At 44.4% G+C, this 143733-nt stretch overlaps 4 protein-coding genes, 1 long non-coding RNA gene and 1 other non-coding gene across 8 annotated transcripts; 4 read left to right on the plus strand and 2 right to left on the minus strand.

Moving 5' to 3' along the window:
- Nucleotides 1-13040: 13040 nt before the first annotated feature.
- Nucleotides 13041-74665, minus strand: CDS2 (CDP-diacylglycerol synthase 2). The gene is made up of 13 exons (XM_059705608.1): nucleotides 74361-74665; nucleotides 38166-38302; nucleotides 36834-36930; nucleotides 35785-35882; nucleotides 34920-35059; nucleotides 33098-33156; nucleotides 29041-29123; nucleotides 24411-24498; nucleotides 23132-23200; nucleotides 22046-22198; nucleotides 20144-20263; nucleotides 19625-19728; nucleotides 13041-19369 (listed from the first exon to the last, which is right to left on the minus strand). The coding sequence occupies exons 1-13, from the start codon at nucleotides 74415-74417 to the stop codon at nucleotides 19240-19242; spliced, it is 1335 nt and encodes a 444-aa protein (XP_059561591.1). The 5' UTR covers nucleotides 74418-74665; the 3' UTR covers nucleotides 13041-19239.
- On the minus strand, nucleotides 57712-57848 carry LOC132240373 (small nucleolar RNA SNORA2/SNORA34 family). The gene has a single exon (XR_009454292.1). It is a non-coding gene; the product is annotated as a small nucleolar RNA SNORA2/SNORA34 family (small nucleolar RNA).
- Nucleotides 68731-70188, plus strand: LOC132239383 (elongator complex protein 5-like). Its single transcript, XM_059705609.1, has 2 exons — nucleotides 68731-68860; nucleotides 68933-70188. Exons 1-2 carry the CDS (start codon nucleotides 68754-68756, stop codon nucleotides 69726-69728), a joined length of 903 nt encoding a protein of 300 aa, XP_059561592.1. The 5' UTR covers nucleotides 68731-68753; the 3' UTR covers nucleotides 69729-70188.
- An 11217-nt stretch (nucleotides 74666-85882) lies between the features above and the next one.
- PCNA (proliferating cell nuclear antigen) lies at nucleotides 85883-94519 on the plus strand. The gene is made up of 6 exons (XM_059705604.1): nucleotides 85883-86290; nucleotides 88290-88387; nucleotides 88559-88626; nucleotides 89982-90176; nucleotides 92727-92850; nucleotides 93178-94519. Exons 1-6 carry the CDS (start codon nucleotides 86070-86072, stop codon nucleotides 93255-93257), a joined length of 786 nt encoding a protein of 261 aa, XP_059561587.1. The 5' UTR covers nucleotides 85883-86069; the 3' UTR covers nucleotides 93258-94519.
- An 898-nt stretch (nucleotides 94520-95417) lies between these two features.
- On the plus strand, nucleotides 95418-117956 carry TMEM230 (transmembrane protein 230). 3 transcript variants are annotated; one of them, XR_009454035.1, is made up of 5 exons: nucleotides 95418-95567; nucleotides 98831-98951; nucleotides 101284-101406; nucleotides 113697-114459; nucleotides 114496-117956. XR_009454035.1 is itself a non-coding variant. In XM_059705610.1 (4 exons), exons 2-4 carry the CDS (start codon nucleotides 98853-98855, stop codon nucleotides 113835-113837), a joined length of 363 nt encoding a protein of 120 aa, XP_059561593.1. In that variant the 5' UTR covers nucleotides 95418-95567; nucleotides 98831-98852; the 3' UTR covers nucleotides 113838-117956. The 3 variants fall into 3 exon arrangements, 2 of the variants coding, with proteins under 2 accessions (XP_059561593.1, XP_059561594.1); XM_059705610.1 differs by having other exon boundaries at nucleotides 113697-117956; XM_059705611.1 differs by having other exon boundaries at nucleotides 95434-95523; nucleotides 113697-117956.
- LOC132239387 (uncharacterized) lies at nucleotides 98958-99489 on the plus strand. Its single transcript, XR_009454038.1, has 2 exons — nucleotides 98958-99229; nucleotides 99268-99489. It is a non-coding gene; the product is annotated as an uncharacterized LOC132239387 (long non-coding RNA).
- Nucleotides 117957-143733: the final 25777 nt, after the last annotated feature.

The following is a 143733-nucleotide window of genomic DNA, read 5'->3' on the forward strand; positions in this document are numbered from 1 at the left end:
ACGTGGAGGGAGTCATACTCGACAAGAGGGCATAACTTCCCCAGCAAAGAAGCTCCTGGACAAGGAAAATTCTGCACAGAAGGGGGCAACTCTGAGCCATCAGCCACTAATACTCAGAGGCTTAGGATGGATACATGGCGGATAAAGGGGAGCTGGCATTCTGCAGTGGGTGAAGTGTGATGCAAGAGAAAGGAGGTATGCCTGCTGTAGTCACTGCTATGGGCTGAACTGTGTCTCCCCAACCATCACCAAATTCACATGTTGAAGTCTGAAGCCCCCATACCTCAGAATATGACTTTTTGACAGCGTCATTAAAGAAGTAATTAAGGTTAAATGAGATCACTGGGTGAGGTTTAATCCAATACAACCGGGGTCCTTATAAGGGGAGATTAGGACACAGATCCAGAGGGAAGGCCATGTGAAGACACGGGGAGAAGATGGCCACCTACAAGCCAAGGAGAGAGGCCTTGCAATAAATCAACCCTGCTGACACTTTGATCTTGAACTTCTAGCCTCCAGAACCGAGAGAAAATACATTTCTGTTGTTCAAGCCACCCAGTCTGTTGTACTTTATGGCAAACTGATAGTCTAATATGACACACCTAATGGTCACCTATATTCGTTAGCTCTCCAAGGCCAGGATGTTTGGTTAGCCTGGAAACTTCATCTTGTAATCCTGCTAGAAAACTTTGACTATAGTGTTTTATTATCCCCACTGTCCAGAGACCACTAATAAAAACAAATCCAACTAATGCTCTACATCTGTGGAAACATGCTTACATTCGGGCATCTCATTAGTGTATTTCACACACCCATTTGGGGCGGTTTATACAGTCGGGAAGCAGACTTTGTTTTGCTAAGAATTATAAATGTGAGCGTTCCTGCATTATGGGGTTCGAATAACAGTGGGAGAGAAAAGCTATTAGACGAGGCGGGCTTATTATCTTTTGTTTATAGAACATCTTCACTCTGTAATGGTGTCTGGGGATATTAAAGTGTCTGATGAAAAACAGACTTTATAACAACACAGTGTTACAATGAAGTACTCAGATAGTTATTGATTTCTGCTATGTTGTGTGCGGAAAAACATATGTTGCTCTAATTTTACCATCTTCTTCTAAACAATTGGCAATGAGCTGCCGTTTGGTAAGGAACTGCTGCAGGTTTGGGTACAGGTCACTGTTCATGGAAATAAAGCTAATTCTTAATTACCCTTTTCATAATGGGAGCAAAGGCGTGAGAAGACTGAAATTCCCATAGGTATCATTTCAATTTCCTTCCTCTCCCTTCCCCAGACCCTTAAATCAAATAGCAATGTTGGCTCCCGGAGTTCCTTCCGTGTTTGTGTCCTCTGCCGTTGACTAGTGGAAATACCTATGAAGAGGTGAGGGGCAGGCTCCAGAGAGAAAGGGGAAATGAGTGCCACAAACTAGATAATTCGATGCTCATCCCAGCCTAAGTCTGAGCTTCCAGCTTGATCAGGGCCAGTGGCTCAATGACTCTGGCATTCAGCCCTCAGAAGCGTCTCCCTACTCTTCAGTCCCGTTCATGGGCTCTTTCTGAAGCTCTCCATCTGAGCAGCTGCTCACCGTTACCCAGATGTAACCCCTACAACTGCCCAGAACCGTCTCCCTTCACTCAGTGGGGATTTGGGAGACCATTTTGCTCCCCAGGGGACATCTGACAGTGTGTGGAGCCATTATCGGCCGTCACTACTGTGGTGTGGTGTGATTTACTACTAGTAACCAGTGTACAGAGGGCAGGCGTGCTGCTAAGTACAAGGCACAGGACAGGCCCCATACACACAAAACAAAGAATTATCTGGACCAAAATGTCAATAGAGCTGAAGATGAAAAACCCTGTTCCAACTGTTCTTCTTGGAAAACTCCCTGCACCAGCAGTTTATGCCGCCTCGACCTACACTCGCCTGTGCATCTACCCATCCAGTGTATAAATCTCGCCAAGCACCTTATCTGTGCTTGAAACTATACCATTTGCTGTTAAACACACATCAGATAAAATGGTAAGGTTTTAAACTATAGATTGGTCACTAATGAGAGCACTAATTTGGAGAGTAGATTCACTTGTAGATACGGAGGCAGTGCTGTGTGTGACGGATGGGCTGGGCTAGTGGGATGGCTGCTCAATGGTGTTGGCTGGGCTCCCTCGTGCACTGCAGGGAGCGCACGTCTGCCAGATGGCTGGCTGTCGCCTGGGACAATAAAGGCCCCGTTTTCAGAGCGGGGGTTGCTCATCCTTGAGGGAGCTCATTCACTTAGTGGTGGTTGTAGGGTTCCCAAGAGCACCGTGAAAGGGAGAGCTTCGTTGTGCCAGCACTTTCCAAGGCTGTTTGCAATGCAAGGCAAGTCATATGGCCACGCCCAATTTCAGGAGTTGAGAAATAAACTCCGCCTCTTAATGGGAGGAGCTACAGAGTCACATTGCTAAGGGGCAGGCTCCAGGGAGAAGAAAAATTGGAGCTATTTTTTTAAAATATATTTTATTGACTTTTTACAGAGAGGAAGGGAGAGGAATAGAGAGTTAGAAACATTGATGAGAGAGAAACATCAATCAGCTGCCTCCTGCACACCCTCCACTGGGGATGTGCCCGCAACCAAGGTACATGCCCTTGACTGGAATTGAACCTGGGGCCTTTCAGTCTGCAGGCCGACGCTCTATCCACTGAGCCAAACCATTCAGGGCTGGAGGTATTTTTTTTTTTAATTTTTTATTGATTTCAGAGAGGAGAGAGACAGAAATAGAAACATCAGTGATGAGAGAGAATCACTGATTGGCTGCCTGATGCAGTCCCCACACTGGGGATCAAGCCAGCAATCTGAGCATGTGCCCTGACAGGAAATCAAACTGTGACTTCCTGGTTCACAGGTTGATGCTCAACCACTGAGCCACACTGCCCAGTCTGGAGCTATTTTTGCAATCAATCCACAGAAAGTCACTCATTAATCTTCTTTCTGGTTCCTCTTCAAGACCAAATACTGGATTATCCCCATTGGTTTGGTTAAAAACCATTTCTCACTTTCACCTTACACCTCACCCCAATCCCATGTGGGTCAAACCAAGTAAGTTTGGGTTTTTGTTACTGTTGTTGTTTTACTTTATAAATGTAAAACTTGAGGCTCAGTAAGATAGGTATAGCCCAAGGCCAAAAGCTAGTAAGTGACAGAAGTAGTCCTTAATAATGATCATCATGTGTGAGTGATGACCATCATGTGTGAGCTGTCAGGTATTGGGCTATGAACTTTCTTAATTCTCAAAACAACCCTCTCATGGAAACTATTTTACAGATGGGTAAGGTGAATCTCAGAGAGGTTAACTAACTTTCTCAAAGTCACACAGCACATAGGGCTGAGACTCTAACCTAGGACTCAAATCCAGATTTTCCCGATTTCAAGAAGCCTCTCAATGTAACAGGGTTGTTGTAGAAGCAGGCTGAGCTCTTGCTGGAGCAGTAGGTGGCCCCACCTTTGGGATTAGGTAGGACAATGCTGTAGTTAGCGGAGGCCCTCTCTGAACTGAAAGCAATTTTCTCCACCATCTAAGCTGATACCCAGGATTATGAAGAGCAATGTCCACCACACCATGGCCAGTGATGTGGTCTGACAGGACTTCCCGAGCAACATTGCCGTTTCTTCATGGGGATGGAGGCTCAGGGCGAGGAGCCAGGTCTCAGGGTGTGGAGCCCGAGTCTAAGGTCTGCTGACCTTTTTATCCTTTTAAATATATTTTTATTGATTTCAGAGAGGAGGGGAGAAGAGAGATAGAAACATCAATGACGAGAGAGAGAGTCATTGATCCGCTGCCTCCTGCACACCCCCTCCTGGGGATCGAGCCCGCAATCCGGGCATGTGGAGTCAAACCATGACCTCCCTGTTCATAGGTCAATGCTCAAACACTGAGCCACACTGGTCAGACTCTGCTGACCTTTTAAGAACAGCTCAGCCTTTGACTGGTACGGTGAAATATGCAGTATGAATGATCAGCTGCATCTGGGGTTAAGGGAGAAGCAGCTGGGAGAAGGAATTGTTTTGCTATCCATGTCAACACTCATAGAAACAGTAGAAAAGAGAATATTCTTTTTTCTCAATATAGTTTTCTATTTACAAAAAGATTATGATCACCCTGGCTGGTTTTGCTCAGTGGATAGAGCATCAGCCTGGGATTGAAGGATCCCAGGTTCGATTCCAGTCAAGGGCATGTACCTTGGTTGCGGGCACATCCCCAGTGGGGTGTATGCAGGAGGCAGCTGATCGATGTTTCTCTCTCATCGATGTTTCTGACTCTCTATCCCTCTCCCTTCCTCTCTGTAAAAAATCAATAAAATATATTTTTTAAAAAGAATATGATCGATGTAAAACACTGTGAAAATAGTATCTTTCCAAAAATTCCAATCACCCCTACTTCCAACGTACCTGTTATGAATATGCTATGTCTGCACTCCCTGTGTTTTTGTACATGATTTATGTGTGTATGTAACTTATATGTATGCATAATACAAGCATGTGTCATGTGTATGGGAGTAATTTACAAAGGAATTTATATCTGCCTATATAATTTATCAAAATAAGGACTTCCTTTCTCTTTGCAGTCTGCAATCTATTGTCAGCATTTACCCCTCCCATCAGAGTCAATATTCTCTAGAGCATGAATGTAAGACTGTGACATATCCATCATGTTGTCGTACCTTGGTCATCTAGCTGGATCCCAGGGTTGATTGGGTGTTTAGGTGGACAGACTTTGCAGGGTGAGGGTGGTGGGGGTGGAGGGTGCGTTCCCCTTATCATTGAGGCAAAAAGTTGTTCTGGGGTGGCCAGATGGAGATGAGGACTAAGGGGGGAGGCAAAGCCTCTCTGGTTTCTGCCCCCTCCCCACACCTCCTCCAGCGGGCACAGGGTCTCACTGTCCTTGAGTTACTAGAGATGCTTGGGGAAACAGAGTAATGGCCGCACATTACAGCTCCCAAGGCCCCCTGGAGTGTGATGTTGTGTGGGATTGTGGAATGCATTATTTATTATTTTTATTTTGTTAATCCTCACCTGAGGATATTTTTTCCATTGATTTTCAGATAGAGAGTAGAAGGAAAGGAAGGAGGGAGGGAGGGAGGGAGGGAGGGAGGAAGAGAGAGAGAGAGAGAGAGAGAGAGAGAGAGAGAGAGAGGAGAAACATCAATGTGAGAGAGACACATCTATTGGTTGCCTCTTGCGTGCACCCCAACCAGGGCTTATGTAAACTGCAAACCAGGTACATGTCCTGGAATTGAACCCTCAACCCTTCAGTGGGGGGGGGGGGAGGGAGAGAAACAATGCTCTAACCACTGAGTCACACCAGCCAGAGCTGCATAATTTATTTTCCAATCTACCTCACCTCCAAGCAGACAGTTCAGCGTTTCCACCGTCTGTCCATGCTGCTAATCTAGTCAAGGACAGGGAGACTCATATTTGTATGCTAGTCAAGAAAAAGTATAGCTTCAAGTGTACGCTTGAGGCTGATTGGCAATCTGAGGCTATATGCCCATTTTTAAAATAATAAGATCTAGAGTTCTCATCCTTTCTCTTTTAGGGAAGGGACACTATTTTCTTGTACAATCTGTCTGTTTCTCTGCTTGTCATTCATGTGGCCAACAGAGTGTGTCTCACCCCGAACGCTCTGTGAATGAACCACGCTTTCCAGCTGAGGCTGTAAGCCTTCCTAATATACCGTGAACTCGCTTTATCCCATAGTATCAGATGGAATGGGGAAAACACATTTTAACTGCTTGCACTTTGAGCAGCAGCTCAAACTCAGAGAAGCAAGCACAAGGTGCAGGGTGAGACCGGTTGTTTTGTTTAGCCAAGCGTCTTGGTAGGTGGGGTTGGTAGAGGAGGCAAAGACTACAGTGGGCATAGCTTCGGTGAGAGAGCTGAGGATAAAGACCAGTTAAATCACTCTGCAGAATAATTTGACAGTTGCCTGCTGGCGCCTGGAAAAAAAAGCAGTGGAGATTGTGGAAGAGGAAGTGAGACAAAAGGGGTCCTAGCAAAATGGTGGAAGAAAGGGCTCATAGATGGGACCCAACAACACACTGCAGATATAAGTCAGTTTTTTCTAAACTCACTTTCCTACTTAGTGCGTCCATTTACTCATGTGGCAACTTTGTGCAAATGAGGAAAAGACGCATTCTCTATACCCAGTCTAGATGCATCCACACTGGGTACAACTCCTTGCTGGATGGACGACCAGGTGAGCAGAGCTGTTCTGCATGTCGGCCCCATCACACAGCTTCCTTGTGTAACAGACAATCTGTGCCAGAGTATCTGGCAGGCTGAGCCACATGAGCCAGGTGTTAATAAATGAAAGCCGGCCAATTATCTCCATGCCATCGGCATGAATGAATTCCTGGAAGAGATCTGCCACCCCCAGCACAGGTTTTCTGCAGGAGCCGCATAGGCTAGTACCAGCCGGCTGTTTAAGAGAAGCCAACACTCTAACCACTGAGTCACACCGGCCAGGGCTGCATTATTTATTTTCAAATCTACCTCACCTCCAAGCTGGCTGTTTACTAGCCCGGCCAGCATGGCTTAGTGGTTGAGCGTCAACCTATAAACCAGGAGGTCACGATTCGATTCCTGGTCAGGGCACATGCCCAGGTTGTGGACTCAATCCCCAGTGTGGGGCATGTAGGAGGCAGCAAATCAATGATTCTCTCTCATCATTGATGTTTCTCTCTCTCTCCCCCTTCCTCTCTGAAATCAATAAAAATATATACTTGAATGAAATATTAGTGAAATATTTTGGAGATGGGCCTATCATGAAAATTCTTTTGCAATTGTTCGTAAGTTGTGAGAATTAGGCAACAATGGCATCCTCTGAGTCATGCTTAGAGACAGCCTGCGTGCCTAACCCGTCACCGCCTCAGATCCAGGGGCCCCTGTCTTCCCCAAAAGCTATTGTAGCAGATTATGTCAGTGCCCCACCCATATCCCCTCGGCCCCTACCATTCCCGTGCAGGCTATGTCTTTCCATAGCTCGCCACTCATTGCTGAAGAGCTACCTCTGGCTACGGAACTGTTCTCTGGCCCAATGGGCAGGGTGAGCTGGAGGATTTGATGCCTCCAGCAGCTCTCCTCAACCGCTGGCAAAGCAGGTGGGAGGAACTTCGTCACCTCTTGGTGATGACAACTCTGAGAAATGTGCCCTTCATAGTCTCCCAAGTTTCTGCAGGGGATTAAGCCCCAGTTGTCCCCAGAAACAACCTGGTCATTAATACACACTTCTCTGTCCCACCTCTTCACAGCATTGCAGGTTTGTCCTGAACTCACTTCCAAATAAACTTCTTTTCCTCAGGGTCCGCTTCTAGAGAAGCACAACCAAACCGAAGCAGCGGTTTAAAGGACTTAGTTAAGTTGATTTTTCCTTCAAGTTTAGTTCTTCAGACTCCAGTGTAGACAAGAAGTAGTTTTCACAGAGGAATTTAACATATGCAAATGACATTCAAATCAATCCCACTCAGTGGGCAGACTAAGAACTATTGTTATTTCTGCAAACCTAATTAAGCTGACACCCACTGAAGCCAGAAAAAGAGAGACTGTCAAAACAAAGGTAACAGAAACAAACGCAGCAAGGCCAGCAGCACAGCCCTGGCCAGTGCTGTCGGCTCCCAGGTGAATAAGACTTTGCTGAGAAGTTCTGATTTCCAAAATGGGGAGAGGGAAATGGGGAGATGTTTCCCCTCTGAAGTACCCAGTTATGTCCCCACTCCCTGGAATCTCTCCACATCTCCTAACAACCTCTGTCCTATACTTAGTAATGACATTCCTACAAGGAAGCAATGGCACCCTATCCACCTGTTGGGCAAGGCTCACATCTAGGACTCATTCTTGATTCCTCTTTTCCTCATCACTCCATATCCAGTTCATCAGCAAACGCCACTGCTCCTACTTCTAAAATATATCCCATGCCTCTCCCTCGCAGCCCACCCAGCTCGTCCAAGCTGCCATCAGCACCCACACATGGATGCTGCAGTAGCCTCGTACCTGGGGTCAGTTTTGGTCATTTGTGTCTTTCTAGAAATTCATTCATTTCATTCATCCACCTGGAATTGATTTTCTTGTTATGATGTGAGGCAGGCTTTTCACACTGATATTCAATTTATGCGGCACATTTACTGAAAGACCAACCTTTCCCCACTGTAATATCACCTTTATCATAAATCAAGTGACCAGACACGGCAGGTCTGTTTCCCCACTCTTAATTCTTTCACTTTATTTACCAGTTTCAAGATTACTTCCTGCGTTGCTAGTTGGTTCATCCTTCTGCAGCTGGTGTTTAATACCAATGGTACAGTTTACTTAGAAAAAGCAGGATAAATGTTTGATTCTTCCTCTTTGTTTACCAGTTTTAGAAATAGACATGGCTTACTAGCTTCCTCCAATGGTGATCAGTTGAGTTTTTAAGTATCATTATGAATTCCTGTATTTAAATGTAAATGATACATTGCAATCAACCGCAGTTATTATCTTTATTGATGTTCAAAATATCCCATCTTGGGGAGCTTCTTTTTGGCTCTGAGGCATTTCGATATGACCCTACTGTATTTTGTAACTCTCTTGCTCTCTCGTGTGTTTGCAACAATAGATAACAAACAGGTAGAAAGCCCTTGGTCAGATGAAAATCCCACAGGTTGACTGTTGACTACGAGAATTCAGTGTGGGCAGCGGCTTACGGACAAGAGATACGTCAAGAGCAGGGAGGGGAAAGTCGAGAGGAACTCCACACCCCCAATGGGACCATCTCGGGGGTGATGAAAAGGCCAAGCACACAGACCGGGAAGAAAAGGGGGCAGGAGACACCGGAAGTAATAATAGCTAGTAGTTATGAAATTTTACTTTGTTCCAGAAGCCCATCTAAGCTCTTTACAAGTACCTACTCATTCAGTCCTCCCAACAATATCACAGGGTGGGCACTGCTGTCATCCTCACTTTACAGATAAGGAAACAAACTCAGAGTGGCTAAACCACTTGCCAAAGCCACAAGGCCACACAGCCAGTAATGAGAGTAGGAGCTGAACTCAGCTGCTCTCCCAATCAAAATGGAAAGAAGACAAACCGTTCCTCCTTCCTGAATGTGTTAAGGATAGCTGTGGAGGACGATTCCAGCATCAGGTGGGGATCTGGACGATGCCATGAAATGAATGCTCAGCAGCATCTCCGTATGACTTCTAGTTCCAACTTCAGTGCACAAGGGAGATAAACGCAGTCGCAGTTATAACTTCCCTTTCCCTCTCTTCCTTCAGTGTCCAGCCCTGCCTTGGTGCCAGCACCTTTTCCTGCATCCCCCAGAAAGCCACCTCTCTGACCGAGGTGATAATATGACAAACAAAAGTCTCTAGTGCAGTGCTTCTCAACCTTCCTGATGCTGTGACCCTTTAATGCAGTTCCTCATGTTGTGGTGACCCCCAACCATAAAATTATTTTCGTTGCTACTTCATAACTGCAATTTTGCTACTGTTATGGATCGTAATGTAAATATCTGATTTGCAGGATGTATTTTCATTGTTACAAATTGAACATAATTAAAGCATAGTGATTAATCACAAAAACAATATGTAATTATATATGTGTTTTCCGATGGTCTTAGGCGACCCCTGTGAAAGGGTCGTTCTGCCCCCAAAGGGGTCGCGACCCACAGGTTGAGAACCGCTGCTCTAGTGAGTGATTAGTAGGTGCTAGGTGCTGGACAAGTACTTTGCATATGTTTTCAATTATCTCCATTTTGTAGAAAAGGAGGCTGAGCGGCTGTTTTGTTCAAAGTCACAAAACCAATGAGTGTTGGGTCAGGCTTCCGCCCAGAAGCATCACCAAAGCCCTGCACTTGTGATCCACTGCTGCCCTCTGCTGGGCATGTGGCAGCACTGCCAGGTTGCGCTAAGCACCATGTTTGTTACCTAGGCCTCCAAGCTCTTGCTGGATGAGCAAATCCATTGGGGGTGGAGTGGGTGGAAGCAGGTGGAGGGAGTTCTGGTCTAAAAGCCACTGCAGAGCCTCTCAGATTGCACTAGTCAAAATCATATTGATACGGAATTTTTGGACTGGAACCCAGATTCTTTGTCCACCAGAATCGAAGAATGAATCCAAGGACAGAAAGTGGTATAGCAAAGGTGGCGATTTATTGAAGAATAAGTACAGACTCCCACATGGGGAGCGGGAAAGGGTCCCACTGAGTTCCTTTTCCCTTTGGCTTATAAAGGCTGCAGATCCTGGTGCCTTGATATCCCCTCTGATTGGTCACTATAGTAACTTAGACTGGTTACTATAGTAACTCCTGGGCTCAAAGGTTGAACCTCACATGGGACATGGACTGTGAGGTTCTCCCCCCTCCTTCCTTATTGTTTTCTGTTCCCTTCTGGCTTCTTCCTCTCCTTCTGGATGAAGGGCTTCCTTCTCTTTATTCTGTAAATATAGACCCTTTGCTGTTCCCAGCTCCCCCATTCAATGGAAATATACCTTCTGCTGCTCTGCAGCCCTGTGCTTCCTCCATGGTCCCCCTAATTCCCAAAATTTCTAATATTTCCTAAACCTGTCCTATTTCACCCCTAAAATTCCTGTTTCAATATGTATTATTTTTCTACGAAAAAAAACAAAACACTATTAGTATAATTGGTGAAACTTGAATAAAGTTACTTAACAGTAAAGGGGCATCAAGTCTACAACTTTCAAACCATTCAGAAAAAAATGTGTGTGTGCAGAAACAGATAATAATTTTAAAAATGTAGTAAAATGTTAACATTGGAGGATTTCAGTGAAGTATGTAGGGAATTCTTTATACTTTCTTACTTCTTACAACTTTTTGTAAGTCTGAAACTATTTCAAATAAAAGGTAAGTAATTGTACCTTCAGGAAACCACCACCACGGTGCTCCTGGGATTTTCTCTGGTAACCAGTGGAGTCCATAGGAGATGGCGAATTTGTTCTCCCCAGCTCCTCTCCTTGGCTCCTCTTCATGATGAAAATCACAACAGAAAGGGGAGGTAGGGAGCATAGGGACCCTTGAGACACGGGAGAAAGGAGCTACCTCTTGGGGAGTAGCTATGAGGGGTCTTCAGTTCCTTGAAGGGCCTGTGGAAGTCCCCTCCAAGGCACACACATATTCATAACTACAAGCAATGTCAGGGCACCCCAAAAGGATAAGCCTGGTGTGTCCAGACACTGATCAGCATAGTGAAGGCGCTGGAAGGCATTTCCTGTGAGGAAAAGAGAGTAAGATGGGGAGCTTGGGAGAAGGCTAGGTGGCCAGGGGAGGAGCGAGTTGGGGTCACATGAGAAACATCACATTTGTCCGCCTGTGAGATGGAAGAAGGCAGGTGAGCACTGCACAGAGGTGCGGGAGGCACACATCATTCTACACCAGGGCTCCTGGTGTGGATCATTCCTGCAGGTGTGTCCATTTGCCCAAACATCACCTCGGCAGCAAGCCCATCCCTGATCACCATTTATAAAAACGCAACCTCTCCCAGCAGCACTCCGTTCCCCTCTCCTGGCTACATGTTCTCCATCTAACATGCTTTTCACATGTTTGCCCCCCTCTCCTAAAATGAGCTCCATGAGGGTAGGGGCTGTTGCTGCATTTCCAGTGTCCAGATGGGGACAAGCCCAAAGCAAGAACTCCATCGCGTTTGTTCAACGCGTGAAGACAGCCAGGGATCTGCGGTGGAAGGTCGCCAGATGCAGATGGCGCACGGGTGCCTAGGGAAGGTGGGTCCTGACGCCACCCACAGGGCCTCCTCGGAGCAAGCGTATGGACCTCATCTCCTGCCACGTCAGCACTCCCCCTTAGGAAGCACATGGATCTAGAATGTAATAGATGTTTATTTGTGTAACTGGAACATTCAGGAGGAGAGCCTTCAGCAGGTGAACTGGAGACTGGGGGCCCCACCAAGTCCCCAGCACCGCACAGGCCCTGGGCTCCTGGTGCAAGAGAACACGGCAGCCTGGGAAATGACTAATGTTGGGTTCCTCATCAACCTTGGAAACTCACAGCTTTGAGTCCAATTTTGTTGGATTTAGAAAAGTAAACACCTGGAGATTCCGTGGACCAGAAAGGCCAAAACCCCTGTCCCAACGGCAAACAATCTGGAGGTCCAAGCATTAGCCTGGGCGGGGCGGGCCGACGGCTCGCAGGACTTCAGACTCAGGGCTCCTCCCGCCACACCAGGACCCACCGTCTCGCCAGGAAAGCCAAGTCCTGGGGTGGGGAGCACACGGGCCTCCCAGAGCAGGTGCTGCTGTGGTGTGACTGAAGGTGAGCAGGAGTTAGGCAGCCAAGGGGAGCCGGGGAAGGCGGGGGAGGAGGAAACCAGGAAGAGGAAGCAGCACGTGTGATGGCCAGACCAGAGCACCTGGAACAAGGAAGGGACGCACACCAACGTGTCTGTGAGGGCACCCGAGCCCGGGGGTCGGATGGGCCGGCCCGGGGCACCTCGTGCACAAGGCTGAACTGCGACAAGGCCATGGGAAGGCTCTAGTGGAGAAAGCTTGCCCAGCGGTAGAGCACGGAGTGGAGTAGCAGAGGTGGCCAGGCTGGCGGTCAGAATAAAGGTGGGAGGGCAGGCCTGGCTACGGACGAGCTCACTCCTAGTGATGGGCTTACAAACAGACCTGGGGTGGGGTAAAGTACACCGAGTGAGGCAGGTGTAGGTAAAGGGCCAGGTTTGGATTTGCTTATGCAAAGCCCATGAGGAGGCCTTGTAGGTACGTGTGAACTGGGAACTTGGACCTGAAATCGTGGGTGTGGAAATCGGAGCCCTGAGCGTGGGTGAGAACAGCCAGGAGAGTTCCAGGGCCAGGCTGGAGAAGAGACGCTCAGAAAGGTGGCTGCGGGGGAGCAGCCACGGAGCAGGAGGAAAGCCAGGAGAGCAGGAGGCCAAGGCCCAGGGCAGAGCGCATCTCCAATGGCTGGCAGCACCCTGGGAAGGGACGCTGGCTCCACACAACCAACCCCCCATCTCCCGCCAAGTCAGCACTCCCCCTTAGAAAGCACACGGAATCTAGAATTTAATAGATGTTTATTTGTGTAACTGGAACATTCAGGTGTATAAATAAGGTACTTGCCAATGTACAGTCCATCATGTCTGACACTGCGGTGGGGAAGAGTCTACATGTACGGTCCAACACTGGTCAGAGGGTGCAGAGACGACGGCTGTGTCACAAGCACACGGATCTAGGGAAACGCCACGTCAGGTAAAGGGCAGAGCAGCTAGAAAATGCTCTGAGCTCCCTTTCTGGTCTGGTGTTCCTTGGCACAGAGCCAGCAGACCCAGGACAGGAACCTAACGGAGGTGAGACGTAAGCATTCCAGTAGTCAAGGTCGGAGATAGCAATGCGGATGGTATCAGCAAACACCATTTCACTGGGACAGAATCAGCAGAAGGCTCAGCCCAGCGGGCCCTCTGAGCTCTAGGTCCAGGGAAAGCTGCAAAGGCTCGGCCCTGCCCAATGCGGGGAGGCCCCTGCAGGGGCCCTGTCAAGGGGCCTTTGTCCCAGTTGGGAGCCTTTTTCTCTACAGATAAAAAACCACCTGGGTCTATTAGCTGTAACGATGAGGGAGCAAGCGCCAGCCCAGAAGGACGAGAGGGCAAGCCCACTGTCAGTCCCTCCCAGCAGCTGCTTACGAACCACCACAACACGTTCTCCTGATTCCTGCATGACCACGGCTTCATGGATAACTGAAGGGGAGAGGCCATGAACACAGCGGCCTTTGGATCTGGTCTTCATTCCCCACTAACACCCAGGAAACAGTTCACAGTCCAGCCGGTCGTTCCGAGCTCTTACTATTCCAGTGGCTTGAGAATTTCATAGGTCCTCTTTGTCAACACCATTTCTTCAAAGTGAAGAATCCTCCACCTCACACACACACACTCCCCAACTCCCCATCTCCTTCCAGAAAATGAAATTAAATATTTCCCACTCAGTTGACTGCCTGTTCTCCCTTCATTCATGAATCACCCACGTGGTCCTTTGCTAACCTACAATCCCACAGGAGTACCCCACATCATCTGCCCTCAGTGGTCACCTGCTTCGCCCCTGTTAATACTTTTAAGAAAGCATGAAACACAAGGCCCCGACTTGTTAGGTTGTCAGGGTGTGGGCAGAGCTTCTAGGCTTCCTGTCTGTATTCAATCCGCTACAGAGGTGGCTTCTTTCTCCGCTCTCTTTGGTTGGAGCTGTCCACTCGTACAGGGCACTGCTGCAGGCTCCTGGCTGTGTGTACAGAGCAAGGCCCTTGGCCAGAGGGGGAAAAGGGGTCCTGAGCGAGTCACAGAGAGGCCCTCACCGCCCCTGGAGTTGAGGCACCACCGGCAAGAGGAAAGTCCAGACCAGGGGCAGCAGGAAGTGGGCAAGACCCCAGGCACACCATTCCCGCTAAGTACGAATTTCAAAGCACCCTCACTCCTCATTCCTTTCGTCAGGCTGGCCTTCTAAAGGAAGCACAGCACCCAGCCACCGTGGGTGGGTGTTAAAGTCGGGCTGCTTCTCCCAGGACAGTGCGGCCACTTTCCTTCATGCAGGGAAGGTGGCAGCGTAGTGGCCGAGGACTCAGTCTCTGGCATTACAGCAACTTGGGCTCAAATTACCAGCTGAGTGCAACAAAAATAACTACCATTGATTGAGCACTTCCTACATGCCAGGCACGGTGCTAAAAGCTTAGGTGCATTAGTTCATAAAATCCTCACACTAATCCCACAAGGGAGGCGCTGTTATCAGACCCAACTGGGCCAGAGTTGCACTTAGCAACCTCCCAGACCCAGGTCGGTTTGAACCCAACACCTGTCTTCCTAACCGCGGCCTCAGTGATGGTTTGTTCCAGCTGCTCCCTCAGGGCCCCTGCTGCAGACAGCACAGTGAGAGTCTGCCAGGGCTTACTGTCTTGTGAGGTGTCCACGACAGTCACCTGGACACCCCGACTTCGGAAGAACAGGAACCCTGGGTACAAGTGACATCGCTCCCCACACCCCACCTTTTCTCTGCACATAATCACAAGGTGGACACAGATGTGAGTTACCCCAAAAAAACAAAAGGCAGTGGTGACACAGGAAGAAGTTCCAGCAATGACTATCATATTGGCAGCGAAAATCACTCCCTTACAAAACTGACCTTAAGCAGGCTTCTTAGGGAGCAAGGCCACTGTGCAGTTTTCTGAGCAGTGGTGCTCTTTGCCCTGAGTCATTCACATCCTCCCCCACCCACCCGTCCACACCAGGGATGTTCCTGGGCCTGCCAGGACTCACTGACAGTCTGAAGATCTGAACTCAAGGATCCACTCCAACGGGCCTCCAGCCAACTCAGCAACAAGCTGAGACTCAAATCACAGGTTTGCTTAATCTCCCTTAAAACATACCTTTGGAATCTTCTTGCATAATGTAAGTCAATTTACAGGATAAGAGGCCCGGTGGGAAAAGATAAATACCATTGAAGTGGTTTCAAAGTCTATTGGTGTAAAGTTAAAAGTTGCATTTCACCCCTTCTGAAAGAGACACTAGTTTCAAACATACATTACAGAACTGTACAACTCTAACTGTTTTAAATATAGTTACACTGTAGATACTAAAATGTTCAGGATATAAAACTGGCCCCCCCAAAAATCAAAGAACATAAATAAGGCCCAGGCTGCCTTAAAAGGTTCTACTTGCAGGAGTAAAACGTGTGTATGTCTGTGATGCTGAGGCGGCACGCGCACACAAAGGGAAAGGCTTGGGTGTCCTGTGAGTAGTGACAAGGAGAACTCACCAGGTTCCTCAAAAAAAGTAAAAGTGGAACTGCCATCGGACCCAGCGATCCCACTTCTGAGAATATATCCTAAGAATCCTGAAACACCAATGAGAAAGAATATATGCACCCCTAAGTTCCTAGCAGCATTACTTAAAATAGCTAAGATCTGGAAACAGCCCAGGTGCCCATCAGTGGATGAGTGGATACAAAACTGTGCTACATCTACACCATGGAATACTCTGTAGCAGTAAAAAAGAAGTAACTCTACCCTTTGAACAGCATGGACAGAACTGAAGAGCATTATGCTAAATTAAATAAGCCAGAAAGAGAAAGACAAGTATCACATGATCTCACTCATATGTGGAATCTAATGAACAAAATAAACTGACGAACAAAATAGGACCAGAGACATGGAAGCATGGAGCAGACTGACAGACCTCAGAGGGAAGGGGGTGTGGGGGGATGGCAAGAGATTAACCAAAGAACTTACTAGTATATGCATATATGCATAACCCATGGACACAGACAATAGTGTGGGGAAGGGCGGGGGCAGGGTGGAGGGGAGAAATGGGAGGGGGGAGGGCACATCTGTAATACTCTCAACAATTAAAAACTCAGCAGGGAGGGTGCCCAGGCTCAGTCCTCTGCAGAAGAGCTTGGTTGCTGTAACGCCCTTGTTCATCAGCTCCTTTATATCACTTTTTATGAACTAACAGAAACTTAAGCTCCACCTGTCACAGGTCAGGCCTCCTAAGCTTGAGGGGAGAAATGGTGCAAAATTTCAGATGCACTAATGCCACTTTCACAAAGGCAAGTGGGGCTGGGACAATCTAGTCCTTGTCCTGGTGGGCAGACGCTACGATGGAGACTGGAGTCCACCAGGTGACCCTCTCTCCCCTCTGGCCCTCAACTTCCTCACCAGCAAGGTGCTCATGGCTCTCATCGAGGTACCTTGGAAGGTCGTTATGAGAATGTATAGGATTCAAACTGGAAAACAAAAACAAAAATCTCCAAACCAGGCACAGCATTTGGCACAGCATTTATGAATACAAAGCAAGTGGGGAACATAAAGCCATGCATGCGAGTAAGAAACTGAATTCGCAACGAGGGAGGGCACAGTTTCAGTTGCATTTTATTTCTCACACACACACACAAAATGGATCTGAAGTAAGTTGTTCCATTAAGATCTGCACAGATATGTGTTAAAATAGTCTCTTGAATCTTATCTTAATGATGAAATATCACCAATAAATGGGAGAAAGAAAAATGTTGTGCTACATAGACTGCTTTCCAGACTGCCCCCCGCCCCCCGGAAACTCCTCCTATCTCACCAGAGAGAATGTGGAGAACTCCAGAAACAAAAACCCCAGCTGACCCCGTGACATTCTTGCTGGCAGCTCTGGTGAGCAACCACCTTCAGCTCCCCAGGACCCGCAGGACCTCCAACGCCCTATCAGCAACCACTTCCACAAAGCAATGTGCCAGGCACTCTGATCCCAAGGCAGCCCTGCTCACGAGCGCGACTCGACTACTGCCGGGCTCCCACTGAGATGCCTGCTCCCAAGGACCCCACCGTGCCCACAGGGGGCAGCAGGAGACAGTGAGGCGCCTTTCTGTCCTAGTTCAGGAGACCAAGTTCGTTCTTCAATAAGAAAACCAGGTTCATTCCTAATCACCGCCTTAATTCATTGCTGAGACACTGCCTCATCTGAAGGATAAATATTTAGAAAAGGCTGGCAAACAATTGCTTTGGGGGGCCCAGACATCACTCATTACCCACAGCTGCCTCTGCTGACATGACCTTACTCAGCCAGGATCATGGAAGACTGGAGTTAGAAGAGCTCAGAAAACAAGAACCCAGAGAGGGATTCATCATGAACCACCCACGGTCCACAGCCAGGACGAAAGCCCAGGCAAAACAAAAACATATGTTGTTTTTAAGGGGGACTTGGACCTGAAGAAGAGGAGCCATGTGCTGAAATGGAAGTGAAGGTTCAGAGAGAGGCCACGCCAATGCTGCATGCGTGTGGACGGTCGTGCAGTGACTGTGAGCTGAAACGTCGAGCGGTCTGCCCCAGGATCTGGGCTGCGTGTAAGCTCAGGGAGGCAGGAAGGCCAATTTAAACAGAAACAAAACAGACTAGCACCAAGCCAGGTGCTACAGCGAGCCGTCATGCTCATTTGGCAACGAGAACAACTGTGTCACAGAACAACTGAACACATTGGGGCACTGAGTTCTCTCTCCTGAACCCCTTCCCAAAGTCAACCTCGTCCCTATAATTAAGAAGGGAAACAAAGTAAATCACAGTCGTTGTTTTTTTAAAAATGAGGTCCCCCCGTAAAACACAAACTACATTTAACTGGTCACATTATATAAAAATTGTGCATCTAATCTTCAGAATAGTCAAACCTCTAATTGGGTTGGGTTTTCCAGAGTTTTAAGCAGGACTTTGTGATTTCAGTGAAGAAGTCTTGGCAATTGAAATCACTCTAAGAAATAAGTGATTTTTAAAACACATACACAATACACATTTGCCTCTGGAGCAATATATATACAATACAGCAGCTACGTGGGTGGTCACTCAGGCAAAGGGGCACAAACTAGAAGCCTTCTGCTCCCTGCCTAACGGGCAAGCCCCAGAGAGGATTCAGCAGCAGCCAGTCCACAGCACAAATATGAACACCATCGTCCCTGAAAAGACAGTGAGTGGACTGCCCCCAAGGAGCCATGTGAGCCTAAACATGGGGGAAGGGGCTCGGTTACAGTACATGCTACTGTATACACTTGAAATGTTACAGTGTGGTGTTTTCTACCAGACTATTATAAATAATGTTTCATGCTCTCTCTCGAGAAAACTTCAGTCTGTGATGAAGTAAGGTGAACCCATATCGTAAAGCAGAGCTCAGGTTCCACAGGATTTCATGTGGACAGAATGCTGATCTGAGAATAAGCCTTTGTCCCTCCAGCCCACGGCAGGCAGACCCCTGGAGATCCAGGCAGGATTACAGAGTAGCTCGGGTGAAAGCTCTCCTGGCAAAGACATCCAAGCCGTGCACCTCCTCTCTGCTGGGGAGAAGGGGTAGTACAGGTATGGGGGACGCTGACGGGGTCAGAACACATGAACAGTCACTCCCTGATTGAGCCCAATTCAACTGATGAGACCAGAAGTACCTGGGCAAAACTGTCTTCCAGGTTTTTAAAACTTCTGTTTAAAAAACCCAAATAGTTTCACCCCCATGACTTCTTTCCAACTCAAAGCTATAGTTTACTCACAACCCAAATCATAAGCACATAGACTGTATATACAGAATTTTTTTAAAAACCCACAGATAAAAAAACACTCTTTCAAAAAATTTAAAAAAAAAAAAAAAAGACAGTGAGTTGAAGCCTTGTCATCATTTCAGTCACACCAGCTGGGCTGCCCTTGGTGCCCGCTCCCTCGCTCAGTCCTGCTCTCTCAGCCCTGCGTGGCCCCTACTAGTCCTCCGTGGCATCTGTCAGCATCCCCTTGTCGATCAGGTGAGACTTGAGTGTGCTGAAGATGTGGAGCTGCTGTTCTGGCCGCAAGTTCATGAACTGCTGAATCAGCTTGCTTGGGTTCGGGCCCCTGGAAGAGAATGTGATGAAATGCACTGATGGGGGCCCAGCAACTTCTAGGGCTGATTATCCAAGAGGCTGCTTCAACCTCTGGATTCTCTACTAAAGGGGCAGAGGGGCTCGAGGATCCATAAGTAAATAGTAGCAATGGAAAACTGCATTTATATTTGGAATGCTTTTCACTAAAACTGAGATATAGCTAAAATTCTAGACTTTCGCCCTATTTAAAAATCCACCAACTTGGTGCAGAGGGAAAGGCATGTACCTGATAAAACTGGCGATGTACACATTGACAAAGGTGGCCATCAGATACTGGCAGTCAAAGCGATCCATGATGCCTCCGTGGCCAGGAATAGTATTGGCAAAGTCCTGTTAGAGGCAGAAGAACTGGTGAGTCTCGCTCAGCCAAGATCAAACCCTGGCCTATGGTCCCACCTCAATGTCCAGCTACTGCCCTGAGTAGCTGAGAGAAACAAAGTGAGAAGTAAGCATTGACTCAAATGCTGAGGCTATAATAGGACACAATCTTAAGTTACAAAATGTTGTTTTTAAGAAAGAGGTAAGATATTAACAAATAAATGGAAAATCCAACTACTGAATTTTCCCGGAAACAATGTCTTTTTATGTAAGCTACCTAAATTCTGTGCATGGGTGAAAGCACACATTAATAGCCTAGTAGTCTGAAGAGGTTGTAGTTGGCGGGGTGGGGCAGGGGGAGGAAGGCAGAAGACAGGTTAAGAGGGCCTGGCTGGTAGACAGTGAGAGGAACAGAGGGTTTTCCTACTTTGATTTTGAAGGCTCGTTTGAATCCACTTGCAAAGAATCCTCCAAAGGGGCCGATGAGTGAGGCAAAGGTGGAGAGGGCAATGCTGTGAATCTGGAAAGGGTACATCCGGACGGTTTTCTGAGAAGAATAAACGGAGTGAAAGTCAAGATGCCTACAGGCCAGCCGTATTACATGTTAACATAAGTAACTCTTTATGCAATTAACTATACCCCCCCCCCATCCTTCCAAAAAACATTAGTAAGAAGACTGATTTTTTAAAAATCTCTAATGTCTGCTTAATAGAAGACATTAAGATATTCTGCATTTAATTTTTTGATATATTGTTTTGGTTGAAGTATATGAAGAAAATCCAGCCTTACACAGATATGTAGTTGAAAAGAGGAAGAGTATTTTGGCACTATCTTTTCCGATAATTATGGGTATTCTTTGACAGTACACCAGAATTTGTTAAGTGGTAGTTCCTTACAAATTTGGTGCAATGTGAAACCTGAAATTCTATCAATGACCTTTTATACTCTTAAATTAAAATCCACTGGTCTGTCTGGCACTCTGAATGGGTCTTTTACCCATGCCTGACTGTGTGATTCCATGCACTGGCCGTTTAGAAAATACCCTTGCCGAGACCGGTTTGGCTCAGTGGATGGAGCGTCGGCCTGCAGACTGAAGGGTCCCGGGTTCGATTCCGGTCAAGGGCATGTACCTGGGTTGTGGGCACATCCCCAGTAGGGGATGTGCAGGAGGCAGCCGATCAATGTTTCTCTCTCATCGATGTTTCTAGCTCTCTATCTCTCTCCCTTCCTCTCTGTAAAAAATCAATAAAATATATAAAAATAAATAAATAAATAAAAAATAATAAAATTCTATATTCACATGAAAACCACATTTTTATCAGCATTCATAATTACTGTCAGCTGTTTTCCTCGAAGTGACAGGCTCATTTCATTCATTTTCAAGAAAAATGTCTGTCAACTATCCAGTCTAAAACACTATAGTTTGTCAGTTCTTTTCAAGTAAAAATTGTTTCTATGAAAAAGCAGCTAGGTTCCTAGCTGGTTTGGCTCAGTGGTTAGAGCATCGGCCTGGGGACTGAAGGGTCCCGGGTTCGATTCCGGTCAAGGGCACATGCCTGGGTTGTGGGCTTGATCCCCAGTAGGAGGCGTGCAGGAAGCAGCCAGTCAATGATTCTCTCTCATCATTTATGCTTCTATCTCTCTTTCCCTCTCCCTCTCCCTTCCTCTCTGAAATCAATAAAAATATATTGTCTCTCCAGGGGACCCGGTTGGGCCGGGCCCAGGGATAATAGCACTGAGAGGCGGCAGAGTAGTCCTCAGTCCCACAGTGGCCACGAACCCGCCTCCCAGGCTGCAGCCTGCGGGGGTCTGGAGTAGGCGGCAGGGAGCGAGGAGAAGGAACCTGGGGCGAGAAGGCGACAATAGCAGCCTGGGTTCTTGCCCGTTTTGCCCAGGGTTCGCAGCAGGAGCAGCTGCTCATCCTGGTCAGCCAAGAGGCACTCCCACTGTGGTAACTCCTGCATTGAGTGTCTGGCTCCTAGTGGCCAGTGCGCGTCATAGCGACTGGCGGACTGGTCATTCTGTTCGTTCCGCCATTCAGTTGCTGGGCTTTTGTTATATAGGATAGTTGTGACCTCAGACCCCCTGAAGGGATCTTAGAGTCCTCCAGAAATCCCCAAACCAAACTTTGAGAATCACTGGTCCTAATGATTTGAAGTAGAAAGAAAAGTCTCCTGTCCTCACCGTAAACAGACTTAACAATTCTCCTTCATCCTGGGGCCACAGCTTTGGGGAAGGGAAGGTGGCTTTTCTGAGTGGTGGAGAGAGGGCTCTCTCCTGCAGTCACTATCCCACTGAGGTTAGTTCCCTCCACGGAAGTGGCACATACCCAGCCAATGACCGACTGGATCACCTCAGGAATGTTGTACTCATGTAAGCGAAACAGGTCCGAGGGCTCACAGTCCACAGTGAAGCTGTTGGTGTCATTGTTGTACTCCACAGGGCAGACAAAGCATCTGTACCCAGACATCACATAGGACAGCTGAGGATGAAGAACAGAGAGACAGGCAAAGGAGACAAGTTCGGCCTACCTGCCTGGGCAGCAGACACCTGGTTTGGCCATGTCCCTTACAGTGCCTAGCACCCTCTAACTGCAAGTCACGCACTGAATAAGAGGTTTAGGTTTCACCACATGTGTATTTTACCTGAACTGGGGGAGGGAGGTCACACCCTGTTGAGGTTGCACACATGCATACTTGCTCAAACATTCCTATGCTGACTGGATCCAGGAAAGACCTGAGGAATGTGGAACGCGACGAAGGAACTATAAGAAATTTCTACCCAGGTAGGGGAGCTACAGTCCATTTTCTCAGAATCTCTTAACTTGGTGCTCACTGGAGGCAGGAGGTGGGAGAACTGTATAGGGAGAGGCAGGCAGCCAGGAGGAAGAAAACTGAAGAGCAATAAGGTAAGGAAGCTGACACTGAAGGACAGATGGACAACACACAAAGGGGAGAATGGTCTGGGTCAGAGCAGGGAATGGTGCTCTTAAAAGGGCTGGGAGATCACCCACTATGAGCAGGGCACACAAAGGAGAAAATCTGAGCTGGAGTGGCATATTTCACCCCACCCCTTACTCTCCGGTGCCAATCACCCAGACCTTGACATATCAAATGCCTGGACAAGAGCGCCCCCTGCTGAGTGTTGCATGCATGGGCAAGAGAGAAGTACAGGTGCCCATGGCCCCTGCTCCTAGACTACCAAGGCCCTGCTTGAAAACTGGCAGATGAAGACTAGCTGGTGCTGCCTGTGCCAGTTACAGAGTGTGCCATCTGGTGCCCCTCTTCAGAGCAAGGTCCCCATCGAGTAGGACAGTCGTTGGCCTTGGGAGACATGCTCTCTAGCCCTGGATAAGCTTCAAAGACGGGTATGAGGCTTCTGTCACTGCCCCACCTAACAGGAAGCCACCACCTACCAGAAGGCCAAACAGCACAGTAGCAAAGAAGCCCCCAATGAAGCCTTCCCAGGTCTTCTTCGGTGACAGCTGTGGGCAGAGAACAAGTTCTTAGCAAAGGGCATTTTGATATATTTGGCTTTGGGACAATGAATACTTGTTAAAACTCTGTTAACCACCTCACCTTCTAAAATACCTCCATGCTTGGTTTCCTTGTTCCCTGCCTGATTCCCCTCAGTTTTCTTTCTTCAATTGGTCATTCAAATCATTTAATTATATTATAGTACAGTATACTAATTAAATAGCAATACTCAAGTTCATATCAAGCCCCCAAAATATGCTTATATAGTTATAAAATATTTTATTTTTTGCTGGAATAAACAAATATTTATGTGCAAAAACATGAACTTGGACCCTAATTTCACATCACATATAGAAATTAACTCAATCAGCCCTGGCCGGCTTGGCCCAGTGGATAGGGCGTCAGCCTGCGGACTGAAGGGTCCTAGATTCAGTTCAGGCCGACGGCACATGCCTGGGTTGCGGGCTTGATCCCTGTGGGGTGTGCAAGAGGCAGCCAATCAATGATTCTCTCTCATCATTGATGTTTCTATCTCTCTCTCCTTCTCCCTTCCTCTCTGAAATCAATAAAGAAATATTTTTTAAAAATTAACTCAATCAGAGGGAAGGCAGGGGAGGGGGGGAGAGGGAGATAAGAGGTCAACCAAAGGACTTATATGCATGCATATAAGGATAACCAATGGACACAGACAATAGAGGGGTGAGGGCCTGTGCTGGGGGGCAGGAGCAAGCTGGGAGAAGTCAATGGGGGAAAAAGGAGACATATGTAATACTTCCAACAATAAAGAATTTTAAAATAATAAAAAAAATAAAAGTAATTAAGAAAAATATTAACTCAAAATAGATCATTATTCATAAAACAGTATAACTTTTTAAATTTATATTTGACTCTATTCCTCCTTAGGCACCAAGTATTTTAGTCTTTATTCATTTTTTTTCTTTCTATAATCTTTTCCTGAGTTTGAGCAACTTTCATTCTCTCTTTTCTGTCCATTTCTCTTAGTTCTTGAATTTTTGATATTTGAATTTTTTTTAGCTTTTTTTTTTCTTGTGGGTAACTGTCGGTGTTTCCCTTTGTTTTTTTCTTTAAAAAAAAATGTAGTGCCACTTTTCTCCAGGATGACATGAAGACACACACACCAGCTAGATCTCTGTTTCCCAAGCTGAGAGCATCACCCTTTCCTTACGGTGATATTTCATGTTAGGGTGATCCATTTACCTTGATGAGTGGGGTCCGACCAAAGAAGAATCCAAACATATAGGCCATGATGTCATTACAGATCACGCAAGAAATGGGGACAATAAACCTAGGAAATAAACCAAAGGATCAGCACTACCAAGATAATAATACCTCAAAAGTCCACAAAATAATACCATTCATAAACTCCAGTACCAAACAAAATAACTCAGAGTACTTGTTGCCCATTAAGACATAACTTTTTTTAAAAAAAATACATTTTATTGATTTTTTACAGAGAGGAAGGGAGAGGGATAGAGAGCCAGAAACCGATGAGAGAAAAACATCGATCAGCTGCCTCCTGCACGCCCCCTACTGGGGATGTGCCCACAACCAAGGTACATGCCCTTGACCAAAATCGAACCTGGGACCTTTCAGTCCGCAGGCCGACGCTCTACCCACTGAGCCAAACCGGTTCTGGCAAGACATAACTTTTTCAAAGAGACTGTTAAATTATTATTGGAGAGGGAGAGGGAGAGAGAAAGAGAGAGAGAGAGAGAGAGAGAGAGAGAGAGAGAGAGAGAGAGAGAGGGGTGTGTGTGAGAGAGAAACATCGATCGGCTGCCTCCCGCATGCACCCAACAGGATGGAACCCACCACCTGGGTATGTGCCCTGACTGGGAATCAAACCCACCACCTTTTGATGTACAGGAGATGCCCCAACCAACTGAGCCACCCGGCCAGGACAGAAATAACTTAAAAAAAAAATAAAATACCAAACAAGCCCTTCCTACTACCTGGCACATAGCAGACATTCAAATGTTTACTGAATGACTACTGAATAAATAAAAGTGGCATTCTATAAAATGTCATTTATTCTTTTGTCATTATAAAGTAATTATCTACACAATAAAACAAATTTAAACTGTAAAGTAAAGAAAAAAAATAAAAGTTTTCCCTGTTTCTCCCATCCTATCTCCACTCCCCAAAATAGCCACTTGTAAACATTTCTGGTTTTTCTTCTTTTAGTAGTTGCCTCCATAATTCTAATAAGTAATATATTTTATGTCATAATATACTTTTTTTTTTTTTTAACTGTGTATTACTAGGAGCTCTATCTAGTAAGCCCGACCTTTCCCTAGGACAGTGATGGCAAACCTTTTGAGCTCGGTGTGTCAGCATTTTGAAAAACCCTAACTTAACTCTAGTGCCGTATCACATATAGAAATTTTTTGATATGTGCAACCATAGTAAAACAAAGATTTATATTTTTGATATTTATTTTATATATTTAAATGCCATTTAACAAAGAAAAATCAACCAAAAAAATGAGTTTGCATGTCACCTCTGTCGGTGTGTCATAGGTTCGCCATCACTGCCCTAGGACTACCCTGAGGGTAAAACCACACCCACACACACCTAGGTTTCTTCTCTGCCTCCCCGTGCTGGTCTCGTCATCCCCATCATGAAACCAGTTGTGGGGGAGAGTAGGGCACAATTTCCACATTTGTGCCATCACCCTCCTCTCCTCACTCTCCACTCTCTAACAGTCACTTTTTTAAAATTTTCTCTATTACAGACTTATGCATAAATCTCAATTTCCTGGCCCATCAACTATAAGCAACATTTTTGGACTTCCTGTTTGTTAAGGAGAGAATTAGAGCATCTGTATCCCCCCAACCCCCACAACACTGACTTTGTGGAGGCTTCTAGCACATACTCTCTGCTCTGCAGCTATAATTAAGTCTTATAGGTTGAGTCTGAAAACCAATAACTAGAGATTTTAATAACTGTATTACTCACTATAGAAACAAATGGTATATCTTGCCCTAAAGATAGGACTTAGCATGTGCCACTGTTAAGAAACACCTAACAGAAACTGAAAGAAAGGGAAGGAGCTGTATGCCCTAACCATAATACCTATAACAGTGATGGCGAACCTATGACACACGTGTCAGAGGTGACACACAAACTCATTTTTTTGGTTGATTTTTCTTTGTTAAATGGCATTTAAATATATAAAATAAATATCGAAAATATAAATCTTTGTTTTACTATGGTTGCAAATATCAAAAAATTTCTATATGTGACATGGCACCAGAGTCAAGTTAGGGTTTTTCAAAATGCTGACACGCCGAGCTCAAAAGGTTCGCCATCACTGACCTATAACATTTATATAAGCTAGTCTCTGTTCTAAGCACTTTACGTGTATTTAGTAATTTATTCCTCAGGAGGTAGGGAATACTATACCCTCATTCTGAAATCTAGAAACAAAAGCGCAAGCTGGGGGTCTTACCCACAATACTTTAGTACCTCTCTTAAATACCCTAGGCTAGGCCACCCACACCTCTTCACTAAGACCATCCAGCTTCTTCCACCAGCCTGCTAATTTGTATCAATGCTGACAGATTTCCTATTGAAACTGTGGAAGGCTGTTGGACAGGCATGAGCAGAGCAAGGACAGTGGGCCAGGTACAGATAGTCATCAGGGCAGAAAGCCCTGGGTGCCCAGCAACAGACAAAACTGGGAAAACAAGATCCTCACCCCCAGGGTAACCTTTCCTCCCCTAGCATATCACTGGTCACGTGGTCACTTCAGACCTCCTAACCTTTCTTATAGCTGGTAGGTAATGCAGTTCAGACCTTTCCTCCCCTTGCCTGTTGCTAGTCCTGTGGTAGCCCTTAAGCATTAAGACTCCAGAACAATGAAGTTTTGACCCAAACCAAATACATCTAGGTTTCAGTTGTGTTTCAACTCCAGGCACAGAAAAGCAACAAAACCAAACAAATGATGCCACAATGACCTCAGGACCAGCTGCACTGACTAATGACCCCCCTGGCCTGGCACTGATCAATCGGTAGAGACCCTTACCCTGAAGGACACACCTGGAAAGCTGATGAATGAATATTCTACTGAGATCTTCCCCTGAGATCTCCCCTCAAAAGCCTTTAGGACAGAGGACCCGGCATGCTCTTCCTCCCCTTTCTCCCCAGGCTTGTTACCTTTTCCCTTCTCTCTCCTAAGCTCCAAGGGCCCTTCTTTTGCCTCTGTAACTTGTTTCCAGAGCCCATTTCTTCTACCACTCACTTCTACTTCAGTGACTTACTAAATAAACTTTCTCTCATAGTTGAGGTCTTGGCTCTGAATTATTTCTTAGCCAGAACTCAAGGATCAAGGTCACTGAGTCTGACTCCACCAGTCTAACACCTGGTGCCGTTCTCACCACCACCAAAAAACTACTGCATTTCTGGAATAAAATCTACTAAGTAACAGTACAGTCATGTGCAGTTGAACTATGGAGATACCGTTCTGAGAAATACAGTGTTAGATGATTGCATCCTTATACCAACGTCATAGAGTGCACTTACACAAACCTAAATGGTGTAGCCTGCCATACACCTAGGCTATCGCCTATTGCTCTATAGGGGAGGAAAAATAATTTTCCTTCTACCCTTCTGGGCTTTTGGCTGACACATCCCTGTAATAATAGGAGAAAAACAAAAATTTAAAAATATGTATACCAGGAAAACTGAGTAACTGGCCAAAATGGCTGAAACAACTACATGAAATAGCATCTTCAGCTGAAGACAAAAGAAGACACTAGGGATAGGGGAGTCAGTTATAGGCTATCAGGGAGAGCAAAACAAACAAGAGTAAGGTGTCATGCAGATTTAAGTCCATTTGTTCTCTTCTGCCTCCATAACAGTTTGTAGAAACAATGTTATCCCCTCCTCCTGGTACAGCAGGGACCCTTACAAATGGAGACTTTCCCCTACAAATGTAAATGTATTTTACAAAAGGTAACTTCTACTTGGTTTTCAGAGCTTATCCCAAGTCTGATATTTCTTAAAATTAACCAGCCTAAAATAATCCTATGCCAAGTAGAGATATTTGGGGTTGCCACACTCTGTTCCCCGATACCTCCTAGGCTACAAATCTGTACAGTATGCTACTGTGCTGAATACTGTAGGCAATTATAACACAATGGTAAGTATCTGTAATGCATCTCACTACGACTTCACTAGGCAATAGGAATTTTTCAGCTCCATTAGATCCATCAGTGTATGCGCTCATCATTGATCAAAACGTTAAGCAGCACATGAATGTACAAATTTTTTTGACATGTTGCCAGATTCCATTTGCTAACAGTTTATTTTGAATAGTTTATCTATAATAATAAAAGAAATCAGTTTATCGTTCTTGTTTCTCCCTCCACATGCTTATCAGCTTTAGTATTAAGGGCTAGATAAAACTAAGTTTTACCTAGTTATTTTCTATAGTTATTGATCTATTCAAATTTTCTTCTTCATGACATTTAGTAGTTGACATTTTGTCAGAAAGTCATAAAAATTTCTTCTAAGATTTCAAATTGGTGCCATACAGTTGCATTATCTTTGATTCTTTAAATATCCCTGTTCCTCTTCATCTAGAACCATGGTTCTCAAAGTGTAGGTCCTAACCAGCAAAACCAGCATCACCTGGGAATGCGTAGAAATTCAAATTCTCAAGCCCCACCCCAGATGTACTAAAGCAGAAACTCAAGAGGTGGGGCTCAGCAACCTGCATTGTAACCAGCGCAAGGGGAGAACCATTGGCTTAGAAGGTAAGGCACCTGTACATGAGAATCACCTACTAAATAAAAGGGAAAATTATTTCACTCTCATCACTCACCAGATCATTCCCTCAAACAGGTTGTGGATAACGAGATGTGACTGGGTGACAACAATCAGTAGCGTTACATGGGTCCAGCCAAACTGCAAAAGAAGAAAAAGAGTCAACTTTACCTGTCGGTTTACCTTGAAAGGAACTTCAAATAACAGGCAGTACCAAATAGGAAACTGCTGAGAAACAGGTAGGAAAGATATTTGCTTCTGCACCTCTTATTAGAAGGGAAAAGGCACAAAACAGGCCTCTGGGAGAAATTGTGTCCGCCCCCAGTTACTGTCCCCATCACGTCAGGACCACATGGCTCACTAGAGAGTCAGTCCTCTGTGCTCTGAAAGCCTGGGTACTTCTAAGTATTTACTGAGTGCCTGGGGCACTCAGAGAAGGAATATGTTCAAATTGAGAAAGTGATATAAGATATCTGTGAACAATGCCTGAGGCATTGAGGCAGGATGGTAAGAAAGCAGGAAATTCCTTGGCAAGTGGAATGAGGGAAATTGAGACAAATAGTTCAACAAGGCTGAGCAATGTTAAACAAGGCCTGCTAATAAATCCCAAGATCTTATCTTTCCTAACCAGGACACTTAGGAGCAAATGGTTTATACTTCTCCTCCCCAACAAAAGAAAGAGTAGCTTAAATCACACTAGTCAAGGAGAGAGATAACAGAGATCCAGGTAGTGCCATCAGGGGTAGCCAAACCCAAAAACAGATGAAGTCAGGAGAATAAATAGCAAAACAAACAAACAAAAATGAGAGTCAGACAAATCCAAGATAAAAAATAAAGCAGTGAAGCTGACCAGAGAATGAATCCAAACTCCCTATATCAGGGATCCTCAAACTTTTTAAACAGGGGGCCAGTTCACTGTCCCTCAGACCGTTGGAGGGCAGAACTATAGTTTTAAAAAAAACTATGAACAAATTCCTGTGCACACTGAACATATCTTATTTTGAAGTAAAAAAACAAAATGGGAACAAATACAATATTTGTATTTGCATGTGGCCCGCGGGCCATAGTCTGAGGACCCCTGCCCTATATGCTCATTTTGATGCATCAGTATATTAAAGAACACACCTGGAGAACTGTTGACTATTCTGTTGAGACCCTCCATGAGACCTCCCAAAATTCCTGCCTCAGAAAACAGATAAAAACACTTAAGACAAAGGTCTCGGTGTGCACTCTCCCTTGAGCATGCTTGTGTCTCTTCTTTCCTGAGGTGTACACTTTTGCTTTCTTTCTTCTAAGCTCTAAAGGTCCCTCAGGAGACTTGCAACCAGGGGAATGGTGGGCAGTGGCAGCTTATCCAGGGCTAACCCACTGAACCTATTTCCAAGGGCCCTCCTTTTGCCTCTGTAACTTGTTTCCTGAGTCCACGCAGCCCAGCATGGCTCACTTGTGCCACTTCTGTTACTGTAATTTCATTTATTGTGTCTAGGCAACTCCTGTTGCTGCCTTTTCTATCTTAAGCCCTTCCTTTGTTTCACTCTCCCCAGCTTTAATAAACATACTCCCCAAATCACCTTGACTAAAATCGTGAAATCTTTCTTACATGAAGTCAAGAACCCAAACAGGAGAAACCAAGATGGCGGCATAGGTAAACACCAGAGTTTGCTGCCTCGAACAACCACTTCAAAAATAAAACTAAAAGACAGAACGGACATCATCCAGAACCACAGGAAGGCTGGCTGAGTGGAAATTCTACAACTAGAAGGAAAGAGAAAAGCATACCGAGACTCAGAGGAGGCACAGTGTGAAAGTAAAATACTAAGGTGCGGAGGTGCATGCAGAGAGGGCTGGTGGCTGAGGGCGCGGTTGTCGTTTTCAATCAGGAGGAAGTCTCAGGCTCTGAGCTCCAGTTCCGGACGAGTCTCTAGGGACCCAGACTCAAAAGGGAGAAGCGGGACTGTCTGGCATCAGTCGGAACTCGAGGGCAGCTTTCTCTCAGAGGGGCTGGCAGGGATTTCCTGGATACTGAGAAGCAGAGACGCCATAACTGCTAGCCCCGCCCTGTTGATCCCGTGGGACCCGCCCTGCCCAAGCCCTGCAGGGAGGCTTTTGGTGGATAGCCTCAGGCAAAGGCTAGATTAGCACCTCCCTAGAGATCCAGGAGCCAGGAAACCCAGAGGTCAGAGTGGGACCATCCAGTTTGCAGCTCCGTGGAACCATAAAGGACAAACTCAGGGGGCAGACTCAGTGAGCACCAAAGCCCCATTGAAGCAAGTCTCGCCCCAGAGGGGTGTCTCCAGCACAGAAGTTCTCCCACTGCAGACACAGCTGATTCTCAAGCCAATTGGACGGGAGGTCAATTCCTCTCAGTGATACCTACAACAATCAAGGCTTAACTACAACAAGACTGTGCACAAAGCCCACAAGGGGGTGCACCAAGAGTGTCCTCCTCAGGTAATTGGGGAGGCTGAGACACTGGGCCCTAGAGGACACTTAGCACAGAAAACCACCTTATCAACACGGAAGCATAAAAAATGCGGAGACAAAGAAAAAGGACACAAATGACAAAAATGGAGGAAAGCAAACTACTGGATATAGAGTTCAAAACCACACTTTTAAGGTTTTTCAAGAATTTTCTAGAAACTGCCGATAAACTTAATGAGATCTACAAGAAATCTAATGAGACCCTCGAGGTTGTGATAAAGGACCAACTAGAAATTAAGCACACACTGACTGAAATAAAGAATATTATACAGACACCCAACAGCAGACTAGAGGATTGCAAGAATCAAGTCAACGATTTGAAATACGAAGAAGCAAAAAACACCCAACCGGAAAAGCAAAATGAAAAAAGAATCCAAAAATACAAAGATAGTGTAAGGAGCCTCTGCAACAGCTTCAAGCGTACCAACATCCGAATTATAGGGGTGCCAGAAGATGAGAGAGAGCAAGATATTGAAAACCTATTTGAAGAAATAATGACAGAAAACTTCCCCTACCTGGTGAAAGAAACAGACTTACAACTCCAGGAAGCGCAGAGAACCCCAAACAAAAGGAATCCAAAGAGGACCACACCAAGACACATCATAATTAAAATGCCAAGAGCAAAAGACAAAGAGAGAATCTTAAAAGCACCAAGAGAAAGAAACTCAGTTACCTACAAGGGAGTACCCATACAACTGTCAGCTGATTTCTCAACAGAAACTTTGCAGGCCAGAAGGGAGTGGCAAGAAATATTCAAAGTGATGAATGCCAAGAACCTACAACCAAGATTACTTTATCCAGCAAAGCTATCATTCAGAATTGAAGGTCAGATAAAGAACTTCACAGATAAGGAAAAGCTAAAGGAGTTCATCACCACCAAACCAGTATTATATGAAATGCTGAAAGGTATCCTTTAAGAAGAGGAAGAAGAAGAAGAAGGTAAAGATACAAATTATTAACAACAAATACACATCTATCAACAAGTGAACCTGAAAATCAAGTGAATAATCTGATGAACAGAATGAACTGGTGATTATAATAGAATCAGGGGCATAGAAAGGGAGTGGACTGGCTATTCTTGGGGGGGAAAGGGGTGAGGGGGATTCGGGAAGAGACTGGACAAAAATCGTGCACCTATGGATGAGGACAGTGGGTGGGGAGTGAGGGAGGAGGGTGGGGTGGGAACTGGGTGGAGGGGAGTTATGAGGGGAAAAAAGAGGAACAAATGTAATAATCTGAACAATAAAGCTTTAATTAATAATTTAAAAAAAAAAAAAAAGAAACCAAACATTCCAGATTGTGCCAGGGCAGACCTGGCTTGGTCCCGGTCTCTTTCTAGTAACAGTGTCACCTTGAACTTTACCTGGAGCCCACCTTCTTCAGGACCTAGTGGAGAAATTGGTTAAATTAACTGGTGTAAATTAAGTAACAGTGATTGGGTTTACTAGTAAGTGGATGTACAGTTGCCAAACTTAATCAGGCCCTCTTCTTTCGTGCTCTGGGTTCCAGACACATACAGAACAGACTGCACTTGAGCTTTGATTTCTTAAGAAAAGGTGAAACGCCTGTTGAGTTTTTATAGAATTTAATTTAAGCCAAGCCTTCTGACATACACACACACATATTTCCCTTACCATGTAGAACTGCAGACGGTAATGCTTCTTGACCAAACTCAATACAAACATGCAGAATCCTGGTTTGAGGAGGGAGGAGAAAGAGCAAAATTAATCACATTCTGCATTTACCTTTGTCCTAGTCATTTCCTTTAGCTGTGTACGTGATTGTGATTGTGATCCTTTGGCTAATTTCCTGGCAGTACCTAATCAGTGCACAATCCCAAACCCCGGGAAGGGGAGGGGAGAAGAAGACACAAACTGATTCTTCAGATAGCAATCAGAAGGGGAAAAAAATGACTCCTTCAAGACAATCAAAGGAAGGCACTATCTTTAAATCTTGTAGACTACTAAATTCAGGTTGCTGTTCACCAGATAAGAATATTTTGATCCTCGAGCAGGCACCAGCAAAGAAGTCAGGCCAGATGCTTGATTTTATAACTAAAATTTTATTGAAACAAAGCTATACCCATTTGTTTACATATTGTCTATGGTTACTTTTGTGTTACAAGGGCAGATTGGAGAGTTGCAACAGAGATGCTGGGCCCCCAAAATCTGAAATATTGATTATCTGGACTTTTAAGAAAAAGTTTTTTACCCCTGTCCCAGTGAAGAGGTCTGGTGAACAAAGGATCCATCAGGTATGGAGTAGAAGCCACCCTTGTCTTTGATGCATATGGTGGCAAAAAATATCTGCAGCCTCCACCCACTTTTCCAGGAAGGAAAAGGACTTCCCGTAAGTGTGCTAGGCCCGTCAAAAGCAGTTCTGCCCAGAAGAGAGCACATCGCTGCTCCAGACACCGCTGACCTCCCGCTGGGGGACTGCTTTTAGGTTCTGAGACATATCCTCAATGTCTGCAGGCTCCTTAGCAGTGAATTTTGTATCTTAATACCCAGGTGTCATTCAGAGCTGATTAAAAATAGGTCAGACAAATTTAGGCCAGAACAACCTTCTCAGGTGCCTCAAACCAGCATTAAAGGCAACTATGAAAGTCACTAGCACTAACAGCATGAGAGTTCAGTCTGAACTGAGTTTAGATTGACCAGCACTTCACTGTCTGCCAAGTTTTAATGTATCCGATTTAATCCTCAGGAAGTCCATAGTTTCAGCTCTAGATTTAAAAAGAGCTCACTGAAACTCAGAATGACTAAGCTTCCAGGCTCTCTGAGGTCAGTCTTTGAAAATCCAAATCAGTAAAATTTCTACCACTCTGCATGTCTGTCCTTCAAGGTGTTCTCCTAAGAAGATGCTCCTAAAGATGGCTGACTGTTTCTATCTTTTTGAGGGGAGGAGGGAGGGGAGGGTGTGGCTGACTTTTAAGTTATTAAAACAGGTGGCTTTTCTGTATAAAGTTAACTTTATGTCCTATTAGAATTTTGTTTATGCAAAAACATAAGCATGAATGTATAAAAATAGTGTATTCTTTTGTAACCTGCCTTCTAGATTCCCTCTCAAATAATGGAATACTTTTATATTTCCATATTTTAATATTTCAATAAATCCAAGCGGTTCATGTTGGGGGAGAAAAAGGAAAGGTGGTTTTGTTTTGGTTACACTGCAATCTCTGCCGATAGGAGTTAGGACAGGACCATGCTGTGCTGTCTTCCAACAGAGGCTGCAGCAGGGACAGGTGGCACCGACTGCAGTCCCCACACCCACAAAGCCGCTCAGTCCCACTTCTCTTACTGAGGAGCTGTTACAGCTCACTAAGGCAGAGCCCTCAGCTCTGCTCCCCTGCACGATCAGAGTTAACATCCTCAAAGCTTTACATTAACCAACAAACTCCCATTTCCTACTCAGCGGACACACAAAACAAGAACTCGTGAGCCATTCAATGCATACCTATCAGGTAGAGAGTAAAGGAAATGAACCGGTGGTATTTGCTGAGAATCCTCAAAGGCTCCTCTCTCTGGACCAGAGTGAAGAAATAATCCGTCACTGTTTCACCGTAGAAGAAGTAATTTACACACAGTAAGAAGTACCTGTAAGGGAAGACAGGTCACTGCGGTGGGGAGCACTTACAGCCTATCCTTGCAGGGAGGCTGTCAAGGAACCAGAGGAGAGGACCAGAAGAGCAGTCCCCCCACTCTCAGGACAACCCTGTTCTCAGTGACACTGTAGGTGAGAAGCTTGTCTAGAAACTTATGGCAGCTTTCATTCATCCTCCATTTACCACAAACCTGGGACTCAGTTTTTGCCCCTTTTGTAGAGTCTCTATACCTAACCTGAGAACACTCAACCCCTAAGATAATGCTCCAAAACACGCCTCATCCTGGATCCCGGTCTTATTGCCACTCTTCCCAACAGGAACCCTGCGTGCCTATCAGGTTGCCACCTATCTGCTTTGCTCCTGTCTCTTCCCTGCCTGGCCATCCTCTTCACTTATCTCTCTTCACTCACTGTTCAAACACCATTTTCTTCATAAAACCCTACCCGACCTAACATGATATCTGCCCCCGCGGCACTTACTTCTATAGCATGTCAGCCACTCTGCTTTCTTCTGAGGAAGATTCCAGGTTGCTAATAGCTACTAAAGATTCCTTCAAGACCAGCCATATAGTCTGGTCTATGAAACACTCGGGTCTCAAAGGTGCTATGCAAGTCTGTGGCCATCACTCCTCTCCCACCCACCACCACTGTAAATATCTACCACAAAACACTTATCATCCAAATCTGTTATGGGTCCCTAAGGGGCTGGAGAGCTTACCAGCTGAGGGTCCTGAACCAAGGTAGTTCATAGGAGTGGTAGACATTGTAGCCAATAGTGATAATCTCCTGGAAACACTTTATCTGAACACACATCACCTGCAGGACACACAAGAATTAGACCACCTGATATGATCTTTGGAAACAGAAACCAACAGGTCATGGGGCCTTCAAGAAAAACCTCTGTATTTAAGAAAAATGTCAGTCCCTCAGTGATTCAGCTCTTTTCTCTCTCACACCATCGAACATGGCAAGGTAGCCTTTTATGTCACACAGAATAGATCCAATTTCTCACAATAAATACATGCTCCTGAAGTTTCAATTAACTTTTACTCCATAACCTCCCAGGACTCAATAGTTTCTTCCCTTTTTGACTTTGCATACAAATACTCAAAAAGTCCCAGCATCTATGCCCCTCAGTCAGTTGTAAGTCATCTGACCCTGTCCATGACAATGGGACGAAGAGAGAAGCACAGTGGGCTGGGATTTCTTATGAAAGGCCTAAGCCAATGAGTGAGGCCCCAGGAAAATAAACAAAACCAAGAATCACAGTCAGGTCAGGGGTCACAGTATAATCAAACAGTTGAAATAATAAAATCAAATTTTAAAATGAAGAGGCATCTTCTGGCCGTATTTCAGTGGTTGAGCGTCAACCTATGAACCAGGAGGTCACGATTCAATTCCCGGTCAGGGCACATGCCAAGATTGCAGGTACAATTCCCAGTGTGGGGCATGCAGGAGGCAGCCGATCAATGATTCTCACTTCTCTCTCTCCCTTCCTCTAAAATTAATAAAAATATATTTTTTTTAAAAAAAATAAATGAAATGAAATGAAGAGGCACCTTTAACCACATACAACTGGCCTAGGCCCATGTCCCTGCACTTGGCTGCTAAAAAGTAAGAAGCCACAGATATTTTAAGAAAGAAATATTCTGTGAAGCCTGGACCCCAAATGAGTCCCAGAACTAATCCAGCACCTGGCTCTTCAGATGGCTGATTCTGCACGACAAACTGAAGGTAGAACTAAAACAGTATGCAAATGGCACTTACAATCATCATTAAAACCATTGGTCCCAGGTAAATGATGATGAAGAAAAATGCAATCATGGCCAAAGTCAGGATGCCTCTCACCCACCAGTTCTTCCATCTAAGTTAGAGAGGAGGGAAGGAGAAAGCACGTTAGAAGCCCAGAAATAACTGAAACACAAACTCAAGGGGATGGCTCTTCCTGGGAGGAGAGGGCCTGAGGTTAGCCTTCCAGGAGCACCTCCTTCACCCGGATGACAAACTAGCCACATGCTGGTGGGAGCAGGGCCGCTAGAGACAATGCCTCACCCACACCAAACTCAGCTAGTGCTCCAAGGGCTACACCTAAGTTATGTCTTAACGAAGGAATCGGGCAAAAATTCCAAAGGAAACGTGGTGCCCTCTACTTCTGAATCTACTTGGACAGCTTCTATGGCTGTCTCTATCCACAAAAACACACAACTATAAACACTTTCCTGCAGCAGAATCTTCCATCGCTCTGCGCCTGCATCGCTGTGGTGATAACAACATTAAAACAGTGATAGTAACAGGTATCACAAATACGCACCTGGCACCTTTATAAGGACTTTACATATATTAATTCACTCAGCCCTCAACACTTCTAGTTCTTACAGACGAGGAACTGGGTGCACAGGCCATACGACTGTGAAGTGGTTAAGCTGGGACTGAACCCTGGGAGCTGGCTCCAGAACCCATGTCCTGAACCACTGCACAACACCACCTTTCAAAGGACACGTGTGTGAGAGGCACCACAGAAACACTTTTAGACAATGTTTTGGGGTCTTATAGTTGGTATTTTCAACCTACCCACATAGCTGGTGTTGGAGGGATCAGAGTCTCAGGGACCAGAATTTCAACTCTGGATTCACCCAAGTTAAGACATTTCTCAATTCTTCCAGGAGAATTTTTAAATGTCCACAAGGACGTGCAGGGGGAAAGGGAAAACTAAACTTTGAACTACAAACTTGGACTCCTCTGTGAAAAGCAGTCCACCCATCAGTCAAACCCCAGGGACCATTTCTCCACATGTGCTGCGTCAGCAACATTGCCCACCACCACCCCACTGTCCACCCTTTTGTCCTCCTCGGACTGCCCCTCCCAGCCCAGCCTAGAGCACCTTTCAAATGGCAGACCCCTCCAGGCTGTGCTCGCAGTTGCTGTTAAGATGACTAATGCTCAATGAAGCCTTGGGCAGAGGCAGGGGAGATTATGGCAACACCAGTGGACAGAAGTGGACTCCCACAAGATTGTGGGCTCTCTGAGTGGCCTGGGTCTTCCATGGCACTTGGACAGGCAACAAGGCTTCCAACAAGCACCCGCATCAAGCCAGGTTACCTTGAAGACAAGTTGGAAAGGGCCCTATTGAGGACCTCTGGGGTATCGTCTGCGGAGGTTACTAGGGGAGCAGCTTCCGCACGGTTCTCACTGTCAGATGCAGTCTCTCCATCTGCCTTTACTTCTGGTTCTGACTCCTACACAGCAGAAAAACAGAGGAGGAAAAGGTGAAAAATGTAGGCTACTAAGAAGTACATACCTGTCATAGGAGATCTGTGGGCAAAGACCCAAATTGGGCCTGAGGACCTGGCATTGTCAGGTGACATAACAGATGGGACTCACAGCAATCCTGACACAGTGCTGACATGTGCCAAGGTGGCCCGCTCTCTACTGCAAGAGCAACCTGCACCTGCACCTCAGGATGATGGGCAACAGCCACAGTCTACACAATGCCCATTGCCTGACAAAGAATAGTCCATAAGAGGGAGAGAGGGGCTCCTTCATACCCAAAGAATGCAAAAGGCGGCTGTGACTAGATTTCATCTGGACCTCATTCTTGATCCTACTACTCAGAGCTTTTATTTCTTAAGGGAATTTAGCATAGTTGCTGTGAGAAGAGGTGGGTGAGAAATCAAATCACATAGAATTAGACAGTAACAACAATATTACTTAGTATCTGCATAGCCCTTCACAGTTTTTAGAGTGTTTCCCATACCTGTGAACCTCAGAGCAGTTCTGGGAGGAAAGGAAGAAACAAAAAGATCCCTATTTACGAATGAAGACCCGGACTCTGAGGAGCACCTTGGCTGGCCCCAAATCTCCTGTGAGCCCAGGTCTTCTGAATTAAGTTTGTTCATCCCACTAGATTTCCTTTTATTCAAGCATCTTGGAGTCCATTTTATTTTTTCAGTAAGAAATTCAAAATGAGGAGAACCAAGATGGCGGCATAGGTTAACACCGCAGTTTGCTGCTTTGAACAACTACTTCAAAAGTGAAACCAAAAAACGGAAGGGACATCACCCAGAACCACAGGAACGCTGGCTGAGTGGAAGTCCTACAACTAGGAGGAAAGAGAAACGCACACGGACACTCAGAGGAGGCGCAGTGCTGAAGTCAAATTCTGAGGTGCGGAGTGTGCGGAGCGGGCTGGCGGCGGAGGGCGCGGTTGTTGTTTTCAATCGGGAGGGAGTCGCAGACTCTGAGCACCAGATCCAGGCGAGTCTTTAGGGACCCAGACTTAAACGGGAGAAGAGGGACTGTCTGGCTTCGGTCAGAGCGAGTGCAGCTTTCTCTCCCAGCTTTGCAGCAGGTGCTGGGACTCAGAGAGGCAGAGCCCCTGGGGACAGGACTGAGAGCCGCCATAACTGCTCTCTCCGGCCCACGCTGTTGATCCTGTGCGACCCGCCCCGCCCAAGCCCTGCACAGAGGCATTTGCCGGATAGCCTCAGGCAAAGGCTAGATTAGCACCTCCCTAGAGGACAGAAGTTCTCTCACTGCTGACACAGCTGATTCTCATAGCCACTTGGCCTGGAGGTCAAACCCTCCCTGGAATTAGCTACAACAATCAAGATTTAACTATAAGACTGCGAACAAAGACCACTAGGGGGTGCACCAAGGAAGCATAACAAAATGCGGAGACAAAGAAACAGGACAAAATTGTCAATGGAAGATATAGAGTTCAGAACCACACTTTTAAGGTCTCTCAAGAACTGTTTAGAAGCTGCCGATAAACTTAATGAGATCTACACGAAAACTAATAAGACCCTCGATCTTATATTGGGGAACCAACTAGAAATTAAGCATACACGGACTGAAATAACGAATATTATACAGACGCCCGACAGCAGACCAGAGGAGCGCAAGAATCAAGTCAATGATTTGAAATGCGAGGAAGCAAAAAACATCCAACCGGAAAAGCAAAATGAAAAAAGAATCCAAAAATGCGAGGATAGTGTAAGGAGCCTCTGGGACAGCTTCAAGCGTACCAACATCAGAATTATAGGGGTGCCAGAAGATGAGAGAGAGCAAGATATTGAAAACCTATTTGAAGAAATAATGACAGAAAACTTCGCCCACCTGGTGAAAGAAATGGACTTACAGGTCCAAGAAGCGCGGAGAACCCCAAACAAAAGGAATCCAAAGAGGACCACACCAAGACACATCATAATTAAAATGCCAAGAGCAAAAGATAAAGAGAGAATCTTAAAAACAGCAAGAGAAAGAAACTCAGTTACCTACAAGGGAATACCCATACGACTGTCAGCTGATTTCTCAACAGAAACTTTGCAGGCCAGAAGGGAGTGGCAAGAAATATTCAAAGTGATGAATGCCAAGAACCTACAACCAAGATTACTTTATCCAGCAAAGCTATCATTCAGAATTGAAGGTCAGATAAAGAGCTTCACAGATAAGGAAAAGCTAAAGGAGTTCATCACCACCAAACCAGGATTATATGAAATGCTGAAAGGTATCCTTTAAGAAGAGGAAGAGGAAGAAAAAGGTAAAGATACAAATTATGAACAACAAATATGCATCTATCAACAAGTGAATCTAAGAATCAAGTAAATAAATAATCTGATGAACAGAATGAACTGTTGATTATAATAGAATCAGGGACATAGAAAGGGAATGGACTGACTATTCTTGGGGGGGAAAGGGGTGTGGGAGATGTGGGAAGAGACTGGACAAAAATCGTGCACCTATGGATGAGGACAGTGGGTGGGGAGTGAGGGTGGAGGGTGGGGCGGGAACTGGGAGGAGGGGAGTTATAGGGGGAAAAAAAAGAGGAACAAATGTAATAATCTGAACAATAAAGATTTAATTAAAAAAAAAAAAAGAAATTCAAAATGAAATAAACTAGAAATGGCAAAAGGATGTTTTACCACATCTTTAAAGATTCCTTGCCGAAACCGGTTTGGCTCAGTGGATAGAGCGTCGGCCTGCGGACTGAGGGGTCCCAGGTTCGATTCCTGTCAGGGGCATGTACCTGGGTTGTGGGCACTTCCCTAGTGGGGGATGTGCAGGAGGCAGCTGATCGATGTTTCTAGCTCTCTATCTCTCTCCCTTTCTCTCTGTAAAAAATCAATAAAATATATTTTTTTTAAAAAAAGATTCCATTATGTATGTGTGCAAACATATTTAAGTTTGAATTAGGGAAATTTGAATTTCCCAAACTAGTAAATATATGAAATTGAGAACCGTTTTTATGTTTACTGGCCATCTGGATGTCTTCTTTTGTGAAATATCTGTCAAGTCACTGGCTAGTTTCCTACTGAGTTTTCTGCCTTCCGTTCACTGATTTGTAGGAATATTTTATACATCCCAGATTTAAGTATTGCGTCACTAATACGTTCTCCCAGCCTTCTCTAAACCCAGCCCCACCCCAGTCATTCCCTCTAACACTCAGACATTCTCCCTCTCGGCACTGACCACAATGAGGGCTTACAAGGCAATCTTTGCAACTGTCTATTGCTCTCTAAAGATGGGAACCAAGACACTTTGTTCTCATGACATCCTCATGCCTGGCACACAGGGAAATACTTAGTAATGGAAGGGAGGATGGAAGGAGGAAGCAGGAAGTTAATTCCAGGTATGGTAAAGAGATACCCAGCACCTACCCTCAGGGAAACAGCTATTTCTAAATTAAATTGCAACTGTGATAACACCACAAAAAAGAAGGCCTTTAGTCTGAGATTACTCATACAAGAGACCCTGGCTTTGGTAAAGGACCTATAGAGATGGTCTCATTACTCAGATTTGAGGGAAAGAGCAGTCTACAGCTTCTGATGACTCCTTACTCTGCCACAGCTGAGCCAGCATCCTTACCTAATATTACTGATTGTTACGGATGGAGTGCAGCTGATAATCTATATATATAAAAGCCAAGCGACCAGAACGACCAGAAAGACCCGTTGCTATGACGTGCACTGTGGCAGCCAACTGGCCCAATTGAGGCCCCAATTGGCTGCCCCCCAACCTCCCGCACCCCCCCAGCCCCGCCCCCAATCAGCCCCCCAACCCCTATCGAGGGCAGGGCCTGCCGGCCAACCACCCATGACCCCTCCCCACGGTTGGCCCCAGCCCGATCGGCCCCCATCAGGGCGGGCTGGCCAGACCCCACCCGTGCATGAATTCGTGCACCAGGCCTCTAGTGTTAAGATAAAGAATGGAAAGCCCAGACCAGTGTTGCTCAGTTGGTTGGGCATCCTCCCATGCACAGAAAGTCACACAAATGCCTCTGGACTTCAGTGTCCTCTCCTTATAAAACAGGCCCAGCCTGGCTGGTGGCACAGTGGTTGAGCATCAACCTATGAACCAGGAGGTCACAGTTCAATTCCCGGCCTGGGTTGTGGGCTGGATCCCCAGTGTGGGGCGTGCAGGAGACAGCCAATGAATGATTCTCTCTCATCACTGATGTTCCTATCTCTCCCTCTCCCTTCTTCTATGAAATCAATAAAAATATATTTTTTTTTCAACTTAAAAAAAATACTTTATTTTTTATTATTATTATTATTTTTTAATATATTTTATTCATTTTTTACAGAGAGGAAGGGAGAGAGATAGAGAGTCAGAAACATCGATGAGAGAGAAACATCGATCAGCTGCCTCCTGCACATCCCCCACTGGGGAAGTGCCCACAACCCAGGTACATGCCCTTGACCGGAATCGAACCTGGGACCCCTCAGTCCACAGGCCGACGCTCTATCCACTGAGCCAAACCGGTTTCGGCTAAAAAAAATACTTTAATATTTAGAGGTACTATCTGAGGTTCTATCAGAAGCAATAAAAATATATTTTTTAAAAATAAGAGGTCCACGCCGAAACCAGTTTGGCTCAGTGGATAGAGCGTCGGCCTGCGGACTGAAGGGTCCCAGGTTCGATTCCGGTCAAGGGCATGTACCTGGGTTGTGGGCACTTCCCCAGTGGGGGATGTGCAGGAGGCAGCTGATCGATGTTTCTCTCTCATCGATGTTTCTAGCTCTCTCTTTCTCTTCCTCTCTGTAAAAAATCAATAAAATATATTTAAAAATAAAAAATAAAAAAATAAGAGGTCCAAAAAGGGCCCTCCTTACCTGTGGGGGTTCACTGAAGAGATACAACCAAACTCCCACCCGGGACTGTGTCCCATTCTACCACCCTGAGAAGCTCTGAAACACAGCAGCACCTCCCAAATTATCTGTTTCCAGTGGGACTGAATGAAGACCAAGGCATTCAAAACAGCTTTCCAGTCTTTATCTTTTTTTTTTTTTTTTTAAAGAGAGAAAGAAAGGGAAAAAGAGAGGGAGAGAGAAACCTCGATGTCATGTGATCGGCTACCTCCTGCACATGCCCAGGGTGCAGATAGAGCCTACAACCTGGCATTTGCCCTGAACTGGAAAATCAAAACAGCAACCTTTCGGTGCATGGGAGGACGCCCAATCGAGCCATTCTTTATCTTAACATTATCACTCACATCCCATCTGTAACAATCAGTAATATGAGGTAGGAATGCTGAGTGATTATCTAGACCTGACAACTAAACCCAGGGGCTTCAACATGAGCACCTGGGCGTGGCCATGGAGGGCTCCCAACAGAGGCTCTCTGGGAGCATCTAGAAGCCACAGGGGCTGAGCTTGAGCACAGCAGGCAAGAAGGCATGCGTCTGTGTGCATCTCTCTCTCTCACACACACACACACACACACACACACACACACACACACACAAGCCCCAGCACAAGGTTATTTTTAACTTATCCATTCTGTTGTCAAGGAGACTCGCAAAGGCTGCTGGTTCCTTGGGGAGGAAGGGCAGGAAAGAGCCAGGACGAGCCCCTGCAGGGGAGGGGCAGGGAGCTCCAGCTCGGCACTGACTCCCTCGACCTTCCAGGCCCTTCCATAAATGTTAGCCCGGCATTGTTTCCTGCTGTATCATCACATGTGATTCCTCTCCCTCCTTGCTAGGATGGGGTGAGGCTAAAAGTAGAAGAGATCGAGAACTGCTATACAGACACTTACTATTGTTAAGAGGTCCGGGGCCTGGGATGAACAACTAGGAAATTAAGTAAATGCCCTGAAGGAACAAGCCTGAAGGAGATTAACTTCCTAGGTTTTACTTGCAAGGTCTCAGGCCTCACCCCTGGCCACTGGAAAAAAGCCCTTTCCTGGAGGCTCCTTCTAAGCAGGAGACCAACACCTACACAGACAACAATTCTCCCACCAGCAGAAAGGCCAATTCTTGTGCAAGGGAAGGAAAGCGAACAGCCTCAGAAGACACGGATCGGGAGGGGGCAAGTCAGCCAGCTCTCTAGGCTTCTGACCCTGAGCCAACCACCCTGCCCCACCCAAGTGTCACAGGAGAGCAGGCCAAGGGGACAGAAACTTAAGAGAACCTGGAGAGGTCTGCAGTGTTCTAGCTCCTCCCTACCCCATGGGTAAAGCCCTTGCACTTGGGCTGCTAATGCCTGAGTAAAGGAGGCCAAGTGCAGCTTCCATCGTGGACCCAGAAGGAAGCAAGGACCTGGAGCCCAAGTTTGCTCCCAGAAGAAAAGTGGAACATGCTGAGCCAAGAGTCAGGGGTGCCCAGCATGTTCACTGGTTTGTTCCTCCAGAGGATGGCAAGATAGGCAGATGGAAAGGAAGACTTTCTGCAGGAGGAAGCAGCAGCCGGGGCCCGGCTCTCATGCTCATTATACTAGGCACAGGCCTCCATTCTCTGGTCTTCCCAGTGAGAAAAGGATCCCTCATCTTGGACGTTTGTTGAGATGATCAAATACAACATCAGTGCATGTCTATAAAAACTAAAAAGGGTCTGAATAGCAACACCCCATACACACCCCTCAATACCCTTACCACAGTGTACAGGACAGGAGCGCAAGAACCTTAAACACCCACCCAGACAACCTGGGTACCTTTCCCAAGGAGAGTGGAGTGGGGAAAGAATGGTGGCATCAGGCCTTGCTGAGACTCATGTGCTAACCAATTATATGAGCTCAGCATCTGCCTGACTTGCTTCCTCTTTGACACCTCCAATAGGCAGCCCCAACTCAAAACTGATCCTCTTCCCAAAATTACAGTGGAGGTGGACATCTGAAACACAAATACTAGTACCCTCTGAAGTGTGGGAAGAAATAGGAGAACTTATTTCTATTTGTCTTGTTCGTATCTTCTTTCCTGTGGTGCTTTATAAAGGACATATCAGTACATGTATACAACTTAGTAAGTTTGTGCAAGCTGGGACACACGTGGGTGTCTTGTTTCCCACTGCACTGAGAAGTATCTGGAACATAGCAGGCACCCAAAGATTTGTTGAACTAATAAGATAATTAATCCTACTTGACCTGTCACGGACCAGTGTTCAGAATGCACTGAGAGTAAGACAAAACCCATCTGATTTCTAACTCATAGGCCAAGACCCACACCCTGGCCTCCACAGTGGCCCTCACAGCAGAACCAGACCAGTGCACACTCCCACCACCTCCCCTGCTGGGTGGTGGGTCTGAGGGCCCCGCTCAAGTTCTCCGACCAGCACAGGGCAGCAAGGAGAGGCTGTCTTGCTACTTCAAGTTGTGTCAGCCCAGCCCCAACCCCCCAGCCCCTCCTTCCTTCCCTCCCTTTCTTCCTTCCCTCCCTTTCTTCCTTCCTTCCTTTCTTTCTTTCTTTCTTTCTTTCTTTTTCTTTCTTTCTTTCTTTCTTTCTTTCTTTCTTTCTTTCTTCCTTCCTTCCTTCCTTCCTTCCTTCCTTCCTTCCTTCCCTCCCTCCCTCCCTCCTTCCCTCCTTCCCTCCCTCCCTCTTTTTCAACCCAACATCCAGACCAGAGGCTAAGTGAAGTACAGCCTGTCTCTCAGATTCTGTCTCAATCACCACCCATCCTCCGCCACTTCCTTAGCCATTTCCCAATGGGGCTGTGGTGCTGGCGTAAACAGGAAACAAAAGTGGTACTTTAAAAGGAAGAGAAAAAAAGCTCCCTCTGAGGCCTCCTTCTCTCGGGTCATTTAGATCCTACAGGGGAAGACAGAGGCACCGAGGGTGATGGATCATGGAGTCTCCTGTGTACCAAGAGCTCAGATAAGACCTGTCATCATTTTTGGAGAAACTCGTGCTCCAAAGGCTTTTCATACCAGCCTTCCAGGGCCCTTCTCCCAGTCACAGCTGCCCAGAAGCCAACACCAGCAGCCCCTGGGGCTCAGAATAGCACAGAAGCCTTCCTTCAGCAGAGGCAAGGGAAGGCACCAAAGGAGGACCCAAGGGAGCAGCTAACTCTTCCTGGCCTGGGGAGGGGCCGGGCTAGGTCCAGAACAGCATTTGTAGAACTCATTTACACTGTGTTCTCAGGATGAGACATCCTCCCTCTTCTCATTCCCTCTCAATTCTCAGGCTTTCCTGTAGGCCTGCCTTGGGCTCACAAAAGTGAACTGGGCAGCATCCCTTGAAGGCTCCCTTTTTGTCACTCGCCCACCCTCCAAACTCTATTTCTCAAGACTCCACAGTGACACCCACAAGTGGCAACATCGACCTTGACCAAAAAAAGTGTGGCTGTGGCCAAGCTGGACAGGAGCCCTGGGCATTGTGTCAACTGGGCTCCAAGCAGATGGGACTCACCCCACCCCACACCCCATTTCTTTACCAGATGCCAACTTAGTTTTGTACCTTGCTAGAGAAAATATATTAACATTCTGTTCATGTTTGCCTAAAAGGAGCTAACAACTAGGGAAACAAAATAAGTGGTACCACACACTAGGGTTTTTCTTCTCTTTTTCATTTTCAAAGCAATTTCATTAAAGGTAATACAGTAAGTCCTCACTTATCAGGACTTGTCAATAAGTTCTTGGAACTGCGGTAAAAGGACACATAAAGAAACCAATTTTACCACAGGCTAATTAATATAAACCAGAGTTTAAGTTCCTACAGCATCTCATCAATGTCATAACAAAACCACATTGAACAAAATGATGTTATTTGAGAACCTGCTGTACTCAATGCTCCCAACAACCCTGTCTTTTCTAATGGCACTGCATTCAAATTCATGTGTGTGTTTTTTACTGAGTGATTCCATACTTACACAAACTATGTTTTGCACTGTTTTACATGCAAATTACAACCCCTGTCCTGCAGGAAAGTCATCAGGCTGAGCCTAACCTTTCTGCTAAATATCTGCTTACATCTCCTTAGTCAAACCCTGTGGCAGCTGCCAGGGCAACTGACTACTCCACTTACAGACACATTCCCAGGATAGAAATTGCAGGTTTATCCTTAATAAGAGTGTTAGAGACGTGTGTGTGCATGTGTGAATGTGTGTTGTGTGTGTGCGCGCACAGTGGTAGGAATAGCAAAGAAAATATTTCTAGCTTTTTCTAAGGCTAACTCCATTTGACAAGTTCAACTGTCTGGACAAAGGATAAAATAGGAGGACCCCTATTCTGAAAGTTTAGAATCATCCCCAATATGACTGTACCTTGTCCTCCAAAAGCCTCCTAATGTGATTTACAGAAAATGCGTTCAGCTACTCCAAATGAAATGCTGCACCTACAGTGCCTCCACAGATAACTGCACTCCACACCGAAGAGCTCCAGAGAAAGGACATGAAAAGACAAAAAGAGCACGTAGGAGATCCAGCTTTTGAAAACCTAACTCTGGCTATGAACCATTTCACCTCCAGACAGTAAGAAGGTACTTTCCATAATCAATTCTAGGTTTCAAGTTCATCAAATGTAAGGACTACCTTATTCATATTACCTCGAATCTGGTAGAAGCTCAGAATGGCTTTTTTTTTTTAACTCTGTGTATTTCTTTTTAATTGGTGGGGGGGGGAGAGATAGGAGGAGGGGGGAGGGGGAGAGAGAGGCAGACAGACAGACAGACGGAAAGAAACATCGATATGAGAGAGAAACATCAACCGGTGCCTCCTGTACCTACCCTGACCAGAGATCAAACCCAAAACCTGGATATGCGCCCTGTCTCGGAATCAAACCCACCACCTTTGGTGTACTGGTCTATACTCCAACCAACTGAGCCACACCGGCCAGGGCAAACTCATTGAATTGTAATTAAATTCATCAACCTTTATCTACAAGGCCTAGAACAGGGGTCCTCAAACTACGGCCCGTGGGCCACATGCAAATACAAATATTGTATTTGTTCCCATTTTGTTTTTTTACTTCAAAATAAGATATGTGCAGTGTGCATAGGAATTTGTTCATAGTTTTTTTTTAAACTATAGTCCGGCCCTCCAACTGTCTGAGGGACAGTGAACTGGCCCCCTGTTTAAAAGTTTGAGGACCCCTGGCCTAGAATAATGGGCACCATCATTATTAGTGTGGGGAAGACAACCCTGGAGCTACAGTTATACAGATGCAACTACAAAGTAAAAAGGCTATGATTTCAGCCCTTCCAAAGGTTGAACTGATTGAGTGGAGGGGAGCCCCCAGGGAGCACCCATAAAACCCAGGGTGGTAATGAGCTGTGTTTCCAGACAGCAACTAATGTGTTGCCAGGAATAATGAGTAAAGAGGCACAGTAAAAGCTTTTAGAATCTGCAATGGTTCAACCCTGCCCTACAAAATGGATAATGTCTGTGCACATTTTCACTCCTTTCCCCTGAATAATGGAAAATGCTCCCGGCAGAGTCACACATCGGCCCTTTGAGCCAATTGGAGGGCCCCTTCCAAAGCTAACACATTAAGATGTTACTCTCCTACTAAGAAACACCTTGGATATTCTTCCTCCGAACATCACTATCGCCTGAAATTATTACACATTTTTCTGAAACATAAACTCCATGTGGAAGGGACTTCTGTTTTTCACTGCTATATCCCCATGGCCTGCAGTGCTGCCTAGAATATAGAAGGTCCTCAATAAATGTTTCTTCACAGAGGGAGGAAGAGAGAGAAGGGAGGTTAAGGACTAAGGAACTCTCCACTTCTGAGTCTGTAGGCTAAAATGGTAAGCATAAGTATCACACTACAATAGCCAGTCACTTTGATATCCCCATCTTACCATATTTACATAGATTTGCAGGTTCCATAAGTGGAAGGAATGTGAAAGTCTTAAAGTCATAAGGAAGAACCATCAAACATGCTGAGTAAAGGTGAGTAGTAGAATGAGAAGAAAATTTTTTAAATCACAGGAGCTGCTGACTGCTTTCCCCTCCAGCATTCTTGCAAAAAGGAAATACAGGCATACCTCAGAGAGAGTATGGGTTCCATTCCAGACCACCACAGTAAGGGAATATCTCAGTGAAGCAAGGTGCACCTGTACATGCCTCCTGCACCTTGGGCTTCCAGAAGCTGAGTTCCCTGCGAAGGTGGTTTCTGCTCCAAGCAAAGACAGCCAGGTACATTAACCAAAAAAGAAATTACTCACCATCTTAATAACAAATGCAACAGTAAGGGCCATTCGATCTTCACACTATGAACAATTTGGCTGTTGTCTCTACCCAACTCCATTTCAGCTGAGGGTTGAGGTCAATGAACAGAATAAACTTTAACACCTCAGTTATCTGATATAAAAATAAAAATATCTGGCCCTGCCCTGACCAGTTTGGCTCAGTGGCTAGAGCGTCAGCCTGTGGACTGAAGAGTCCCAGGTTCGATTCCGGTCAAGGGCATGTACCTTGGTTGCGGGCACATCCCCAGTAGAGGGTGTGCAGGAGGCAGCTGATCCATGTTTCTCTCTCATAGATGTTTCTAACTCTCTATCCTTCTTCCTTCCTCTCTATAAAAAAATCAATAAAATATATATATTTTGTAAAATATCTGGCCCTTACCAATGTTGCTCAGGTGGTTGAGCATTGTCCCATGCACTGAGGTCACTGGTTCTATTCCCAGTCAGAGCTCATGCCCAGGTTGTGGCCTTGATACCCAGGGGGTATACAAAAGACAGCTGATCAATGTTTCTCTCCCATCCATGTTTCTCTGTCTCTACCTCTCCCTTCCTCTCTCTAAAATCAATATATATATATATATATTTTTTTTTTTTAATCTACTAATCCATAGTGAAATTTCTAAAAAAACAAATGTCAGCCCTAGCTGGTTTGGCTCAATGGATAGAGTGTTGGCCTGCAGACTGAAGGGCCCCAGGCTTGATTCCAGTCAAGGGCACATGCCCAGGTTGCCAGCTCAATCCCCAGTGGGGTTGTGCAGGAGGCAGCCGATCTGTGATTCTCTCTCTTATCATTGACTAGGTGCCCAGTGCAGGGAATTAGTGCACGGGGGGGAGGGGGGGGTCCCTCAGCCCAGCCTGCCCTCTCTCACATACTGGGAGCCCTCAGGGGATGTCCTACTGACGGCTTAGGCCCGCTCCCTGCTCCCCTTGGGGAGTGGGCCTAAGCCGCAGTCTGGCCTCCCTTTGTGCGAGGCGACCAGGCTGATCAGGGGAAGGCACCAGCCCCATCACCCCGCTGCTGCAGCCACTGCCAGTCACCACAGCCACCAAGGTGTTGTCATCAACACGGACTCCAGTCCCTTCATCATGAAAAAATGACAACTTTCTTTAGGCATTTTCAAGATGTGTCTTTCATAGGATATGACATTTCTTTATTATTTTTTACCCTCACCTGAGGATATGTTTCTATTGATTTTTAGAGAATGTGGAAGAGAAAGGGAAAGACAGAGAGAAACATCAAAGTGAGAGGAACATTTTGATTGGTTGCCTCCTGCAAGAGCGCTGACCTGAGCCCCAGCCAGGGAAGAGCCTGCAACCTAGGTACATGCCCTTGGTCAGAATTAAACCCAGACCCTGTGGTAGGCAGGCCAAGCCATTATCTACTGAGCCAAACTGGCTAGGGCAGGATATGATATTTCTTAGCCCCTCCAGCAGCAGACCTTCGTTTTTTATTCCAGGAGTGAGGTGGAAAAACCCTACTTCACCTTCTTGGATTCTTATTACCCAAGTTACTAAGAATATTACCAGTGGCATACAGGGAGCTTAGCCAATGAGCAGTCAGAAAAGGTGTTTCCTCTGTAGTTCACACTGATCCCCGGGTCGGCCCCTGCCCAGGCCTAAGGCCTTAGGCCAGGCATTAGGCCTGGGCAGGGGACCCCCAGCCCGCTTCAATAGCAGGCTCTGCCCCTGCCCAGGTCAGAGGAGCGTTAGGCCTGGGCAGGGGATCCCCAGTCCGCTCCGATTGCCTGCCCAGGCCTAAGACCTCTGGCCGGGGCCTTAGGCCTAGGCAGGGGACCCCCAGCCCTGTGTGATCGCTGGCTCCGCCCCTGCCCAGGCCTCAGGGTTCTGGCTGGGGGATCTCTGGCTCCGCCTCTCCGGGTGGCATCTGGCGCTGCCCACCCTGCTTCCCGGTCCCCAATCTGCGGCCCGATCTGCAGCCCAGATCCCACAGGTGGCTTCTGGCACTGCCCGCCCCTCCTCCCCGTCCCTGATCTCGGATCCTGCAGGCGGTGTCTGGCGCTGCCAGCCCCACCTGCAGTATGCAAATTTAACGGCCATCTTTGTTGGGTTAATTTGCATACTCTTCTGATTGGCTGGTGGGCATAGCCAATAACATCTATTAGTGTAGATGTTTCTATTTCTCTCTCCCTTCCTCTCTGACATCAATAAAAAATAATTATTTTTTTTAAATGTCGGCTGTTTCATCAATAACAAAATAAAAATAGCTTCCTTTTAAGTGTTTGGGGTAGCAAATCTTCTACCCAAAGATTACTGTGCACCTCTGCAACAAGAACGCTTCAACAAAACATTGTCCTACATTTTCCTTGTCAAAAAACAAAGTTCAGGTGAGTAAATTTTAAAGATCTAATTGGCTTTATTCAATAATTTATGAATTAGGCAATATCTAATCTAGCAAATAGACAGAAGCTCTGAGGAGCTATACAAAATTAAAAACTTCTAGAGGTAGAAGGGATGGGAACAAGGAAGTTATGCTATAACCAATGAACATAAGACACTGGGGGATAGGGGAGGCTAGGGGACTGTCTAGGGCGGGGGGATAAAATGGACACATATGTAATACCCTTTGTAATACTTTAAGCAATAAATAAAAAAAAAAGAAAACACATACATAAAAAAAAAAGTTAAGAAAGTTATGCTAGCCGAACCGGTTTGGCTCAGTGGATAGAGCGTTGGATTGCGGACTGAAGAAAGTTATGCTAGGCAAAAAAAAGGCCTTTGCTCTTCTACTTGCAAAGGCCTTAGGAGCTAATGAATGAAGAGGCTGTCTGCCCCCAATAATATAGACCCTGTGCTTTAGTACATACTCCGGTTTGAATCCTAGAGTTTTTTTTTGTTTTGTTTTTTAAATATATTTTATTGATTTTTTACAGAGAGGAAGGGAGAGAGATAGAGAGTTAGAAACATCGATGAGAGAGAAACATCGATCAGCTGCCTCCTGCACATCCCCTACTGGGGATATGCCCGCAACCCAGGTACATGCCCTTGACCGGAATCGAACCTGGGATCTTTCAGTCCGCAGGCCGACGCTCTATCCACTGAGCCAAACCGGTTTCGGCTGAATCCTAGAGTTTATCCTCCCTTACTATCAGGCCACTGGCCATAGCCATACCTGCCTTTCCAAGCTCTCTCTCATTCAGAGAACTCTATCAAGGAAGGGGAACTCAGGAGGCCAAGGCTATTAGAATTAGGTCTAAGCTAAAAATGGACAGAGCCAGACAGTTCACAAGTTCATTGCTCTGGAGGTTTTGTGGTTTGGAGGCTTTTATGGCTTTTATTACGAGGAAAGGGGGGACCAGTACCTCAGCTGAGAGGGTTCTCAGGCCCAGTGTCCATCAAGGGCTTCTTGGGGTAGACTGGGACATCACCCTTAACCATTCTCAGAGCATTTGCTCCTAGCGGTCCTGGCTAGAAGCAAGAGCCTCACAACTAGAAAGGCTTGAAGATGACAGGACAGCTCAGCGTGCAAGCCCTGCAGGTAGGTATTCTGGAGCCTCAGGGAGACATGGGGTGGGAAGAAATCTACCCACAGGTTTCTACAGGCAGGGAAGGAAATGTAAGTCAGCAAAGTGCTTTACTGCACAGTGAGGGTGGGAGCTGTACACACCTAGTCTAAGCCATTACTCACACCTGCATGCCACCTATGCCCCTGCAGAGTTTTATTGGGGGGGGGGGGAACGGGACAGAGGATAAATGCCATAAACATTCTCAGTACTTAAGAATGATAATATTGAATTCACTAAAGCTACATTAAAAATGAATATCAATCCTGTAAACACAAGATGGAGTGAAAAACTAGACAAAAAAAAAAGGCTGCATCTAACTTTCCGAAGAAGCAAGACACTGTCTCAGGGAGAAAAGTATCTCAGGCACGAGGAAAGGGGGACCAGTATCTCAGGCACGAGGAAAGGGGGACCAGTATCTCAGGCATGAGGAAAGGGGGACCAGTATCTCAGGCACGAGGAGAGGGGGGACCAGTATCTCAGGCATGAGGAAAGGGGGACCAGTATCTCAGGCACGAGGAAAGGGGGACCAGTATCTTAGGCATGAGGAAAGGGGGACCAGTATCTCAGGCATGAGGAAAGGGGGGACCAGTATCTCAGGCACGAGGAAAGGGGGACCAGTATCTCAGGCACGAGGAAAGGGGGACCAGTATCTCAGGCACGAGGAAAGGGGGACCAGTATCTCAGGCACGAGGAAAGGGGGACCAGTATCTCAGGCACGAGGAAAGGGGGACCAGTATCTCAGGCACGAGGAAAGGGGGACCAGTATCTCAAGGACGAGTAAAAGAGGGAACTAGTACTGGGTGATCTTGGAAGAAATCATGTCACCTCTAGGCCTCGGGTTATTTCATTTATAAAACAGAAACAAATCCCATCTCAAGAGTATTGGAGAGATAAGGCTGTATTTTTGGAACTGTGGGTCGAGACCTATTGGTTTTTGAAATAAATTCAGTAGATCACAACTGGCAAAAATTAGAATAAAATATGATGCCAGAAGTCAGGCTAATAGCAGATACCACTGAGAGAGCAACTGATTAGAAGAAATCACTAGGGAGTCTTCCAGATACTGGTAATGTTTTATCTGATCTGGGGGCAGGCTACAGAGACGTGCTTATTTTATGAAAACTCATCCCACTGTAGAGCTATAATACAGACACATTTCTGTATGTATATTGCACTTCAATACAACTTTACTTAAAAAATAAAATGAGCCCTAGCCAGTTTGCTCAGTGGATAGAGCATTAGCCTGCAGACTGAAGGGTCCCCGGTTCAAGTCCAGTCAAGGGCATATGCCTGGGTTGTGGGCTCGATTCCCAGTAGGGGACCTGCAGGAGGTAGCCAATCAATGATTCTCTCTCATCCTTTTTTTTTTTTAATTAAATCTTTATTGTTCAGATTATTACATTTGTTCCTCTTTTTTCCCCCCATAACTCCCCTCCTCCCAGTTCCCGCCCCACCCTCTGCCCTCACTCCCCACCCACTGTCCTCATCCATAGGTGCACGATTTTTGTCCAGTCTCTTCCCGCATCTCCCACAAGCCTTTCCCCCCCAAGAATAGTCAGTCCATTCCCTTTCTATGTCCCTGATTCTGTTTTGATCACCAGATTATTTATTCACTTGATTCTTAGATTCACCTGTTGATAAATGCATGTTTGTTGTTCATAATTTGTATCTTTACCTTTTTCTTCTTCTTCCTCTTCTTAAAGGATACCTTTCAGCATTTCATATAATACTGGTTTGGTGGTGATGAACTCCTTTAGCTTTTCCTTATCTGTGAAGCTCTTTATCTGACCTTCAATTCTGAATGATAGCTTTGCTGGATAAAGTAATCTTGGTTGTAGGTTCTTGCTATTCATCACTTTGAATATTTCTTGCCATTCCCTTCTGGCCTGCAAAGTTTCTGTTGAGAAATCAGCTGACAGTCGTATGGGTATTCCCTTGTAGGTAACTGAGTTTCTTTCTCTTGCTGCTTTTAAGATTCTCTCTTTGTCTTTTGCTCTTGGCATTTTAATTATGATGTGTCTTGGTGTGGTCCTCTTTGGATTCCTTTTGTTTGGGGTTCTCTGCGCTTCCTGGACCTGTAAGTCTATTTCTTTCACCAGGTAGGGGAAGTTTTCTGTCATTATTTCTTCAAATAGGTTTTCAATATCTTGCTCTCTCTCATCTTCTGGCACCCCTATAATTCAGATGTTGGTATGCTTGAAGCTGTCCCAGAGGCTCCTTACACTATCTTCGTATTTTCAGATTCTTTTTTCATTTTGCTTTTCTGGTTGGGTGTTTTTTGCTTCTTCGTATTTCAAATCTTTGCCTTGATTCTTGCGCTCCTCTGGTCTGCTGTTGGGAGTCTGTGTAGTATTCATTATTTCAGTCCGTGTATGCTTAATTTCTAGTTGGTTCTTTATCATAACATCGAGGGTCTCATTAGATTTCTTGAGGATCTCACTACATTTATCGGCGCCTTCTAGACAGTTCTTAAGAGACCTTAAAAGTGTGGTTCTGAACTCAATATCCTCCATTGACAATTTTGTCCTGTTTCTTTGTCTCCGCATTTTTTATGCTTTCTTGGTGCACCCCCTAGTGGTCTTTGTGCGCAGTCTTGTTGTAGTTAAGCCTTGATTGTTGTCGGGTGATTTGACCTCCAGGCTAACTGGCTATGAGAGTCCTCTGTGTCTCGATTCTCTCTCATCCTTGATGTTTCTATCTCTTTCTCCCTCTCCCTTCCCCTCTGAAATCAATAAAAAATAAATAAAAAGAAAAGAAAAAAATCAACACTAATAAAAGAGAAAAATGGTAATTGGCGTACGACGATACCCTTTTCATTGGCTAATCAGGGCTATATGCAAATTAACTGCCAACTAAGATTGGCAGTTAACTGCCAACAAGATGGCGGTTAATTTGCATATGTAGGCACAATGCAGGGAGGCGAAAGGGAAAGCAGGAAGAAGCCCCCTGCCACTGACAGTGATCAGAAACCCAGGGGGGAGCTAAGAGCTGGGGGGCAGGGCAAAGGCGGCCCTGGGGCCGCCTTTGCCCTGCCCCCCAGCCATGATCGGAGAATCAGGCGCCTTTGCCGCCCTGGCCAGTGATAGCAGGAAGTAGAGGTGGAGCCAGCGATGGGAGCTGGGCACGGTCGAAGCTGGCAGTCCCAGGAGCTAGGGATCCCTTGCCTGGGCCTAAAGCAAAGCCCACGATCGTGGGGCCGCTGCAGCTGCAGGTCCCCGCTGCCCGGGCCGGACGCCTCAGCCAGAGGCGTCAGGCCTGGGCAAGGGGCCGATCCTGCGATTGGAGGGTGATGGGGGTCAACGCCTGAGGGCTCCCAGTATGTGAGAGGGGGCAGGCTGGGCTGAGGGACACTCCCCCCCCCCCACACACACACACCCAGTGCACGAATTTCGTGCACCGGGCCCCTAGTAAAAGAATAAGAGTCAAACAGACCAGCCCTAGCCAGTGTAGTTCAGTTGGTTGGAGCATCGTCCTGTGCACTGAAGGGTTACGGGTTCTATTCCCGGTCAGAGCACACACCCAGGTTTCGGGTTTGATCCCTGGAGCACAAACAGGAGGCAACCAATCGATGTTTCTCTCTCCCTCTCCCTTCCTCTCTCTCCAAAATCCATTTTTTTAAAAAAAAATTAACAAAAAAGAAGCAAAGAACAGAAAACTGTTGAATGTATCACAGATAGTAAAAGTACTGCTTCATGAAACTTTTGCTTCAAAATGATTATATATGCAACCTTGTATAGGAATACAATGTTAAATATATTTGTTCCTCTGGATCAAGGTCCAAAAAAGCCTGAAAGGCCAGAGGCGATGCAGAGAAATATGTTGTAAACGAACTCACCATACAAATGTTGGTTGTTATAGGGATGGAGGCAGAAATAAGAAGAAGACATGACTCTGCTGACCTTTCACAGATGAAAAACTAAAACAGAAACACAGCACTGCCCTAGCCAGTTTGGTTCAGTGGATAGAGCGTTGGCCTGAGAACTGAAAGGTCCCAGGTTTGATTTCGGCCAAGGGCACATGCCCGGGTTGTGGGCTCAATCCCCAGTAGGGGGCTTGCAGGAGGCAGCCTATCAATGATTCTCTCTCATCATTGATGTTTCTATCTCTCTCTCCCTCTCCCTTCCTCTCTGAAATCAATAAAAATATATTTTAAAAAAAACAACAACACAGCACCTGTGTGGTACAAAGGCATTCTAATGACATGCTTCTCCATTACCCTATTTGTATCTGAGCCTTACCCACACCTAGGTTTCCTCAGTTAGAAGCCTTTTTCTTTCTCTCCATAATCCTCAGGAAGAGGGAGAAAATCAACCAATAAAGTAAACTTCTGCCTGAAGACTAACTCTTATGTAATCCAGTTCAAAGAAACTAATAATGAAACTAACTTCCAAACTAGTGATGAAACTAAAGACAAACAGGAAATGCTGTCTTTTAACCAAAGACCACAGCAATTAGCAATTAAAAGGCTACAGTCTGTGCAGCAAAAACAAATAAGTAAATAAATAAATGTTCAAAGTTATCAAACAATAAGTGGGATTTAGAGATGAAAGATTAAGAGGGAAAAATTGCAGTTCAATGATCTCATCACTTCCCTACTCCCAGTTACATTTCAGCACCAAGAAAGAAGGTCACCAAAAATGTGCTGAAATCAATGTCACCAGTGATATATATTTTTTTATTTCTTTTTTCTTCTCATTATTTGCCCCTTTTCTCTCTTTTCTCTCAGATGTTTCTTTCTAATGAACTGACCATTACATTTCCTAAGTTCTGAAATGGCCAACAGACCGCAGAAAGACATTTATTTAGGCTCCTGCTTGAAACCAGCAACTTCGGCAAACTGGTGGCCTTGATTCAGGGCCAACATTGATGTATATTTTAAAATCCTTTATTGCATTTTAAATTTTAGTAAGTTTAATTTTGAATTTAGTAAATGTATTTGTTTTAATACATTTTAGTAAGTCTAAATTCTGAATAATACTTTTAATTTTGCTTATGTTTTTTTACTAACGTAGGAATAGTCATTTTTATGCTTAGCATTAAAATTTTTATGAATTTCAGTTTTAACTTGACATTCTATAGTGTGCCCAAACTTTGTGCATCTGAACCACTTCGTTTTATTGTCTTTTTTAATTTCATAGTCTTTTTAGCATAAACATTTTCTTAATCCTCACCTGAAGATACGTTTTTTATTGATTTTTTTTTTTTTTTTTTTTTTTTAGGAAGAGATAGACAGACAGACAGACATACGTTGATCGGCTGCCTCCCATAGTATTGAACTAGCAACCTAGGTACTAGTATGTGCCATGACTGGGAATCGAACCCGCAACCTTTTGGTGCATGGGACAACACTCCAACCAACTGAGCCACCCAGCCAGGGCTATAACATAAACACTTTTAAACAAAATACTGAGGATGATACTAAGCACATCATGTTAATGGAGCATGGTACTTTAATACTAAAAATAAATACTGATACGTACTGACATGCCAATATTTTCTTTTTGCTCCTCAACTAAGCTCACAAGTTCCTCCTGAAACCAGATTCCTGGTTCTCATCGCGCAACCAGTTGCTAATCTTCGCAGCTGCTTAGCACCACTCTCTTGACAACCTCATGTGCAGGTTACAGCCAAGACTGGCAATGACAAGGGGTTTATGACCACATCAACAGGAGAGCTGTGTCTTAGAGCTCTGCCTCCTTTGTTCCCTGTGGGACAGTCAGTTTCACCACCCTGCCAGGAAACCCCATGACAGATCCGCATGCCTTTACTGAATTGTGTAGAAGCTTCTGAAATCCGGGACAAGGAGCCCCACTCCAGAGAATGCACCTGCTGAAGACAGAGCAAGATACAGCACTTAACCAGGATTTGGACAGCCAATTTCCACAGAAGCCTGGATGACAAAATGCGGGGCAGAAGGGGATTCCACAGAGGAGCTGGGGCTAAGCTGGACCTCAGGATATGAGGGCTCTGAGCAATGCAGGCCTCACACTCCTGCAGCCTGCAGGGCCTGTGCCAAGATGCCCTTGCCTCCAGCTTACAGGCCCCAAGGAACTCAGTGGCCACTGTCACCACCTCCTCTCTCGAAAAACGGATGCAGAATGAGGTAAGGGGTCCCCCATCCCCATGGCTCATGGCCCTGCTAGCTAACCCTGAGATGACCACAGGTCCTCCCATGTTAGGGGTGCTTTGGGCAAACTGTGGAAGCAATATCATTGGGAGAGCAGGAGGTGAGGAAAGAGGAATGACTCTAGCAAAAAGCATGGAACTGAGATTCAACTCTCCTGGGTTCCAATTCTAACTTGAATTTCAGGCCTTTTTGCTCATTCCTGTAAATAGGAGCCAATACTCCTGATAATCCAGCAAGCCCCTTCTAGAAATGTATACAAGTGGCCAGCTGCGCACTGCGCGGGCCAGGTCTTGTAATAACATCACAACCCTGCTGAGCAGTTCCCCTGCCCCAAGGCTATCCTCTAGGCCAGTGGTTCTCAACCTTCCTAACGCCGCGACACTTTAATACAGTTCCTCATGTTGTGGTGACCCCCAACCATAAAATTATTTTCATTGCTACTTCATAACTGTAATTTTGCTACTGTTATGAATCGTAATGTAAATATCTGTATGCAGGATGTATTTTCATTGTTACAAACTGAACATAATTAAAGCATAGTGATTAATCACAAAAACAATATGTAATTATAAATGTGTTTTCCGATGGTCTTAGGCGACCCCTGTGAAAGGGTCGTTCGACCCCCAAAGGGGTCGCTACCCACAGGTTGAGAACCGCTGCTCTAGGCTATCGCAGAGACATGTCTGTGAAAAATGGATAATTTTTAAAAATCCTTTAAGAACAATACCACAGTTTAGATCTCTCAACTTCTTTAACTATTAAAAAAACCATAAAATCAGTAAGAAAGATTTGAACATGCCAATAGAAATATTAGCCAAAGCGAAAGACAACTTGCCAAATAACCTGTATACTTATTTAATGTCACAATAATCAATGACAAAAAATAAAAAAGGCCATGAGAAATCATTTTTCTTACATCAGATTGAATGAATAGATAAAAAGAATATTCACTGTGGACCAGGGTGAGAGAAAACTAGTACACTCATATAGCACTCATGGAAATATACATTAATACCACCTTTCTGAAAGGACATTTGGAGATGTGTATTAAGAGCCTTTAAATGGTTCACATCTCCCTTGATCTAGTCATCCCATGTCTAGAAAATACCCTAAGTAAATATCTAAAGAAACATGTAATTTAGATGAGGATGTTCATTACAGTATTGTTTATAAAAAGAAACAGCCTATATGTCCAACAACAGAAGAGTTTGCCATGATCCATTTAACAAAAATAGGGAGGAATACCAAGCAGCCGTTTTAAAACCTTAGGAATAAGATTAGTGGGAAATGATAAACATGTTAACAGCAATTACATTCTGGTAGTAAAATTAGGATACTTTCATGTCATCTCCACATTTTTCACAAAGCAAGTATTGCTTCCATAATTTTAAAAAGTACAAAATAACTATATCTAAGCCCCTCACTCCTCTGTACCGACACTGCTGTATATAAGTGTTATATGATTTCAAATCCACTTGTTTATGACAATGACAAAGACAAAGAAAAGTTGTTTTTAGAAGTAAAGTTGTTTTGATATAAGAATGCAAGGATGTCATCACTCTACATCTGTTGTCACTGATAAGCAATTAGCAACTCCTCTGGGGACTTATCTATAAGAACTATGGAGAAGCAACTACGCCAGGGGGTTATCTAGAATAAATACTGAGAGTTTGTGAGCACCATTAGAGAGTTTTGGTTTGGGCAAGGTGACTCTTCCTAACCTAACTCTCTAAGGAGCCTTGGGGTATTCGCCCCTTTCTAGGCAAGGCACTCCAAGAAGACAGTGGTGATAAACCTCACGGCTGGCCCTGTTAAAGAGATCAGCCTGCCTACCAACATTGGCATCTTTGTTCCCTAGCAACGTGCTCCAAATCAGCTCTAGGCTTGACACCCTCACCCCCCACTCTCCTACATACTTTAACTCATATAAAAAGGTACACCTCATATTAAATTTGGACTTGATTCCTCTCACTTCCCCTTACCTGGAACAATAGTGTGTAAGTCTTTCATATGTTTAGAGTATGTTATTTCTTTATTTTACTTATTCTATACGCTATTGGCTTGTAAAATTATAATTCCGACAACAAACCTGTGCTAAATAAATGGCTGGCAAAGACAACTCAGTCTCTGAGCATAACTTTTGCTGCCTCCCAAACAAAAAAACAGACACCTTTACTGCCCTTGAGGCCTTCCCATCACACTTGGGGACCCCTGACTCATTCTCTGTCCATCCTTCCAGGCACATTTCTGCTCCTCCAGTTCAAATGTCCACTCCCAACAAGTCTCTTCTTCCACCCCTGCCCAGGCAGGGCTTAAATGCCTCAGAATAACGAGTGAGCCCTGGAGTCACACAGATGAATATATACGGCAATTTGAGTCTTCAAAGCAACCAGAAGAACGAGTCCCCAAGGTCAGCTCCCACGACCACCTTACTTAATACTGGCATATAGCCGAAACCGGTTTGGCTCAGTGGATAGAGCGTCGGCCTGCGGACTGAAGGGTCCCAGGTTCGGTTCCGGTCAGGGGCATGTACCTGGGTTGCGGGCATATCCCCAGTGGGAGATGTGCGGGGGGCAGCTGATCGATGTTTCTCTCTCATCGCTGTTTCTGACTCTCTATCTCTCTCCCTTTCTCTCTGTAAAAAATCAATAAAATATATTTTAAAAAAAACAAAAACTGGCATATCTTGTGTTTTGCACTGCACTTGATTGCACGTCACAGATGTGGGGTGTGTGTGTGTGTGTGTGTGTGTGTGTGTGTGCGTGTGTTGTTTGTTTGTTTTTTTAACAAATTGAAGGCAAAACCATTCACCAGCAAAAAAAAAACACACACACACAAAAAACATAGCTCGCTTTATTGCAATGCTCGCTTTATTGCAGTGGTCTGGAACCAACCCACTGAGGTATGCCTGTATTGAACTCATCAAAGCTAAGAGAGATTAGTGGCCGATGAAGACTAAAAATTCTGCACCAAATTTCCTAAAAAGAATGATTCCCGATACAATCTCAAACCATCCTAGTTCTCCATCCCCTTTTTGACCCCCCCTAGATATTAAAAGTCTTTGTTTCCTCAACTTATTTTTTTATTCATTGATTGATTTGAGAGAGAGGAAAGGAGAGGGACAGAGTAAGGGATGGAGAAGAGGAAGGGAGGGAGGGAGACAGAGAGAGAGGAAGAGAGGAAGGAAGGAAGGAAAGGAGGGAGGGAGAGAGAAAGAGAGACAGAGAGAGAATCTGTTTGATTTATGCATTCATTGGTTGATTCTTACATGTGCCCTAAGCAGCAATCAATCCTGCAACCTTAGCGTATCAGGATGATGCTCTAACCAACTGAGCTACCCAGCCAGGAAAATGGGGGCTCATTTTAGTGTTTTGGATATTTTATGACAAATAAGAAATGTAAGAGTCATGTGTTAAAACACCAAACCCAATAATTGAGATAATTCTTCCTGAGATCTAGGAGATAAGATGTCCACCACAGCTGCCAGGACTCAAATGGAACCCTCTGGAACAATGAGATGTTTCACTTGTCTGGTGAAAAGTCCCAAGGAGAACGGATATCTCTGGAAAAAAATAGTTCTTTGTCAAAAGTTCTCGAAATAGCTACTCCCCAGTGATACCTTTTCAACAGATGACTATGTGCAAATTGAAAAGTCTCTGTACAGAGAATTTTGTGGAATAGAAAGAAGATAGAAATGCCAACTACTCAAGAGAAAACTGAGTGTTTGGCTGACATCCCTGTGAGAAAACAAAGCTCATGTGGACCTTGCTCTCCCAAAATTAAATTACAGGAGATAATTTAAAACACAACACAAACTGGATTTTAGTGGGAGATTCTATTAAAAGTAGCCAAGCCAAGCCCTGCCAGCGTGCAATCAGTGGCTGAGTGTCAATCTATGAACCAGGAGGTCATGGTTCAATTCCCGGTCAGGACACAAGCCTGGGTTGCAGGCTCAATCCCCAGTAAGGGTTGTGCAGGAGGCAGCTGATCAATGATTCTCTCTCATCATTGATGTTTCTCTCTCTCCCTCTCCCTTCCTCTCTGAAATAAAGAAATATATATTTTTTTAAAACTACCCCGTATCTACTCCTCATTCTACCTGACATCTCTGAGGTATCTGACATTGACATTTTCTTTCTTCTCAAAAACTTTTCTCTGGCTTTGGTAACACACCATACTCTCTTGACTCTCATTGGTCTCCTACCCTGTCTCCTCTTCTCAATCAGCCAACTTAAACAATATATAGTCACATTGCCCTTCTTAATGTCAAGAGCAGAAGCACAGAATTCACGTGTCATAAAGAGGAACCCCTTTTATCTGTCACCCACACATACACACACTAAAAAAAAAAAAACAACAAAAGTGCAGCAACCTCCTGCTTCTAATGTTGTAAGATCAGCTCAGTCTCTCAAAACTTCCTGTTGAAGAGGCAAACAAAGACCATGCCTTTTGACCTTAATATCCTATTGAAATTAGTATAGTAAGAATTGAACCATGGCCTTAGACAGAAATAGTAGGGAACAGGGATCATTTGTGGATATGAGATTTCAACAAAGTAGACTGAAGAGCTAAGATGGATGAAATAGAACAGAGAAAATGCAGCCAAGAGTATATGCTTCAGGAAGGCTCCAGGGAAGTAGGAGCCCTCTGCTCGCTGATACCCTGGAGAAGCTCTGCACTGAGATCTGATAACTGGAATGGTGGGTGAGGTTGAGGGAGTTCTGCTCCCCACCTACTCAACCTAAACTGAAGTCGATCAGACAATAACAACACATCTAAGCACACAGAGGTCTGTCAAATTGCCAGTGTCAAAATTTATGACAGAGACCTTAAACAAGACAGAGCTCCCACACTCTATGTCAGTCAAGAAAGCATGATAGGAAAACATCTATGGTTGTAATAGCCCCTCCCTTTAACTTTCTTTCCCCCTCTTTAAAGAACCTCCTTCTTGGTCAGGAGCACTTGCACATGACTTGCCATGGCTGCAAGTACTGGATTGTAATCCTTTAATTTGCCCGAAAAAATCCTTTTTGATAATGAAATACCTAGTAGACTTTTTTTTTTTAAATATATTTTATTGATTTTCCACAGAGAGGAAGGGAGAGGGATAGAGAGTTAGAAACATCGATTAGAGAGATACATCTATCAGCTGCCTCCTGCACATCCCCCTACTGGGGATGTGCCAGCAACCAAGGTACATGCCCTTGACCGGAATCGATCCTGGGACCCTTCAGTCCGCAGGCTGATGCTCTATCCACTGAGCCAAACCAGTCAGGGCTGAAATACCTAGTAGACTTTTTGTTTAGGGTAGAGAGCAGTCAGGAGAGAGATGAGCCAAGACACTGCTGTGTGTGTCTCTCTCATTCTTCCTAGTCTGAATGGGAAAGTTTATTGGGTTATCTTGCCCCCGCTCCTACTGTCCCTCTCCCACAATTGTACTTGAAGGGAAGAGGGGTGACAAGTAACCTTTTTAGTGCATGGTCACCAGGCTCAATGAGGAGATTGCTGGATATCAAACCGTGAAAGCTGGCCAGTTCAGGAAGCTCTATACCACCATCAAAATAAATGTGACTCAGCGAGTCTGACAATCCACCACAGGATGTTAGATTTTGATGAAACTATATAAGAGTATTCCTAATATGGATCCCATCATTAGGGGGACCACATAATGTATCCTCCAAATTGGGACAATTCAGGGCAAAAGAGTGTCACCCCACTCAACACCCACCTAGTCCACACCCATTACTATTGACTTCTTCAACCCTTCTCTTCCTTGGTGAGAAATACAATTCTTTAAAGCAACAGTTCTTGAATTTTTTTTAATCTCAGGACTTTTTTATACTCCTTTATTTTAAATATAATTTTTATTGATTTCAGAAAGGAGAGGGAAAAAGAGATAGAAACATCAAAGACATGCCCGGCCGGTGTGGCTCCATGGTTGAGCATCAACTTATGAACCAAGAGGTCGAGATTCAATTTCTGGTCAGGGCACATGCCCAGGTTGCGAGCTCAACTCCCAGTGTGGGACATGCAGGAGGCAGCCAATCAATGATTCTCTATCATCATTGATGTTTCTCTCTCTCTCTCTCTCTCCCTCTCCCTTTCTCTCTCTTAAATCAATAAAAACTTTTTTTTAAAAAAAAAAGAGAGAAGACTATGAAGGACCAAATCTAAGAGACCTGAAAAAGGGGCTGAAATTATTTTTTCCTTGTAATTCATAGGGTGATTTCAGAGCTGCTAGAAAATACAAAAGACAGATGGACTAGAAGAGGCTGAGAACAAATTCTGAAGGGAGGAAGTTCAATTAGAAAGGTTTGCAAGCATCAATTCCTGAACTTGCAAGAGCAACAGATAAGGGAATCCAGATAACCTATGGCGTGGACTGGGTGAGAGAGCAGAAACACTGAGACTAACAGATTTCAAGCTGCAGCAACTCCAAGATCTGATTCTACTTATAGAGGAGATAGAAAGGGGAGGGTCAATGTCTAGAATGAGAGAAGTCAAAGTTGAGACAAAGTAAGTTTACGCTGACTGAGGGCATGCACCTAAGAGTGTTCTGTAGACCACTGAAACCACAGAACTAGGAAGGCATAGATGTGGAGAAGAGGCTCTGAGAGTCACCCACTGAGAGGGATGCAGGGTCCTCACATAAGAAACCCAGGAACAGACAATGTTACCAGTAAATCCCAGGTCTCAATGGCTCTTTCAAAAATAACAAAGTCTAGCTAGAGGTGGCTCAGTTGGCTGGAACACCATCCTCAACACCAAAAGACTGCCAGTTCAATTCCCAATTAAGGCACATACCTAGGTTGCAGGTTCCATACCCAGTCTATGGGAGGCAGCCAATCGATGTTTCTCACATCAATGTTTCTTTCTCTCTCTCTCTCTCTCTCTCTCTCTCTCTCTCTCTCTCTCTCTCTCTCTCTTCCTCCCTCCCTCCCTCCCTCCCTCCCTCTTAAAAAAGAAATCAATAAACATATCCTTGGGTGAGGATTTTTTAAAAAAAGCCAAGTCTTCACAGAGAAGCCCCAGCTGGCCCTGTGATGATTCAATACAAAGGTAAACAAATCAAAAGGACATCTGCCCCTGGCTGGGAGGCTCAGTTGGCTGGAGCATCATCCCATTCACCAAAAGGTTGTGTGTTAGATTCCAGGCAGGGCACATATCTAGGTTGCAGATTCAATCCCCAGTAGGGGAACGTACAGAAAGCAACCAATCAATGTTTCTTGTTCCCGTCAATGTTTCAGTCTCTCTCTCTCTCTCTCTCTCTCTCTCTCTCTCTCTCTCTCTCTCTCAAATCAATTAAAAGTTGTGAGGTTTTTTTATTTTTAGAAAAAGGGACATCTGATTTTGGAAGGACAGGTCAGGTCCTCCCATCCGGACAACAACTGCTCATAAGCACCACAACCTGGAATGAGGGGCTGCATCTGGTGAGAACTAAGTAGGAAGGAAGGAGGTGTTCACAGTGCACTCTTTGCAACCTATCAAATTCTGAACCATGTATTACTCAGTCAAAATAACATAATAAAGTTTAACTTTCCTTAAAAGGTCACTCAACTTAGTGGGCCCTATGCCATCCCCACTGTTGGGGCAAACAGCATGAGAACAAAGATCAGGGACTGGCAGGATGAGCTGCCCAATGAGGATCAGGTCTGCCCTCGCTGACACCGTACCACCATCCCAACCAGGCAATCATCACGTGGCAAGGTTTGGAAGGCAAAAACTCTGCCCAATGCCAGTAATAAGTATTTTTCCAACAAGACCCTAGCAAGTGTCAGGGTCTCTCTGTCTCCCTTCCAAACTAGAGGCAGCATGATACAGGAAAGGCTGTGCTTTCTCACTCCCAGCAGCCTCCAGTGCCAAGAAGAAAAGCCAGGGTGTTACAGCACATGGTACAGGTTGGAAGAATATGCAAATCAGAAATATTGACACATTTTCCCAAATGGTTTAAAGGATGATTATTTGCACTGCAAAATTAGTTACAAGATTCATTTCAGAGAGTTCCCAGATGCATTCAAGTAATAGATTTCTTCAAATCAGTGGAGAAAAGAGGATTATTTGGAGCCAAAATTGGTATAAAATCCTGGACATTTTCCTCATGAACACAAACACCAGCCATCCCCAAACCCCCTGAGCTAACAGAGATTGCATACAGCACACTGGATTCTGTGAATGTCCTAAGGAAAAGGTGTGTTGAACACTGAATGATTATTGCTAGAACAAACAGTTCTGACACTAAGAGTCATCAACCAGAAAGCATTTATTCTGAGCAACCTCACACAGCTCCGTGAGGAGTCTGTACCGCCCTGGGAGTTCCTTTCAAGGCTACCTCAGTGGCTGCTCTCAGAAACGGGCTTCAAAGTAGATAATCACCCGTCACCCAACAACTGGGAAAACTGGACCTAACCAACTATTCTACAAAAGAACAAATTGTTTCTCACAATCTCCACATTGACTATCTGAGAGTATACATATATTTGACATTTTGAAAGATTTGTTTTGCTATTTTTTTTTTATTTTTGTAGCCACATAAGAAAAACAGATGACATTTGGGCTTTTTTTCTTGTCTTTTTAGGCATTTTTTCTATCAAAGTCAATCAATGCAGAAGCCTTTAAAATCTGTAAACTAATTATGTGCCCTTGAAATGGTTAATTGTATGAAGCTTTTTAAATTATTTTTTTTCTCATTATGAGGGAAAAGAGAGAGAATTTTAAAGGGTCATACAATTAACCATTCTGCAACTAACCAACTGTGTGACCTTAAGTAAGTAAACTCTCTGGGCTATGATGTCCACTTCTATAAAATAACCTCTAGGATCCCTTCAAGTCCTAACATCTGATAAGAGCAATTTAACATTTTTAAAAGACATGAATTATTCTAAGAAAAAAAATCACATATTTGTGCACACACACACATTTTAAACAAAATTAGCTTTAAAAAAACAATTATAGCCTTAGCTGGTTTGGATCAGTAGATAGAGCGTCGGCCTGCAGACTGAAAGGTCCCAGGTTCAATTCCAGTCAAAGGCACATGCCTGGGTTGTAGGCTCCACCCCCGGTGGGGATGTGCAGGAGGCAGCCAATCAATGATTCTCTCTCATCACTGATGTTTCTATCCCTCTCTCTCCCTCTCCCCTCTTCTCTAAAATCAATAAAAAATAAATAAAAACAATTTTAAATACTCATGAATTGGGAAGTAATTGAATTTTAAAATAAAATTATACTTTGATCAACATAAATTAAGAAACTTAAAATGATGGGTATATGACAAATCAATCTTTCACCATTTTTCCCTATTTTTAAGTCTGAGAACCAAAGTTAAGATTCACTGATTTTTCAATACCAAAGTATTTCTCAATGAAGAAAAATTTTTGAAACAAAGCATTTCTCCTATATCTGAAGTAGTTATAGTTCTTAAAATAAGATCTTATTATTTTAGTAGTTCACTCTTATAAGTCTATCAGAAAACCACTTCTAATTTTTCAACACTATGCTACAATAGATTAGCTGGTGCTATGAAGGAAAGATAATTGTATAAAACGATGTTCCTTCTACTGCTAAAGCTTGACTGTGATTCCGAGCACTGAAAACCTCAGCAAGAAAATGAACTGGGGAGAAGCGACGGGCCGCTCGCGGGAGATGCTGGAGTCGCTGTTGGGTCCCGGCGGCCTGGTGCTGCTTCGGGACTCGGTGGAGTGGGAGGGGCGCAGCCTCCTGAAGGCGCTCGTCCGGCGGGCCGCGCTGCGGTGAGTACCCGCGGCCCCCCGTCCCCGGAAGCCGCCCGGGCCGCTCTGACATCCGCCTCCTCTGGTCCTCAGGGGGGAGCGGGTCCACGTCCTGGGCTGTGAAGTGAGCGAGGAGGAGTTCCGGGAAGGCTTTGATTCCGGCACCAACAGCCGGCTGGTTTACCATGACCTCTTCAGAGACCCTCTCAACTGGTCAAACGCTGGAGAAGCCCTTCCTGGGGGGCCCCTGGGAGTCTTGAGAGCACTGTGCACGAGAACAGGTCCTGGTCCTGTCACCATTGCCCTTGATTCTCTTAGCTGGCTGCTGCTTCACCTTCCCTGCACCACACTCTGCCAAACCCTGCATGCTCTGAGCCGTCAGGACTCCCGCCCTGATGACAGCTCCCCAGTAGAACGTGTGCGTGTGCTGGGCCTGCTACATGAAGAGCTTCATGGCCCAGGCCCTGTGGAAGCATTGAGCTCCCTTGCTCAGATTGAAGTGACCTTGAGTGGTTCAGGGGACCAGGCCTCAGCTCACATTCTCTCTCGGAGGCCCCAACATCGTCCAACACATAAGATTCAATGGTTCACCATCCTGCCTGACTTCAGCCTGGATCTCCAAGAGGGGTCTCCCCTAAAGTCCCAGCCCCACCCAGATCCTCGCACACACCCGGTGGATCCCACTTCTCACTTGACCTTTAACCTTCACCTGTCCAAGAAAGAGAAGGAAGCCAAAGATAGCCTGACCCTGCCCTTCCAGTTCAGCTCAGAAAAACAGCAGGCTCTACTGTGCCGTGGTTTAGGCCAAGCTACCAGCCATATCTTCTATGAGCCAGACGCTTATGATGACCTGGACCAAGAGGACCCAGATGATGACCTAGATATTTGACTAGAGTGAATTGGAGGGGGGTGCGGAGACCTTGGGCCTATAACCATTGTTCCAGTTGGCCTTACCTTGTTTCTTCCCCATCTTTGTTTCCTGTGTCTCTGGAGACCCTACCCTCTGACCCATGAGCCAGGGAGCAGTGTCCAGTCAGGACAAAAAGTGGATGGGCCCTAGCCGGTTTGGCTCAGTGGACAGAGCATCAGCCTGTGGACTGAAGGGCCCTGGGTTCGGTTCTGGTCAAGGGCACTTACCTTGGTTTCAGGTTCCCCGGCCCTGGTCAGGGTGTATGCAGAAGGCAACCAATCGATATGTCTCTGTCACATGGATGTTTCTCTCTGTCTCTCCCTTTCCCTTCCACTCTCTAAAAATCAATGTAAAAATATGAGGATTAACAAAAAAAAAGTGGGATGGGGGCAGAGGGAAAGGTGAGAGACTAGGAAACCTATCACACACACGCCTAATAAAGTATTTTTTTATTAAAAAAGAAAAAAAAAAAAAAAAAAAAAAAAAAAAAAAAAGAAAATGAACTGAAAAGATATGTCACAGAAGGCCAAGCTCTGTCCATAACACTTTCCTTAAAAGGTGATGAATAGGAAAAGACTACTCCAAACATGTATAACTTAAAGATTTAATCATCTTCCAAGAGTGGAAGGTGAATATTAACTTTTTTTTCTGTAAAACTATGTTTCAGCCCTAACCGCTTTGGCTCAGTGGATAGAGCGTCGGCCTGCGGACTCAAGGGTCCCAGGTTCGATTCCAGTCAAGGGCATGTACCTTGGTTGCAGGCACATCCCCAAGTAGGGAGTGTGCAGGAGGCAGCTGATCGATGTTTCTCTCTCATCGATGTTTCTAACTCTCTATCCCTCTCCCTTCCTCTCTGTGAAAAATCAATAAAATATATATTTTTTAAGAAAATCAAAAAAATATTTAAAAAAAAAAACAAAAACTATATTTCAATCAGAAACAATAACTAAAATATTACTACAATGTGACTCTTCCTGCCCTACCTCTGTAACATGCATACTCATTTAACCCACATGAATGGCCTCTGGTGCACATGCTGTTTTATTGCCCCATTTTAGAGATGGACAAACTGAGGCTTTTATACAAGTGATTTGCTCAGTGATACATCTCTTAGGGTGCAGAACCCAGGCTCAAGATGGATCTGACTCTTAAGCCCAGCTTTAAACCACTGTCTTCAGTTAAAATTTAAACTCCCCCTTCTAAATGATGTCACTATTTCCTCCTGATACTGGTTCCATCAATCTAGACAGGAAGCCTGGAAAGGAGTAGAGCTCTAATTTAAATAACACTCCAGCATCTAAGTACAGCAGAAAACCGCAAATCTTCACTCTAACCTCTAAAACAAAGACTCCTGAAATGCCAACCCAATCATAAATTTTAAGATGCCAATCTTTTGGCCCATGCTTCATCCTCTTCTTTCCTAAACTACATTGTAAAAACATGGTTGGAAAGGAAGAGAATCATTCCCGAAGTTTAAATTCCAAGTTTCTTAGTTTGGCAACAATACTGTGCTTTGGAACTTTAAAATTATAAGCATGGTTCCCAGAGAAAAACATTTCCTTTATTAGCAACAGGCTCTGAAAATTCCATTCTGATGCTAAATATAACAAAATATCTCTAACTTTTATAATAAACACATTCTCCAGATTATTTTGAAACTAAGGATTGTGTGCTTATTTTTAAGACAATTTTGCAAAAGCACTTAAGCAACTGTAACATTTTAAAGAATCTTTCAAACTTGTTCCAGTTATTTTAATAAATTGATTTGATATTGTTTTCTGAATTCTTCTATGAAATAAGCAAGTTCCCATTTCACAATTCATTTCCCTGAAGAAATATCCTTTTTTAGTTATTTCTAATTTTCTTAAGTGCTAACAAGAATATGGGCAAGCCCTGGCCATGTAGCTCAGTTGGTTAAGAGCATCTTCATGATACTCTAAGGTTGCAGGTTCAATCACTGGTTGGGGCACACTCAGGAAACAGCCAAAGAATGCATGTGTGAGTGGAACAATTCTCTCTCTCTCTCTCTCTCTCTCTTAATTTTTAAAAAAGATTACCGATAAAACCAAAATCATGGAAGGTTTTACAACCTATGAAATGAAACAAACCAGTATTTTTCAAAACTCTACAATATACATTCAACAAAGGCAAATATAAGCAAGAAATTCAGACTGCTATGAGATCTTCCAATTATCTAATATAAGCAAGAAATTCAGGCAGTGATGGGATGAGGGACTGTTTGCCTTGTTCTGAGCTAATGGACTACATCCGGCTTTTAACAGAATACAGTAGCTGCTGTACTTTAGGAAGCAACATGCGCTTAGTGGACCTCACAACCCCAGGCATTCTGTCATTGTGTAAGTGGCTGAAGTGCAGTTGTAAAAATTAAGGCACATTTAGCTGGACAGCTCCTCTGTGTCCTCCCTACCTAAAACATGGATAGGAAAGTATTTTCTTGTTAAGAGATCTTTGTGGCCGAAACCGGTTTGGCTCAGTGGATAGAGCGTCGGCTTGCGGACTGAAAGGTCCTGGGTTCGATTCCGGTCAAGGGTATGTACCTGGGTTGCGGGCACATCCCCAGTAGGGGGCAGCTGATCGATGTTTCTCTCTCATCGATGTTTCTAACTCTCTATCTCTCTCACTTCCTCTCTGTAAAAAATCAATAAAATATATTTTTTTAAAAAAAGAGATCTTTGTGGGGCTTTTTGGGTTTTGTGGGTTTTTGTTTTTTACTTTATTGAATTTATTGGGGTACCATTGGGCAGCACTTTTTCTCTGGAAGATGGATCCAAGGAGTTTTGGGTGGGGAGGATAGGAATTTTGTTTCACCTTGTAATGGGGGGGGGGGGGTTTGTTTTATTTTTATCAGCAAGTATGTCTAATTATTACAAATAGCTTTTAAAAAATATAGCACACACAAAAAAATATAGCACACTAGCTCTCATGCCTTCTTTTTTCTCCCTCTTCTCACACCTTCAAGGTCCACAAAGTGCCATTAATAAGTCTGACCCTGTCACCCTTAAACAGGGTTACATAGCCTCCAACTAGTATACAGGGTGGGAATGGAGTTCTTCCAGGCCCCACCAGGGTATTTAATAGGAAAATTAGAGATTTCAAAGTTGTCTCTGCAAGTAACTCGTAAACTTGCACAGAAGCCCTAAATTTTCTCCAAATTTTATTCTAAAAATCAATACTGAGAGTCCTCCTTGGATGATCCTCTGTCAAAAGCAACAAGAGTTGTTTAAACCCCTAAGCATCCTTTCCCTCCTCCTAAAACTGCTCTGTTTGCACCCTATCACCAAATCTGCCTTCCTAATGTCTCCCTAATATCCCCTTCCCTCCAATTATCAAAACCTGCAAGCTACGCGTGTGGGTGCTGTTGGCCTGGTGTACTGCCACAGGGATTGCTGGAAACCGCTGCTCCTCAGCTCCAGCCAAGCGGTAATCAGATGGGAACAAGATGGAGGATCTTCCAATTACCCAACATAAGCAAGAAATTCAGATCGTTATTGATGAGAGAGAGAGAGAATTTGTTGTTCCACTTATTTATGCATTCATTGGTTGATTCCTGTGTGTGCCCTGGCGGGGGATAGAACTCGAGGGGACCACGCTCTAACCAACGGAGCTACCCCGCCGGGGCAAGTCTTCTTGTTTTAATTTAAAGGAACACCTGGACCAAAGAAAACATCTGCAGGTCACCACCCACTAGCAACCTCCAAGTTAACCATTCTCTTCCATCCTGGTGCAGGTTCCCTCGGTCCATTCTACACGCCGCTCCAACTCCAGTGCTCAAAACCAAGCACTGCTCGAGGCACTACCGTGAAGTCCCAACCCATAGGCTGTCATTCAGCATCCACAGCATCACAACCACCCCCCCCCCCACCTTCCTCAACTCCCCTTCACAAACCTTTCACTTCAACGAAAACAGTCTACTCCCCTCATCCGTCACACCCCCCAACCAGCTGCATCCCCGCCAAGATGGCCTCTTCTTCACCCTCCTGTACCCCATCAATGCCCACACTTAAAGCAGGGAGCAAGCCCCTCTATTGGGAGTGTACTTTCCAACACCTGCTGACGGCGTGAGCCAAGAGACCTTAAAGCCCATGGATTTCACTTTCAAGGGATTTAAATGTCCTTAGAGGCAAATCCCAGGGCCTTGTCTTGATACCACCCCCCCAAAATTTAGAGGGGTGCGGAAGAGCCTCAGTCGGGCACAGAGGAGCAGAGTCGCCTGCCCGAGAAGGCTTTAAGGGGGTCTCTGAAGTCTTCACCCCCAGAAAGACCTCAGGATGTGGGGGACTGGAGTGGCACCCCCAACCATCCCTGGGAGGCAGGCGGCGGTGCGCAACCTCCCGCGCGCTCCTTCTAGCGCCGCGGAGATACCACCCCCAATCGGACCCCAGAGCCGCGTTCCGGGAACCCCGACTTGCTGACCCCTGACGCGCTCCTCGGGGATCCCGCAGCCAAGGACCCTCGCGCTGCCCAGGCCCGGGGCCGCCGGCGGCCGCCACAAAGAGTCAAAGAGCTGGACGACCCCTCTTGCGAGTGCCACCCACCGACCTCCGGCAGGCGCCGCTGCCCTGACCGCGCCCAGCCGGATGCCGCCTTTACCTTCTCCACCGGCGGTGCGTCCGGATCACGGACCGCCCTAAGCCTCAGCTCGTTCATGCTGGGACTCCGGGGCAACGTCGCCGAGGGCGAGCAGCGCAGCCGCCCGAGCCGGAAGCTCAGCGCGGGCGCGGGCGGGCGGGCGCGGAGTGCGCGCGGCTGAGCCCGCTCTGCCTCAGCAGCACGCAGCTCCGCAACAGCACACAGGCCCCAGAGCAGCCCGGCCGCCAGCCCTTGACCTCGGCCCCGCCCAGCGGCGCCACCGCCCTTTCACCGGGGCGGAGCACAGTGGACCTCCTCCCGCCCCGCTTGCCCCGCTCGCTCCGCTCGCCAGGGCCGGGGAGCGAGCGCGCACGCGCACCGGAACATCCACCAATGGCGCGAACCCGCTGGGCAGTGAGGGCGGGGCGGAGTAGATAGGCGTGCATTGGACAGCAACGTGAGGGGGCGGGGAAAGGCGTGCGTTTCCGAGGAAGATTAGCCAATGAGAGCTCCCGCCAGGCCGCGGAGGGCGGGCGCTGGCACCCTAGGTCCTAGAGATAACAGGTTGCTGGAGGTGAGAGGCGGCAGCTCGGGGGCTGCCTCTGGACCAGCCTACCGCTCTGGGCTTTGGGTCCTCTCCGTCCCGCTTGTAGACGCTCCTTGAGTCCTGCGTGAAAAGGCCTGGGGAGCCCACTGTGTAAGAGGCGGTCGCCACGCGATACGGAGGTGAAACCCAAACTTCAGTCCGCATTGTTTTGCAAAGTTGTCTCTAGTACTTACTGAGCGTTAATTATGTGCTAGGCACGGAACCAAGTAATGGCTTAAGTCTATCTCGTTTACTATGCACAAAGCTTGGCAGAGAAGATCTTCCGCGTTTTTTCAAATTTCTGTCTTCTGGGCCGGTTTTGGACAGTAATACTGCCAACTTTGTTCACAGCCAGATCCCTTATGTATTTGACACAGCTTAAGTATCTGTTGAAAGGATTTAAATTTTCTCCTAAAGGAAAATTATTTAACCAAGGATTCACAACTAGAAAGTGTCCACTAAGAATTGGAACACAGATCTGATTCTTTTACATATTTAGTTATTGATTTCAGAGAGGAAGGGAGAGTGAGAGAGAGGGAAACATCAATGATGAGAAAGAATCACTGACTGGCTGCCTCCTACACGCCCCCCACTGGGGATTGAGCCAGCAACCCAGGCATGTGCTCTTGACCAGAATTGAATCTGGGACCCTTCTGTCCACAGGCCAATGCTCTATCCACTGAGCCAAACCGGCTAGGGCCAGATCTGATACTTACCAAAGCCCATACTAACTTATGTTGCTTAAGCATCGCCTCCAGTGGTCTTCATTCGCTGCCTTGTGATGTAAAACAAGCATAAAATGAGGTCTATGTCCTTAAGCATATTGTAATTTAACAAGGAAAGAAGCTTGCGCACAAAAGAATTAGTTTCGTATAAGAAATTTTGATCTGAACTGTGGGTTTTGGAGAAAATAGAGTTCTAGCCCTAACTGGTTTGGCTCAGTGGATAGAGGGTTGGCCTGCGGACTGAAGGGTCCCAGGTTTGATTCCGGTCAAGGGCATGTACCTTGGTTGCCGGCACACTCCCGGTAGGGGGTGTGCATGAGGCAGCTGATCAATGTTTCTCTCTCATTGATGTTTCTAACTCTCTATCCCTCTCCCTTCCCCTCTGTAAAAAGTCAATGAAATATATTTTTTTAAAAAAAGAAAATAGAATTCTAGATTTCTGTAAGAGTATATTTCCAAGTTCCTGTTAACAGTCCTTCACAGTGACAGTAAAATGGATGTGGAAGAATGCTGAACACAGATTATGTTTTCTTTCGTAGTAACAACATTGCACAAATACTTGTTTGGGTTTATTTGGCGAAACAGACCACTCCCTTCAGTTTGTTATTTATCTCTGTAAATTATTTACATAAAGCTTTGCTTTTTGTGTTTTATTTTGTCTTTTGTTTTCATGTTATTTGTAAAATAAATAATATGCTGATGCTAATTTTAAAACTCCTAATCTGTTGAGAACTGTGTGATCACCGTTTTGACTCCTCAGTGGTCACTTCTTGAGTAAATTAAACAAGATTTATTATCTAAAAAACCTAGAAGGACATAAACACAGAGCGTGCCACAAAGGTCATCCTCTTGAGGCAGGTGAAGGTGCTGGTGTCTAGATCCTCACCTTTAGGGTACATAATTGTGAGAGGTCACACCTGAGTGAATAAACATCACATCAGTCCTTCCAGAAGCTCAGCTGTTCCTTTTCAAACCCAACCTAGTACAAAGGACGTTGGAGAACCAGTTCACTTAGACCAGAGGTCCATATGATTACTAAAGTAAATAACCCCCTACAGTTTGGCCTGAAGAAATTTCTCATCCATAACACTCGGCCCATCAGACTAACTAAACTCCCACACGTACATTCTTGAAGTCAGTGCAGAGGTGTCAGGTACTCAGACCTTTGGAAGTCATGCCAGTAGACCTATAGGGCAGCTTTAGGGCTTATCCATCAATTGTAGAAAGAAAGAAATAATAAAAATCTCCCCCACCTGCAGCCCAAAGAAGAATTTTGTTCCTTGACATTACCTTCTATCTCCTCCTCAATCCCTGATTTTTCTTTTTTCCCTCATATTAGCACTTTCTTTTAGGGTCATTTCTTCCAGGTTTGTGGCCTATCTTATATACAGCGATTTCATTGCACTTCTTGGTTAGTTCCATTATTTTGAGATGTTATTTTGATTAGTAGAACTAACTAGCATGAGAGTCTTCATCTCCCAGAATGTGCAAGCTGACTGTGAGCTCAGCATGAGTGGGCAGCTGTTGCTATAATTATTATTTTATATTAAAAAATACCTTCCGCCGAACCGGTTTGGCTCAGTGGATAGAGCGTCAGCCTGCGGACTCAAGGGTCCCAGGTTCGATTCCGGTCAAGGGCATGTACCTTGGTTGCAGGCACATCCCCAGTGGGGGGCGTGCAGGAGGCAGCTAATCGATGTTTCTCTCTCATCGATGTTTCTAACTCTCTATCCCTCTCCCTTCTTCTCTGTAAAAAATCAATAAAATATAAAAAAAAAATACCTTCCCCTTTCTTGATATTTAAAAACTGCATAGCCGAAACCGGTTTGGCTCAGTGGATAGAGCATCGGCTTGCGGACTGAAGGGTCCCAGGTTCGATTCCGGTCAGGGGCATGTACCTGGGTTGCGGGCGCATCCCCAGTGGGAGATGTGCAGGAGGCAGCTGATCGATGTTTCTCTCTCATCGATGTTTCTGGCTCTCTATCTCTCTCCCTTCCTCTCTGTAAAAAATCAATAAAATATATTTTTTTAAAAATAAAATAAAATAAAAACTGTATTGGTACAAGTGGCAAGAAAATTATTCAGTTCCCTGAATAGTATTTGTCCTCTCTTCAATTGACAATTGAAGAATTGTCAATAAGCAATTTATTGTTTAAGAATCATCAATAAACAAAAACAGGCTTTATTTGCTCTTTATCCTGCCCTTCATATTACCTTTCTAGTTCTTAGTTTGATAAGTGATCTCAGCTAAAACCTCATTAATTGTTTAATGAGATGACATGCAAAAATGGAATCGAGAATGAGCTATGCAGAATTGACAAGCTTCTTAAAGTTTCAAGAATGCAAATCCTGACCTACCCAGTTTGGCTCAGTGAATAGAGTGTTGGCCTGTGGACTGAAGGATCCCAGGTTCGATTCTGGTCAAGGGCACATGTCCAGGTTGTGGGCTCAATCCCCAGCGGGGTGGGGGGGGGGGGGCGAGGGGGGCCATGCATGAGGCAGCCAATCGGTGATTTTCTCTCTCCCCCTTCCCATTCCTCTCTGAAATCAATTAAAAGATATATTTTCAAAAATAATGCAAATCCTGTACACCCACAAACTTACAGACCTATTAGATTATTAGACAGTCCACGTAAACTATAATGTCAGTTTCTTCTGACAAACATTTGGTCTTTTTCAAACAACTGGTCTACATGGTGGGGGCAGGTGGCTTTCAGCACAATTATTCATCTATTGACCACACATGCTGAAATAGTAAATTTCAGTCTTGATTATTCATTAGAATTAACTGGAGAGCTTCTCAAAAATACTAACAGAGGGCCCACCAACTGAGCTACATAACAATCTCTGGAAAGCACCAAAGAGGAAATAGATTTTTGTTGTTGTTAAAATCCCAAGGTGAGTTTAATTGCAGTCAGGATTGAGAATCACTCTAATACATGATATTACCTTGTAAAGAAATTTGTCAGAATTTATATAAAATAGTTTCTTTTTCTCCCAATATTCATTAACACATTCTGAGCAGCAATGTAAACACTGTAGAAAATGCAGAAAAGTACAATGAAAAGTATTAAAATCACTTGTGGTACCATCAGCCACAGATAATTACTGTTAATATTTATATTATTTTTTTAACTTTTTTATTGAATTTATTGAGGCAACATCTATAATAATAAATGCATAATATGCTAATTAGACCAGATGTCCTTCTGGGATGAAGCCGGGGCTGCACCCCCACAGCTGCAAAGGAGGGATCCAGGCAGCCGCGGCTGCGAAGGCCTACTCTTGCACAAATTTCAGGCATTGGGCCTCTAGTCCTATATAATAAAACCCTAATATGCAAATCAACTGAACAACAGAATGACTGATCACTATGATGCGCACTGACCACCAGGGGGCAGACAGTCAATGCAGGAGCTGCCCTCTGATGGTCATTGCGTTCCCACAGGGAAGTGCTGCTCAGTCAGAAGCCGAGCTCACGGCTGGCGAGCACAGTGGCAGTGGCGGGAGCCTCTTCCGCCTCCGCTGCAGGGGGCAGTAAGGAGCGAGGGGTCCCAGACTGCAAGAGGGATGTCTGACTGCCGACCTAGGCCCAATCCCTCTGGGGGTCAGCAGGCAGACATCCCCCGAGGGGTCCCGGACTGCAAGAGGGCACAGGCCAGGCTGAGGGACCCCTCCCTCGAGTACACAAATTTTGTGCACCAGGCCTCTAGTCTGTTTATAAAAGTATATAGGTTTCAGATGTACAATTCTATAATACATATTGTATTGTGTATTCACCACCCCAAGTCAAGTCTCCTTCCATCACCATTTATCCCCCCATACTCTCTTCTATCTCCCCCATTCCCCAATATTTATATTCTTGCCTTTTCATCCTATTTTCTGTCCACTTACACCCAGATATAAGCATGTTAGAAAATTGGAATACTATTGTTTGTACTGTTTCATAACCTGACTTTTCTTTTTATCATTAAATGCCCTTTAAGAATGGTATTTCAGAGACACAGAAGTTCTCTCTTTAAGATAGAGAAAAACAATACTGAAAAGGAGAAACAAAATTTGGTGTGATGGGAACCAGGAATTAAATTAAAAGTTTTCGTTAGGCCATATTTTATAAGAAAAGGTGTGTACAATTTTTGTATTTCTAATACCTGTCATGCAATTTTTTTTTCCTCCCCAGATTAAAAAAAGGAAAAAAAGAATGGTATTTGAAAGGCTATATGAGGCCCTAGCCAGGTAGCTCAGTTGGTTAGAGCATTGTCCCCATATGACAAGGTTGCAGGTTCCCATCAGGGCATATACAAGGATCAACCAGCAAATGCATAAGTAAGTGCAACAACAAATCAATGTCTCTCCCTCTCCATTTCCCTCTCCCTCTCCATTCCTCTCTCTAAAAAAATCAATTAATTTTTTTAAAAAGGTTATATTTCATTCATCTTGCAGATTTATTATAATTTACCTAAGAAAGAACATATTAGAACTCAAGGCTATTTCCAATTTTAGGGTAATTGTTCATAACTCTCTAAGAAACATTCTTAAACATGCGTCATCTTGGTAAGTACCTCTAATCACTTCTTTAGGAAAACAATCTTAGAGATTAACTTTCTGTGCCAAAGAATAAATAACATTCTAAGGCTTTCCATACACATTTCCAAATTACCGCCAGAAAAATTATGCCTATTTATACTCCTACTAGTGGCCTGGTGCATGGATTTGTGCACATTGAAAGGAAATTAATTAGAATTCCTGGGACGGTGCCGTGGCTTGAAGGGTGTCTGTGGAGTAAGTAGGGTTTCTCCGGCAGGTTGGGTCCCTTGGCCTGGCCTGTGGGGATCGGGCCAAAACTGGCCCTCCAACATCCCCCGAGGGGTCCCGGAATCCAAGAGGAGACTCTGCATAGTTGTGTGGAACACAAACACAAGTGTGCAGTAAACCAGATTTGGGGCCAACAGTGCCCCAGGAACAACATAACCCATGGCCGAAGGTGGAATCGCGCAGCCCCAGGAGGAATCAGGCTCCCTCCTCTCTGGTTCCTGGGTGCAAGTCACAGCAGCTTGGCAGCCCCTGGTGATCAGTGGGCGTCATAGGTACTGGATGGTCGCAGACGGTCACTTAGCCTTTTATATAGAGAGATCTTTAATGCATGAAAGTGCCCACTTTCTTGAATCCTTCCTAACAAGTGGGTGTTAGCACAACTTTTGTTAATTGGGTGGGTTAAAATTCTATCTCCCTTTAATTTATATTTCTTTATTAATATGGCTAACCATTTTCATTCATACATTTACTAAGAATGCTGTAAGCCAGGCACCTCTGGCTTTTGTTTAGATGCTTTAATTCCCCTTTTCTCTTAGTCAGTTTGAATTGGGTTCTGTGTCATGGAAACGAAGTATATGAACCAACACAGTGCTCTGAGGCATACTGAAGTTTTAAAACTTACGTTGTATGGTGTTTTTTGCCTTATATGTTTAGAAGCCACAGCAAGATCTCATACTTACTTACTAAAATACTTTTTCCAAATCTTTTTAAAATTTTATTGATTTGAGAGAGAGAAACATTGATTTCTTGTTCCAGTTATTTATGCATTCCTTGATTGAGTCCTATATGTGCCCTAATCAAACCTGAAACATTGGCGTATTGGGATGATTCTCTAACCAACTGAGCTACCCCCCACAGAGCGTACTTTTCCATTTCTTATTTGGTTTACATTTATTTAAATTTTTACCTGGAGCCGAAACCGGTTTGGCTCAGTGGATAGAGCGTCGGCCTGCGGACTGAAGGGTCCCGGGTTCGATTCCGGTCAAGGGCATGTACCTGGGTTGCGGGCATATCCCCAGTGGGAGGTGTGCAGGAGGCAGCTGATCGATGTTTCTCTCATCCATGTTTCTAACTCTCTATCTCTCTCCCTTCCTCTCTGTAAAAAATCAATAAAATATATTTTAAAAAAAAATTTTTTTACCTGGAATTTATTTCAGTGAACAGTTACTAGGAAGAGTCTAGAAGTTTAACCAATTGTTTGGTCATAATTTACTTAATTCATTCTTTCTCTCACTAATCGGAATAGCACCACTTCCAGATGTTAAAGTGATCGTCTTAAAACACACATTGGATCATGTCAAAGACCTTCTTTTGATAACTTCCCTGTGCGTTTACAGAGGGCTTGCAAAGTCCTATAAGATTTCACCCCTGCCTTTGTTTGCAAAATCACTTTGCACCACTCTCCCCATTGTTCAATGTGTTCCAGATACATCAAAGACTTTTGAGTTCCATTATGTCAATTATACCTCAATAAAACGGGAACACCGCCCCCCTTGCCCTAGCTGGTATGGCTCAGTGGATAGAGCGCTGGACTGTAGACTCAAGGGACCCTGGTTCAATTCCAGTCAAGGGCACATGCCTCCATTGCAGGCTCTACCCCCAGTAGGGAGCGTGCAGGAGGCAGCCAATCAATGATTCTCTCTCATCATTGATGTTTCTAACTCTCCCTCTCCCATCCTCTCTGAAATCAATCAAGATATATATTTTTTTAAATTCTGTGAAATAGATGCATCTAATAGAAATAACAGAGGAAGAGAATAGAGTAGAAAAGGTAATATTTGAAGCCATATGGTTGAGATTATTCTGGACTTAATGAAATACATGAATCTTCTGATTCAGGACTCAAAATTCTCTGAATATGATTAGGTAAAGCTAAATCCATCCTTGACACATAGTAGAAAAACTAAGGAATTCTACAGACCAAGATAAAATATCAAGTGCAACTAAAGAAAAATGCTGTAATGAAAGGGAAAAATAATGAAGCTGGGGGAAGAATATATATAATGGGGAATGATTAACATATAAAGTGCTCCTTTAAAAAAAAAACAACAACACTGCACCTTGCTCATGACAATGAGGCAATAATTTTTTTTCCTTAACTGAATCAACCATTTTATTATTTTTTAAAATATTTTTTTATTGGTTTCAGAGGAAGGGAGAGGAAGAGATAGATAGAAACATCAATGATGAGAGGGATCATTGATTGGCTGCCTCCTGCACGTTGGACCGAGCCCGCAACTCAGGCATGTGCCCTTGACTGTAATCGAACCTGGGACTCTCCGGTCTGCAGGTCGACACTCTATCCACTGAGCCAAACCAGCGAGGACAAAAGTGCTCCTTTTAATCAATGTGAAAAAGACAGTTTAATGGAAAAACTATAAACTTGCAATGGTCAAGATATATATGAAATATATCCAACCTATAACACTTTTTATTTATTCATTTTGTGTAACACTTTTAAAATATGCAAATTGAAATTTTCACGCAAATGAAAATTTCTATAGTTAGAAAAATCAGGGGAAATGAGCATGCTCATAGTCTTGGCTAGAATATAAATTGCGATCTTTAGAGGTCAATTTAGCAACAATAATCAAATATTTTATTTACAGATACATTTCCTAGGGCAAAGGAAACAGAGGAGAAGATAAACAAATGGGACTACATCAAAATAGAAAGCTTCTGCACAGCAAAAGAAACCATCAACAAAACAAAAAGGGAGCCCCTGTATGGGAGAACATATTTGGCAGTGATACATCTGATAAAGGTTTAATATCCAAAAAATATAAGAAACTCATGCAGCTTAACAAAAGGAAGACAAACAATCCAATTAAAAAATGGGCGAAGGACCTAAATAGACACTTCTCCAAAGTGAACATGCAGATGGCCAAGAGACATATGAAAAACTGCTCAAAGTCACCGGTCATCAGAGAAATGCAAAGTAAAACAACAATAAGGTATCACCTCACACCTGTCAGAATGGCTACCATCAACAAGTCAACAAATGACAAGTGCTGGCAGAGAGTGCACTGCTGGTGGGAATGCAGACTGGTGCAGCCACTAGGGAAAACAGTATGGTGTTTCCTCAAAAAATTAAATATGGCCCTAGCCGGTTTGGCTCAGTGGATAGAGCGTCGGCCTGCGGACTGAAGGGTCCCAGGTTTGATTCCGATCAAGGGCATGTACCTAGGTTGCAGGCACATCCCCAGTGGGGTGTGTGCAGGAGGCAGCTGATCGATGTTTCTCTCTCATCGATGTTTCTGACTCTCTACCCCTCTCCCTTCCTCTCTAAAAAAAATCAATCAAATATATTTTTTAAAAATATATTTTAATATATTTTAATATTTTAATATATTTTAATATTTTAATATATTTTATTGATTTTTTTTTAGAGAGGAAGGGAGAGGGGTAGAGAGTCAGAAACATCGATGAGATATATTATGATATATTAATAAATTATAATATACTAATAAATATATTTTAAAAAATATATAATATATATAAATATATTTTTTTTAAAATATGTATTTTATTGATTTTTTTACAGAGAGGAAGGGAGAGGGGTAGAGAGTCAGAAACATCGATGAGAGAGAAACATTGATCAGCTGCCTCCTGCACACACCCCACTGGGGATGTGCCTGCAACCTAGGTACATGCCCTTGATTGCAATCAAACCTGGGACCCTTCAGTCCACAGGCCGACGCTCTATCCACTGAGCCAAACCAGCTAGGGTTAAAATATATATTTTTTAAAATTAAATATGGAACTACCATTTGACCAAGTGATCCCACTCCTAGGAATATATCCTAAGAAACCTGAAACATTTAAACAATAAAGAATTTAAATAATAATAATAATGATAAAAGAAACCTAAAACACCAGTTAGAAAAAATGTATGCACCCCTATGTTCATAGCAGCACAATTTACAATAGCTAAGATCTGGAAACAGCCCAAGTCCCCATCAGTAGTCATGTGGATAAAAAAGCTGTGGTATATCTACACAATGGAATACTATGCAGCTGTAAAAAAACAAGAATCTCTTACCTTTTGAGACAGCATGAAGGGACCTGGAGAGTATGCTAAGTGAAATAAGCCAGTCAGAGAAAGACAAGTATCACATGACCTCATTCTTATGTGGAATCTAACAAAATAAACTGATGAACGGAGTGGATCCAGATCCAGAGACATGGAAGCATGGAACAGAGTGCGGATTCTGGGAGGGAAGGCAGGGGAGGGTGGGTGAGTGGGAGGTAATCAACCAAAGACCTTGTATGCATATATGCATAACCGAGGACACAGGCAATCGGGTGGTGAAGGCCTGGGGGGTGGGGGCTGGAGGGAGTCAATGGGGGGGAAAAGGGGGCCTATGTAATACTTTCAACAATAAGGATTAAAAAAACAACAGCAACAATTGAATATTTAATGTGTATACTCTTCCACCCAGCAATGCTAGTTCAAGGAGTTGATCTTGAAAAACCGCCTACGTGCCCAAAGGTGTTTGTAATTACAAGAAATTGGTAAATTTGTTTGCAAACCTAAGAGACAGATAAGCTTCGTTTTATTGCGATTCGCTTTATTGCCTCCCACAGGTGTGGCAAACCCTCTACCTGCAAAAACATCACTCTTTACTGCCTTTCCGGCTTCATTGCCGTGGTGTGGAAGGAACCGCAATTATCTCCGAGGTATGCCTGTGTTACTCCATCTTTTTAAAAGGTATTCATAAAAAACAACAACAACAAAAACATGTACGTGGCATAAAATTAAATATACTTTATTAAGTACAGTGCAGAAATGTTAACGGTATGAACCCAGTTTTGTTTTTCTAAAACGTGCATTTATAGAAAAAGCAGCTTAGAAAGCTGTATACAGAAACGATTGTGACACGAGCTTGGTGGGTGCGTGGAGGGGTGTTAAAGAGAAGGTGGTGGGAGCTGAGGTCGTTTTGTTATCATAACTGCACACCTTCACATCGTCTGACTTTTAGGACCACATCGCTTCTACGACAGCAAAAATAAAGTGCACCCTTAAAGCAAATGTTTTCCTCAGGCTCCGGGGCGTCTTTCCCTCCCGATGGGCTTGATTTGTTTCACTTTCACTCTCGGGGCTGGCAGCTCTCTATCCCCGAAGCAGGGGGCTGAGGAAGCGACACAAGACCGGAGCGCGGGGACCCCGGGCCTGAGTCTCAGGGATGCCCGGACTTGTCCACCGCTCAGACTCCGCAGTGACTAAAAGGCTGTCACTCCCACCAGACGACGTTCCGCCCGCCGCCGAAGGCGCAGCGTTCCTATCCCTCCCTCCCGCCCTCATCCTCCAATGGGTGTCCAAGGTGGGCGGGCTTAGCGCGAACTAGGCACACGATTAGCCCTGGAACCTCCCGCCCACGTGTGGGCGGGGCAGCGTGGTGACGTACGATCACGGGACGCAGAGGCGGAGAGTGCACGCTCGCAGACCCGGCGGTATTAAACGGTTGCGAGCGGAGCGTTCTGGTGATCGTGCTAGGTCTCAGGCTCTCACCGCCGCAGCAGCCCGCTCGCTCTGTCAAGCCTAGGCCGGCTGCTCCTCCTCCTTCACTTCGCCTCTAGCCGCGTCGTTGCGACTCCGCCACCATGTTCGAAGCGCGCCTGGTCCAGGGCTCCATCCTGAAAAAGGTGCTGGAGGCGCTTAAGGACCTCATCAATGAGGCCTGCTGGGACATCAGCTCGAGCGGCGTGAACCTGCAGAGCATGGACTCGTCCCACGTCTCTTTGGTGCAGCTCACCCTGCGGTCCGAGGGCTTCGACACGTACCGCTGCGACCGCAACCTGGCCATGGGTGTGAACCTCACCAGGTGAGCCCGGGAGCGGTGGGGGAGCCGGGCCCCGGGCCCCTCGCTCCCATTCCCTCCCCCTCTTGGCGGGAGCTCCTCTCAGCTGGCCCTTCATTGGCTGGCGTGGGCCATCCCGGCCTCGCATTGGCCTGCTGGGCCTGGGGGCGGGACCCCGTGGAGCGCGCGCTTCCGAAAGCCCGCGCTGGCTGAGGCGGGAACTCGCTCTTTCCGCGCCCGAGTCACAAAGCGGGCGGTGGCGGGAAAGTGACGGGCTTCTAGAGCCCTTTTGGTCATTAGGTGCCGGTCGCAAGAGCTTTATTGGTGAAAGTATTAGATATGTTTCCTTTTTTCCCCCCATTGTCCCCCCCGCTTCTAGCCCGCCCCCAGTCGTGGATGACTTTGACCGCTTTATCGTGTTCCCTACTTGCCTCCTTACTTAGGGACCATAACTTATTTCTGGCTTTTTATTACAAAGTTGTCGGGATCACCCTCTTGAACTTGAGGAGAGATTTCTCCAGAGCAGTGGCTTTCAACTTTTTGATCACTATCTAGTGTATATATATGTGTGTGTGTGTGTTTAAAGTTTTAAAAACTTATGAGAAATATTGACCCACTCTACGTGCTGTTGCGGGATTCTAGGGCAGGGAAAATGGGGAAAATTAAAACAAGGCCAAACAGTGTGGGCAGTTTACAGCCAGCTTGTAAATAACAAGCCATTCTCTTCGCCCGCCAAGGGTACTTAGAGCGAATGGTTAAAAAGCTCCCTAATGAGAGAGTGCGGGGCGGGGGCGGGTAGGGCAGTTTTATTCCCCAAGCAGAGCAGCCAGCTGCCAGGCGCTTCTCGTGAATTCTGAGGAGGCCACAACAAAGTGAAGGGGATCCTGGAGAATTCATCTCTGCCCAAATAGTCAGCGGAGGAGTTTTGAAACCTGTAGACAGACAGGAGGGTAAAGACCCTACATGGCTGGCTCTTCAGATGAGCGGAGAGCCCGTCTGCGCTCCATCAGCCGGAGGTATTGGCCTGCTTTGCTTTTTCAATAAAGGTGCACGCGTTAGTAAATTGGCTTTTTCACAGCACAGTCTAGGTCTCTCATTGAAATTCATTTATATGAAAAGTCAAGAAGCGAGGTTGGGAACAGCCCCCCCCCCACTGACTGAGGGGCTGTCATGTCTTTTAATAGCAGCATATTGTTTTTAATGGTCGCCGTGGTCCAATAATTTACTCTGCCACTAAAAGGATCTGCAATTCAGAATATACTGCTTTTTCGTTTATATTCAGACGGGGAGGAGCTCGTTAACTCAAATTACTCTATCAACTCAATGCAAAAAATCGGCCAAGAGACAGCTGGTATCTCAAAAAACTCGTTAGTCGTGACACATAAGTCAAGGCCCCACTGTAGTTTGTTATTTAGGAGATAATCCAGACAGATGTCTTACCAGTATTTTTTTTTTAATATATTTTATTGATTTTTTACAGAGAGGAAGGTAGAGGGATAGAGAGTTAGAAACATCGATGAGAGAGAAACATCGATCAGCTGTCTCCTGCACACCCCCACCGGGGATGTGCCCGCAACCCAGGTACATGCCCTTGACCGGAATCGAACCTGGGACCTATCCACTGAGCCAAACCGGTTAGGGCATCTTACCAGTATTTCTTCAAAGCCTGCAAACCATTCTTAGAGCAAGAGTTATGAAGAGTTCAAAAGTGGCTTGTTTGAAGAGTGGGGGAGGACTTTCTATTAACTAGCCCTGAGTTGTAAAAACAACAAAGAGGAGGGTTATACAAAAATGTAGCCTTGAAAGTAACTTGTCTTATAGTTTGAACAGAGGGACTGTTTGAATCAGAGGAGCTAACAATCTTGAATTTTAATTTAATCTTGGATTTGAATTTCTCATAATTTACTTGTCTCCTTACTTGGGGACAATAGCTTATTCCTGGTCTTTTATTACCAAAGGAAAAAAAGAGGCCTTTTCTTGTTGTTATACATCAATTTTAAATCCTGTGTCTTCTCTCTTCTAGCATGTCCAAGATACTAAAATGTGCTGGCAACGAAGACATCATTACCCTAAGGGCTGAAGATAATGCGGACACCTTGGCACTAGTATTTGAAGCTCCAAGTAGGTTATACTCTTCTACTGAGTTATCCTGGAGAAAATTAAAATGCAGCATCAGTATTTTCAAAGCTGTGAGAAATCTAAAATAATGTTTTTTGAGGCTTACAAGATTTACTTCATCATAGTTAGAAGCTTACATGCTTTTCTTCAACAATGTTTGCATTCTTTTGGTAGACCAAGAAAAGGTTTCAGACTATGAAATGAAGTTAATGGATTTGGATGTTGAACAACTTGGAATTCCAGTGAGTATCGGTTTCTGATTGAGTGTACTGTACATGATCGCTACCTAAGATATGTTAGTGTAATTTATTTATTTATTTATTTATTTTTAAATATTTTTTTTTATTGATTTTTTACAGAGAGGAAGAGAGAGAGATAGATAGTTAGAAACATCGATGAGAGAGAAACATCGACCAGCCGCCTCCTGCACATCCCCCAGTGGGGATGTGCCCGCAACCCAGGTACATGCCCTTGACCGGAATCGAACCCGGGACCCTTTGGTCCGCAGGCCGACGCTCTATCCACTGAGCCAAACCGGTTTCGGCTGTTAGTGTAATTTAAAGCCTACTTCCTAACAACTATATATCTGCTGGTGCATGTTCCAAAGTGGAGTTACAGTACTCTTAAAAAATGGATCATTGGTTGACTTCATTTTTGCTGAATGCATATGAAGATTAGATTTTAGAACCAAGGGGCAAAAATTTATTAGATTAAGTTTATCAACATTAAAGGAGAGAAGTAGTGTTGGAATATCTAAAATTCTTTTGTCTAGAAAGCAGTAGTCACGCTTGCACCATCTTTGTTCTTATGCCATAGCCTAATGCCTCTTTTTTTTTTTAAAAAAAATGTATTTTTATTGATTTCAGAGAGGAGGGGGGAGGAAAGAGAAATAGAAAAATATCAGCGATGAGAATCATTGACCGGCTGCCTCCTGCATGCCCCACACGGGGGATTTAGCCCACAACCCAGGCATGTGCCCTGACCTGGAATGGAACCATGACCTCCTGGTTCATAGGTCCACGTTCAGCCACTGAGCCATGCACTTCGGGCTCAAATGTCCTCTTTTTTTTTTTTTTTTTTATATATATATATATTTTATTGATTTTTTACAGAGAGGAAGGGAGAGAGATAGAGAGTTAGAAACATCGACGAGAGAGAAACATCGATCAGCTGCCTCCTGCACATCTCCCACTGGGGATATGCCCGCAACCCAGGTACATGCCCTTGACCGGAATCGAACCTGGGACCCTTGAGTCCGCAGGCCGACGCTCTATCCACTGAGCCAAACCGGTTTCGGCTCAAATGTCCTCTTGATTTAGCCCTGATTGTGATTTGGGGAAGCGCTACTTTCCTGGACTTTACTGTTAAAAGGTTTAAGCTCTACTTTGTTTTCTTAGTATAATTATTCTTATTACGTACTTGTTTCAGATTTGCATTTCTTTTTTGAGTGGTTGGAGTGCTTTAAGTCACACAATAAGTTTCAAAGTAATTCTGAGCTCTTATTTGGATGCTGATTAGATGGTACCTACCAAATCTTTAATTCCCAGTAATTGATCTTTAAGGGTTTTTTGTTGTTTCATTTTGTTTTGTTTTATAGGAACAGGAGTATAGCTGTGTAGTAAAGATGCCTTCTGGTGAATTTGCGCGTATATGCCGAGATCTCAGTCATATTGGAGATGCTGTTGTAATTTCCTGTGCAAAAGATGGAGTGAAATTCTCTGCCAGTGGGGAACTTGGAAATGGAAATATTAAGTTGTCTCAAACAAGTAATGTCGATAAAGAAGAGGAAGCTGTAAGTAGTTTTAAAGTAAACAGAAAAAAATACTTTGAAGAGAATTAGAACACTGCTTAATATTGGGTTAGTCTGCTTGGGCTGCTATAACCAAATATCATAAACCTGATTGCTTATAAGCAATGGAATTTTATTTCCCACAGTTTCGGAGGCTGGCCCTTTTGGTGTCTGGTGAGGACCTGCTTCTTGATTCATATACCGCAGCCTTCTCACCTAGTGGAAGGGGCCAGGGAGCTTTCTAGGGTCTTTTCTTTTTACTGTTTCAGAGAGGTAGAAACATCAACGATGAGACTCATTTGATTGGCTGTCTCCTGCACACCTTCTACTGGGGATCTAGCCTGTAACCCCGGGAACGTGTGCCCTGACTGGGAATCGAACCATGAACTCCTGTTTCATAGGTCGATACTCAACCACTGAACCACACCAGCTGGGCTGGTGTCTCTTATAAGGACATAATCCTATTCATGAAGGCCCCACCTCGAATAGCATAACATTGGGGATTCAGTTTTAACATTAAAGGGGGCGGAGGGACATGACAAACATTCTCTCTATAGCAAGGTAAATACTAAAAATTAAAGAAAACTCTAAAGAAAAATAGAATTGCATTTTTACAATTTGTAAAAAGTGGAAGATACTGTTGAAATCTGCAAGTGATTTATAAGTGCCATCTAATTTATAATTTGTAAGCAGGGAATGCAAATTCACTGTTTGCTTTATAAATCACTGAATAATGTGTTGGTGTATCAAACCCACACATACTCTTAAGAATAGGATTGAGAAGCTAGGTGTCTAACCTTTAGGTTTCTGGAGGTATTTACTCTGTTTTTATCAAGTAATTCAGCACAGGACACCTCAACAACAGGATCTAATTAGGGGTAAAAATCTAGCTGTTGGGCGCTCCTGTATAATCCACCCTTAACCAGGAAATGTCCTTAAAATAAGGCTTTCTTGTAATGAAGTGTTTGGGTTTTTTTTGTTTTTCGATCCTTAGAGTGTTGTTATAAACTAAAATTTGCTAATTGTACTAAAATAAAACTTGCTAGCCTGTGAACATCAGTTAATTCTGTAAATCAAGAACAATTACAGGGCCTAATCTCAAGATTATTAGGATTAAATGTAACATTCAAAGTGCTTAACACAGTATCTGGCATATTGTAAGTTTATAGTAAAGATTAGGTATTTTCTTATCCCTTGCTTGAGTAGTCAGCCCACAGATTAAATGAAGGTAAACTCCATTTAAAGGTAAACTCCATTCTTTATTTTTAATCTTGAATGCCCAACAATAAAGCTGACAATCCATAAGAAAATAAAAGGGTTGTTTTTTTACTAATTTATTTCAGATTTATTCCTTTATTTTTCTTTTTAATTGATTTTTAAAGGGAAGGGGCGCACCGATTTGTTGTTCCATTTATGTGTGCGTTCCTTGATTGACTCTTATATGTGCCCTGACCGGGGATTAAACCTGCAACCTTAGGACAGTTCTCTAACCAACTGAGCTGCCTAGCCAGGGCTCACATTTATCCTTAAATCTGTATAAAAACACTCCCACACTAAATGAACATATTATGCATACAACCCAGATAAGCTTATAACCATAATTTCAATGCACATCATGGTAATACACCTTCACATATTAAGTCTATTAAATAGCAAAACTGTAGGGACTACTTGCAACTTTGCTCTGTCTCCAAAATTACATTTCACTCCCCTTCCAACTTTGATTTTTAAAATTTTCTAACATTAGTTCATCCGTAAACATTTTAATATTACTTGGAGTATAAACATTAAACTTTACCACATACTATAAGAAAATTAGTCAATATTAAGGAAATTTTGTGTTTCTATTTCCTTGGTCATGTTAGAACTGCTTGAATCAAAATTTTAAGAAGGTACATACATTGCATTGCAGTTGTTTTCAGTCCATTGGTTTTCCGATTTGTTTTTGCCTCTCCATTACAATTTCACTTGTTGAAGAAACTAGGTTATTTGTCATTGAGCTTCGCAGAGTCTGCATTTTGCCAGTCTCATTCTTTATGTCAATATGTTTCTCTACTTTGTATTTCCTATAAATTAGTAGCTACAGCTCTTGAGGCTTGATATTCACGGTTTCTTCGTTTTAGGGGTGGGAGAGCAAAGAATACTTAATAGATGGTGATATGTACTTTTGGTAGGAGTCATGCAGTATCTGAATACCTTTGTGATTTTTAGCACCTACAAATAGTCATTGTCTAGACTCATTAAGTAATGTTTTGCAGAGTTGTAATATATTAATACATTTCATTCCTTTATTTATTAGCTGGTTTATTTTGTAGAGATACTTCCATAATGCTCTTATCACCTAATTGGGTTACCTGAGATTTGGTTCATATACAGAAAGACAAGCTAATACTTGGTTGTTTTGCTTTATTAACCTGTTTTCTAAATTAGTTTCATAGTACCCTCCGATGTAATCAATAAAAGTTTTTTTTTTAATGCATATTATAAATGACTAGGTTGTAACTTTCTTGACATTTTTTTCAGTATGATGAATCATTTGCTTTTTCCCCTTAGGTTGCCATAGAGATGAATGAACCAGTCCAGCTAACTTTTGCACTGAGATATCTGAACTTCTTTACAAAAGCTACTCCACTGTCTCCTACAGTAACGCTCAGTATGTCTGCAGATGTACCCCTTGGTAAGATAATTTGTTAAATCTTGTTTTGTTTCGTTTTTTAAATATATTTTTATTGACTTCAGAGAGGAAGCGAGAGGGAGAGAGATAGGAACATCGATGATGAGAGAGAATCATTGATCGGCTGCCTCCTGCATGACCCCCCACCCCTCTCTGGGGATCGAGCCTGCAACCGGGGCATGTGCCCTGACCGGGAATGGAACCAGGGACCCTTTGGTCCGCAGGCCGACACTCTATCCACTGGGGCAAACTGGCGAGGGCTAAATCTTGTTTTGTAGGTATGTATATGATACATCTCGGTAATTAACCCATGTTCCTGTCTTCTTTCAGTTGTAGAGTATAAAATTGCTGATATGGGACATTTAAAGTACTATCTGGCTCCCAAGATCGAGGATGAAGAAGGATCTTAGGCGGTTTTAAAATCCAAGAAAACAAAACTAAGCTCTTTGAGAACTGCTTCTGGGATTTCAACATGCTTTTAAAAGTCTCTTTTGTCACCAAATTTGTACCTGAGTACATATGTAGATAATGTTTTCTGTAAATAACCTATTTTCCATTCTTTACAATTGAAAGCATAGTCTCGAGTCAAATGTGGTCTTATTAACCTAGAACTACTTCTGCCTTATATAGAAATAGTTGTTAGGATTTTTATAACAAAGGGTTTTGACTATTAATGCAGTTTTAATAATTGTGGGGTTTTTTTTTTCAATTTAAATAAAAGTTGTTTGAATTTCAGATATCACAGGACAGTGCCTTCATTTGAACCTTGACAGTTGCAAGTATCCTAGGGAATTCATAATTAGTGCTACCATTTTTGTGTAAATGTTATATATTTTTTTCAATCTAGAGCAGCCAGATATAAATACATTAGTATAGCCATAAAAAGTACTCCAAATGCAGGTGACAAGATATTTGTGAAGATTCAGTTGTCAAATTTATTTTTGTATTCTCACTTGAGCTCAAGAAATGAATGGGAGAATAGAACAAATTCTGTATTTTTCATTATTTTGTCTTTTTTGTAAGCAAAAACTAACAGTTTTTCAGAAACTTAATGCACTCAGTTATGTTGGTTTATAAGGCTAGTATTGTTACAAGGCAGTGTTTCTTTAGCCTAGGGAACCTTTTACAAGACTTAGAAGAGACTAGGTCTGTGATAGGGCCCAAGGAGTATGTTTGCAAAAAATTTTTTCTCCAGTATAAATAGCTTTATTTGAGACTTAACTCCTGTAAAGGATGAAAATGGCTTATCTCTTATGGTGTTGGGTTCAACCGAGAAAGTGAAAAGGCCCAGCACTTGTGAAACAGGCTATTTAAACATTCCCAGTAATTGTGCTTACAAGGTCACAAATTGGCATCCTACACACTGAAAGCTGTTTTATTACAATCCTTTTTCCTTTATATTTTATGTTTGGATTAAATAACTGGTTTCTTTGTTGCACCTGGACTTGAGTTCTAGTGATTGGACTTCAGAACTCACTGTATTCAGTGGGTAACCATTACCTTATGTTGCCTGGGCGGAAGGAGATTGGCAGCAGAGGGGCCTGATGGAGTTTTTGGAGTGATGAAAACAGTTTATCTAGACAGGTGATGGTCCAAGACTGCATTTGTTAAACCTCATCCAGTTGTACTTTTATGTAAATTATACCTTAATAAAGCTGACATTTAAAAGCTTCATGTGCAGCCAAGTGTTTCTTGTGGGCAGACCTCTCTCTTACCTGGGCAAGGCCTGATGGCCTAGGAGAGGGAGACAAGTACAAGAGTGGGGCCACTGATAATAAAGACCATTATAAACTGATGATCAAAAATAGATACAGAGCCCTAACCGGTTTGGCTCAGGGGATAGACAGCGTCGGGCTGCAGACTGAAAGGTCCCAGGTTCAATTCTGGTCAAGGGCATGTACCTTGGTTGCCGGCACATGCCCAGTAGGGGTTGTGCAGGAGGCAGCTGAATCGATGTTTCTCTCATTGATGTTTCTAACTCTATCCCTCTCCCTTCCTCTGTATAAAAAGATCAATAAAATATATTTTTTTTAAAAATAGATACAGAGGCAGAGCAGCATTAAACAGACTGTCAAACTACAGCAGGAAGGCTGAGGAGGGTTGAGGGGGTAAGAGATCAACCAAAGGACTTGTATGCTTATATGCATAACCAATGGACACAAGACACGGGGTAGGGGAGGCTGGGGGAAGGTCAAGGGGGGAAAAAGGCAAATGTCCTACTCGTAATATTTTAAGCAATAAAAAGTGGGGCCGCTTAAGAGCGAAGTTGAGGTAATGACTGGCAAGACTACAGCTCGCCCCCTGGGAAGGGTGGCTGCCCTGGGCACTTGGCCCGACAGCTCAGGTCCGACAGGATCAGCATCGGCCTCCGCCTCCTGGGGGGGCGCCACTACCGGAAGAGCCAGGAGAGACCGTTGGCTTGTCCAGGGCCTGACTGAGCCAGGCGGGCGCGGAGGTGGCCGGCTGCAAGCCCGAGAGAGCCCCGATCTGCCGACCACTGGCCTAGCGCGGGGCAGAAATGTTTCCGGAAAGCGGGTTGAGAGGGCGTCGCTCCCGGTGACGCCACTTCCGATGCGCCGCCTTCCTGTACGCCGTTTCCGGCGTTGATCCGGTCGGGGCGGGGTGGGGCTGGTGGCAGTTAGGTGAGGCGTGTCATGAGCATCTCCGTTCCCAACGGCGAGCGGGCAGTCGACGCGCGGACGACTTGGCACGGCGCTCGGGTAAGGGGTGCGCACGGCGGGGCGGGCGCCCAGTGGCCCTGCCGGCTCCCGGCGGGGCGGAGGCGGCTCCCCGCTGAGTCCAGCCCCGAGTCCGCACCGCTGGCCTCTGTCCAGAAACCGGTTTAGTTTGTTTTCGGTCAGAATTCGTGTGGGTTCTTCCTTCTCTTCCTGGCGAGGTCCGGAGACGGGCAGGAAAGTAGTGTGTGTGCAGGCGCGTCGTGCCGGCACTGCTGTTGCTTTTAAAATGACTGCAGCACTGAGGGAATTGGGGGGTTGCGTTGGAGTTGGTAAAAACCCTGTTGGGAACTTCGAAAACATCGGTTCCCGTGTTTCCTTTTCCCTCTTAGAATTCTTATTCCTCTCCCCTCCCTCACGGCCTGCGCTTTTTTGTCTTGTGGCGGGTGTATGAGTAGTTAACGGCAGAGCACAGAAACTTTGACTAATGCAAATCGGAGGTGATTAAATGCCCTCCTAAACCCCCACATATGGGTAGTTTGGACTTTAAGTTTGATAGAATTAAGTTTAGATTACCATGTAATCGGACCAAAACATTTAAAAACCTAGTATTTGATTCAGTTTAACCATTTGTTTAAAAAACCATCAACAAGAGGCCAGATGGAGTAACTTTTGCTCAGCCATGTAATCAAACCAAAACTAAACCTCATTGCAGTTTGAGTCCCCTCTTTCTGCGGATAAAAAACCTTCCACTGTGTACAACTCATCGCACTCCCTCTCAGCTGCTGGATGGGATGCGCCTGTTTCATCACTTCAGCAATAGAGCCAATTAGATCTTCGAACTAGTTGAATTTTGTTATTTAACACCTTTTAGGGCGGCATATAAGTTAGCATACTCTTTTTTTGTTTCAATACTTGATATCTGCACCAGCATGTAATTACTAAAAAGGAATATGAGCATTTAGCACCATTTCCTTTAGAAAGCTGATTAGTTTAGGTTAAATGGAGGCCATTTAACATAACTCACTAATATCTGGGATTAAGTACATATAAAGCACCTGCCACCTAACCAGTAATTATTTACTGCCGTTACTATAATGATTATTTATAAAGCGTCATAACAGAGGAAGGCCAGGCTTTGCTGGTTTGTTTTTTTGTGGCGAGCTGGCACAGCCATGGCATACTCAGCCCCAGGGCGCCTTACGTGTAGTGCCAGCTCAGCCAGGTTCGGTGAGCCTGAGTGGGGGCAGTGAAGGATTGAGAAAAGACAAGAGAAGAAAGCTGGGTCACGGAGGAACGCTGCCCTCTCCGATGGAGAGAGACGGCAGCACCAGAGACCACAGCCCGTGTCTTTATTTTATAGCCGGATTCCAGGAGGCAAAGTAAGGGCATGGTCAAGATGTTTACAACATTCCCGTGGGTTTCGGGCCTACTCAATTACATGCACCTGAACTCTGTCAAGCCCACATCACTCAGGCACGTGGGGCCACATGTTCGGACCATAGGTTCAAGCTTACAACTACAGCTGTTGGCTGTAATTGTGCTGGGAGGGCCCTGCCCTCCAGGCTGGGACTTGCACGTGGCAATGAGAGGACTGAGCCCTCTCCTCAGTCCAAGGCTTGAACTTGTCCAAACTCTGTAGCCGCTCTCCACATTTTTTTATGTTGCCCTTATTGAAATACCTAATTTTCTCTTTTAGAAGAAATCGAATAGCTTCACAATCAAAATAGATTTACTTCTTTTATATATATATATATATACACACACACACACACACACACACACATATATATATATATATATATATATATATATATATATATAACAGTGGCTTTATGGAGGAAAAGTGTACAAATGTTTTTTTATTTCAATGTCTTTTTTTCTCCTAATCCTCACCCAAGGATATTTTTTCCATTAATTCTCTATAGATAGTGGAAGGGAGGGGTGTGGGGCAGGGGATAGGGGTGGGGTGGGGAACAGATGGGACAGAGACACACCAGGGCCAGGGTGGGATAGAACCTTCAATCTAGGCACGTGCCCTTGCCTTGACTGGGAATTGAACCTGAGATCCTTCCGTTCTTGCACTGACACTCCAACCACTGAGCCGTGCTGGCCAGGGCTCAAATGTGTTTTGTTTTATTTTTAATTTTGTAAGAGTTTATTTGAACTAAAACTGACTACATAGGCTGGGGAGCAAGATCTCAAATGTTCCTAAATGTCATTGTTTTTAAATCTTATCTACTATCTCTTAAACAAGTGACTAAATGGCCATGATTTTTTCAAATTATAGTAGTAATCTGGAAAATGAAATCACTACTTTCACTGCTTGAGTGGGGCAGAGAGGCAGGAAAATCAGAAGCCACTGGTACAGTACTGATAGCCAGGAGCTTATCCAAATTTACAACAAGAAGCTTTACAAATCATTTTCATTAACAGCATGATATTCATCAGGGGGAAATAGGCAAAATGTAGATATGAGTGTAATCTATTCCCCACCCTCTCCTTCCTCCCTGGCAAATACGAGAATCACTTGAGTATATGTTCCTCTTGCTTTTTTTCTGAAGCAGGGACAAAAGGCAAACAACACTATAGCACAGCGGTTCTTAACCTGTGGGTCGCGACCCCTTTGGCAGTCGAACGACCCTTTCACAGGGGTTGCCTAAGACCATCCTGCATATCAGATATTTATATTACAATTCATAACAGTAGCAACATTACAGTTATGAAGTAGCGACGAAAATAATTTTATGGTTGGGTCACAACATGAGGAGCTGTATTTAAAGGGCCAGAAGGTTGAGAATCACTGCTATAGCAGAATGGTTGAAAATTTGGACTTTGCGTAAGTCCAAATGATGCTACCTTGTACCATCCTGGCTACTGGAATCCCCAATAGTAAAGTGAAATACTTACGATTCGCCAGCATAGAAAAAAAAATGATTATCCAGCATAGATAATGGCTACATTGACCTTCAGGTAGACTTGGACTTAAGTCATTACTCTTCCACCCTGTATGACTGGAAAAATTAGGAGGCAAGGGAATGTCGGTGGCAAGATATATATGAGTTCTGGTTCTTAGTCATTGTCTTGACTTTCATTCTACCAGGACAAACCAGAGTGGATATATAATGAGGCTATTTTCATTTTGTTAAAAGAAGATCAGGTTCTAAGAGCAATGGAGCCTAAATTGCCAGTTGCTAGTATGTCATCACAGCCCAAAACTCCAAATCACTGCATCTGAGATGCCTGAATTTATGAGCTATAAAACACCGTTGTTGCTTGCAGACATTAACAGTGTTCCTTGTTTTCAGACTGTAGCTGTGTCAGTGTGTTATGATGCCATCTCGTACTAACCTGGCTGCTGGAATCCCCAGTAGTAAAGTGAAATACTCCAGACTCTCTAGCACAGATGATGGCTACATTGACCTTCAGGTAAGTGCACAAGAGAGCTGATGAGACTGGCTGGCTCTGTTTCTGATGAGCTAGCAGGAAGACCTGACGGTAGGTTTTTGCTAACTGTCCCTGGGGATTAGAGGGAGCAGCAAGAAAGAAACCCAGCCATAGCCTGCAGAAGGAGGGATCTTGGCGGAGCTGTTTCATACCAATATGAATACAGTTCCTTTTTAAGCATTTTTAGTTGTAATGCCAAAGTCCAGCAATTGCAAATTTTATTTAGTTTATCTGAAAAATAATCAGACTGTGTTTTTTTTGTTTGTTTGTTTGTTTTTTCAGACTGTGTTTTGTTAAGTAGAAAAAAAAAATGTTAAGGGCTATGTCATCAGTTTGTTTATACTTTAGTCAAAGCCAGTTCACCTTTTAAGAGAGAAACTAACTGCTAAAGCCAGCAGATTGTGGAATTCCTTCCTCTTTCCTGACGCCATGAGATCCAGTTTATTAAAGGTATTTTTGGTGGCAAACAGTAAGTAAAACAGAGTATTTATTAAGCTTGTACCCTACCCTGATGATTTTTTTTTAAATATATTTTATTGATTTTTTACAGAGAGGAAGGGAGAGAGATAGAGAGTCAGAAACATCGATGAGAGAGAAACATCGATCAGCTGCCTCCTGCACATCTCCCACTGGGGATATGCCCGCAACCCAGGTACATGCCCTTGACCGGAATCGAACCTGGGACCTTTCAGTCCGCAGGCCGACGCTCTATCCACTGAGCCAAACCGGTTTTGGCAACCCTGATGATTTTTAAAAAAACACATTTTATTGATTTTTTACAGAGAGGAAGGGAGAGGGATAGAGAGTTAACATCGATGAGAGTGAAACATCGATCAGCTGCCTCTTGCACACCCCTACTGGGGATGTGCCCGCAACCAAGGTACATGCCCTTGACTGGAATCGCACCCAGGACCCTTCAGTCCGCAGGCCGATGCTCTGTCCACTGAACCAAACTGGTTAGGGCTACCTTGATGATTTTTTTTTTAATTATTTTATTGATTTTTTACAGAGAGGAAGGGAGAGGGATAGAAAGTTAGAAACATCGATGAAAGAGAAGCATCAATCAGCTGCCTCCTGCACACCCCCGACTGGGGATGTGCCCGCAACCAAGGTACATGCCCTTGACCGGAATCGAACCTGGGACCCTTCAGTCCGCAGGCCGACGCTTCATCCAGTGAGCCAAACCAGCTAGGGCTACCTTGATGATTTTTTACAAAATACTTAATGGCATAGCATCTCCTTTTGCCCATTTCTCCGTAGAGGAGAATATTTTAGGTGGAATGAGGGCCAAGGAAAAAGAAGCAGGCAGCCATCCTTTTAAAAATAAACAAATCAATTATTCTTTGTACTCTTTTTGGACCTGCACTTGAAGGAGAGAGGTGTTTTGTTTTGTTTTCGTTTTTTAGTGTATCTGGGAAGTTTCCAGCCAGTTAGGTCAGAGAGAGTCATGAACCAAACTTTAGAAAGTTTGTTTGTGAATCTTAACCTTGAATTGAACTTGTGAAGGTAGGTGGTAGGTTACTTGTTCCGTGGGGCAGGCAACTTCTCCCACAGTTCCTCTGAGGTGGGTGGTGGCAGGCAACTAATGCTTTAGAAAACGCTGTTTCTAAAAAGCTTGGACGCTATGCTGACTTAACTCTAAAAGCCAGAAATCGCCCTAACTGGTTTGGCTCAGTGGATAGAGCGTCGGCCTGCGGACTGAAGGGTCCCAGGTTCGATTCCGGTCGGGGGCATGTGCCTTGGTTTTGGGCACATCCCCAGTGGGGGGGGGGGGGGGGTCGATGTTTCTCTCTCATCAATGTTTCTAACTCTCTATCCCTCTCCCTTCCTCTCTGTAAAAAAAAAAAAAAATCAATAAAAGCCAGAAATCACTTATTTTCTTTCCTTCTCCTGGGTACAAGCTTAATAAATACTCTGTTTTACTTACTGTTTGACACAGCTCCTCCAGATGTTCACTCTTGAATCCCTGGAGATCAGTACAGCCTTCCATGTACCAAGCACTTAACTAATACATATCTAATCAATGAATAACCATAAAGTACCTTTTGTTTTGTAAGAAAGTAGTTTTTTTATGGTCTGTGGAATGAGACTAGAACTAGGAAGAATAACATTCTGCTGGGACTGCTGGTGGAGCAGTCACTAGAGCTTCATCTCCTACCTATCCCTTTCCTTTCTCTCCCAGAGCTGCACTGGGTGGTAGGACTTACTTCAAGACACATGAAGCATTCCTATTGGTTCTCATTATCCTCCTTGCTTTAAAGTATCGGCCCTGGTATTTTCATAATGCTCTTGTCTTTTTTTGTTTCTCTTTCAGTTTAAGAAAAGCCCTCCTAAGATTCCATATAAGGCCATTGCACTTGCTACAGTACTGTTTTTGATTGGCACCTTTCTCATCATCATAGGCTCCCTCCTGCTGGCGGGCTATATCAGCAAAGGGGTAAGCTGGAGGGTTTGTGGGAATTTGCCATGAGGTCTTTAAAATGTGAGCTAGGGCCCTGACCGGTTTGGCTCAGTGGATAGAGCGTCAGCCTGCAGACTCAAGGGTCCCAGGTTCGATTCCGGTCAAGGGCATGTACCTTGGTTGCGGGCATATCCTCAGTGGGAGATGTGCAGGAGGCAGCTGATCGATGTTTCTCTCTCATTGATGTTTCTGACTCTTTATCCCTGTCCCTTCCTCTCTGTAAAAAAATCAATAAAATATATTTTTAAAAAATGTGAGCTAGGGCTCTATTGTTTTATATTCGAATCTAGTAGCACAGCAGAAAGAAGAAAAGGATTTTGTTTTGTTTTGTTTTATAAAGATTTTGTTCTCTGATAACAAAAGATGTGTTTCTTCCTTTGAGCACAGCCAACTTCTCCCACAGTTCCTCTGAGGAGGGTGGCGGCAGGTCAGCAAATTTTTCTTCTGAGATGTTGGGCACTTTTCCCACTCTCATAGTTTGGGACAGCAAAACTAAGCCTGGCATCAAGGACTCCTGAAGGACAAAGACTGTAACTGGAGTAGAACACTGTTGTTGCAGCTTTGCAGTGCTACATTCTAGTCTGTTTGGGGAGAAAGAGTAAGGCTTGTGTGGTAGTGGCTTGGGGCCACTAACCAAGTGAGGACTCTTGGCTCATGAATCAGAGCCTTCTTATATTGGGATTTGGTTGCAGTCCCTGTTGAGCTTCAGTACGATACCTTAGAAACCTGAAGTGATGTTTGGTGGTTCTTGGGCTGTATACAGACACTTAAACACAGCATCTAAGTTGTTCTGAAGTTGCATTGACCATAATTTATGTTGGTTCTTCAACACACACCAGGCGAAGGGATTATGGTCACATTGCTCTGCAGAAGGAACACAGCCAAGAACTGAAACTGGGCATTATCATTGGACTTGGCAATAGTAGCACTGTCACAATAAAATGGCTGTATGTGGGTTTTAAGAAGTATATCTAATTAGGAAGTATATCTAATTAGGTCCTTAGCTGCTTAAAACTATTATATGGCCACCAGATGTTCACTTGGTATCCAGTTTGAACACCTGACTTCAGGACTGCACCTTCAGTTCACTTTTATTGCAGCATGCAGTATAAATCTCAGGAGTACAGTAAAGAGTCTATTAATCATGTTATAAAAATTGAAAGTGGAAGTGAGATCCACATTCAACAAATACCATTTTACCTTGTATGGTTTATAAAGACTACTTTATAAAAAAGGATAAAGATATTAAGAAAATCAGTAATAGCTTTTGTTTGGGGTTTTTTCACTTTTTATTACAGACATTTCAAACAAAACAGAAATAGGTGGAATAATATAACGAACCCCCATGTGTCCACCACTCAGCATCAAGAGTTATAAACATTTTGTTTCATCTATCATCTATCCCCCTCAACTTTTTTTCCTGTCTATTAAACCAAATACCAGATTTACATTTTCCTGGTAAATTCTTAAGTGTTCATCTTCAGTATGTGTCTCTAACAGTTTTTACATATATCCAGGGGTGTTGTCTTACTGTCATTTACCTTGTTTTATTTCTCATATTTCTTGCAAATGGTTAGAGTTAGGGGTTTGTTTATTATTTTTAAATTTTTATTTATTAACTTTAGAGGGAAAGAGGAAGGGAGAGAGAGAAACATCAGTTTGTTGTTCCACTTATTTATGCATTCATTGGTTGCTTTTTGTTTTTAATTTCAGAGAGGAAAGGAGAGGGCTAGAGAGATAGAAACATCAATGACGAGAGAGAATCATTGATTGGCTGCCTCCTGCACATCCCTTACTGGGGATTGAGTCCACAACCCGGACATATACCCTTGATCGGAATCTAACCCGGGACCCTTCAGTCCACAGGCCCACACTATCCACTGAACCAAACCAGCTAGGGCTCATTGGTTGCTGCTTGTATGTGCTCTGACCGGGAATTGAACCCACAGGCTTGGACTCTCCAACTAACTGAGCTATTCTCTCTCCAACTAACTGAGCTATTCTGCCAGGGCTAGGTACTTATTTCAATTTGGATTTAGTTTAGTTTAGAAAGAATGTGATTCTCAAACTTCAGTGTCAGTCTGAATAATTACCTTGCGGAATTGTTAACACAGATTTCTTGCTCCCACTCCCAGAGATTCCAATTCTAGTTAAGTCTAGAATGGGATGTGAGAATTTGCATTTCCAAAAGGTTTCCAGGAAATGCTGGTGGTCCAAGGACTACATTTTGAGAACATTGATATAGCATAGAGAACTTTAGGAAGGACATAATAATTATCCTCATTTTTAGTTGATATTAAGATTGATCCCTGGCCCAGCTGGTGTACTCGGTGGTTGAGCGTTGACCTATGAACCAGGAGGTTCCGGTTTGATTCCTGGCCCACATGTTGGTGGACCCCTTGTACAGTATCAAAGAGAAAGAAACAGAAAAGCCAGGTTTTTTTTTTTGTTTTTTTTGTTTTGTTTTGTTTTGTTTTTTGAAAGAAAAGGAAAGGTTTAATCTGCATCCCCGAGCGAAATCTATGAGCCCCAAAGGCAGGGCCAGTGAATTCATGCCAACAGGGAGGGAGGCATTTCTTTTTATACAGGTGCTTGATGAGGGGCGGGGGGGCATGAGTTGAGGAAGTTCCCACTGAGGGGGTCCTCATGGTATTCAGCTGAGGAAGTTCCCGCCACGGGGGTTGTCACGGATTCCAGGAAGGAGCCAGTATCTGTGTGGGGGTCGTTATGGATTCCAGGGAAGGGTCCATTATCTCCATCACCATCTGCTTTGCGGTGGCATGTATGGGCTCTTAGGCTCCCCTTCGACCTAACATCCCAGCCTTTTTGGTGATGGGGGCTCCAGTTCATTCTGACTACTTCCTGCTAACCAGGGACAACGAGGGAGAGGGCCAGGGTCAGGCAGAGGCAGGTCGGAGGGCAGCCAAGTGTAGGAATGGAGCAAGAGCTGATTTACAGTCACCCGTGACATCTCCGCGATCCGGGAGCAGATGAACTTGAGGAGGCAGGGGGCTAGGAGAAAAAAGACACAGATGAGAATCAGGGTCCCTGTCATGGGTAGGACCCAGGTTGCTAAGGGGCTTTGGAACCAGCCGAAAAGAGAGTTGTCCCGGGAGTGTCTTGCATGTAGTTCTTCACTCAGCTTAGTCAGGGTCTGCACGTTTTGCTCCACTACTCTGGATTCGTTGATGTAGTAGCAGCACTCCTCCTGAAGGAATATGCAGGTTCCTCTTTCTGCAGTCAGAAGGTCTAAGGCGCGCCAGTTCTGTAGGGCTACTTGGGCTACTGATGTTACTTGCCACTGTAGGGAGGCTAGAGAGGCAGTATTAGACTCCAGGGCTAACTGGAGCTTGTCATTAAAGTACTGAGCAGTGACCAGACTGTTCCCGAGGGCCCCCTGGTGAGGCTTACCGAGGCAGCGATACTCACCCCTAACATGACAGGGAGGAAGGTGGCCCGGCAGGCCCAGGGGCAGGATGAAGGGAGCAGCCAGGAAAGCTCTGACTCTCCATACAAGGTTAGTTGGGGAACTACTGTGACCACGAAGCAAGGCCCGGGGTCAGAGGAGTTTATGCAGTTGCTTAAGGTGCCATTGCACCAAAAGAAGGTACCCGGGCTGGCCTTGGTGAGACTGGCTGCGGTGTGGTTTTGGGTACAGTTCCAAGTGACTCGTCCCCCAGTTACCGGATTACTGGTCTGGTAGCATATCCGTGGGGGCAGGGTGGGCTCTGGAGTTTCGGGAGGCATCACGGACCTTGAACCTCCACACATAAGTGGGTTGAGGTGGGTGGAGGTCGCTCAGGGCTGGGAGGAGAAGGAGGAGGAGGAGGGGGACTAAGGCGGACCTTAGTGGGGCCCAACACCTCACAATTATAGAAGTCATGCTGCTCCTCTTGAGTCTGGAGAGGTGGTGCCACAAGCTGCCACAAGCAGCTTGACCACAGTGGGGGTTGTAAGGATTACAGTGTGAGGTCCCATCCACCTAGGCTCCAAGGCTTTTGGATGTAGATTCTTAAGGAGGACTGAGTCACCAAGGTGAAAGGCTGGTCTTCGGGAGCCCTGGTTGGTCGGTTCTGGCTTGGGCAGAAACCTGTCCGCATGTTATCAGAGTAATTGCCTGATCCTGAGCTGATAACAACACCGTGGCCATTTCTCCTTACCTGCTGCCCCTCTTGGAGAAGGCACCGCAGGCAAGCAGAACACCTAGTGTAGAAACATTCAACAGCCGCCAGGCCGCCGGGCGTAATCGTGCCTGCGCCCCGGAGAGTCGTGGGCCGCCCTCTCCTCTCCTCTCCCCCGCAGCGCAGTGCTTTTTCTTGTTTTTTGTTTTTTTATTAAATCTTTATTGTTCAGATTATTACATTTGTTCCTCTTTTTTACCCCCATAACTCCCCTCCTTCCAGTTCCCACCCTCCGCCCTCCCCATCCACTGTCCTCATCCATAGGTGTACGATTTTTGTCCAGTCTCTTCCCGCATCTCCCACACCCCTTTCCCCCCCAAGCATAGTCAGTCCATTCCCTTTCTATGTCCCTGATTCTATTATAATCAACAGTTCATTCTGTTCATCAGATTATTTATTCACTTGATTCTTAGATTCACTTGTCGATAGATGCGTATTTGTTGTTCATAATTTGTAAGATGTAAAATGATCTTTCAGTGATTCACTTATTTGAATAAATTTTATGCTGCAATTTACATAATATCAATGCATTGATCACTTACACAATTATATGCAAAAAATGATAATTTTTTTGTGATGGCACTTTGTTACACTTTTCCCCAAATCAAAACTGTGGAATTACGAAATAGCATAGGACCTAAGAATCCATCACTTCAATAGTGAATGCAAATAAATATTCATTTCTTCATCATAACAAACCAGAAATATAGATCCTTTTATGCTTTATGTTTTTAGGAGTCATTTGAGAAAAAAAAATTATTCTTAATGTATTTTATTAATGCCTTGCAAAAATGTGGATTATTAATAAATTTTATTTTAAAAAGACATCCATATAGAGAACCAGCCATTGCCATAGAAAACTAAACATCTGATGCCAGTATGGGGTTAGTAGAGAGAGAGATGCAGTTGTCTAATCTCTTCTCCATCCAAGGTTCTTAATTATTACATTTGGAATATCTGAATAATCTCTGGATTTTGCCATCATTCACCTAGCTCAGCACAAATGTCTATGGAACAAACATGTCTATGGAACTACAGCAACATGTATTTCATACACAGAGCAGAAATAAAGTAGCTAGTGAAAAATGATACACTCAGATTATAGAAAGGAAAAATGAGGAGTAAGGAGAGTGAATTTGATGTAGGCTAAAGGAAAACAAAAATTCAAGAATTAAAGCAATATAATAAGAATGGAAAAATGATTTTTCAAATTAGAGAAGTCATATTTATAATATCTACTATAGTTAGAATTTGCTCATTAGAAAAGAAGGCAAAGCTGATCAGATAAGTGCAATGTAGGTAATATTTCAATACTATCCTGTGTGTGAGAGTATATGTGCACACACTTTTATAAATATTTTCAATCAATTTGATTGAGGTATAATTTACATATAAGAAAATGCACATTTGTTAAGTATAGAGTTTAACGAGTATTAAAAATGCATGCTCCTATGTTATCCCCACACAATCCAAATACTACAGAACATTTCTTTTACCTTAGGTCCCTTTCCCTTATTTCAGGAGGCATCTATCAGAGACATAGTAATGACCATGAGAAAAGGAGCAATGAAGTATAAACTCTTTAAATAGAGTTTTAATGTTTTAACAGAGGCTATTGGTTGAGGAATGGATGTTAGGGTCAAAAGCTTAGGCACTGGAGTATGAGAGCCAAGTTTCAATTAGTCAAATAGATTTGGGAAGAATGCTAGATGAGCTTTCTATAAGAATCTATTCCTCTCTTAGTCTTGTTAAAAACTTTCTTTGGACTATGGAGATGGAGGTGAGTCAGAAAAGCAAAGATTTAGATTGTTCCCATATTGTGGAGCAACAGATTCCTAGAAAGAGTGATATACACACAGAACCAGTGTCTAAGATATCTAGCAGCCCTTGAAGTAGCATACGAGGACCTCCAAAAGCTTCCCATCACTTCAAACGAGGAAGGGAGTGCAAATAGAGGGCCATGGACCTGAACTAGAGAACACAGAGTACACTGACCATTGGCTGGAGGCTAATGGGAACTGAGTCATCAGCAGTGGGTGCCAAAACAAGGGTGATGTTAGCTATCAACCAGGAGTCTCCTACCTACTCTCCCAGTAGCCTAACTTTGATTTAAAGGGAAAAAAATCCCCAGAAAGTGTACAAACTCTGGGAAGAACTGAGAAGAATTTCTGAAATGTCAGAAAATACCAATTTGACTAAGTTAGACAAAAATCAAGCCCTCCTTGCCGGAACCGGTTTGGCTCAGTGGATAGAGCGTCGTCCTGCGGACTGAAAGGTCCCAGGTTCGATTCCGGTCAAGGGCATGTACCTGGGTTGCGGACACATCCCTGGTAGGGGATGTGCAGGAGGCAGCTGATCGATGTTTCTCTCTCATCGATGTTTCTAACTGTCTATCTCTCTCCCTTCCTCTCTGTAGAAAATCAATAAAATATGTTTTTAAAAAAAATCAAGCCCTCCTTCAATTGGTAGAATGGGTTGCAGAAAAAGAAGTTACATCTTCTTTTTATATGTACCTAAAATCTGAAAAATTTGTAGCTACTACATAAGCAGAATAAATAAATTCATATCATATTAGAAACTAAAATTAGTAGTGCATGGGCATCACTTAACTATATTAAGTAGCTGCATTTGTATGGCACTTGAGAGTTGACAAGTGGTTTTATGTTCTTAATCTCATTTGTACACTCAATAGCCTGCAAGGTAAGCAAACCAGAGACCCTTCCTTTACAAAAAAATATAGACAGCTATGAAATACCATCCCTGGATATTCATTGATTCAATTTATCCAAGAATCAGCGGAATGTCACCACTTGTCACCTACTTGACATTCCATTTTTCCTGAAGTGCATTTCCAAGAGACTATGAGGCATATGGAAAGCTATAAAAGCGTCATCAAGAGTAGAAATGATCCTTGGCATGGTCAAGTAGTGACTATGCCAATAATCAGTAGATGTGGAGGGTGAAAAGTATAAAACAGTGAGTTCTTAAAAATTATGTTAACATAAAAATTTTGTCACTCATCAGTGACATCCTAACCCTTGCTGGTGGCAATTTAAGTGGCATGGAGAAGGAGCAGAAGGTCCACAGGTGGAATAACCTCAGTTAGCTAACTCCTGAGCTTGGTGATGACGACCCTGGACAAGATAAGAAAAGGGCTTGGAGAAATGAAATTCTTTTCAGAGACTGATCCTGGCAGAATCCTAGGTTCATCCTTCTGCATCCTTGAGCCTGGTCAGTAGCTGGATAAGTCCAGACATGAAGACCCGAACAAGACACTTCTTCTCTGGGGAGCAGATGAAATCAAAGCCTGGCAGGTGACTGCTGAGGCCTCCATAGCATAGGCTCAGTTCCTGGCTGGGATGTGGAGAGTCATCCAAGAAGCTCAGGGAGTAGAACAGAGTTTCTGTTCCAGCTACAACTGGAGGTTCAGAGGGAAATCAGGGCAGAAATCTGGTCTGTGGTCTGGGCCAAAGGAGAGGGGAGCAGGGAAAGGGATAATGGAGATGAGGTTTAGGGCAGCAGAACCCTTTCTCTGCCACTGTGGGCTGATAGTTTTGCTGACCTTCTGACTGGGTCAGGATGACTGTGGCATTTAAGGAATCCTAAACTACAGATGAAGGCCATTGTCAATTCCAGTGGCAGTGTCTGGAGAAGGCAGGGGTTGAACATGATGGCACCCATAAAGCTAGAAGTTGAGCTACACTGTCAAGGAAAGCCCAGCCTGAGAGACTAAACTAGCCTGCCACCTGACACTCTGCCAAAATAGGTGAGGTGATTATGACTTGACCAGTAAGCTATTCATTAAAAAAAAAAAAATCTAAAACAAGTTTAAGCAGAAGTTAAAGGATTTTGATAGCAATTTGTAATTTTAACATGGTTTAGGCATAAGAAACTTTTTCAAGATAAACAGCAGGGAATGTACCATTTCCTAAGCTGGACTCAGAAATGACATGACTAGCAAAACCATTTCTTTCTTTAAAAAAAACACCCAATATTTATTTTATTATTATTTTTTAATTAAATCTTTATTGTTCAGATTATTACAGTTGTTCCTCTTTTTTCCCCCTATAGCTCCCCTCCACCCAGTTCCCACCCCACCCTCCGCCCTCACCACCCCCCAACTGTCCTCATCCATAGGTGCACAATTATTGTCCAGTCTCTTCCTGCATCCCCCTCACCCCTTTCCCCCCCAAGAATAGTCAGTCCACTCCCTTTCTATGCCCTGATTCTATTATAATCACCAGTTTATTCTGTTCATCAGATTATTTATTCACTTGATTTTTAGATTCACTTGTTGATAGATGTGTATTTGTTGTTAATAATTTGTATCTTTACCTTTTTCTTCTTCTTCCTCTTCTTAAAGGATACCTTTCAGCATTTCATATAATACTGGTTTAGTGGTGGTGAACTCTTTTAGCTTTTCCTTATTTGTGAAGCTCTTTATCTGACCTTCACTTCTGAATGATAGCTTTGCTGGATAAAGTAATCTTGGTTGTAGGTTCTTGGCATTCATCACTTTGAATATTTCTTGCCACTCTCTTCTGGCCTGCAAAGTTTCTGTTGAGAAATCAGCTGACAGTCGTATGGGTACTCCCTTGTAGGTAACTGAGTTTCTTTCTCTTGCTGCTTTTAAGATTCTCTCTTTGTCTTTTGCTCTTGGCATTTTAATTATGATGTGTCTTGGTGTGGTCCTCTTTGGATTCCTTTTGTTTGGGGTTCTCTGCACTTCCTGGACCTGTAAGTCTATTTCTTTCACCAGGTGGGGGAAGTTTTCTGTCATTATTTCTTCAAATAGGTTTTCAATATCTTGCTCTCTCTCATCTTCTGGCACCCCTATAATTCTGATGTTGGTACGCTTAAAGCTGTCCCAGAGGCTCCTTACACTATCTTCGCATTTTCGGATTCTTTTTTCATTTTGCTTTTCTGGTTGGGTGTTTTTTGCTTCTTCGCATTTCAAATCTTTGACTTGATTCTTGCACTCCTCTGGTCCGCTGTTGGGAGTCTGTATAATATTCGTTATTTCAGTCCGTGTATGCTGCCCTCGAGTTCCGACCGATGCCAGACAGTCCCACTTCTCCCGTTTGAGTCTGGGTCCCTAGAGACTCGCCCAGAACTGGAGCTCAGGGCCTGAGCCTCCCTCCCGATTGAAAACGACAACCGCGCCCTCAGCCACCAGCCCGCTCCGTGCGCACCTCCGCACCTTTGTATTTTCCGCACTGCGCCTCCTCTGAGTCTCAGTATGCTGTTCTCTTTCCTTCTAGTTGAAGAATTTCCCCTCAGCCAGCTTTCCTGTGGTTCTGGGTGATGTCCGTTCCGTCTTTTAGTTGTATTTTTGAAGTGGTTGTGTGAGGCAGCATTCTCCAGTGTTTACCTCTTCTGTAATCCAGAAAAGCCAGTTTTTAAAGAAACCATGCAGTGATTAGCCTGTGTTAATCCTAGTGTCAAGTACCTCACTGGGACAGGCAGGTCTTTCTGGGAATTGTCTTTAGGAGGACAGAATTATATGGTTACTCCAAATAATTGGGTGAACTTACTGTTTTTGGCTCTGCAGCATGGAGCCTAGATATGGAATTTAGCTACAGGAGAAAAGACTTGTTTGTAACTTATTCTTACTCAGAGCCCTGGCTGGGTATCTTGGTTGGTTAGAGAATTGTCCCAGTACACCAAGGTTGTGGGTTTCATCCCTAGTCAGGGTACATACAAAAATCAACCAATGACTGTTGAACCTCAGAGGGAAGGCAGGGGAGGGTAGGTGGGAAGAAATCAACCAGTGAACATGTATGCATATATGTTTAACATGTGGACACAGACAATGGGGTGGTGAGGACCTGGTTGAGGGGACAGGAGTGGGCTGGAAGAGGTTTATGGGGAGGGAAAGGAGGATATATATAAAATTTTTAACAAAGATTTTTTTTTTAAAATATTTTATTATTTGTTACAGAGAGGAAGGGAGAGGGATAGAGAGTTAGAAACATCGATGAGAGAGAAACATCGATCAGCTGCCTCCTGCACACTCCCTGCCAGGGATGTGCCCGCAATCCAGGTACATGCCCTTGACCGGAATCGAACCTGGGACCCTTGAGTCCGCAGGCTGATGCTCTATCCACTGAGCCAAACCGGTTAGGGCAACAATAAAGATTTTAAAAAATCAACCAATGAATGCATAAATAAGTGGAACAACTAACGTTTCTCTCTCTCCCTCTCCCTCTCCCTTTCTTCCCCCTCCTTCCCTTCCATTCTGTCTAAAAATCAATGGAATAAAATATCCTCTGGAGAGGATTAACAACAACAACAACAAAAGAGAGAGGGAGAAACATTACTCTTAATCTGAAAAAAAACATCGTTCCATAATTTTGATCTTTGCTCCACACAGACTAAGGATTTTTAGCTTTTTGTTCTGCCTTTGACATAGTTCACATGTACAAAACACTCCTGTCATGAATTTCTACCATTATATGTAGATTCTCATTTTGGGGGAACAGGGGCTGCTTATATTGGACAAAACCCCAGGAGAGGCTCAAGAGCCCTTCTTGAGCAGGCCTGCCCCTTATTTGAGAATCGCTGTTCCAGATTAAGGAACAAACCCTCTATCTAAAGATAATCAGCATAAGGAGGCAGTCGCCCTGGTAAGTGCCTTGGGAAAAAATTGTCCCTTTCTTTCCTCCATTTTTTTGGGTTTTTTTCTTTTTCTCTCTCTCAGATGGCCTTTCCATGAACTCAGGACTTATTGGGGAGGATTTGGGAGGGTAGGGCTAAAGAGAAGGCTTTGCTGATAAGCTCAGAGCCTCAAGGGACCCAGCAACATCAAACTGCTCTCCCTTAGGGCTCTCCAGCACAGGGAGGAAGGCGGAAACCCTTTTCCCACCAGAGCCCTGTGGTTTTGTTCCAAGGCCTCACTGTGGCTCCCCATTTTACATACTCAATAAGAGGATGGCCCACTGGGGCAACAGACACTGGCATGATTTCAATGAGCTATTCATCCAAGTTGATCGGGCCTGGGCCAAGCAGCTCGTTTATTTAAGCATGAGGGACGTGTTCTGCTTCCCTAGGAGCTGAGTGCCAAGACAGCATACAAATGCTTCTAAAGTTGCCTTTTCCCACCTAAAATACCCTGCCCTTCTATCCCTCTCAGGTTCATGTAGCCTGCTCTGATGTTTCCAGAACATCAGGAAATAGAGCCCTTTTGTCCCTTTGTCCTTCACCCCTGTTCACAAGTACGTCTATTGCTCTGCCTTCCTTGTATTCTCTTAAGCCTCCTACTCCTATCTTTGTGCCCGTTTCAAGCTGCTGCCGCCTCTGTTTCTGGTGAAGATCTTTCAGAGCCGGCCTCAGGCCTCTCAGTTCTGTGCTGGGTATCAGCATTGTGTTTTTAGCTTTTACACATGATCGTGCTGTCATTCTGTTTAACCTAGTAAATCAGTGGACTTGTTTACAGTGTGATATTTTCTATTAAATCCAATATATTTTTTAAAACCATTATATTAGTTCCAGGTGTATAATATAATGATTCAGTATTTGTATACATTGTGAAAGATCACCACAATAAGTCTAGTTCACATCCATCACCACACAGTTATACGTTCTTTGTGTGTGATGAGAACTTTTAACATCTATTCTCTCATCAACTTTCAGATATAGAGTACAGCATTCTTAACTGGAATCACCATGCTCAGGACTTATTTTATAACTGGAATTTTGTACCTTTGACTATGTCACCTCCCTACCACACAATGAAGAGCTTTTAGTAATATTTTGGCAATATCTTGTTATAAGAGACAAAAACAAGGCACAGGGTGTGTTCATAACTAAAAACTTTAAAGAAGGAGCAGAAGAAAATACGCCAAAATATCTTATGAACATGGATAATTTATTTTCTTTGTAATTTTTTTGTATTTTACAGTTTTTCTACAATTGGTAGTCAGGAGAAAAAGAGATGTAAAACCTTTGCTAAGTAGTGTACTATCCAAAGAAAATGCTCTGAAAAGTATAAGATGCTGATCTATGGATTGGACTCATCATGTTTTATTTTATTTTAAATTTTATAACTTGTGTGATACTAATGCGTTTGCCTCCTTTTGCCACCAGGGGGCAGATCGGGCCGTTCCTGTTCTGATCATTGGCATCCTGGTGTTCCTGCCAGGGTTTTACCACCTGCGCATCGCTTACTATGCATCCAAAGGCTACCGGGGTTACTCCTACGATGACATTCCAGACTTTGATGACTAGCACCTACCTCAGCCCTGAGGAGCAGAGTCAGATGGGACTGAGCTCAGCTTTAAGATACTGAGCAGAAACTATAGCTTAGGGCTAAGGAATTCTGCAGGTTGCAGATGCTTAACAAAACAATGGCCATGTTTTATGAGTCCATCCTAAGAGCTTACAATTAGCTAATTAGGGCATGCTCTATATTTTATCTCCTGGCCCTGACCAAAAGCTGACAAGTTTTTCCACATGAACATGTATCATGGAAGAATAGCAATGTTAATTGGAGAAAGTGGGAGGTTATTCTGTAATGGGAAGTGTTGCTGCCACCACCGTTTTTAGAGTTGAGCATTTCTTTTAAATAGTCTTTATTATCAGTTTGTTCTTTTGGTAAATGGAAGAATGCACTATGTCAAATTTCTTATTACTAAGTAATTTATTTTGAAAATACATAAGTATCTTACCCCCTGTTCTAGTGGAAGACCTTGGCAAAATCAAATATTAGTGTGGGTGCATCTGAAATACTTTTTACTTGCTTTCTTATTCAGAGCAAGCAGGAATTTCAAACCTCAGAGCAAGTTTTCAAAATGTAAACACTTTTTCTGCTCACCATTGTTTGGCCAGCACTGATCTGGCTCACAGTTAGGTTGGACACCATATAATTTGGGTTTATCCTTTATAGATTAAGATGTTCTGTATGTCATGCCTTTAAGGACTAGACTTTTGGCTGTTTTCTAAGGAAAAATGTAGATAAGTGGTTGTTTATTTTAGAGTTTGTAACACTGTTGTTAGCTTGTTTTATGATATCCTTGATCTGAAGATTGCAAGATTTGGCCTGGATCCCTAGGGGACTAGACTGCCTTAGTTTGATTCTGTTTCCTAGCGTGCAAAAAGTGACTTATGTTCAAAATGTCAAAATCTAAACCCTACACTTAAAAATGAGTTAACTTTAAACATATTTCAGAAAACATTTTAATGATTAAATGATATCTTAGATCCAAATACCCAGGACTACTTTTATTTTTAGATAACTGGCATTGTAGGTCAGCCTGCTTTCCAGTCATTCTTTTACTCTGAGGTTGCGGATTCGCAGCTAGAGGCCTGGAAGTGCTATTAGCTGGGATCTGTAGGGCTCTGGGTAGAGCAAGTTTAACTGGGGAAGATGAGTTCAGCTTTGGGTATGTTAAGTTTTAGATGTCTGCTTGACATTCAAAAAGAGCTGTTGTTAAGGCAGTTGCAATGCACAGGTTTGCAGTACAGGAAGGGAGTCTAGGCTGGAGGTAGAAATTTGGGAGTCAGTGTTGGGACAATATATCCAGGAACTATGGGGCTGCATGAGATCACCCACAGAATAATGTACATGGGAAAAAAACATGAACTCAGGAAATGAGGGTCAAAGAGGGTAACCTGAAGCAGCCTCCAAGGTTAGATACTTCGTTAATGGGAGGGTAGGTTGGGGAGTCCAGTAGTCTGATTAAAGTTCTTTGGCCTTGGCAGTAAAGATGTGAGGAAATATTCAAAGCTCTGTCCTGGGCAGTATTTGCAAAGCAAAGCTCAGACCAGAAGGTCTTTTTTGTAAGGGTAATGATGCTGTTCTTAAGGATAGGGAGGAATGGAACAGGAGGATATAAAGGGGAAAGTAAGCATTTGGTTGGGGTGAGTAAACATTTGCTCCCCCACCCCATTTCTCAAGGTTATCTAATAAGTTTCTTATATACCCTTTCAGAAACATTCTAAGTATGTATGTGTATATCCTTTAAAACAACAACAACAACACATGGTCTCCTATTGTATAGTTTTATAATTTCTTTTTTTCTACCTATTTTTTAAAATATATTTTTATTGATTTCAGAGAGGAAGGAAGATGGAGAGAGAGATAGAAACATCAATGATGAGCCGGGACTGGTTTGGCTCAGTGGATAGAGCGTCAGCCTGCGGATTGAAGGGTCCCGGGTTCGATTCCGGTCAAGGGCATGTACCTTGGTTGCGGGCACATCCCCAGTGGGGGGTGTGCAGGAGGCAGCTAATCGATGTTTCTCTCTCATCGATGTTTCTAACTCTCTATCTCTCTCCTTTCCTCTCTGTAAAAAAAAATCAATAAAATATATTTTAAAAAAAAGAAAAAAAAAAGAAACATCAATGATGAGAGAGAATCATTAATCAGCTACCTCCTGCACATCTCACACCCAGGAATCGACCCACAACCAGGGCATGTGCCCTGACCTGGAATTGAACTGTGACCTTCTGGTTCATAGGTTGACGCTCAACCACTGAGCCATGCCAACCAGGTTCTACCTATTCTATTTTGTATATCTTTCCATATCTGCAGAGATCAGCCACATTTTTTATTTATCTAATTTTACCTGAGGATATTTCTCCATAGATTTTTAGAGAGAGTGGAAGGGGGGGCAGCGGGGAAAGAGAGACATCAATGCGAGAGAGACACATGGATTGGTTGCCTCCCTCAGGTATCCTGACCAGGGCTGGGGATTGAGCCTGCAACTGAGGTTCGTGCCCTTGACCAGAACTGAACCCGGAACCCTTTAATCCACAGGCCAACGCTCTATCCACGGAACCAAACCAACTAGGGCTTCAGCCGCATTTTTTAAATGTAAATTATAAGTACAGTTTATCATGTTGTGCATGTTGTTATAGGGTCCTTAGAGCAGAGACCATGAAAGTCAGATTCCTAAAGCATGAGTTCTTTCTTGGATGTCCCCTGAGGGATGGTCCTCGTTCTATGAACATTCAGGCTCATAATTTCATTCCATTTAGGATTGTTACAGGCATACTGTTTATTAAGCCAAGATCCGACTCCCTGTAAATATGCACTGACAGCAGTTGTATATTCTGGTGCTTTACAGAAAACATCTAGCCCGGCTGTCATGGCTCAGTGGTTGAGCGCCAACTATGAACCAGAAGGTCACAGTTCGATTTCCCAGTCAGGGCACATGGCATGGGTTGGGGTCTGCAGGGAGTAGCCAATCAATGATTCTCTCTCAGCACTGATGTTTCTATATCTCTCCCTCTCCCTTCCTTTCTGATATCAATAAAAGTGTATTTTTCAAGAAAGAAAACATCTAGATCTCCAAAGTAATAGTGAATGTTTCTTGAACCCTTTGCCCAATGTTGTGTCAAGCACTTACATTATGTAGTCTATTTCATTTTAGTCCTTGGGGAAAATCTTGAGTTGGATAAGATTCTTAGGTAATAGGTTGGATATTTGCAAGTCAAATTTAGGAGAAGCCTCAATTTACTCTTACCAGGTATGAAAGCCAGATGACTTTAGGGGCTGGACAAGTAAAGAAGTGGGAGGGGAGTATGCACTGTGGTAGTAGGGATGGTTGTCAATCACCAAATGTATATATTACCTAGTAAGTGGCTGTCTCTCCCTCCCCTCTACCCTGGCCCCCCCCCCTTTATTTTAAATATATTTTATTGATTTTTATTTTACAGAGAGGAAGGGAGAGAGAGTTAGAAACATCGATGAGAGAGAAGCATCGATCAGCTGCCTCCTGCACACCCCCTACTGGGGATGTGCCCGCAACCAAGGTACACTGCCTTGACCAGAATCGAACCCGGGACCCTTCAGTCTGCAGGCCGATGTTCTGTCCACTGAGCCAAACCGATCAGGGCTACCCTGGCCTTTATAGTGTTGGCCAAACCATGTGCCCTAGCCTTATAAGGATTTTCTTATTTGCAACAATTATGCCTCTCAAGTCTAAAAGTCCTCCCCCATTGCATCAGCTGTCTACATATGATGGCTATTCCAGACCCATTGTCTCTGGATGAGCTTCACCTGGTCAGTGTGCCAGAAGCATTTTGACTGCTTCCTTTCTGCCAAGAATTGTCAAGTGCTGAAGGTACAGCGGGAAAAGATAGAATTTGGTTAGTGAAGAGCAGAGTTTGCACACTAGTGACCACAGATGTTGGCTTTCATTTTGTTTTTAAAAATGGCAAGGTTCACATTATGTTGATTTTTGGCTTTTCTTTGTTACTGAGACACTGCAACCAACTGGAGCAAGGTAGCCAAGCAGCTTTGGCTGAGCAGAATTCTCCAGTTCATTGCACTTCTCATCACTGCTTAGTTAATTTCATTCCCAACCTTATGTTAATTTTCTTCCTTAAGGGCAAAGTATCTGATGAGCTAGTGCTTGTGGTCATTTAGGTTTATTGAATGAAGAACCAAAGCCAAGAGTGCATTTCCATCCCGGGATACTTCCTGTGAGGTATGGACAGATGGGCTGGTACCATTTCATTCAGACTTTCCTAAATGACCCTCCACCTGCCTGGCAGGCCATCTATTCTTTAGAGTTGGTGCTACTCAGTGAGTCCAAGTATGGTGAGCTCAGTTCACAACTACAGTGGGGCCTTGACTTACGAGTGTCCCGACTAACGAGTTTTTTGAGATACCAGCTGTCTCTCGGCCGATTTTTTTTGCATTGAGTTGATAGAGTAATTTGAGTTAACGAGCGCCTTAACGAGCTCGGTCTCTGAACGAATTGAACTCGTAAGTCAAGGCCCCACTGTACTTATGAGTCCCCTCCTCTGTGGTCATGTAATGTTCCTGCTAGTTGGCACAAAAGAACCTCTGTTACTGGTGTGAGAGAAGCTAGTAGAGGGACAATCATAGCCTTGACTTTTTGCTGACCTTCAAAGGGTGATAAACCAAATCAAGTCACTTTTGTTATCTTGCTCTGTCATCTAAATTCCTTTCCTTCGCCTGGCTGGTGTGGCTCAGAGGTTGAGAGTTGACCTATGAACCAGGAGGACACGGCTTGATTTCCGGTCAAGACACATGCCCGGGTTGTGGGCTCGATCCACAGTAAGGGGGTGTGCAGGAAGCAGTGGATCAATGACTTTCATCATTGATGTTTCTATCTCTCCCTCTCTTTTCCTCTCTGAGATAAAAATCGATAATAATAAAGGCATAAAAAAAAATAAAAGCATAATATGCTAATTAGACCAGAAGACCTTCCGGACGAAGCCAGTACTACGAGGGAACCCCGGGTCCCAGTGCTGACAGCGAGGGGAAGGAAAGCCAACTCTTGAATGAATTTTGTGCATTGGGCCTCTAGTATATATATATTTCTTTTTTCTTTTTTTTTTCCAAAATATTTTTTATTGATTTTTTACAGAGAGGAAGGGAGAGGGATAGAGAGTCAGAAACATCGATGAGAGAGAAACATCGATCAGCTGCCTCCTGCACACCCCCTACTGGGGATGTCCCCACAACCAAGGTACATGCCCTTGACTGGAGTCGAACCCGGGACCCTTGAGTCCGCAGGCTGATGCTCTATCCACTGAGCCAAACTGGCTAGGGCAATATATTTCTTCCTGAGGCTTCTTTCCTTGACTCCGGTCTCAGGTGTGTGATTCAGTCACGGTTTAGTGCCAGTGTGGGAAGGCATAGACTATGCATTAGCTGCAGGGTATTGGGAAAAGTACCTCTTGGGGCTCAGTTTCCTCTTGTAAAGTGGCATAAACCAGTTCCTGCCTCATAGAGTAATTGTGAGGATTAAGTAAAACAATGTGGGCCTCGGCCAGGTAGCTCGATTGGTTAGAGTGTTGTCCCAATAAGCTAAGATTTCAGGTTCAATCTCCAGTCTGGGACATACAAGAATCAACCAGTGAATGCATAAATATGTGGAACAACAAATCATTGTTTCTCTCTCCCTCACTAAAATAAAAAAATAAAGGTTTATAAAAAGAAACAATGTGGGAGAGTGCTTTACACAGAGCCTGGCACATAGTAACCACCCAGTCAATGGAAGCTGCTCTTTGAGAAAGTGAAGGTCAGACTTTGGCTTCAAGCAGTAGTGCCTGAGGAGGAGGGGAGAGCCCGTCAGTTTTTCCCGAGGCCAAACTGAAGAACCTGCTCCATGACAGAACTACCCCAGAGCTAAGGACCCGAGCCAGCATGGCAGGCAGCCCCAGCCAAGGCAGGGCTGGAAGGTGGGAGGTCCCCAACCCTGGCCCCCCTCCTCCAGTGTGCCACTGGGCCTGGGACGCTGTGTGCTCCAGTCCTTCTCTGGAATAAGAGGGAATCGGGGAGGACCAAAGCACCCCACTGTAGCCAACACGGCCACAGAGGCCCCTGCCCGGGAGGCCCTGCAGGGAAGGCCGTGAAGACAAGGTAATGCAGCTGGAGCTCCAGCAGATTAGCTCTCCCTGGACCTTGTTCTTTCCTCTCTGTTCTCCCCATGATTCTCATTTTTACCTCTTTCTGCACTTCCTCTCCTCAGTCTTGCCCCTTTGCTTTTCAGAGTGGTCCATGGACCAGCAGCATCAGCATCACCTGGGAGCTCCCTAGAAACGCAGAATCTGGGGCTTGCCCCAGCCCTGCTAAATCAGAACCTGCGTTTAACACGATCTCCAGAGGGTCCATTGCATGTCAGTGTCTAAGAAGCACTGGTCTGGGGTACCCTGCACCTTGTAGTCCATTTCCTCACGTTGAGACTGGACCTCCTGGCAGCCAATGGCTGGGGGTGGGATGCACCTAAGTATAGCCCAGTGGTCAGCAAACTCATTAGTCAACAGAGCCAAATATCAACAGTACAACGATTGAAATTTCTTTTGAGAGCCACATTTTTGAAACTTAAACTATATAGGTAGGTACATTGTTATTAACTTAATTAGGGTACTCCTAAGGCTTAGGAAGAGCCACACTCAAGGGGCCAAAGAGCCGCATATGGCTCGCAAGCCACAGTTTGCCGACCACGGGTATAGCCCCTCGTCCACCCACCATTACTCTCCAGCTAAAATAGCAACCCCCAGGGTCTTGAGGAAGTTTCACAGAAATGGCATGGAAATAACGCAGGGAGCTGTGTGAAGGTGTTTTTTGTGAGCAATGATAAATCAATCCCCACGGGTGGGGAGGGTCCATGGCAGGACTGGAAGCACACTTTGATGCTCTGAAGGCCAAGGGAAGGGAACAAGGTGTAATTTATGACCCAGTGGAAGTCAAGATATCTTTTCTCTTGGTTTCTGTGGAAGGTAGGCCTGGTGGCTCAGGAGTTTAGCCTGACCCTGGAGGGGCTGGATTCCCTCCCCGTCTCTGACTGATGTCTCCCTATGTTCATTCCTCTCACTAACCTGAGAAGAGCAAATGCTAGAAAATGCTCCAACCTGAAGGATCAAGTTTCTTGGCCAAAATGCTAATCCTTTAAGAGGGTTTTCGATAGGATTAGTATCTGCAGAGTTTGCTCTGAGACCACCACCCACATGACTAATATCCTCATGCAACTGAAAAGATGGAAGCAGCAGAATCACCAATATAGCTTAGGAGGGTGTGTGGCCTGGCAGAAGTGAGAAAACAACTTGCACCGGGTGAGAGGAGTGACCATGACGAGCTGGGGTAGGTCAGATCCCTCTCTGGACATAGCACAGGCTCCTATCCCTGCAGCTGTGATCTGGATGTTTTAAGACTTACTGACAGAGGACTTGCTGAGAGCTCAAGTTTCCCTTTCTTGGGGATGTCAGAAAAATGCGAGTTTTCCCCATTTAACGGTGAAGGAAACCACCCACCGTGAGACCAGGAGAGCCATGGAATGATGCTGGTGCAAGATCAAGGAATCCTGCTCATTCTGATCATTGACTAGAGGTGATCTTCCACCGTGTTTCTCTCCCAGGGATGTGTACCCTGCCTCCAGCAAGGGGCTGGGGAGCCTTCTCTCGCCTTCAGTCTTATCTCTCTCATCTCGTGGATTGGCAATAAAAGGAGGTCATTTGTCAAAGCACAGAGATTAGGACTTTGCAATCTTGGAAAACAAAGCAGGCATAAAGTCTATAAAGTCATATAGGGTTTTGGCAGGGTGGACCCACATTTACTCACCAAGGCCTGGGTCACCGAACTTGATACTTGAAAGTACTTTGGGGGCAAAATATCTCTATTAAAACAAGTCAACTTAAATATTAACCAAAAAATAGGCCACAGAGCTTTGAAAGCAGCTCTAAATTAGGTCCTCTCCTCCACTTGTCTTAACTATTATCAGTCACAGCTGTAATCTAACCTTGGTCTTATCTCTGGAGTTTTATTTTAACTTGCCTTTTAATTCACCTTGAATTTTGCTTTTAAGTTCATCCATGAAACATTTTGGGGCACCTATTATAGACTTTGCTAGGTATCAAAAAAGAGTCATCCACTTGTTTCAGAAGTTTGCAATTTACTTAAGGAAAAAGATCCATACCGGAACTAGCTAACAAATAAGTAATATTAATAAACTAGAGGCCCAGTGCATGAAATTGTGCACAGGTGGGGTCCCTTGGGGTGGCCTGCGGGGATTGGGCTGCAGCTCACACTCTCAGCCCCACAGCCATGCCTGGCACCCCACCATGGCCTGGTGCTGCCCCCTCACCTGCCCCACCATCCCACCTGCGGGGTGATTAATCAGGGCAGGCCCCCTGCCCAGCTCCCTCAGCGCCTGGGAGCTGCCGCTGGTGGCCATCTGCCCCCACTCACACCCACCTTGGCCTGGCGCCACCCGCTCACCTGCTCCACCATCCTGCCACAGTCCTGCTCTCAGGGCCCATCGGGGATGGCAGTGTCATTCCATATGCTTAGCCTCCCATGATCAGTGCACTCTCTGTTATTAGACCTGGTACTTTGGCCCTTGCTCACACTTCCGCTGACCTAGCCAACTTAGGAGACACAGTACTACTTTACTCATTGACATATATACCAAAAGTGCTCAATACATATATTTTAGACACTCAACCAGGAATAGCTTCCCACCTTTTCAAACCTCAAATTCCCATTGGAAATACTGTTTGTTTTTTAAGGGAAATTTAATTAGAACTAATTGTGTTTAAAGGAACTTTTTAAAAATTTTCCTTTAATTTCAGTTGCTCTTGAGACCTTAAAAGCCCCTGGAATGTGCAGAGCCAGACCTGGCAAAGATTAGGTCCTGGGGTTCAAAACCCTGTGAGTGATTGACAGTCTGCAATTGAGGGTAGAAGGCATCAGGTCAAGGCATGGTTGTCTGTGGTCCAGGAAGGAGAAAGCTGCATGTTGAAATCTCTCGGGACATAGCCAAGACTGTGAGAGTGTCTCTGGTCATCTACAGTCAGCCCAGGGTTTTCCTGCTATGTGGTCATTCTCTGGGCTTTGAAAAATAATACTTTAATTTTTAAAAATATGGAATTGTATTAAGATTAAAGACCCCTTCCCCATTAACATTTTGCCATTGTATTCCTCCAGAAAACAATGCATATGTAAAAATATGTATAGATGCTTTTAAACCCTTTTCATTGTGAAATATAATACCTGTACAGAAAAGTACATGAAATATAAATGTATGGCTTAAACAATTATCATAAAAATTAAAACTCAAGCCCTGGCTGGTTTGGCTCAGTGGATAGAGCACCGGCCTTCAGACCAGGGGGTCCAGGGTTCGATTCCGGTCAAGGGCACATGCCCAGGTTGCGGACTCGATCCCCAGTGGGGGGCGTGCAGGAGGCAGCCAACCAATGATTCTCTCATCATTGATGTTTCTTTCCCTTTCCCTCTTTGAAATCAATAAAATCAATCAATAAATAAAAGACCTTTTTTTTTTTTATATGAAAACTCAAGGAAGCACTTCCCAAGTCAAGAAGCATGACACGAGCATCCTGGATGGATGGGGTAGCATGGGCAGCCTGGTAAGAGGTAACAGAGCAGATGTGGTCTGAGAACTGGCTGACTTCTTTATGGCTGGTAGGTTGTAACAGGTGGACTTAAGGAGGGAATGCAGGCAGGTGAGATCTTGGAGACCTCTCCATGCCATGGGAAAGAGTCTAGCCCCGTGGTGGGCAAACCGCGGCTCGCGAGCCTTTGGCCCCTTGAGTGTGGCTCTTTCACAAAATACCACGTGGGGGCGCGCACGTACAGTGCGATTGAAATTTTGTGGCCATGCGCAGAAGTCGGTATTTTATGAAAGAGCCACACTCGAGGGGGCAAAGAGCCGCATGTGGCTCGTGAGCCGCGGTTTGCCCACCACGGGTCTAGCCCAGTGATCGGCAAACTGTGGCTCGGCAAACTGTGGCTCGGCAAACCGCGGCTCACAAGCCACATGTGGCTCTTTGGCCCCTTGAGTGTGGCTCTTCCACAAAATACCGGCTCTTACACAAAATATCAACTTCTGTGCATGGGCCACGAAGTTTCAATCGAACTGTACGTGTGTGCCCGCACGTGGTATTTTGTGGCTAGGGCCAAATGAATGTTTTAAAAAGCACACACTAAATTCACTTATGAATGTTGATCTTTTTTAAAAAATATATATATTTTTTCTATTGATTTCAGAAGGAAGAGGGAGAGAGAGAAACATCAATGATGAGAGAGAATCTTTGATTGGCTGCCTCCAGCACGCCCCCCACTGGGGATCAAGCCCACTAGCCGGGCATGTGCCCTTGACTGGAATCAAACCTGGGACCCTTCAGTCTGCTCTATCCACCGAGCCAAACCAGCTAGGGCTGAATGTTGATCTTAAAATTGTAAGTAATTTTTTGGGGGTTGGGGGGGAGAGAAAGTGGTGGTTTATTGGTTTTATTTTGTCTTTGTTTTCATTCTCTAAACCCAGATGACAGGACTTTTCAGTTGGAATCACTCATCCTAGGCTTTGGGAAAGGGAGGGATGCATGGACTTGAGGTGCTTGAGAAGAGGTGGGGGGGTGGGGGAAGAAGGGCAGGGAAATGTGGCCAGGAGTCCTCCATTGGAAACTTCTTAAGCTTCCAAACCTAAATGGCCATTTCTCCCCAGAGGATCTAGCCCCCTCCCAGTAGCCTCAGGGCAGGTGATACAACCTGCCACACCCTGCATTTTGAGATTTACTTTGGAAACCAAGACAGAGGCCAAGTTTAAGAATCTGAATAGACTCAAGGAGCCCTCAGTGACTGGATTAGAAGAGGGGCCATCAGCCCTGCTATTCTGGGAACCAGACTGATAAAAACTCCAGCTTTCCAGACCACCCCATTGGTTTCTGTACAAGGATCTCTGTCCAACAAAGGGCTGAGTGATATTTTGGGCCACTCACAGAGGAGTAACTCTGGGACAGGAAAAAACATCCATCATATTCCCTGAAATGACACAGCACCAACCCCACCTAAAGGCCTGTCAGAAACAGATGCTTGAGTGATTAAGATTGATAGTTGGCAGACAGGCAAAGAGGCGGATTGGCCCAGCCTGCTTGCAGCCAAGGCCTGTGGGGACAGACACAAGCAGAGGTCCAGAGGATCACTTGCAGCAGGGGTCCTCAAACTACGGCCTGCGGGCCACAAATATTGTATTTGTTCCCGTTTTGTTTTTTTACTTCAAAATAAGATATGTGCAGTGTGCATAGGAATTTGATCATAGTTTTTTTTTTTAAACTATAGTCCGGCCCTCCAACGGTCTGAGGGACAGTGAACTGGCCCCCTGTTTAAAGTTTGAGGACCCCTGACTTGCAGTTTCAAGCCCGGTGCTAAAAGACAAAAGACCAATTGTAAGTAATTTTTAAGATCAAATACAACTATGAGTTAAACACAGGCAAAGTCAAAGGTATATTAAGAAAATCTATTGTGTACTTCATTACCTTAATAAGTTAAAGGAGAAAAATTATATGACCCTCTTGACAGATGCCAAAAAGGCATCCTATATAATAAAAGGGTAATAGGCAAATTGACTGAATGGCGTAGCAACCAGTCACTATGACACACACTGACCACCAGGGGGAAGACGCTCAATGCAGGAACTGCCCCCAGCCCTCAGGCTCAATCACCTCTTGGTCTCTTCCCCCACCAGCAGGCTCCTATCACCCGATGGCAAATAGGGAACTGGTGGTGGGTAGTGAGTGGTGGTGGGGAGCGGGGAAGATGGCCCTGATCCCAGGCCAGACTTAGGGACTGCACCCGTGCACAAATTTCGTGCGCTGGGCCTCTAGTTAGATAAGATTGTGCATCTGCCGGGAGCTGGTCCATCCTTGCTGTTTCAAGGGACCTGGCATATATGGCATACTGTTCTTAATATGTTTGCTCACCTTCTTGGCACTATGTGTTTTAACCAAGGTCACTTCTCTGAGAAAGGTTGTTTCCCCAGGTAGGGATTTTCCCCTGAAGTTAGGGAGGGAATAAAAACCCTCAACTAAGTGCCAGGCAGGTAATTAATCACTTTAACTATGAATAATCATGCTTAAGCTACATAATCTTTACTCCCTGGAATGGAGATAAGAAACGCCCTAACCTTTAGAATAGAGATTGATAGGATTGGAATCAACTGGTATAAATACAGATGTAACAAGACAACAGGACACAGAACCTAGACACAGAACCTAGACACAGAACCTACACAGAACCTAGAGACAGAAGAACTTCGCTGGAGAGAACATGGGAAAAGATCCTGGACAGAAACTGGCCACAGAACCTAGAGACAGAACCTAGCGAGAGAACCTGGCTGAAGAACCTAGAGACAGAACCTGGCTACAGAACCTGGCTAGAACATGGCAAGAGAACCTGACTAGAACCTGGTGACTGATCCTGGCAAAAGATCCTGGACAGGACCTGGCTACAGAACTTGGTTGGAGAACCTAGCCAGAACCTGGCTGAAGAACCTGGCTATAGAATCCGGTGACCGAACCTGGCTGGGGAACCTGGGGAACCTGGCTGGAGAACCTAGCAAGAGAACATGGACACAGAACCTGGCTGGAGATCCTAACCAGAACTTCGCTGGAGATCCTGACCAGAACTTGGCTAGAGATCCTGGCTAGGCTGTTGATCAACTGAACACTGTCTCCGTGTCATTCCTTCTTCGCCGACTCCGTCCACACCTTTGGGGACCCCTGGACCTGCTGGGGTTGGACCCCAGTGTGCATCTATTCCTGATTTGATAAAACAAATTAAATCTCTCTAGCCAACTTCATATAGATAGATTTTTTTATATATATATTTTATTGATTTTTTACAGAGAGGAAGGGAGAGGGATAGAGAGTTAGAAACATGGATGAGAGAAACATCTATCAGCTGCCTCCTGCACACTCCCCACTGGGGATGTGCCCTGCAACCAAGGTACATGCCCTTGACCGGAATCGAACCTGGGACCCTTAGTCCGCAGGCCAGTGCTCTATCCACTGAGCCAAACCGGTTAGGGTATATAGATAGATCTTAACATTATAAAAAAAATCAATAGCAAATGCCATACAGTAAAATACCAGATGCTTTTCTATTAAAATCAGCAAATAGGTAAAGGTACTAATATTCGCCATTCTGATTAAACAAAGCAAAAGCAGACATCAATCTCAGTTCATAGACTCAAGTTTGGAATAAGGTGTTCCAACTTTTTCTATTTTTTCTGCTTTTTAAAAATAATTCCATTGAAGCCCTAACTAGTGTGGCTTAGTTAGTTGAGCATCGTCCCGTGCCAGTTCGATTCCTGGTCAGGGCACATGCCTGGGTTTTGGGTTCAATCCCCAGTCAGAGTGCATGTGGAAGGCAACCAATAAATGTTTCTCACATTGCCGAAACCGGTTTGGCTCAGTGGATAGAGCGTCGGCCTGCAGACTGAAAGGTCCCAGGTTCGATTCCGGTCAAGGGCATGTACCTGGGTTGCGGGCACATCCCCAGTAGGAGATGTGCAGGAGGCAGCTGATCAATGTTTCTCTCTCATCAATGTTTCTAACTCTCTATCTCTCTCCCTTCCTCTCTGTAAAAAATCAATAAAAAAATATATTTTAAAAAAAATGTTTCTCACATTGATGTTTCCCTCTCTTTCTCCTCCCCCTTCCTCTCTTTCTAAAAATCAATAAAAATAAAATTTTAAAAATAAAATAGCCCTGTGCCAGGGTGTTTCTCAGCATCTAGAAGGGTTCAGGAATCTGGAGAAGGGCTGCAAGTAAATTAAGTAAACTAGACATGAAATATAAATTTGGAATACATGGGGGAGCCAGGGAAGGCTTAGTTCTAGTGACCAAGCTCTCTCCCAATCTCGGAATCTCTGGACTCAGGGCTTTTTATTCACACATTTTTGCCCTAAAGCAAAGCAAACACACGTACCACCAGTAAAGTTTGGTAAACAGTAAGATGATCAGGTTGGGGGAACTGCCTCAACTGTCTGGCAGCAGGCAATAATATATGCAGATTTTCAGGTTTGGGGAAATGCTTTCAGCTATTTCAGCAGCAGGTACTATGATTCAGCCCTGCTGAATATAGAAGCCCATCAACCTTTTGAGGACTTCTTGCATTTATTATGACATGCTGGAATTAGCCTCCAGCAGCCCTGGCTGAGGTCCTCAGTTGGTTAAAGCATGGTCCCAATAGGCAAAGGTTGCAGGCTTGATCCCTGACATACAAGAAGCAACCAAGGAATGCATAAGTAAGTGGAATAAAAAAAATCGATGTGTTTCTCTCTCTCGTTTCCTCTCTCTCTCTCTGAAATCAATAAAAATTTTTAAAAATTAAATTATTCCCTTGAATTTCAATCATGAGTCATCATTCTCTCAGGTGATTAAAATTTACCCTGTCATTATGAGTACACCCTTTCCTGCCAGGTTTGTCGTCTCTGTTGGAGAACGGGGTTCCAGCAGTCTCAGGGCCTCCAGGGAAGGAAAGCATCTGGCTATTGTGTGTGTCCACACTCGCATTTCCTGAGATGTACTTTATTTTGTTTAGACCTCAGGTGTCGTCCACACAGGTAGCTGTTAGAGTCACCAAAGGAGGAACACACAGGGCCGAAAGGGGTAAAGAATTATGAATTTGCCGAAACCGGTTTGGCTCAGTGGATAGAGCGTCGGCTGATCGATGTTTCTCTCTCATCGATGTTTCTAACTCTCTATCTCTCTCCCTTCCTCTCTGTAAAAAATCAATAAAATATATTTTAAAAATTAAAAAAAAAAAGAATTATGAATTTATTAGGTCATCTGAAAAACCAGATGGGCTGAGCCCCAAAATGTTGCCAGCACCCAGTGACGGGGAGTCAGAGATTTTAAAGGACTCGAGGCGGGCTTTTTCTGGGTAGAGAATTCTCTGGGCCAGTCCTGAGGGGACAGATAATGGTCTCAGCAAGTGGAATGTGGTCTAAGTAAAAAGGAATGTCGGTTGTGAAGCCTAAAGGTCAGTTCCCAGGGGAGTAGGTGTTGATTTAATTATTTGCGCAGACCTAACAGCAGCTGTGGTGTTGTCCCTTATTCTCAGCAGCACCTTTTCTTGCGGTCTCTATCTCTATATCCTTCTGCCCCCCACTTGGGCACATGAGAGCAGGTGGTGGCTCGTATGCCTACCTAGTGAGTGTCCAAGGTTCTTTACTGCCTTTGGGCTCCTTCTGAACACCTAAGAAATTACTCTGCGGCTCCCGGTCCCATGATGGGGTGCGTGGGAACTGTGTGGGCTGTCTCCAACCCAGCTGTCCAGCTCTGCCTATCACAGCCTTTCATTTCTCAAAGAAATGATAGGAACTTGCTGCTTCCCAGGCTCGACTTAGGAAAAGGGCATGGGTTCCTTCCGACTCCAATTTCCCAGTCTGTCAAGGATATCACTTGTTCTCCTGTTGTCAGCTTTCCCCTTCCACTCCCCGCCCCCGCCCCCCACCCTCCGTTTATGGCAATGCTTGGGCTTCTGAGGGAGGGGCACAGGATGTGGGGGACACTGAAATTTTCAACCGACTTGCTTCCTTCTAAGTCCTCTTTTCTCTGAATCCAGAGCCTTTCAGTTAATAAAAGCACCAAACCAAAGCACATTAACTAAAGATCAAACAACCTGTGGTGCCGAAACCGGTTTGGCTCAGTGGATAGAGCGTCGGCCTTCGGACTGAAGGGTCCCAGGTTTGATTCCAGTCAGGAGCATGTGCCTGGGTTGCGGGCACATCCCCAGTGGGAGGTGTGCAGGAGGCAGCTGATCGATGTTTCTAACTTTCTATCTCTCTCCCTTCCTCTCTGTGAAAAATCAATAAAATATATTTAAAAAAAACAAAAGAAACAATCTGTGGTGAAGATACTTTCATTTTACTTGCAATTGTCACGGATTAATGTTTTTGACCTATACACTGTTCAGTAAGATGAGTCTGCCAATCCTGCATTTGGATATTGTGGCAACATCAAATTGCTGTAAAAGTTTCTGAATTCTTGTTCTCAATATCTGTACTTAACGACTCAGGCAGTGACGAAGAGCTCATGGGCCAGCAGTGGTCCCGAGGTCACATTGAGTAACCTGACATAAAGGCTCAGTCACCTCATCTGCTCTTCTAAGCCTGATAAAGACATTCAAAACTAAAAATTCCAAGAACTTGACTTTCTTTTCCTGTGCATTCTTCTGTGTCATCCCTTCCCTAAGCCAGTAGGCAGAGAATACTGTAGCTGCTGCCAGACTGGAGAAAAGTGGCCTAGAGGGCAGAGAAAATAGTGGAAATGAAAATTGTACAGTTAACACAACTGTAGTTTCACTCTTGCTGCAGAAATGAGAAGTATAATTTTTTTTTAATGAAGATAGCAAGAGACTAATTATAATTTGTAAATAAATACCAGTAGGATGCAAGCTACAAAAACTAAGAGATTGGCAATAAGAGAGCTCAGTTGGATGAATAGTAACAAACTGTTAAAGTAAGAAACATTCAAACCTGTAAAGAATTTCTGTGAGTTTATTTGAGCCAAACTGTGGACAATTGCCAGGAAGCAGAGTCTCAAGGTATTGAAATAATGCTCTGGAGAGTGGCAGCTTTTTACAATGTTTTATAAATTACAATTGAAGGAGGAAACTTTAGTGGGTATGTGAAATCCATTGGTGACAGATTAGGGAGGTGGGAGAAAGCAAAGGGGGGACGTCCCCTCGGGGTGGATAAAAAGTAAAATGATTGACACATGCTTCTTTTACATAGGTGGGTGCTGGCTACCTTGGTGTTAACAGTCAATAATTAACATGATAATAATAACAATGAGGGAATTTGTGGTCACAGCCCAGGTGCATTGGTTGTGCCCTGAGGGGCCTGGAAAAAGGGAAGTTACAAGTTATCCTGACATTCCAAAGGTATGTTATCATAGATGCAAAAAAGACAATAGGCTAGGTTAAGATCAAAGTTGATCTTTGTCAGGGAAGATACTGGCTTAGACTTGACTACCACCATTAATTGCTTTTTAATTTAAAAAGTTTTAATTTCAGCCTGAGTATGGCTCAGTGGTTGAGCTTCAACCTATGAACAAGGAGGTCACAATTTGATTCCTGGTCAGGGCATATGCCCGTGTTGTGGGCTCCATCCCCAGTGGGGGCATATAGGAGGCAACCAATCAATAATTCTCTCTCCTCGTTGATGTTTCTATCTCTTGCTCCCTCTTCCTTCCTCTCTGAAATCAATATATATACTTTTAAAAATTTTAATTTCAGACCATTCTTTGTGGTTACTCTAGGTCCGTGGTCGGCAAACCGTGGCTCGCGAGCCACATGCGGCTCTTTGGCCCCTTGAGTGTAGCTCTTCCACAAAATACCACGTGCGGGTGCGCACCCACAGTGCAATTGAAACTTCGTGGCCCAGTGGACAACGGGGTGAAGGTGAGGGCAGGATGAGGGGACATTGGGGGGATAAGGACACATTTGTAATATCTTATTCAATAAAGGGGGGGAAAAAAAAGAAACTTTGTGGTCCATGCACAGAAGTCGGTATTTTGTGGAAGAGCCAGTATTTTGTGGAAGAGCCACACTCAAGGGGCCAAAGAGCTGCATGTGGCTCGCGAGTCGCGGTTGGCCGAGCCGCAGTTTGCCGACCACTGCTCTAGGTCTCTGGGTTTGTAAGACCATGGCAGGCCTTGCCTGAGCTAGTCAGGTTGGCATGTGGCCCCTTTTCTTCCACACAACTCTACTAAAATAATGATTAGAAAACATAAAATTAGGGTCTCATTCACAATAACTGTGAAACAAGAGATTTGGAGATCAAACTAATAGAAAGTTACTGAATAAAGTTGAAGAAAATCACAAAACCTTACTGAGACACTTGACTTAAAACAGGTTTTATTAAAGTAGTAAATACCATATGTAAAGAGATGTATGTATTCCATTCTAATAAAAATCACATAGGAGGGGTAAAGAGGACTTGACAAAGTGATTCTCAAATCTCTCTAGAAAGTAAAGGCATGATAATAGCCAGAAAACATTTCAAAGAAGAATCTTGAGCCCTAACTGGTTTAGCTCAGTGGATAGAGCATTAGCCTGTGTACTGAAGGGCCCCGGGTTCAATTTTGGTCAAGGGCACATGCTCCATTGCAGGCTTGATCCCCAGTAGGGGGCGTGCAGGAGGCAGCCAATCAATGATTCTCTCTCATCATTGATGTTTCTATTTCTCCCTCTCCCTTCCTCTCTGAAATCAATAAAAAATATATATTTTAAAAAAAAGAGAGAGAAAGAATCTTAAAGGAGTACTTATGTTAGGGGCAGAAATAGAATTTTGGGGACTAGCTATAATTATAAGAAATATTAATTATGCTCTGTTAACCATGATTGTTTTGCTCTGATTAAAGAAAGCACCTTCTAACCTGGCTGGGCATTGTACGAGAGACCTGAGTAAACCTTGGAATGAGGTCCATTCTCATCCAAGAACTGCCTATTATCATGGCAGAAACAATGGAGGTACCCTCTCTGCCCTTTTCAAACCTCCAACCTACATTCCCTGCATACCTACTACTATTCTTATCCCTTTTGCCTACTTCCCCATGTAATCTTTGTCTTACCCAATATAAGCAGCTGACTTATTAGGGGGAGGGAGGCTCAGATTTTTGTGGGTGACCTGCTGCTCTCCCATCCTGTCAACGTTATTGGAATAAGCGTTCATATATGACTCAACCCTGTCTCTGCTTAATTGGCTCAAGTAGTGACAGGCAGTCCAAGACCATTGGTTGTTTGGTCTCACTTACCCTTGTTGATATTAAATGGCATTATAAAGCTACAGAAATTAAAACAGGGCAATTCTATACAAGCATCAAAAGAGAAATCAGTGGAACAGAAAGACTACCCAAAAAGAGTCCTATCAATTAAAACTTTATGATATATGGGCAATTAAAATCACTAGAGAAAGGATGGCTTATTTAATAAATGGTGTTAGAATAACTGATTAACAAATGTTTGTGGTTACTTTGGGTCTTTGCCTCAGCTAACAGGCTCAGTTTTCCTGGGTGTCTGTTTGTAGTGTACTTCCTCATGCTTTTAAGCTGGGTGTTGCTGTGTGACTTTCATTGGCCAATGAAATGAGTTGGAGTGATGCCTCCCTTCTGAGAAGAAACTTGAAGAGTCAGGCAAGGAACTGGCCTCTGTTCTCCTGTTCCAGTCTTTGGCTACAGGCCATGGGGAAGTGGAACGTCAAAACACTCAGGCACTTCCCTCTGAAGGCTGCTGGTGGCAGCCATCCACAGCAAAGATGGCGGGAGGTGGTTGCACAGAGCTGGTCAAAGGTGGGCCTTCACCAGAGTCCACTGCAGGGCGGGCATGGCCAGATCTGCTGTGAAAGCTGGTGCCAGATGGGCAGGCCCAGGGAGCCCAAGAGTGGGGCGGGGGCAAGCATAGTACCTTGAGGTGAGCTGCTGCCAGAAATGCACACAGAGGAGTAGGTGGCAGGTGTGGCATAAGGAGCAGCCCACCACGGGCCTGGGAGAATGTAGTTGTGGAAATGAGAACAGCAAAATGTGGGGTTGAGGGTGTGCAAAATGCTCACCTGTTTGAATTCAAATGTTGGACTCTGAGACAGAAAATATGGCGAAAATGAGACTTTTAATAATAGGTTTCGAGAACAGGTGTCTTTGGTCACAGGCACACCTGGTGCAGCAAGCATAGCCCATTTATTTAGTCCCTTCTCTGGTTCCTCATTGGCTGAGTACTATTGGGTCACCTGTTTCCTCATAGGTGGCCTAGGTCTAGCTGTCTCCTATTGGGCCACTTAAAAAAAATCGGGCTGAGGTCTTTCTACCTGCTTCCACCTCCCCTGTCCAGCTGAGGCAGACGCCGTGGGGTTTCCACCGTGACATAGGCCCGAGGCCCATGTGCACAGTTCTTTGTTCCTCTTCCCTCCTCCCTACATTCTGTTTGCCCTGGGGATAGTCAGTAAATTCCATCAAAAGCCGACCATGCTGGAGATGGATCACAGAGGTCCATTTCCTACACGGGGGACAAGGAAGCCCTTTCCAGCTCCCCCCATCTTGGTGTATCAGCCCCCAACAATCTAAGCCTCAGACTGGCCTTAGGCTTGCCTGTCTCTGAGCTGGCAGCCTGCTCACCCAGGTTCTGTGAGCTGCTCTTCACCAGGTCCCAGGGCTGTCACTGGTGCCAGGCCTCAGCCCCAACCTGGCTCCAGCTCTGATCCTCTAGCAGCGCCCTGACAACACCCTGGAGCCGGTAGCTTGAGCCACCAAAGCCAAGACCCACGGAAGGAAGCAGAAGGCTGGCTCCATCTGGGGGCTCTGCCTCCATTTGCACAGAAGTTGCTGTCAGCACTGTATCCAGATCTTCTCACTGGGCATGTGTGCCCAACCGTGGGCACTTCCCTTTCCCATGCCTGTGACCTTCCTGGGAGAATTGCCCTGGAGTTTCTGGGGCTGTTCTGTAAGCACTGGATTTTACATCCCCCAGGCAGCGCTTAATCAATGAGTGATAGTATGGGAGAAGGAAAGTTTGGTTCTCTTGCTTGGAAGCAGGATAATCCTGGGGTATAATAGAAACTAACAGCAGACAAATACATTCTTTAAAATTATTATAATTACTTAAAAATTTAATATTACTTAATATTATTTTAACAATTTCGCATCTTAGCTGGTTTGGCTCAGTGGATAGAGCATCAGCCAGTGAACTAAAGGGTCCTGAGTTCGATTCTGGTGAAGGGCACATACCCGGGTTTCAGGCTCGATTCCCAGTAGGGGGCATGCAGGAGGCAGCTGGTCAGCAGCTGATCAATGATTCTCTCTCTTCGTTGATTTTTTTAAAAATATATTTTTATTGATTTCAGAGAGGAAGGAAGAGGGAGAGAGAGAGAGAAACATCCATGATGAGAGAGAATAATGGATCAGCTGCCTCCTGCAAGTCCCCCTCTAGGGATCAAGCCCACAATTCGGGCATTTGCCCTTGACTGAATTGAACCTGGGACCTTTCAGTTCGCAGGCCAATGCTCTATCCACTGAGCCAAACCGGCTAGGGCTCTTCATTGATGTTTTTATCTCTTTCTCTCTCTCCCTTTCTCTCTGAAATCAATAAACATATATATTTTTTAAAAAGAATATATTAGATAAGCAAAAAGGAAAAAATATCTACCTGCAACCTCACCATGCATAGGTAAATAAACTCTCATATACATATGGAACACCTTTTTATATTTTTCTGTATATCTTTCTCTAAATGAACATATTGGTATCTATATTCATCTTGCAATATATATCACTATATGTCTATATATCCTTATGTGTATATTCATGCCTGTCTTTCTCCATCTCCCTGTCTCCACATATCTGCCTCTGTCTGTGTATTTGTGTTCTTCTCTTGCCCCTGCTCGACAGTGAACACATACGGCCCAGTGATGCATTCTTCCTGAGCCGAGACCGTCACTAATGGCTGGAGTCAAATATATTCCCAGTTCCAAGTTTCACGATCACTTCTTTTTTTAAATCCTCACCTAAGGATATTTTTCCATGGATTTTTAGAGAGAGTGGAAGGGAGAGGGAAAGACAGAAACAACGATGTGAGAGAAACACATTGATTGGTTGCCTCCTGCATGGACCCCAGGCCAGGTAGGAGCCTGCGACCAAGGTACATGCCCTTGACCAGAATCGAACCTGAGACCCCTCGGTCTGCAGGCCGACACTCTATCCACTGAGCCAAACCAGCTAGGGCTTTACCATCACTTCTGAGGCATCTAAGGATATGATCATCTATCTTTGGAATAACTCCTGGCAACCACTTTGTTCCATTCTCCTGAAAATGGGGCATTGTCAGCTCCTAGCCAAAAAGGAAAAACAGAGAAGCAGGAAATCTCACACATCTTCTAAGAAGGCTTTTTCTCTTCCTCTGCTGCCCTTGCTCCAGAGTAACCAACAACAATAACAACAAAACCTGCCAGGTTTTCTGCAGATATTTGTTGAGTCTTGTCCCACTCACTAATTAAATACTGCTTTCCACCTGGGTGAGTGGAACCATTGTGGTGGAAGAGTGCCACCTGTCACCTGCCACAGCCCTTAGCTCACCTGGAATGAATATGGCAGAGTAGGTGAGCTGTGCTGTGCTCTCACAGTGAGATTTCAGGTGATCAAGATAACTTCTTTAGGTTCTCTTCCTTCCCTGTATCACACCCCCACTTTCTCCTGGAATCACTTCCAAACAAACTACTTGCACCCAGAATCAACTTTTGCAGGAACTCAGACTGAGACCAGCTACAAGTCAATGGGAGCACCTAGAAGCTTTAAACAGGGGATCAGATTGTACTGTTTGCAGCTGGGAATCCTAGCAGTCAAGGCAGGAGATTGGAAACAAAGAGGTCAGAGGGAAGATGAACAAGTTCATGTCCACAAGGGGTGGTGAGAGCTGACCCAGGTCAGTGTTGTTTTGTCTGATCCCAGAAACATTCAAGGTGTAAACCAAGTGAATCATAGGCCTGAGTAACACAGGAAGGAAGTTGTTTGGGTATGTTCTTTGGGTTTTTTATGTGTGTTTTTAAAATTTTATTTATTGGTTGAGAGAGAGAGAGATATCGACTTGTTGTCCCACTTACTTATGCATTCGTTGGTTGATTCTTGTGTGTGCCCTGATTGGGGATCTAACCTGCAACCTTGGAGTATCAGGATGATGCTCTAACAGGGCTGATGTTTTTGTTTTTAACGAAGTGCAGTTTTATGTGCTTCCTGATCTTGCCATTTCTGGGATGCTCCAAAACTCTAGGAGGACAAAGGAGCATTTCACATCCTTCATCCGGGAATGCAGTGACTTCCAAGAAGAGCGACTCCAGCCTGACTGGCTGGTGGGATGGCCCAAGGCCAGTCCCAGCCTCATCAGAAGGAGGCCTGCCGGCGTGGCAATGATGTGTCACCTACTTGGTTTACTGCCTATGACTGGCTATTTCTGGGCAAGGCTGTGAGGTTTCGCAGTCTGGGCCAGTGTGGGTGTGTGGGCAGAATGGAACTGGGGATGAGGGCAGAGACTGAGCAGAATGCCAAAGCTGGGAAACTGTGGGCTCTTTCCATTACATGGTGGCCCCTCTACACCTTGCTCAGGTCAGCCCCTGCTTCTCTGGTCCTCACAGGGACAGGGGTTTCCAATGCAGTCCACTGCCAGCATGGCACTGCCCATTTCCACTGCAGCTTCGAGCTGGCCTACAGTTGTGGTATCTGGCATGGCAGGGACATGGCCTGTTCCCCACACAACTGGTGAGTCACAGCATATGTGTCCAGTCTGTGGGCTGGTCACTTTCTCTCATTCATGCTGGAGTCCTGCCCCAGAGCCCAGTCATTGGACAGGCCCTGACTTGAACCCAGTTATTCTAGAAGCATTCCCACCCACTTGTGTCCAGGGAAACTGGGACACTGCTGGTGGTAAGAGACCTCTGCTTTGCCAGCAGTGTGGCTCAGTTGTTGAGCGTCGACCTGTGAACCAGGAAGTCACCACTAGATTCAGGTCAGGGCATGTGCCCGGGTTGCAGGCTCGATCCCCAATGGGGGGCATGTAGGAGGCAGCTGGTCAATGATTATCATCATTGGGGTTTCTATCTCTCTCTCCCTCTCCCTTGCTTTCAAAATCAATAAAAAAATATTTTTTAAAAAAGAAAAAAAAAAAGAGAGAGACTCCTGCTCTCGGGCCCCTACTAGGCCCCGGCAAACAGGCCACACCCACTGACTCTCCTCTGGCCCCTCCTCTCTAAGAGACAATCAGAGCCACCCTGCTGCCCATAACAACAAGGGCCATTGGGAAAAACAATAAACAGCCAAGGAGGTGGATCGTGGAAGTCAAAGAAATAGAGAATTTTTGTTCTAGTTCCCCAAAAGCACCAGCCTCATTGCTCCTGACAGCTGGTGTCTCAGCCAGTATCTGAGCCTGTGCTGTTCCCTTTCTAACACAGGTCATTATTCATGGGTCAGCCCGGTCTGTTAGGAAACTGGTCCTTATAACGAAACCAAACTTGCTTTCCTATAATATTTTCTACCTTTTCATATGTTTGTTGAGCATTTGTATTTCATTCACAAATATCATATCATTTTTTTCTAAATTTTCAAATTTATTGCTATAAAGTTGTGCCTAGTATTTTTTCTGTTAGATATCTATACATTGTTCTTCTTATTGAAAATGTTATTTTTATTTTCTTTTTTAAAAAATAAATCTTTATTGTTCAGATTATTACAGTTGTTCCTCTTTTTCCCCCCATAGCTCCCCTCCACAGGGTTCCCACCCCACCTCCTGCCCTTAGCCCCCCCCACCCACTGTCCTCATCCATAGGTGTACGATTTTTGTCCAGTCTCTTCCCACACCCCCCACACTCCCTTCCCTCCCGAGAATTGTCAGTCCACTCCCTTTCTATGCCCCTGATTCTATTCTATTCACCAGTTTATTCTGTTCATCAGATTTCTTATTCACTTGATTTTTAGATTCACTTGTTGATAGATATGTATTTTTTGTCACTTTGTTGTTCATAATTTTTATCTTTACCTTTTCCTTCTTCCTCTTCTTAAAGAATACCCTTCAGCATTTCATATAATACTGGTTTGGTGGTGATGAACTCCTTTAGCTTTTTCTTATCTGTGAAGCTCTTTATCTGACCTTGAATTCTAAATGATAACTTTTCTGGGTAGAGTAATCTTGGTTGTAGGTTCTTGCTATTCATCACTTTGAATATTTCTTGCCACTCCCTTCTGGCCTGCATAGTTTCTGTTGAGAAATCAGCTGATAGTCATATGGGTACTCCCTTGTAGGTAACTGTTTTTCTCTTGCTGCTTTTAATATTCTCTCTTTGTCTTTTGCCCTTGGCATTTTAATTATGATGTGCCTTGGTATGGTCCTCTTTAGATTCCTTTTTTTAGGGGGGGTTCTCTCCACTTCCTGGACTTGTAAGTCTATTTCTTTCACCAGGTAGGGGAAGTTTTCTGTCATTATTTCTTCAAATAGGTTTTCAATATCTTGCTCTCTCTCTTCTTCTGGCACCCCTATAATTCGGATGTCAGTACGCTTGAAGTTGTCCCAGAGGCTCCTTGCACTATTTTCATATTTTTGTATTCTTTTTTCCTTTTGCTCTTCCTGTTGGGTGTTTTTTGCTTCTTCGTATTTCAAATCTTTGACTTAATTCTTGGGATCCTCTCCTCTGCTGTTGGATCTCTGTATATTATTCTTTATTTCAGTCAGTGTACGCTTAATTTCTAATTGGTCCTTTTTCATATCCTTGATGGTCTCACTATATTTCTCGGAGGTTTCTAGAAGATTATTGAGTAACCTTATAACCGTGGTTTTGAACTCTATATCCAGTAGTTTGCTTTCCTCCATTTCTTTCATTTGTGACCTGTTTCTTTGTCTCCACATTTTGGCTGCTTCCCTGTGTTGATAGAGTGGCTTTGTGTGCTAGGTGTCCTATAGGGCCCAGTGGCTCAGCCTCCCCAGTCACCTGAGGTGGACGATCTTGGTACATCCCTTTGTGGGCTGTGTGCACAGTCTTGTTGTAGTTAAGCCTTGATTGCTGTTGGTATCACTGGGAGGAGTTGACCTCCAGGTCAATTGGCTGTGAGGACCAGTTGTGTCTATAATGGGAGAACTTCTGTGCTGGAGACACCCTTATGGGGCAGGACTTGCTTCAGTGGGGCTTTGGTGCTCACTGAGTCTGCCCCCTGAGTGTGTCTCTTATGGATGTGAAGAGTTGTAATCTGGATGGTCCCACTCTGACCACTGGGTAGACTGGCTCTTGGATCTCCAAGGAGCTGCAAAGTCAGCCACTGCCTGATGCCACTGCAGGAGCTACAGAGAGAGCTGCAGATTCCTCCTCTTTGTTTGGGGTTTGGAGGTGCCCAGATGAGGTGCAGCTGTGAAGCAATGCAGGCTGCTGACAAGCCTTGGGCCTTCTTTTGGAAGCTCTGGGGTTCTCTGACCCAGCTGCAGTTTGACAGGTTTTTAGGCGGAGAAAGGCCAGGCCATTGGTATGCAAAAGCCTCTGCGCACAGCTTGGGCGGTGTTGTAAATTGGGTGGGGCAGGTTCTCAGGGAATCACCAGGGTGGAGCAAACTGCAATGCCTGCCACTCTGCTTTGCCTCAGAGAGGTCCCGGGGTCTGTGTCCCGGGGTCTGTGCAGAAACAATGAACGCTGCAAGCACCTCTGTGATAAAGCCGCCCTCACATTCCAGTCCGATGCCAGACAGTCCAGTTTCTCTCTGTATGAGTCTGGGTCCCCAAATTCTTGCCCGGAACTGGATTTCAGAGCAGTCGGGAGCTTGTATTTCTCTCCCGGTGAAAAAGACAACAGTGTACCCAGATACCAGCCCCTTTCACAGGCACCTCTGTACCTCCACACTTCCACACCTCTGCACCTCCTACCAGACTCAATGTGCTTTTCCCTTTCCTTGTAGTTGTAGAATTTCCACTCAGCCAGCCTTCCTATGGTTCTGGGTGATATTTGTTTTGTCTTTTAGTTGTAGTTTTAATGTGGTTGTGTGTGGCAGCAAGTTCAGGTGTTTACCTATGCCGCCATCTTGGTTGTCTCTTTATTGTCTCTTTTTTATTATTTGATAACACTTTTTTTAAAAGTTTTTTTTTTTTAAATATATTTTATTGATTTCTTACAGAGAGGAAGGGAGAGAGAGAGAGTTAGAAACATCGATCAGCTGCCTCCTGCACACCCCCCACTGGGGATATGCGCAACCCAGGTACATGCCCTTGACCGGAATCGAACCTGGGACCCTTCAGTCCGCAGGCCGACGCTCTATCCACTGAGCCAAACCGGTTTCGGCCTTTTTTAAAAAGTTTATTTTGTTGTTTTTCCTTCAATGAATTAGAATTTGGTTTGATTGGTCAAGTGTATTATTGGGTTTTGTTTTCAGTTTATTTATTTCTGCTTTTATCTTGAATAATTCCTGCTTAGACCTCCTTTGGATTTATTTTGCTGTTCACTTGCTAGTTTCTTAGGTTGAACACTTAATTCAGCCCTGGCTGGTGCTGGCTCAGCTGGTTGGGTGCTGTCCTGTTCGCTGAAAAGTTGCCAGTTCCATTCTGGGTCAGGGCACGTGCTTGGGTTGCAGGTTCAATCCCTGGTAGGGGGAGTGCAGGAAGCAGCAGATTGGTTTCTATCTCTCTATCTCTCTCCCTTCCTCTGTCACTAAAACTCAATTTTTAAAAATCTAAACACACACACACACACACAAACTTGCCTGGCCAGCGTGGCTAAGTGGTCGGGCATTGACCTCTGTACCAGGTGTGGCCTCACTGTCCTGGGATTCGTTTCTGGAAATGTCTGAACCTTTCAGTGTCCCTGCTTTGCAAACCTATGACGTCAACACGGTGCTCATCGGGCTGCAGGAAGCTGGCACCTCCTCTTTTGGCCCTGGAGATTGTCCTTCTCTTCACATGTTTCAAAGGTAGCTTGGCTTTTCACAGCCCAGAGCATAAATCAAAGCACCAAGCTCACGTTTCCCATACTGTGTTCTGTGGAACACCAATTCTGTAGATATTAACAGGAAAAGCTCCATTGGGGACTACTGAATTAATCAGAACTGACAAGTGTGGGCACCTCAGAGCTTCTGTATTACTTAGTGTGTTGACTGACTTTGTAAGAGGAGGAAAAAGCACAGTTGTGTTTCTCAAACTAATATGGAATGCAACCCTTCTGTGGGACACAAGGTTAATGCTCCAAAGCAGACACTGTATGCCATGCTGCCCAAAGCCCCATTTTCAAATACACTTCTATGAAGTCTTTTGTTTGTCTAGTCATATTTTATCTAGCCCAGTGGTTAGAGTCAGTCCTTCACTCCACCCTCTCAATGTGCTTGTACACAATCCAGTGTTTCTGCTACTGCTCTGGGATTGTTACTGTCGCAGGTCAGATCAGCCTGCTATCTGTGTTCTCATGCGATGCACGGATAAGCACTTGGAAAGGACAGGACCAAGGACAGAGCCTTGCAGTGTGCCTCTGAATAGAGAAGACACACACTGTTCATCCGTGGAATGGCTTTGATTAGTAGGAACTGCCCAAACCAGCACTTGTCAGACTTCCTTGTGCAGGCGAATCATCTGGGAATATTGTTAAAATGCAGAATCTGACTCAGTGAGTTTGAAGTGGGGTCTGAGATTCTGCATTTGCAACAAGCCCCCCAGTGTTGTTGATCTGCCAGTCCTAGGACTATGTTTTGAGTACAAAGTATTAGAGCACTGAGTTGAGAAGGAACCTGAGGCAACATTTCTGCTCAGTGGGAAAGTGTGCCATGATTCATTAGTCATGTCAGCCATGAGCCGAGGAGCAAGCTGTGAATATATGCCATCTTTGCCCTACAAATCTCTTTGTTGAAAATGATTCAAGACAGTAGAGAGAATATGTTATCCACACCATAGCATGTTATACAAGCATGAAGATGGCTCTATATATTCTAGATGGCCTAAATTCCAAGATATAATGTTATATGATTTAAAAGGCAAGGCTGGAGAATAACCTATATACACTCTGCCATTTGTGTGAAATAATCAATAGTCATATACTCTCTGACACAATACCAAGAGTTGATAAAGCTGTGGAAAATGGGAACATTCTTACACTGCTGGTGACAATGTAAGCAGGTATAATCACTTTGGAAAGCTGGCATTATTATTAAAATTAAATACATTATACTTTAGAACCCAGTGATTCTCTCTGGCTATACACAGGTGAGAAACTCATGCATCTCTCCACCAAGACCCATGGACAACAATATTCACAGCAGTATTTTTATGTAACAGCCCCAAATAAAAAATGACTCCAAATCCCTCAAGAGGAAAATGGATAAATTGTAGTAAATTCCTGGTGAAATACTACACAATAATAGAATGACAAAACTACAGCTATATGTGGTTGAATATCACAAACAAAATGTTGACTGAAAGAAGCAAGAGACAAGAGAATACACTCTGTATATTCAAAACAGGAAAAGGTAAATTATATCACTTAAGGATAGAAATGCAGGGGCTAAAGCTTCTTTCTCTCGCAAGGAAATAACTATCAGAAGAGTAAGAACCGGGGGCACCTAAAAGAATGAGATGGTTATGACTAGGGAGGGCCACACGGGGAACTTTGGGAAGGGAAATTCTCATTTCTATTCCTTCACCTAGATGTTGGTTAATTTTTTATTAAACTTTACATGCAAGGTTTTTTTCTCTTTATGCTATATACAACAAGCTCATGTGTATAACTATGTGTGATTATTGTAGATAATTTTTTTGGAAGGAGACACAGGAAACTAGCAATCATGATTATCTTATAAAGGAGAACTGGGGGTTGGACAGGTTTACTTTTCATCTCATTTCTTTTTTAAAATCTATTTTTATTAATTTTAGAGAGGAAGGAAAAGGAAGAGGGCGATAGAAACATCAATAATGAGAGAGAATCATTGATTGGCTGCCTCCTACACACCCCTTAGTAGTGATTGAGTCTGCAACCTGGGCATCTGCCCTTGAACGAAATTGAACCTGGGACCCTTCAGTCCGCAGGCCGATGCTCTATCCACTGAACAAAACCAACTAGGGCTCATTTTATTTCTTTAGTTTACTTTGAATGTCTTTACCAACTTTTTCTATTAAAAACAGTTAATTGAAAACCAGTATCTCCCATTGCCTGCCTGTCCTCCAGTTCTACAAATTAAAAAATAGCATTACTCTGCCTAAACATAGAACCTGTAACAGACATTATTTCACCCAATTCCCCTCATATCTTGGTGTAGGAGAGATTCCATTTTCTATTGAAGTTGGGCGTAACCATGTGACTTGATCTTGCTATGAAATATGAATAGAGGTGATATGTGCCACATCTGGGGAGAAGCC

The sequence above is a fragment of the Myotis daubentonii genome, chromosome 8 (assembly GCF_963259705.1).
Source record: "Myotis daubentonii chromosome 8, mMyoDau2.1, whole genome shotgun sequence".
In the NCBI taxonomy this organism is placed as follows: domain Eukaryota; kingdom Metazoa; phylum Chordata; class Mammalia; order Chiroptera; family Vespertilionidae; genus Myotis; species Myotis daubentonii.

Coding starts and splice junctions, on each gene's coding strand:
- LOC132239383 (XM_059705609.1), top strand. CDS start 68,754: ATGCTGGAGTCGCTGTTGGGTCCCGGCGGCCTGGTGCTGCTTCGGGAC. Junction 68,861..68,932: donor GTCCGGCGGGCCGCGCTGCG/GTGAGTACCCGC, acceptor TCTGGTCCTCAG/GGGGGAGCGGGTCCACGTCC.
- CDS2 (XM_059705608.1), bottom strand. CDS start 74,417: ATGAACGAGCTGAGGCTTAGGGCGGTCCGTGATCCGGACGCACCGCCG. Junction 35,060..35,784: donor TGGTTCAGGACCCTCAGCTG/GTAAGCTCTCCA, acceptor CTTCCCTTACAG/GTACTTCTTACTGTGTGTAA. Junction 22,199..23,131: donor CTGTGCTGTTTGGCCTTCTG/GTAGGTGGTGGC, acceptor CTTCATCCTCAG/CTGTCCTATGTGATGTCTGG.
- PCNA (XM_059705604.1), top strand. CDS start 86,070: ATGTTCGAAGCGCGCCTGGTCCAGGGCTCCATCCTGAAAAAGGTGCTG. Junction 88,388..88,558: donor ACTAGTATTTGAAGCTCCAA/GTAGGTTATACT, acceptor TTCTTTTGGTAG/ACCAAGAAAAGGTTTCAGAC. Junction 88,627..89,981: donor TTGAACAACTTGGAATTCCA/GTGAGTATCGGT, acceptor TTTGTTTTATAG/GAACAGGAGTATAGCTGTGT.
- TMEM230 (XM_059705610.1), top strand. CDS start 98,853: ATGATGCCATCTCGTACTAACCTGGCTGCTGGAATCCCCAGTAGTAAA. Junction 98,952..101,283: donor ATGGCTACATTGACCTTCAG/GTAAGTGCACAA, acceptor TTTCTCTTTCAG/TTTAAGAAAAGCCCTCCTAA. Junction 101,407..113,696: donor CGGGCTATATCAGCAAAGGG/GTAAGCTGGAGG, acceptor TTTTGCCACCAG/GGGGCAGATCGGGCCGTTCC.